Here is a 143,825-nt window from a genome sequence, read left to right as displayed (position 1 = left end):
TTGCTAAATAAGGAAATATTTGCATCTTTATGATAAATCTCGAAAAAAAAAATCTGGCAAATTTTTTAAAATTTCAGATGAGACCCACATCTTTTTCTCAAGCCTCAAGAGATGTCATAAAAAATTTTAAAATCTTTTTGACAAATTTTCATCTTTTTTTTTATTTCTTGCAAACTCGGCATATTTAAAATATATTTTTAGCACGTCTTTAGTACATGGGCACTTTTGTGCTTCTGAAGGAACAAGGGGCTCCAGTAGAGTAAATGCAATGAGTTTTCTATGTCGATTGATGCTAGAAGAAAACAAATTAAACAAAAAAAAGTTGGGGGGGGAGGAATATGACTCAACCTAGTGTGGCAGGGAGATCCCGATCCTTTTCTCTTTAGCTAAACTGATCACATCCCCCATAGCCAGCACCCGATAAATCTATTCGATTAAAAATCGAATTCAAAATCTTTTTCAATCCCTTATTCGGTTTTGCCATTGAGTCACACCCTGACCACACATTTTTTTTGATAAAAAAGAATACTTGACCTTAATTTCATAGCCTTATCTCATGGAAGTGACTCTGGAAAATGACTGCCATCGCATGCCCATGACCTCAACGGAGTAAAGAGGGAAGAGAGTGAGGGCAGTTGTGGGTCTGTACATTCTGCTCTCTGCTTTTATAATATGGACTACCCGTAAGGCCATAACAATCACGGGCAGTGATGATGATTCACGAAAAGTAAGATTGAAGTGGCTGCCATAAACAGTTGAGCCTCTCACGCGTGACGGTGGGAGGCAACGCCCAATAGTAAATATGAGAGAGGATCTGTGAAGCATGGGCAGTTGGCAGGCGACCGCCCATCCCCCCACCCCCACGCAAAACAAAACTATAAGGCCGCTGGGTTGATTTCTTTTCCTTTTGCTCGAGGGGAAAAGGGAAATTTTTATTAATTAAAAGGTTAAAGCCCAAAGGCTAAGCCAATGGGCTAGCGACAGTAAGAGAAGAGAGGGACGGTGATCCTCCACACCAGGAGGAGCCTTCACCACTAGGTTTAATGATTTAGTCAATTGGTAATTGTAAGAAACAGTAGTATGGGTAGGGGTATACCTAAAATAACTTGAAAAGAAAGAGTGAGTAAAAATTTAATATTCTTGAATCTATCAAAAGTAATGGTCCATGATCGCATAAATTGGCCGAAAATGATTCATATAACTGACTCCACCTAGTGGGATTAAAGTTTGATTTTATTGTTATATATATATATATATATATATATATTTTATTTATTATGAAAAAACTATCGGATGAATTTGGTATCGGCTCGGGGAAAGGGGATCCAAAGGATACTATATATATATATATTGTATATAATTTTGTGTAATGTGATTAACTATTAGCTTCAATATTTTGTGATTTTTTTACTGTTGTACTTTTTAAATTTTTCTATTTAAGTATTATGGTTATTATGAGCCTTTATTGCAATTCACTCAAGAGGTAAAAGTACAATAAAATTATGTACGAGTGGTTTTGGTGAGACTTTGCTCTCTTAAAATCATATGCTAATTTTATATTGGTGTTCTAATTTATTTATTTTTTTCATGCAAAGTTATTTGTGGATTTAGAGTTCATTGTATAAGTTGGATTTGGATAAAATGAAATACAAATTATATCAAATTTTATATAAATTAATACAAATTCAAATCTGAAATTTAAAATGTATATAACCCAAATACCACTTTAAAATGTCATTTTTTTATACACCTATTTATGTTAATAGCAATAAACAATGAATTTTTTATAATTATCTTTTATCTACTTAATTTTCATATTTATAATAATAAAAAATAAATAAAAATAAATAAACATTGAAGCCGAAGCTAATTTTCATACCATATATCCACTTTAGATCCTATTAATCTAAGTAATCTTTGTTATATTATCTTATAAATTAATCACTATTGAAAGTTATCAGAATAAATTCAACAAATCTTGTCATTATCCTCAAACACTGTTATATATCAAACAACAACTCCACATTTAATATCATGTAGACATGTAGCTACATATATAATGAAGAAAAATTCAATTATATTTAAATTGTAATTTAATTATTATTTAAAATAAAATTTTCAGGTAAATTGCATGTGTCTCATTAATACTAAATGATAACCAAAAAAAAAACATACAAGAATAATTTTGCCTTCTAAATTTAGAACGAGCTCAAAATTTGCATATCATAGCTTTTATTATTCCATCTAATATAAAATAAACTAATTTTATATTTGAAGTGAACTTAAATTTAAATTTATATTAAATTTGAATAAATAAAATATAAAATTATACTAAAATTTCTTTAATTCTATTTAAATTCAAATTTAAAACTTGAAATCAATCATGCTCTCCCAACATTTCATTAGTAGAATTTTAGAATAAATATTCATCTTTTATTCAACCAAAACTCAAAATAAAGTCAAATCAATAATCAAAATTTTATTGTTAAGCTAATTCAAGAAAAGTCATTTCCGATTTTCTAAAATAAACTACTTCAGAAGCAATTTAGAATCAGAAAAGCAACCTCCCTCCATCCTCCACGGCGCTTTGCAGGAGTTTTTTCTCGATTTATCTTTTTTTTTTTTTAAATATATATTAAAGAATACCCTATTTAGGAAAATAATTTCCAGAATGACTTTGATGTAATCTCGCTGCTTAGTCCAGCGAGGTTTAAACAAATCTTACTAGATCAAGTAGCGAGATTTTTTTTGACTCATCCATCCGGCGTTGGACGTGTGCCCTTACACAACCCTTCATCCTTCCATTTTGTGCGCGAACAGAGAGCAGGGTCCTACGACTACGCAAACATTGCAGAGAGACGGAGAAGAGCAGATGACCGTTGCTGAAGTAGAGGGCAGCAGAGGCCAGTCGCGTTGTAGGTTGCAAGTGACCGTTGCTTGTCAGGAAGGTGCCTAACGTTGAGGAATAGCTATATAAACTTGAGGAGATGGGGTAAGTGGATTTCCACCGTCTGCTTGATAAAATTGAAATTCATTTTTTTGATCGAAGAGTTTGTTAGTTGGATTGATAAAAGTGTGTCTTTCAATTTGCTATTTGAAGGCTTTGATTGGAAATGCCCAAGTTTAAGGTTAGAGTGTTTTTTTGTGTTTGAAATTTACTTTTTATGATGTTGTATGTATGCTGATGTATCCTAACAAAAACAAGGTGCATGTTTGGATTATATAATCATTTTGTATTTCAATGTTCATTTGCATATTTACAGAATCATCTTTCTCTTCTTTGATATATTTGCATTTTTATTTCTAAATGCATGTTCACAAATTTTGCTCCCACAAATTTTATTTGTATTGTTTTGTTTTGTCATGTGATTGATGATTCGTAATTTGTCTTCTTCTTTGGCAGATTGGAAAATTTTTAATTAATAAATTAGTTTAACATTGAAAGGGTTTACAAATGGTTTACAAATTGAACACATTATTTTATATTATTTGTTCAACATAATTGACAAATATTGATAAATTTATCCAAATTATATAGCATTTATAAAAATTACGTGTAATATATAAAACTTTAAAAATTATATATTATATGATTGAAGATAATCATATACTATTTTATTATATATTATAATATATTAATTATTAATGAAACTTAATTCAATTATGTAATGATGAATAAGAATTATTTATTAATTTAAATTAATATTAAAAATTAAAAATACTAATTTAATTAATAAGATTCTTTTTAATTAATAAATAATATTATATTATTTTAATTAACATAAAATAATTAAATTTTCATTAAAAATTAAAATAATTAGCTTTTAAGTTTCTAATTATAAAAGTATTATTATTTTTATTCCAAATATATTTAAAAATGGCTATATATTATTTTACTATGTATTATGATATATTAGTTATTATAATTCAATTCTGGATTGAACAAGAACTATTTATTAATTTAAATTAACATTAAATAAATTAATATGTTGAATTTAATTAGTAATATTTATTTTTATCATAATTTAAAGTAATATGCTGTAAATATACGTTAATAACAAAATTATTGTGAATTAAAAATAATAATCTTATATTATTTTTTAATAGAAAATATTTAAATATACATTAATAACAAGATTATTTCTGTAAATATTATTTTTGCATCTCCTTGGCCATCTTCTTGAACCGTTCATTCATCTTTTTAAACTTTTCATTGATGATTGGGGAGTAACCTATTGTCATGCTCATTTCATCAAAATGCTCTTTTATTGAAACAACAACTATTGGAGGAACTGTGCCAGTCAACAATTCTTTTTCTCTTCTAGGAGCCATAGTGGTCATGTGATGTGGTGACAGTGGGTGACGGTGCTTATTGGTTTTGAAGAATCTCCTCGAGGATCCCTTCAATCCTCCTTTGGAATGAGGTGAATTGATCGCGAGTCACTAGTTTTGATGGTGTGGGGTGTAAAGGACCACCTACGCCTTAACTTCAAGTGACTCAATCAGGAGGTTGGTTTTCTTCTTTGAAAGCATATTTGTTTGACTTTGTTGACTGCATATTTGAGGTTGTAAGGATGACTATGTCACCCCCAGTGCAATCCCCAATTCTTTTGATGCTTAAAATAGATTGCCACTTCAGAGGTTGATTAAGTTGAAGGCTGGTGAAGAATCTTTTTCACTTCTAATCTATAAAAATTAAGATTAGGCTCTTGTGAGATCCTCATGTTATCGAGGAAATCTTTCTAGTGCCTAAGTTAGCCAATAGTTCTCAAGTCAAAGTGTAAAAGAGGGAAAGTGAGAAAAATGGAGAGAGTGAATTTATCTATACTTTGTGAACTTACCCTCTTTTTGTTATTTGGTTCCTTTTTTCATAACTATGTTAAAGACGTAAATTCCCTTTGTTTGGATATGGCTAACTACTTCTTTCCATTATGGGAACGTGAGTTTCTTTGTCAAGGTAAATGGTTAAGATTTATCATCATGCGTACTTAGGTCTCCTTATCAGAGGTATATAGTTAAGGTAATTTATGAGTTTAACAGATGAGGACAACCATGTGTCTGCATCCTTAACAAATGTTGCATGCTGAACTTTACTTTAAAAGATTACTGCATAATGAATTGAGTCTTGATTATAGTTGATTAGCTTAGCATAAATGAACATATGTCTTATGCAATGTGATTATATATACAATTTTATTTTGCGTAGGACTTTACTATATCCCGAGTGTCGCTCTAAATGGCAGGAAGTTCAAGCAGTGTTCCATTGATAGTGTTGTTGTATATGTGGGGGAGGAATTATCTACGGAGTAGAAGGTGTTAGTTAAAGTACTCAATCGGTTCGACCAATTCGAATTAGCCATAGGTGTAAATTAAATAAATTGTATACAAAAATATACAAATATTTGTATATTGATCCAGATCAATATGCATTGCGAGTGACCGTAAGATACCCTTTGCGAGGGTTCAATAATACAGTCTTCTACGAGGTTGTTTTCATATCTGAGGATTATGGTCTACGCATTGTGTTAAATGCAAACTGCGTAGGTCCAACATATTTAACTGCGCAGTTATATGTCAAAATCATTCCTCAAATGGGTGTCGCCGCGGATAGGCAGTCAGAGGTGCCTCCTGAGCGTTTGCGTGAAATGGAGGAAGACACCCAACAAACACGTCATATAGATATGAGTGCAGAGATTGGTGGTATGCCTACAGTAGATTTTAATGAATATGTGTATCAAATTTTGAGCTCCAATACTTACTTGATATTATTCATATTAAAGAATATTAGTTCAACAACAAATAAATAACTCAAAGCGCATGGCTAAATATGGGCAATGGGAGTCACTAGTCAACAATATATCATTCATACATTATAAATATACACTAATAACAAGATTATTTTAGAAAAAAACCGTTTAATAACCATCATTTCAATAGCTACAATTGCCCGAATCTACTTAAACATATGACGTATGACTGAACAAGATCCTGTAGGTCATCTGCAGAAAAACCAACCTCATCTAACAACACATGGTTATGTGTGGCCATTGTGGTCCCCTACAAATTAAAGCAAGTAGTAAAATAATTACAATTGACATATAGGGTTGAAAGGCGTAAATAACTCTAATTATCCCACTTCAATAACATGTGAAAATGTAAGTGAGATTCTAGATTGTTAAATAGTCAATTTAAGAATTTGTTTATATCTCCCAACCCATAGGACACCATAAGACGGAAGAAGAAAGAAATAGCGGTGCTTTAGCTAGGCACTACTTCACATTTGAAAACATGGTATGTACATCTACAACATTCCTTTTGGACACCCACCAGCTTGGAAGAACTTAGTGTGATGATTATTCTAAGCAACAATTACCACAAATTTGGGATATCGCTTCTCATCAAGGAGCTTACATGCTTACACATATGAAACATTGTTAAAAAAAATTTATGATCACATATCTATGTCAAACCAATCCAATGAAATAGTGGAGGTAACAAGTGTAAAAAAGGGACTTAGATAAGTACAAACACATCTCACTACAAAAAATCAGGGTATTAGTGAATGATCAAATCTGTAACGATTTCAAAATTTATATCATTTTTTTATAGATATATATATCTAATCATACCTATGCAGCGGAAACATAAATCATACATCCACATATATCATATAATACCAAAACCCGGTATTTCCATCACATAGTCATAAAATACATCTCTCCCCAGTAAATCTATCTCAAAAAGAATACAAAACTATACACCATCTTACCCTGTAACTAGGGTAACTAAGAAATTTCTATCCGCAATCTTGATCCGCTTGCCTAACTGGCTCACCTGAAAAATGTTGGAATAATAGGGTGAGTCGACGTTCAGTAAGTGAAAATATGATATACTAGTGTGTGGTGACTAAGTTACTTATATATTTTAAATAACATCTAAGCTGTAATAAAATGATAAATATGTGAAGCATGTTTTACATTTTTCGCAGTTTAAAACACAACTATATTATCTGAGTTTTTCTACTTTTCATACTACTAATATCATACTATGTTTATCAAATACTGTAAAACTGTATATATATACATAACTGTGTTTTATCCCTGAAACTCTGTATGTCATGATTTGACCCCTCATGACAGGGTTGTGTGGCCCGTAGGCAGGACTTAACCTAGTCGGCCCTCTAGGAAAGTCACTATACTCTACACTACCTCAACCTGACCAAACTGTATACTCTCTTAGACGCGAGAGTGGCTACTACCTCGTCAAATTGGAGAGTTGCATACTCTCCGAGCACAGTTGACGGTACTCACACACTATCTGAGATATGTGGTTTCACTCTATCTGTATTAGCAATGGTACCGTGGTCTGTAAACTGTATATCTGTAATATTTCCACAGGGATCTGATACTACATATGTATTATCTTCGTTGTTTTCATCATGTTTCCAAAATAACCATAATACTATAATTATGTACTGTAAATATTGTAATATCTGAATAACTATAGCATCTTGATGTTATACTGTATAATCTGTCTATATAATCTATCTATATAATTCTGTACAAAAAATTGAAACAATCCATATTACAAATTATAGTTAAATTTTTTTTTTAAATGATATACCAATTATTAATAAAAAAATAAATATATAATAAATCTCGCTACTTGATTCAGTGAAATATAAATAGTAGACCTAACTGACGCGTGATAAGCAAATCTCGCTGCTTGTTATAGCGAGATTTGCTTAGGACATAAGCTGAGATTGACGTGTGGTAAATGTCGCTACTTAGTTCAGTAAAATTTGTCGCTGGATCAAACAACGAGATTACGTTAGAGTTATTTTGAAAATTATTTTCCCAAATATGGTATTATTTAATATATTTTTTATTAAAAAAAATAAATGGAGAGAAAAACTCCCCTTGAGCAACTCCATGAACAGAGTTGAAGAGGCAAACCAGATCCTAATATGATAAATACAGAAGGCCAAACGGACACGTGATACCCGGTGCGTCATCCAAAAAAAAAGACAGAAGGCTAGTATAGTGGCCTAACCAGGTCCATGGCACAGCTTTTGTCTCCTGCTTAATTTCTGAAGCTGCTAATCTCAACAACATCAACTGTGCGTCCTAGCGCTGTCAACATAAACTGCCAACGAGAGAGGACAGCAGCTACATTTAATGTCTCCTGTTTTGCCATGTTTGTCGCAGTACCGTTCCCGGTCATGGAGGAAGAAGAAGCAGAGTTTTACTTTCACACTTACAGAATGTTTTCGGCCTTCATGCTTCACCTCCGCAACCAACCGCTATGGCTTCTCCTTCCCACATTTCTGGGCTTCCTCTCCCTCTTCAACTCCTCTGTTTCAATCCTCAAATGGGCCTTCATCACTCTCCTCAGACCCCCAAAGAACCTCAAGAGCTACGGCTCTTGGGCCGTCGTCACCGGTTCCACCGACGGCATCGGGAAAGCCTTCGCCTTTCAGCTCGCCGCGGAAGGCCTTAACTTGATTCTGGTTAGCCGGAACTCCGACAAGCTCAGAGCGGTCTCGGGCGAAATCCTGGCGAAATTTCCATGTACCCAGCTCAGGATTCTGGCCGTGGACTTCGCCGGAGACATCTCGGCGGTAGGCCGGAGGATCGAGGAGGCGATTGAAGGAGTGGAGGTCGGAGTTCTGATAAACAATGCGGGGATGACTTACTCGCCGGGGCTGAGGTATTTCGGCGAGGTGGGGGTGGGGGAATGGATGGAGCTGGTGAGGGTGAATGTGGAGGGATTGAATATGGTGACGAAAGCAGTTTTGCCGGCGATGCTGAAGAGGAAGAGAGGTGCGATTGTGAATATAGGGTCTGGATCCACCGTCGTTTTGCCTTCTCAGCCTCTTTATGCCGTCTACGCTGCTACCAAAGCGTAAGCACACCAAATGTGTCTGAGTTTTTTTTTTGTTTTTTGTACTCTGTTTTGGGTTTCTTTCCTTTCCGATCTCCGAAAGCCCTCTTCTCCTTGAACCCGTCCTTTTCGAAGGAAGAAATTATGGCTCCAAACTTTCTTTTCAAGGCAAAACTCTCTAACCCTTAGCCTGGGAATCTAATTTCCATAGAAATTTAAAAAAATAAAAATAAAAAATATATCCCATCAATGATTTATGCAACATTTATGTTTATTTTCTTTTTAATTTTTATTTTTAGTAATATTTAATATAAAGAATAAAATACAATAAAAAATATGTTTTCTTTTAATTTTCTTTTCCTTTCTTTTTTCTCGTCAAAATCTTACATCCAACCCGACCCTGGAAAAACAATACTTGCTTTTTTAAAACTTCTTATTTTTAGTAATATTTTAAAATTTCCTAACATTTATTGTTTTGAACACTTCAACCCCTACTTAAGTTTATTTTTATTAAATATACAAAAATATTTATATCTTTTTAACAAATCTAAAAAAAAAATATGAAACTTTTATAAATAAGTCTCTCAAATGTTTGATATCTCATAGTAAAATGATTTATTTTATTTTATTCTATTTTTTTGCTCTTTTTTTTTTAGTTTCTCAAATTATTTATCATTAAATTATAATTTTCATATATTCAGATAAATTGAAAAAAATTTATATTTATAATTAGAAAAAGGCAGCCATTATGTAGTATAAAATTAGGCTGAATTATTAGAAGTTAAATTGAAATCCATCTAATTTTTTATTCAAGTCAAAAACTCAAAAATAAATTTAAGGGTAGAATACATTGACCTAGAATTTAAAAATTTTAAAATATTACACTTTCCAAAAATTTTAAAAATATTACAGACATTTCTTGACATTTAATTTTTAAGACCCTAAAAGATTTGTTTTTTTTTTTTGTAAAATACCATAGGAGAAATCTCAAATGAGGAATATGAAATTCTTAAAACCTGCCCTGAAATTTTTAAAATAAAATTATAATTTTTGAAAGTCATAAAGGCTTATTAATTTTCAACAAATAATTCCATTTAACCCAAACAAATTTTGTACTTATATTATATCTAGATTAAAAAGTAACATATAATATGTTAAATTAACTATTAATTGATTATTAAGAATGTAAGCAGGTATGTTGACCAACTGTCAAGGGCTCTTCACGTGGAATACAAGCACTTGGGCATTGATGTCCAATGTCAGGTACATACCATTCCTTCTACAACCATTTTTATACGGTACGGAGGACCAAGCTAAGCCCCACGAAATAGGGTTTCCATCATGAGTTTTTTCTCATTTTATCTTTATTTTAAAATAATATATTAAATAATATCCAGAAAAATATTTCCCAAAATTATTTTGAGGTAATCTCGCTGCTTGGTTCAACAAGATTTAAACAAATTTTATTAGACCAAGCAGCGAAATTTAAAGAGTCAGGGTAGTTGAGACGTTGACACGTGGCAAGTAAATCTCGCTAGACCATCTAGCGAGATTTGTCTGAAAATAGAACGGTGAAATAGAGTTGTGAAGTCTTGACTCTTCTTTGAGCTTTCGATGTACTCCGATAGAGTCGCAAAGAACAGCGAAATGCCGTCGCCCACGTTGTCGTCCCACCTCTTCCTGACCACTCTCATGGGCTCCGAACCGTACAATCTGAGCGTGCAGAGACGAGTTTTTGTACCCAAACCCATTCTTTTGATTTTTGGATAAATATTAGGATGGATCCCACATTCAGGGTGTGGGCCCATCCTTATGTTTACTAATGACAAATCCTCCATCTATACTGACAAAATTGAAGAACATTTTATATGGGATGTTGATCCAGCTATGTGAGATTCCCTCTTTTGCTTTGGGAACACTTTATCGAGAATTCGTCGGACTATATAGGACTTGTACACATGTCGACACTCGAAAGCACGCCCGAGGTCAAGCGACATGGGACACCAGCTTAAATTTTTATGTACTCATTTATTTTTTTTTCATCAAAGGTAAATGTATTGATCAAAATGAATGTACAACTACACTGGGCAATGGGCATCCCCGGGTCAGAGAGACTAACACACACAATGTGCGATGTGTGTAAATATTATTTCATAAAAAAGAGACTAACACACACAACACACCATATGTGCTGCAGGTACCATTATTTGTTGCAACAAAAATGGTGATTCTTTTTGCTAAGCAATCCATGATGGCACCATTGGCAGAAGATTATGTGCGATCAGCGATCCATTACATAGGATATGAGGCACGCAGTATGCCATACTGGTCGCATTGCCTTCAACGCTCCATTGTGTCCTTCCTCCCTGAGGCTCTTCTCGATTCTTTTTGTCTCTTTTTCAGTCTTCACTTCAGGGGAAAGCCCACAGGAAAATAGGTTAAGACGGACCATCATCTGATTGAAAGGGAGAGTGAGCCCTAGTTGTTGGATTCTCATATTTTATAGATAGAATCAAACTGGTATTTCATAGTGTGGTTTCGAACTCTAATTAATTTATATTGGTCATGTGTTCTAGATTTTAGCAATAATTTGTCACAAATATTCATTTGGTATGTCAGGGCCAAAATTGTAAGTTTGTGGCATTAATTCGTGTTTGTTTTATTTTTAAATTTTGAATCAAAAGAAGATGAAATGTCGAAGGATGGGAGTTTTTGAACCTAAATGGTATGGTTTTGATGCCAATATTGGTTCGTTAGAGGTCATGTAGAGCTTTCATTCCTCTCTTAGGGCACAAATAGAGCTACCTTCGCCATCAAAATTAACTTTTCATATTGTGACAAAGATTTAATGAATGTTTGTTTTAGTGATCAAGATTTATGATAGTTAATTTAATTATTCAAAAGACTAAAATATGTAACTTAATGAAAAGAATAACGTAATACAAAAATTAAAACAAAAGGCAATCCAACCCTTATATTACTTAGAAACTACTAAAATTGGTGAAGCACGGGAGCAAATATATATGCCATTCATTCAATTGATGGAACTCTTAATTTGTAAGCAAAATGCATGTACCGTATCACTCTACACATACATCAATTTTCCACAACATTTTTCTAGAACCAAACTAATTTATTAAGTTTGGTTTAGATAAGGTTTACTGTATGGTTAGTTCAGTACATTTTCATTTTTCATTGTTGCATTATACATTTTAAATTATAGCTCGTAGTTTAAAATGCACTAGTCGCATTTTTAAGTCGATGGAGCATGATAGCAAACAAATAACAAGAAGCAATCAAATCTTAGTATAACATACATAAAAAGATTAGAGTTATGTTGCGGGGATTTTGCAAATTGTTAAAACAAAAATAGTAAATTGCCAATTAGTTGCATTGTACAAGTGACATCCAAGCTTAGTCCTACTCCGTATGATAGTCATGAATTTAAAATTTATTTTGTGTAATTAGATGGCATTGGATTCCTCCAATCACAAAGTAAAATTGCATGATGATCGATATTGTGCAACTATAAACACATGCACGCATGTATTCAGTAATTCGGAGAGGCAGAGTTTTGATATGAAAGAAAATAGAAATATTAATTACAGTACAATACTATGGTTGGAGCTTTGAAGACGCTTGAGTCATTTAGGCTAATAAAGACGTAGCCAATTGAGAGGAAGTTCTATTAAGTCATCTAAACATTTATAGCATCATAAGGAACTTAGATTGAGAAGAATTCAAGTCCAAAATAAAAACTATGCTTACAATTTCCAAAAAAAAATCCATTTGGATGATTCTTGAGGACAACAATCATAATAACTTCATTTTTATTTTTTTTTATTTTAAAAGTGTATGTCATAAAGCTCTCAACCTTCCTCAAGACATATTAACGGATCATTTGAAACCACTTGTGCATAAATGTTTTTAAGAAAAAGTTTTGAATTTAGTAAGTGTTGAACTAAAAAAGTACTAAAAGTTATAAGTGATGTTTGATTGTATTTGAAATAAGTGATATTGAATACTTACTTTTATTATAGGGTACTATATGATTTTTTTAAAACATATTTAAATTACAAATGCTAATATTTTTAATTAACAATTTCATTAATAATTAATTTAATTATTTTTAATCAATAATGATTTTGTTATTAATGTATTTTTGTAACATATTAATATCATTTAAATTATGATAAAAATAATATTATTAATTTAAATTTAAATTTAAATTTAATGGTGATTAAATTAATAAATAGTTATTGTTCAATCAAGAATTGAATTATAATAACTAATATGTACTTTTAAATATATTTAAAATTTAAATATAAATAATTTATACATAAAATTTTAAATAATAATTATATTAATTTTATAAATAAAATTTAAATATTTTCCATTAACTAAAATAATATAATATTATTTATTAATTAAAAATAATCATATTCTTAATATATCATTATCACATGAATTTATATTAAAATAGTATTAGTAATTAAATTAAAAATTTTAGTCCATTAATTTAAATTTGCAGATGGTTTTTTATTCATTCTAGAATTTAATTACATTTTGTTAATAATTAATAAGTCATAATGCATAATAAAATAATATTTTTAATTTTTAATTAAAAATTTAATTAATAATTATGTTAACTATTATTTTTAATTAACATTTAAATATTTTTATCAAGTAAAAATAATATAATATTATTTTTTTGATCAACAGTAATCTCATCCTTAATTTATATTTACAACATAGGATTATCATATTAATTTATGTTAAAATAATATTAATAATTAAATTAGTTTTTTAATTTTTTATATTAATTGAATTAATATATGGTTCTTTTTCTTTATTTCAAAATTAAATTATTTTTCATTATTAATTAATTATTTTCTAATGTATTTTAAAATTGCAAAATACTCACTAATTTATTTATTTTTTTTATATTTACAAATTTGACCTCGTTTACGAATAGTGCCACTTATAAGTGGCTAAAAAAAACTATATTCGATTGTTTCTCAAAATTCCTTTTATTTTTTTTAAAATATGTGATTATAAAAAAGACTTTTTATAATAAGTTTTTGTTATTATACAAGCCAAAAGTGATATAAGCTCTTTACTTATCTCTTCCATATTTAATAAATTTATTCTTTTTCAAAAATAAAATTGACAAGACCTGCTAGTACCGAGCTTGCTCCACTTTTTTGTGCTCCTATTTAAAGTAGTACTTTATCAATCAATAGCCACTATTGCCGTCACATTTCAAAAACCAGATTGTTGAAGCATTAGGCTTTAGAAGTATAAAAAGAGAAAATGAAAGGGAATTAGCTACTTTATTAGATTTATTTATTTATCTATTTTGCAAACTCTTCTTTGCGTTTGGTTAATCCATACTACAACTAGAGTAGCTTAAGCTCACGGAATTGATCAAAGCTTCATTCACGCATCCATTAACGTATCGTGTATAAAGGATGGGCATATGGCAACAATGGCTTTTGGTAGCTACACTTGCAGAGACGCCACAATGATGCTTTCATCCGCCATTGATGACCTTAAGGCCCAGCCCCTCTGGCTTCTTCTTCCCACCTCTCTTGGCTTCCTCACCCTCTCCAAATCCTTCATTTCCCTTCTCCACTGGCTCTTCCTCACCTTCCTCAGACCCCCCAAGAACCTCCTCGCCAGCTACGGTTCCTGGGCCCTCGTCACCGGCGCCTCCGACGGCATCGGCAAAGCCTTCGCCTTCCAACTCGCCGGCAAAGGCCTCAACCTCATCCTGGTCAGCCGGAACCCCGAAAAGCTCCGAGCGGTCTCCAGCGAAGTCAGGGCGAAGTTTCCGAACACCGAGGTCAAGATTGTGGCTTTGGACTTCTCCGGTGACATCGCCGCCGGGGCGCGGCTGATAGAGGAGGCGGTGGAAGGGCTGGAGGTGGGGGTTCTGGTGAACAACGCGGGGGTGACGTACCCGGCGGCGAGGTTCTTCCACGAGGTGGAGGAGGAAGTGATGACGGGGGTGGTGAGGGTGAACTTGGAGGGCACCACGAGGGTGACCAGAGCCGTTCTGCCGGCGATGTTGAAGTTGGGCAGAGGCGCAATTGTGAATATTGGGTCCGGAGCTGCCATTGTTGTACCTTCCCATCCTCTGTTCGCCCTCTATGCTGCAACAAAAGCGTAAGCAACGCAACGTAAAAATGTTTGAATAAGCTGAATTGTGCGCGATTTTAATTGAAATTGCAGATCCATCATTGAAAGATGTTAATGAGTCTTTGGTATGATTGGATGAAAATGACTGAAATTAAAAAATTAAATAAATAGTGCTTAAGAGTGTGAATTTTAGATTTTAAATTTAATTTATCAAATAAATCACAATGAGAATCAAACTCGAGATGTTAGGGCACAAAGCCCAATTTATTTTTATCTTTTACCACTTGAGCAAACCGTTATCAAATAGTGAACCTCTCTTTAACCGCGAGCGTGCTCAGCTGGAATATGTATGTCATCTCTGTCATCTCTTTTTTTTTTTTGGCTTCTGGGTAGCGGCAGCTGGGGAAGGGGTGGTTGGGGATTTTACTGAAGGGGATGAAATGAAATTGAGACTGACAGAACCTGTGGGATGGTGCAGTTATGTTGACAAGTTGTCTACATCTCTGTCAGTGGAGTACAAGAGCCGCGGGATTCAAATTCAATGCCAGGTCTACTTTTACCCTTCCTCCTTTACCTACATTTTACTTCTTGAACTATTTTTAAATGAGCACTTCTTTTGAAAAAAATAATTATGTGTAAGTATAAGTGATTTCAAACTATTCTTATCTTGCATTAAACAGAAGTATAGGAACCTGGATGGCATAACTCACCTCTCTTATGGAATCAAAAGCCACTTAAATTAATTATTAGCTAGATGCTTGTTAATTTTAATTGACAAACATGTTGCAGGTTCCACTGTATGTGGCTACTAAAATGGTGTCAAACAAGAGATCATCATTCTTCACACCATCTCCAGAAGAGTATGCCGGAGCAGCGGTCCGGCGGATCGGTCAGGAGGAGGCCCGGTGCATGCCCTACTGGCCTCACTCCCTCCAGTGGTGCTTCGCCTCCTTCTTCCCCGACTCCCTTCTCGACATCTGGCGCCTCTCCATTGGCATCCAGAGAAGGGCCGGCACGTTGCCACCTTCATCCCTTTAACCCGTAATACCACATTACCATCATTATTGCCATCGATCATTAAGGATCATTTTAGGTAAAGGATTCTATTTGGAAGAAGGAAAGGAAAGGAAAGGCATTGTATCATCCTTCTGAAATGCTACTAAATAATTTATTTCAAAAGTGATGAAAAATTAGGAAAAAATAAATATTAATGATTTATAAAATCAAAATTCTGTTCGTAGAGTTGATATATTTTTATTTTCTTTCTCACTTTTCTTAATAATATAATATGAAAATGTAGTTTTTTAATATTTTCTGAGTTTTAAATGGGACCTAATGTATTGTACTGATCCTACATTGAGACTTACTCCATTCCATGTAAACTTCATTTGTTCAATCAGGATAATTTCTAATGATAAATTATTTGGCATCCTCAGCTCTGTGCCGCTTAAAAAGTGTTGTAATTGTGTCAAAATGTTTCTTTGATTACTTTTATACCAAAGTTTTGTGATGGTTTAAGCATTGCTAATAACCAAACTAGATATCATTAACACTACAAAAAAAATTGGTTTTTAATAACAAACGTATTAGTGATGAATTTAATTTCGTCACTAAAAGTGGATATTAGTGACGGTTTTGAGAACCGTCATTAAAAATCGGTTTTCCCGTTCAAATTATCGCGGGAAACCATTTTTAACAACGATTCTTGGGGTATTAGTGATGAATTGAATATGTCCCTAAAAGTCACTTATTAGTGACAATTGTGTAGAGACTCAAATCAAGAAAATAAGAAGATTAAATAAGAAAAGGAGAAAGGAGATTTGAGCAAACTTCGTCGACGGAGTCCATGTTCTCGTCAATGAAGGCCCTCTGATACCAAACTATAATATACACATAATCAACTCGGACCAAAGTAGGGTTCCTATTCATAAATGCTTTGTAATACCCCAATCCTTGAAAGATCTGGGATGTTTACTTTTTATCATTAATTTACAGTGGAAATAAATAAATTCGATTATTATTAAACCACAGCACTAATTAACCGTATTACAATCATTTATTTCAAAAGAAAAAAAATTACACAAACATAATCATCTGACATCATACTAATATTAGTAATCAAGCTTCTTTTTTTTATTCCCACCCGCATGCTTGCTATGCCTGATTTCCGATATATCCTTCAGAATTATCTGAAATGTAAAATATGATTGGGGTGAGACGACACTCAATAAGTAAATAAGATTGTTATTGGTGTATGGTCAAAATGAGCTTTTATAATTTCGTAGAACAATATTTAATATTATAACTTCAAAACTGCTTCTAAAATAAATGTAAATTTAAAAATTTTTGCATAAAACTTTTACCATCAACTATAAGAGTAAAATTTAATAACCATAACTTTACAACTGTAACAAAAATATTTAATTGTATACATATATATATATTTTTTCTTATACGTTTCATTTATATCATCATTTAGGCACAAGAATTGACCTATTCATATTAACATATATTTTTTCTTCAAATCATCAATAAATTTATACACGTAATTAAATATGTATAAACATATATTGTAAAAAATCACCATTTGGCCTGTGCCGTAAGTCATGTTTACCCCCATGATTGAGTTGTACAGTCTGAAGACTAGACTTAGTTGGCTGGCTGGCCAAACTAAATCAACGTACATCATTTTTAAATGAGATTTTCCTTATTAAGTCCTGATCCAAAATTAGGTGTAGAGAAATTCATTACCATACATAACCACTCTGTAAACAGTGCGAGTGCACTCTGATTCGTTTCAACTTTAACCTACGGTACTGAACATTCATAATTTTTGTATCGTCTGAGTCATAAGGAGTTTTGAAAACATCTTATTATGTAATTTGTACAATTAAAATAATATTATGAAAGTCTCATTTTTATTCATATTTTCGTGAAATACGCAACGTAAAAATAAACTCATGTCATCTTTACTCCTATTTTTATAAAATATGCAACGTAAAAATAAACTCATGCCACACGATTTTCGTGTTAAAAATATTTTCTTAAATAGAAATTAATGTTGTAAAATACCCAGGGGTTTACACTACCAAAAATTAGGATATTAATGAAGGATCAAATCTGTCACTAATACTTATATATTCGTCACTAATAGTATTAGTGACGGTTTTAAATTAGTTGTTATATCTACCGTTACTACTAACTATTAGTGACGAATTTAAAATTTGTCACTAATAATGGAGTATTAGTGACAGATTATAATCGTCACTAAAACCCTAATACCGTCACTATAAATTTTACATCGGCTTAACTCAAATTCGTCACTAATAGTAGGGTATTAGTGACGAATTATAAATTCGTCACTAATAATACAATATTAGTGAATGATTCAAATTCGTGACGAATTACAAATTCGTCACTAATACCCTACTATTAGTGACAAATTTAAATCTTTCACTAATAATTAAGAAATTAAAAATATTTTTAATACTAATTTTTTTGAATCATCAATTCTTGTGAAAATCTGTAATTATATTTTTGCATACATAACCTAAAACCATAATTACTATAAAATTCATAAATTATTCAAAATTTCGAATTCAAATACAAATTCAATTAAAATAAAAATAAAAACATTTGTTCAGATAAGAAAAAAACTTTCAAAAAATTCAAATTCAAATACATTATACAAATTCAAATTAAAATACAGAAATTCAATTTGTTCAAATAATAATAAAATTTACAAAGAAATAATCAAAAGTTGCATCTGACGACTGTAGTACATGCATGGCATCGTGTTGAAGTTATGACGGCCGCAAACCCTACAAATTAAGAATTATAAAAAAAAAATTAGTATACAAATGGAGAACAGAATGGAGAGTTGGCGCTCAGTATAATCAAGAATAAAAATATAGAGAGTGCTTCGTACAATATTTTCAACCCTAAACGAATAATTGAAATGAATGTGAATGGCGTACGTATGAACATATACAGTTGCATGCATCAAACCACGCATGTAAACATTTTAACTTGTTCTCAAAACAAAACATCCCTGGTGGTGGACAAATGATAATGTTTATTCATAATTAAAAGCAAATGATATATCATGTATGTTAATAGATACAAATTTAGGACTTAATGAAATGACTTTTCGTTTAACTTTCACTTATCATTTTAAAAATATTTTAACATTAATTTAATTATAATTATCTTTGTACATAGTTTTTTTTTTTTTTTGAAAAATTTTAACAGAATTTCTGTAGCATGTCGTCTGTAAATTAGACATTTTTCTATAAAACTTGTACCTGAAACATGATTGTTTTCACAAAATAAAACATTTCAAGCATGCAAGAACCTAAATCCACTACCAGCACGCAATTCACAATGTATTGCATCAATCATGCAGTTGGCATTCAACACAAGCATGTATTTCAATAGTTCAATATACAATTCATATAACATAATACCATACATGAAGAAAATACTACTAGGAAACCGTTAAAACACAATTCAACTAAGGTTTTCTAGTTTTGTCCAAAAGATTGCTTCTCAAGCATTCAAGCATTTTTGATGCAGCTTGGGTTGTGTATGAAGTTGTTACTTAGATTGTAAGAAGGCTTGTGATAGTGAGTTCGGGTTTCTTGGATTCGGTTATGGACATAAAAAGTTTTGGTTATAGATTGAGAAAATGGATTATGATTTGTTTTTCTTATATTCAATGATAGTGGTGGAATCCTGGTTCAGAAGATTTTAAGATTGCCTTTGTTTTGTTGGAGATTTTTTAGCTTGTCTTTGGTCCTTAGGATTTAATTTGCTAACTTGAGTTTGATTATAAAAGTTGTCAATATATAGGAGGTTTCGAGTTATGATTCTTTAATGGGTTTTAATGTTCATAAGTGGCTTTCACTTACTTAAGGAGTTGGGAGGCTCCTGTATTACTTGTAAGCTATAGTGTTTGGAAGATTTATTTGGGAGGAGGTTAAGAAAGCGTTGGAATTTAACAAATTTTCGGGCAGCATGCCGCATGTAAATAGAACATTTCCCAAACCTATAAGTCACAAAAGTTCTTCTTAGATTTAACTAAGCCAGCAGCAGTAGTACACAACCTAGGGTCTGTCTACGCATATATGAAATTTCAGAAAAGATAAATCAAGTCCTAACAGCATAAGCAATACAGTTCCAATATCTCTAACAATTCACAATTCAGCATATGAATATAATTAAACAAGCAAGAGAACTACCAACATGCAATTCAAATTACGTTTTACATACCTTCTAATGAGAGGAGCCATCTGCATCATCTGGTCGAGATTGGCGTATCATTTGTTCGAACTACGGTTAATTGCCTACTCAGAATTGCTGCGAGCGTGAATTCAACGTTGGACACCTTGTCTTTCAAACTCTGGTTTCCCACTGTGACATTAGACACCATGTTTTTCAATTGCTAGTTCTCCATTTCCATCATATGCATCCGCTGAACCATCTCCTCCGCCTGAGACTCGGTGTCTCCACATTTGATTAGATCTCTCACAAGACCACAGATATCATGTCAAGTTGAGAAGTTTACAACACCCCAACGTTGAATCTTTACTGGTTCTGCTAGTTTCTAAAACAAAACACAAAGCATTTTGTTAGATCAGTTGAACTCATATCCTAACATCACAATGTACAAGAAGAAACATCTTATTGTTGTGAGGAGGAGCCACCGTCTGTAAATTGGACATTTTCCCATAAAACCTGTACCTGAAACCTGGTTGTTTTCATCAAATAAATCATTTCAATCATGCAACAACCTAAATCCACTACCAGCTTGCAATTCACAATATACTGCATCAGTCATGCAGTTGGCGTTCAACACAACCATGTATTCCAGCTTGCGAATTCTACAATTCATATAACATAATACCATCGTTTCTAATATTGCAAAAAACATAATAATAAAATTTACAATTCCTTTCATTTCTCCACATTTGATTTAATCTCACAAGACCGCGGATATCACGTCAAACTAAGAAGTTCGCAACACCCCAACGTTAAATCTTTACTGGCCCCACTAGTTTCTAAAACAAAACACAAAGCATTTTGTCAGATCATTTGAACTCAAATCCTAACATCACAATGTACAAGAAGAAGCACCTTATTGTTGCGAGGAGGAGCCACTGGCTGTAAATTGGACATTTTCCCATAAAACTTGTACCTGAAATCTGGTTGTTTTCAGAAAATAAATCATTTCAATGGGTGGCGCAGCAGAACGTGTCGAGGGCAACTACACATCCTCAATAGTCACTCTTGGTGCTCTCGTCTCATACGAAATCCGTTTGTGCTCACTCAGGGCCGCTCGAGCCCTAGAAGAAGACTCTCCCCTTGGTAAGTCCTGGACCCACTGCCACTTGGCAATGCATCATGGCGAGTGGCCATGCTTTGAGGCAACTCGAGGCTTCGTTCGCGGAGGTATTGACCAAGAAAGATGAAACCCTAAGATTTATGTTGAAAACAAAAATTTTTTCAAAGGGACATACTTAACAATAACATTATAAGAAAACATTCACCCCTACTTATTAAAAAAATTCAACATAAATTTAAATTTAAAACTTATTTACTAAATAAGTAAAGTATGTTAAAATTCAACTCGATTTGGACCGACTTTATTGTAATCTTACCTAATAATAACATTACGAGAAAATATTCAATTAATAGGCAAACATATATAACTCACCCCTTTCATACCACTGGAGACACGTGTGGATGTGGTCAAGTCATCAACTATGGTCAACTTAAACATAGACATGCTATTTGTGGTTCCAAGAACATTTCTCATCTCATTTGGTGCTTATACAGTTATATACTTCAACATCGATTATCTCATATTTGGTAAAATTTTTAACAAAATTTCGGCAGCATGCCAACTGTAAAGTAAACATTTCTAAAAAAAAAAATAATACCTGAAAAAGAGTTTATATATAAGAGCATGCAAGAACCTAGATTCACTACCAGCATGCAATACACAAATCAGCATCAGCCATGCACAAGGCATATTCACAACTAGTATGGTAACTCAATCCAGTATTTCACAAGAGATGCAATATAATTTCAATAAGAGCAGAAAGTCTTAACACAACACTCAAATGGTAAACAATACACTAATAAGAAAGGAATATACATTCAAATGGTGAAATAAACTCAAATTACAAACAATCAAATATATCAAGGTCACAGATCTTTGATGCTGCCCCTGCATCATTTGTACGAAAAAAAATCCCAAAATATGCTTTCTAAGATAAGGAGCAATGTTTATTGATGTATTATTATTCGAACTATCCAACGAGGTGCATTAATGCCTACAAACAACACATTGCTAGTTTAACAAAACAGGAGAACTAGAGAACGGATTTGGGACTACCATTGTAAAGTAAAGTAGGGTACTGGATGCCAATCGATCAAAAAAACAACATATACAAAAATAGCACCTTCTAAACTGCCAAAAATTATTGGCTCAAACTAATTGCCCAAAAAAATTGTTGACAGAAGGCAGTGAAACTGTCTAAAAAGTACAAAAAACCAACATCCAAAATCTCAACTAAATAAATTTTCTTGAAGGACTTTAGACTGTAATTTTCTGCATATAAAACAAGAGGATTCTATTCGAGTCATTTGCTGAAAAAAGGTAAGCTATCCATAGACTATCTAACCAATCCTTGGACAAATGGAACATATCAAAATTAAAGAAGGATCACAAACTACGAATATAAACACATTGGTATGATGTGTAAAATATATATTTATAGGCCACTTGTTTGGACTGAGTGATGGGTGGTTTTACAAGCCACTTGTTGGGCATTGCCCATTGATGATGATGAGATTACAAAAAATCAAATATCAAATTCAATGCATATAAACTAGATTTTTTTAAAAAAATTGGTATGATGTGTAAAATATGTGACTAGAATAAATTATTTTGTGAACAAAATATATATATATATATATATATACACTTTTTAAAAATGAGATAAGATAGAACTTTCTTTAATTTAAATAAAATAAAATATATTTAAACACTTTATTTTCAATAAATTAAGATTTAGATTTGAAAAAATGAAAATTTGTTCGGCTAAATTTTTTTGTCAGACCATATAGGGCATTAACAGTTAACAAACACACTGCACATATCAACCCAATCTATCAGGAAAAAATGAAGCTTTCAATTATGAATTCTGGAAGGTGAAATCAAAAGGCAATTGCCACAATCAAAATAATCACAGCAATAACTGCATCCCTTGGATTATTTTACTTTTCTACATTTCCTTCCATGATAAAATAATGCTAATAGACTACTAATAAAAAAATTATTCTCATAAAAGATTACATTCTTAATAATTATCCCGATCAATTTTATCTTGTACCAGATAATGCCTAAATAAATTAAACAAAACTACTGAGAGAATGCTACTAATTACAACTCAATTCACCCAATGTTAAGAGCAACCTGAGATGAGCCTTTTTAATTATTGGACCATTCTCAATCAAATCTATTTCTCGAATCAATCGAAGAAACAAAACACTCATGATTCCACAATCCACCAAGAAGATATCAATTGGAAAACCTAGGTTGTTTGTCATATGTTTTGAAATTCTAGCTTATTAGGAGTATGCATAATCAATTAATTAACACATTGTACGCATCACATATACAATTAGATTTGTGCAATTAATATCTAAGATAAAAGCACTATGATTAATCCCAATGCAGTCCCTCAAGGACATGTTGCATTGACGATAAAAGTAGAAGGTTTGTGAAGATTTTCAGCCTCCAAATTTGCAATGGATTTATCTATGAGTATTCTATCATTTTTCTTGCTAAAGATACAAGACACTCTCCACAAAGTTCTGATCCAAAATCAATACAAAAATATGTGAATGTAACACACACGCACACAGTCACGTGTGCACACACAAGCACACAAATGCACACGGTCACACTCGCACACTGGTTTGCAGAAGAAGAAGAAGAAGAAGAAGAAGAAGAAGAAGAAAACCCGCTCGTTCGTGCGGTGGGAGGAGCGAACGGCAACAAGCGAATGGAACACGCACAAATGCACACAACACACACACTGGTTTGCAGAAGAAGATCAAGAAGAAGAAGAAGAAGAAGAAGAAGAAGAAGAAGAAGAAGAAGACCTGGGAGGAGCGAACGACGACGGGCGAGAGGAGGGGAGGAGGGAAAAAGATTAGGGAAAGGAGGGAAATGAGAGAGATATTGAGGCAAACCAGGAAAATAAAAGAGGTATTAGTAACGGTTCCCAAATCTGTCACTAATAAGGGGCTAATAGTGACGGATCTTCAAATTCGTCACTAATACTCTGAAATAATTTTTTTTTTATTTTTATTTTGAATAAAAGAAGTATTAGTGATGGTTCCCAAATCTGTCACTAATAAGGGGCCAATAGTGTAATGACTTGAAGAATAATGATATTTAAATAATAAAGAGGAAGGAAAATGGAAAGAAAAACAAAAGGAGGCAGCAAACTTTGCCTTCGTCGATGACATTGCACTTTGGGAGAAATGACCAAGAAAATTTATCAGGTCCTCGTCGACGAACATAGGGGATTCGTCGACGAGGGTATAAGAGGGTCTCGTCGACGAAGACAAGTTTCGTCAACGAGAAGATACCAAGAGAGGATTTTGGGGAAATTTGAAATTCGACGACAAAGGTGCAAGTTCGTTGACGAAGGTGCAAGTTTGTCGACGAACTTTCTACAGGACTCATCGACGAGGTGACGTGTCTCATCGATGAATTCGACCCAATAAATAGCAAAAACCTGGATTTAAACGAAGTAAATTAAGAAAAAACACACGCACTCTCTCTCTCTCTCTCTCTCTCTCTCTCTCTCTCTCTCTCTCTCTCTCTCTTCCTTCGGTTTCTCTCTTCTCTCTCTTCGATTTTGGCTCCATCGCTCATCGAATAGACGATCTGAGGCCACCACGACGCTCCTGGGGAAGTTCTCTCCAAAGCTGCCGGAGCAGATCATCGATGGAAGTTAGTCGAAATTCATCCCTGAGTTGAGGTAAGGCTTTTTATGCCAAATTTGGTTTTACTATAGTTATAGGAAATGATATTCATGTGAAAATACTAAAGTTTAGTTCTACGAGTTTTTGTTTTCAAGGAGTTAAACGGGGAACCCTGCGAATGCAGGACCAAAAATTTTAGGGGATTTCTTTCAGTGTCAAGTAAGGGAATAAACTAAAGCAGTTATTTTTCATACAATTTATTATTATTTTTCAACAAATTAATTTTTAGGAAAACATGTTTTATATTGGTATATTATGGTAAAAATGCATACTTGGGAAAATACTATTATCATACAGAAAATGTGATTTTAGAATGAAATGTACGGATTTAATCAGCTTTAGGTGGCATGAATATTATTTTCATGAAAAGTATTATGATATGTTAGTATATGATAATTTTGAAGTACATGATAAATGACTTATTTACTCAGAGTGATGTGTACGAGATTTTCAGCACAAGGTCGTGTATGTTATATGTTTTCGGCGCAAGGTCATATTTATAAAATGTTTGGCGTGAGACCGTATTTATGAAAGTATAAAAATGCTATATTATCATGTACTATATGTTATTAGAACCGGGATGTTAGTTTAGTTTAGTTCAGGAGCACGGTACCGTAGCTATATAGATCAGATATCTATGATCAGATTGGTGTTAACCACCCCACGAGGGGGTGGGAGATGGATAGTCGATGTGGCTTTCAGTGTAGAGTTGTAGACGTCCACCTGGCAGTCCGGAGCAGGGTGTGGCGGGCCCATCATACTTACAGACATTTTTGACTCAGCAATGGTAGGCTAGCCATTATCGGGTCCTGCCTTCTGGCTGCACAATCCGTCATGGGGGGTAATACATGACATCAGCTAGCTATTCATTTTGGGTATGTTTTTAGTATTATCAACTATAACAAACATTTCATGATCAGTATAAATTATTAGAAAATATGAAAGTATATGATTATTCGCTATGTTATGATGTATGTTTTTAGATATATGAAATGTACTGAATATGTATAACTGCATTAAATATTCATGTTGTCACACAACTGTATTTAGTTTATTTTCCATTACTGAGAAGTGTCTTACCCTCGAACATTAAATGATTTTCAGGAAACCCATAAGGACCGGCGGGTCATGGCCGCCGTTGAGTTTATTGAGTTACCCCGCTATGAGGGTAAGTGTTGTGCTAGGATCAATGGTTTTTGTTATAGGATCGTAGGAAATACTTTTTGCTATTTTGGGTATTTTGGGGATTGTATATAAATACAGAACGTGATGGATTATAATTAACTCTGGTATTATGTATTCTATGGTTTTGAGAATGTGATTTATATTTACTGCTGCTTAGGTTTCCGCTGTGAATGATAGGTGTCTCTGTTACCCACGGGTTCGGGTTGACTATTTCATTTATTTTACTTATATTATATGAGTATATAAGCAGGTCGTTACAAATAGTGACGGATCTCCAAATTCGTCACTAATATTCTGAAATAAATTTTTCTATTTGTTTTAAATAAAAGAGGTATTAGAAACGGTTCCCAAATCCGTCACTAATAAGGGGCTAATAGTGACGAATCTTCAAATTCGTCACTAATACTCTGAAATAATTTTTTTTCTTATTTTTTTTAAATAAAATAAGTATTAGTGACGGTTCTCAAATTCATCACTAATAAGGGGCTAATAGTGATAAATCTTCAAATTCGTCACTAATACTCTGAAATAAATTTTTTTTAAATAAAAGAGGTATTAGTGATGGTTTCCAAATTCGTCACTAATACTCTAAAATATATATTTTTTATTTGTTTTAAATAAAATAGGTATTAGTGACGGTTCCCAAATCCGTCACTAATAAGGGGCTAATAGTGACGGATCTTCAAATTCGTCACTAATACTTTGAAATAAATTTTTTTTTTTATTTTAAATAAAAGATGTATTAGTGTCGGTTCCCAAATTCGTTACTAATAAGGGGCTAATTGTAACGACATGCTTAATTTACTATATAATTAATATAATCAACAGAGTGAACTAGAACCTATAGGTAATGGGGTATACTTGACTTACATAGCGGAAACCTAAGTTGCAGTAAATATAAATTACATCCATCAAATCATAAAATACATAATACCAGAGTCAACTACAATCCACAATAGTACTATATTCATATACAATCCTCAAAATATCCAAAAATATATCTAGGCTCCCACATCAAAATCTTCTTATCTTAGTTCAAAGCTTACCCTCCCGGCGGGGTAGCACAACTAACTTAAAGGCGGCCTGGCTCCGCCGATCTTTCTGGGTTTCCTAAAAATTATTTAAGTTGGGAGTGAAACACCTCTCAATAAGGGGAAATAAACTAAATACAACTGTGTGACAACATGAATATTCAATGCTATTATAAATATACAGTACATTTTGCATACTAGAAAGCATTAATCATTTAATAACTGCATAAACATATACTTTTATATTTTTAATAAATCTCACTGTTCATGAACTATGTGATATAGCTAATAATACTGAAATTTATCTAAGATGCATAATTAGCTAATGTCATGTATTACCCCCCATGACGGGTTGTGCAGCCCGAAGGCGGGACCCGACAATGGCTGGCCGACCACTGTCGAGTCAAAAATATTTGTAAGTACGATGGGCCCACCACACCCTGGTCCGGATTGTCAGGTGGACGTCTACAACTCTACACTGAAAGCCGCATCAACCATCCATCTTCCACCTCCTCTACTAGCAGGGGCGGTTAGCACAAGTATGAAACATAATAATCTGATCTGTATAACTACAGTACCGTGCTCCTATAATTGAACTGAACTATCATTCGGGTTATGATAATATATATTACATGATAATATATAGTTTAAGGTAAGAAGATTGATAGCATTTTCTATAAGAACATAAATACATACAGCCTTGTGCCGATTACTTTCATATCTACGGCCTTGCGCTGAACATTTCATAAATACGCCCTTACACCGAAATCATACATAATACACGGCCTTGCGCAGAACATTTCATAAATAATAAGCTGAATAAATATGTTATTTATCATGTATTGCAAAATCATAATGTACTGCATTATTCCTTATTTTCTGAAAACATACTTTATCTGTAAAATTGCCTTAACATAACACTTTTCACATAAAATAATATTCATGTCACACAATGCTGAATAAGACCATATATTCTATACTGAAATTGTATTTTCTGGCATTTCATACTAATACATACATTTCAATATAATAACAGTATTTTCCCAAATAAACATTTTCTCAATGATAATCAAATGTAATACATGTTTTTTGAACATAAATCTATTAATAATTTAATAGTATTTTCATGGAAAAATGATTGCTTTAGTTTATTCCCTTACCTGATTTCTGAAAAGAAACCCCTTAAAATACACTTGTCCTGCACCCGTAGGGTGTAACGACCTGCTAAACTTTTTTTAAAAAAATATACATATATACTGAAGTTTACACTACTCTGATACCTTCTAATATAAATCTAACTATCAACCTAAGTAACGAGAAGTTGAATTCATATATCCACAACCATATATATATATTTACAATACAATACCAGAGTGCTAGGTTATTCTCAAGATACACATGCATAACTGAACTAGGCTACACAACAGTACTCCCTTCCCCAAAAGACTCACCCTACTGATAGGCTTGCATTGTAACCCCCTCTATCTGCGAGCTTGATCTGCTCGCCTAACTGGATCACCTGAAAAATGTCAATTTATTGGGATGAGACGACGCTCAGTAAGACGAAATATGCTATTACTAGTGTGTGGCAAGTGAGCTACATGCTAGTAAAATCTGATTTAGGAAAAAACCATAAATAACACAACTGAATAAAATCTGTACACTTGCTAAAAAATAAATCATACCTAGGTTGCCTAACATAAACTGATTTTTCTGAATATTTTATTTATAATACTGCTAATATCTATAGGTATGACTATTTTCTGTAAATCTGATCATATATATATAATAACTAAAAAGATTCCTTGGATGGATAACTGAAAGTCATGATTTAACCCCTCATGGCAGGGTTATGCAGCCCGAAGGCGGGGCCTAACCTAGCTGGCCGAAGGGTAAGTCAACTGAACTCTGATAGTCAGATTGGCCCCTCAACCCATATCTGATGGGGAGGCCTGTCCACAACATAGGCACGGTCAACTTCTGAATACCACATGCTATCTGAGTAGTGGTTGCACTCTGAACTGAATATAACTACGGTACCGTGCTCTACTAGCTGAATATGGTCCATCAGGGTCTGATATTATATATAAATAACCAATATTTCTAAAATACTGCTTTTACCATGATTTTGTAACAAATGAAATAACCATAACATTATATAAATGGATCTGAATAGACTGTAATAACTGAATATCTGAGATATATGCATAACTGAATAACTAAAATATCTGATTAACTGTAGTAACTGAATGCTAAGGTTTTGAGGTTTGTATATCATAGTATTCCAAAAATACTATAAAATACAAGTTTTTGTACATATACTGTACATCATGGTATTCTGAAAATTATATAAACCTTGTGTTGATCTAATATTAAACTCATGCCACACAACTAAATAATTGTATTATCAGGCTTTGAAAACTGTATATATGGTCTGAATAATAATTTGCTAAAAACATATGATTTGTACTAAATAATAATAGAATTGCCTAGAATAGTATATTTCTCTTACCTGATTCTTGCTAAAATCCCCTACTAATACAGGTCCTACTCCCACAGGGTTCCCCACTCAACACCCTGAAATCAATATATCTCAGAATAAAATTTCATTATTTCTGCGTCTACTACATTTCCTACAACTACTGGGAAGTCTAATTTTGAATAAAAGACCTTACCCTAAATATGGGATGAAATTCAACTCAATCCCACCAATAATCCGCTCCGGAAGACTTGGAGAGAACTTTCCCAGGAGCGTCATGGTAGCCTCAGATCGTCGATCTGGCGACTAACAGGGCCAATATCGAAGAGAGATGAGGGAGAAACCGTAGAGGAGAGAGAGAGAGAGAGAGAGAGAGAGGGATTTTTTGCTGAAATTTCTGCGTAAGAATTCGAGATTTATACTATTTATAATCTGACCTTCGTTGACGAGTCACATCACCTCGTCGAGAAGGTCAAGAAGGCAACTCGTCGACGAACTTCCCCCATCATTGACAAAATTTAGAGTCACCCAGATATCCTCTCGGTATCTACTCGTCGACGAAACACACCCTTGTCGACAAGCCCAAAGTGCAACGTTGTCGCGTTCATCGACGAAGTCTGCTGCCCCCTTTACTATTCCATTTTCCTCTCTCTTTATTATTTAAATACCATTATTCCTCTGGTTATTACACAGGGTTCCCCGTTCAACACCCTGAAATCAACATCTCTCAAAACTAAACTTCAGTATTTCTTTGTATACAACATTTCCTATAACTATGGAAAGACCAAATTTTGAGTAAAAAACCTTACCTTAAACCAGGGATGAATTCCAAAGTAGTTCCATCGACGATCCACTCCGGTGGGTTTGCAGATAACTTCCCCAAGAGTGTCGTGGTGGCTTCAGATCGTCGAACCGACAAGAATCCGATCTGAGATCTTAGAGAGAAGGAAGGAGGGACGAATGAAGGAGAGAGAGAGAGAGAGTTTGTACGTCAATTTTCAGCCCAAAAAAGAAGTTTGGGTTATTTATACACTGGCCCTCGTCAACGAGGTCAAAAAGGTGATTCGTCGACGAACTCTCACCCTCATCGACGAAATTTAGGATTACCAAAACACCCTCTCGGTATCTTCTCATCGACGAGACACGTCCCCGTCGACAAGTCCCTCATATGTTCTTATCAACAAATCCCCTGAGTTCGTCGACGATGCTCTGTTTAATTATTTTCTTTAATTCCTTTTTCCTTCTTCCATTATTTAAATACCATAATTTTCTGAGTCACTACACTAATAGTGGCGAATCTTCAAATTTGTCACTAATACTCTAAAATAATTTTTTTTTTATTTTTTTAAAATAATAGTTGTAACGACCTGCTTAATTTCTACATTTTTTTTCCTTTTTCCTTAAAAATAATACAAAATCTGTATATTAAATCCAGCAAATCATAATCTACCTGGACCCGTGGGTTACCAGGGATACATCAGAAATACATAACGGAAGCCTAAGCAGTAGGAAACATACAATCATAATATCATAAATACAAAACCATCTCTCACAATACCATAGTTACTATATCCACTGTATTTAAGTATATACATCTCAAAAGAAAGACCTAGGGAAATTTTCCACAAAATCCAACTATCCCGACCAAAACTTACCTTTTAGAGAAGGCATATCAACAGTACTAAATCAGCAGAGCTTTACCCACTCTCCTAACAGGGGCTCTTGAAATATTTATAAAATTTTGGGGGTGAGACACCTTTCAGTAAGGGAAATAAACTAATACCAGTGTGTGACAACATGAGCATTTCTGTGTTATACATATAATCATATACATAAACATAACCAGTAAAACTGTATGTATCATATATGAGAAAACATATATACTCATTCAAAAGAAGAACATAAAGGATTTCTGATGGCATAGATCATCTCATATAATAATAATACAAAACCACCCTAATCGGTTAGTTGGCTGTTGTTATGTATTACCCCAACATGATTGGGTTGTGTGGTCCGAAGGCGGGACCTGACAATGGTTGGCCGACCACTATCAAGTCAAAAGTACAGTTTGTAAGTCCGATGGGTCTATTAGACCTAGTCCGTACCCCAAGGGCACTCACACTTCTTAAAACCACATCTACCATCCAACCTCACACCACTCTGTACAGTAGCGTTAACACAAATGTCATGATGAATCTTGAACACATAGCTAGGGGTGTACACGGTTCAGTTCGGTTCGATTTTTGCCAAAACCGCCAACTGAACCGAACTCCTCGATTTTTAAAATGACTGAACCGAAACTGAACCGTATACCATCGGTTTATGAACAAACCAAACCGTGAACTTTGCGGTTCGATTCGGTTATTTTTCGGTTTTACCGAATTTTGAACTATCAAAAGAATACTAATACTTGAGCCTGGGAGCCACAGCCCATTACGGCATTACAAAACTCCTGGGCCAAGGCTTTATATGCAAAGCCCAAACCATGAGACATGCTAAAAGGAGGATCCATATAAAATATATAAGGTGGGATCCTAGTTCACTTCCCATTTCCAACCAATGTGGGATGGCTAGCATGTAGTTCCTGCAGCTGCATGTGCCTTCGCAAATCTGCTTGCCCTCTTTGCAGTTCGCCGGTGGCCTCTCTCTCTCTCTCTCGCAAACACACACACAAAAACAGAGTTGGGGGTGTGCACTACCAAGACAGTGAAGAAATCTTCTCGGCAGGTGATCGAGAAGTACTACTCTCGCATAGTCGCATGACCCTGGATTTCTACACCAAGTTCTAGATTCGTTTCACCAACAAGAAGATCATCCAAGAAGTGGCCATTATCCCCTCCAAGCGCCTCTGAAACAAGATCGTCGGCTTCTCCTGTTCTCCACCCACCTTATGAAACGGATCCAGAAGGAAGAAGGGTTCTGTGTTCTGTCTGTCGTGTCTGAGGCATCTCTCTTAAGCTCTAAGAAGAGGAGCACAAGCGCTACATGGGGCCATGGACTTCGTCCCAAAAATCTTTGCCATCCAGACTGACCAGAGCTGGATTCGGAGGTGGTTTCTCGCCGGCAACTGGCGATCCAACACTGCAACACCAACATGCAGCATCTATAATATAAAATTATATAATTATTTTTTATTAATTCGGTTTTTGGTTTTTTCGGTTCGGTTTTGGTCCAAAACCAAAATCGAAACCGAAACCAAAATTTTTTATATTTCAAAAACGAACCGAAATCGCAAACCAAAAAATCGAACCGAAATGTGTTTCGGTCCGATTTTCAATTTTTCAGTAAATTTTGTACACCCCTACACATAACATCGGTACCGTACAAGTGCTTGCCTAGACCAAGCCAACCAGGTTCTGATAAAATATAGCATATAATGAAACTGTGATATATGGATATTTCATACTATTAATTTCCAATTCGATATCATCATGTCATTTCGCATAAATACGTATATCATGAAAACCATCGGCTTGTATGCCGGTATATCATATTTTACCATTGCTCGGTCCGTACGTCGGCAAATCATATCCATAGCTCGGTCCGTACGTTGGCAAATCATATACATAGCTTGGCCCGTACGCCGGCAAACATATCAATAGCTCAGCCCGTACGCCGGCAAACATATCCATAGCTCGGCTCGTACGCTGGCAAACATATCCATAGCTCGGCTCTTACGCCGACAAACATATCCATAGCTCGGCCCGTACGCCAGCAAACATATCCATAGCTCGGCCTGTATGCTAGCAAATCATATAAAAATCTCGATCCGTATGCCGGTTTATCATTATAAAAATTCATATCTTTATCATATTTCCAGAAAACAGTATTTTATCATAAAATCTACTCATGCCACACAAAATGGGTATTTTGTATAATCAGAACATATTATCGTTTTCAGCAGTATTTCCCAACATAAAGCATATATATACACTTTTTTTGAAATCAAATGCTATAAAATCATACTTATAATGTTCATAAAAAAATTTAACTTAGTTTATCCCCATACCTGATTCCTAAAAAAGCCCCCTAAGAAAATAGTCCTGCACCCGCAAGGGTTCCCCGATCCACACCCTAAAAATGACATTCCCCAGAACTAAACTCCAGTATTTCTACGCATATTACGCTTTCTACAACTATCAAAAAATCAAATATTGAGTGGAAAGTCTTACCCTGAATCTGGGATGAATTCCAAACTCATCCCACCAACGATCCGCTTCTGCAAACTTGTAGAAAACTTTCCCAGGAGCATCGTGGTGGCTTCAGATCATCGAACCGGTAGAAAATCGGCCCGAGATCTTAGAGAGAAGGGTAGGGAATCGAAGAAGGAGAGAGAAGAGATTTCTACGGCCAAAATCCACCAAAAAATGGCGTTTAACACTATTTATACACTGGCCTTCGTCGATGAGCCACGTCACCTCTTTGACGAAGTCACGAAGACAACTCGTCAATGAACCCTCTCCTTGTCGACGAAATTCAAAACCTCCCAAAACCTTTCTCGGTATTTTCTCGTCGACGAAACGTACCCTCGTCGACGAGCCCAATTGTAACTTCGTCGACAAACGCGAACCTTTCCCATTTCTATTTCCTCCCTCTCTATTATCACTTAACTATTATAATTATTTGGCTCACTACATTCTCCCCTACTTATAAAATTTCGTCCTTGAAATTTACTGTTCTAGTAACTCATCATCCTTTAAAAGAGAAAGGGTCTACTTATTTTATTACTTACCCTCACTTATTGCGGAGGAATACCGTGGTTACATTCTAAGTCCTGGGAGATTACATATACAAAAGAAAAATTCTCCCAAAAATAAAATGCTACACTAATTAAACCATTACATGTACCTGCAAAAGAAATACTGAAATGCCCCGAACCTTTAAACCTGGGTCCGGTGCGTTATACCTGATCATATCCTCATAAATCATATTCCAAAACATACGCAGCAGAAAAACATGATCATAATCTCCATATAACATAATACCAGAGTTTACTAATTCTAACTATAATCTATAATAAATCATCCAACATTTGCATTTCCATAAATCTACATAACTCCTAAAATAATTTAGTATGTTCACAAACTTTCTTTTCTCCACAGACTTAAAATATAAGGACGTAAAACATAAATTTTATACATCTCAAAATTAACATAGAAATATACCATTTACTTTTTATATTCCCCAATAATGCTATAAAAACCTCGAGCTCTCAAAGCTCAATCTCGAGGAAATCCTAAAAAAAAAATACATTTATATTCGGGTGAGACACATCTCAGTAAGGGAAAAAACCATATATTAAAACAGTGTGTGGCCAACATGAGTTTATATATAACTTAATATTTAACATTTGAAAATTCTTAACATAATTTTCGAAATCATTCCCTGATCCTAATCAAACACATGCAAATGTTTAACCCACGAGATTTCCCGAGGATAGGGGTGATTACCCACCCATACAAGTAGCACCCCTCTGCTCTGATACTTAGGCAACCCAAAGGTCGCATCTAAAGCATACCAGGGCACTCACCTTACTCAGTAAGCCCTCAAGTGATAAATTAATCTCTTACTCACGCATTCAACAATAGTTTATCGGCAAAGGCCCTAAGGATAGGGAATTCTACTCGCCTATACAAGTAGATTCCCTCTGCCCTAGTACGTTATGTGGCTACTGCCACATCTGTAGCTACTAGTGCACTCGTCTTACTCAGCAAGTCCTCAGGCGAAAGGTACGCCTCGCCCAATCGTAACATGTTCTATACACATACGTACTTCTAATATCATAATACATCATTTTGTTCTGTCATTATACATTCATGCACATTCATTCCTGTTCATAACTTAACTTTGCATTTCGTTTCACTTTAAGTGACTTTTTCCCATTTACATCATTTGCCTTTATCATTTCATTTCATTACTATTTCATCAGTCATTTCATTTCTTAACATTTCATTTCATTACTTCGTACTACAGCTGGTCTTTAGCCATCATCAGTTAGTTTACGTAGAAACGTGCTAAATCTGCTAACACAGCCCCTTTTAACTGTCATTAGTTAGTCTACACAGAAATGTGCTAGATCTGCTAACATGGCTCTCTTTTAGCTATCTTACATTTACATGGTTGCATTTAACATACACAGGCAACATTGTCCATATCATATTTTATTTTCATTGCTTTACTTACTTAGCCTGCATCTCATACATTTAACATATATTTGCACAGAATCTCATGCCACACAATTTAACAGTAAAATTCATACACTGCCTATAAAATAAGCCAACCAACATTTAGTGTTTATATACTGAAAATACCTTTCATTTCTTACTTAATTATCCTGAAAATATTTTTCCACTTTTATCAGTTCATTTTCGCATATCATATCTAATAAACAACCCTAAATTCGAAAGAAATATAATTTAAACAGTTGGCATTTTACCCATACCGAAACATATACACGTACATATAATACAATTTATTTTTTCATTAAATTCATAAAAATTTTGATTTAATATATATTTTTTCCCTTACCTGGTTTCTTGAACTACGCCAACAGGGACTCCGAAAAATACCTGTGGCGCTCACTCGAACCCTGAAATTAAATTCCTAATTCCAATAAATTATTCATGAATAAAATATTAATTTAATACTTCCTAGGGCCATAATTCCTAAATAAATAATAATATCCTCAAATTTAGCCAAATTCTCAAATCACACTCTCGTTTTGGAGTAGGACTTAGAAAACCCCAATTGACAAATTACCTACGTCAAAATGACGATAATGCGACTAAGATCCCGTGGTAGTGTCCGTTCGTTGATTTAACCACATATTAACGACGAAATTGAGAAAATAGAGAAAAATTACTTTTTCCCATGAGCAGTGCCTAAGCGGTTCCCATGAAAAATCTGCTCCAATAGAAATGTTGGCAGCGGAACCAGGAATCCAACGGCACTTTCCGTTTTTCGATCTACTACCAATTCGACGAGTAATTGAGAGAAGAAGAGAGACGAAAACGGAGCGATCGCACGCAGGAAAATTTGCCGGGGGGGGGGGGGGCGTGCCGATTCTTCTCCAGCTTCTTCTTTTCTTTCTTCTTCTTCTTTCTTCTTTACTTATCCTTCTGTCAGTACTTTATATATATATTATATTAACCATATATACATTTCTCTTATTTCAATTAGTTTTTTTTTTTTTTTTAAATCCAATGTAAAAATATTTAATTTAATAACTAATTATTTAATTTATCTTAATTTAATTTATTTTCTTTATTTTTAAATTTTTTTTCTCTTTTCCCATGTCATTTCTTTTATTTATTTATCTGTTATTTTATTTTTTATTATTTTTTTATAAATTATTTTAATCCTCTTTAAATTTCTGGGTCTTTACAAATACTACCTAACTACTTAAGCTTCTTAAAATAGTTTTGGATACTTCTATTTCATTTGCTCCTCAGACTCTCAAGAAGCCTCTTCTACCGCATGATTCCTCCACAAAACTTTTACCAGAGGAATCTCTTTGTTACGTAACTCCTGCACTTTCTTATTCAGAATCTATACTAGTACCTCCTCATACACCAGTGAATCACTGAACTCTAATTCACCATAACTGATGATATGAGAAGGATTTGGGACGTATACACCAGTGTTACGAGGCCTGCTGCCTCTTTCCTTTCCCATTTCTATTTCCTCCCTCTCTATTATCATTTAATTATTATCATTATTCAAGTCACTACAATAGTAGTGACGGTTATTTAATAGTTACTAATAAGAATCTTTTAGTGACGGATCTAATTCGTCACTAATACCGTAGAAGTCGTCGCTAATATTTTTCCGAAATAATTTTTCCATGAAAAATGTTTTCTAGCGATTTTTTCTTAGTTTTAGTAACGGTTTTAAATCCGTCACTAATAATGTTGTATTAGTGACGGTTGATAAAACCGTCATTAATACCCACTTTTAGTGACAGTGTTGAATCCGTCACTAATAGTTTTGTTACTAAAAACTAGTTTTTTTGTAGTGTTAGAACATTTCTTAACTCAAAAATAAATGCAAGTATATTAGAGATAAAAATAGTATAGTTAAATATGCGTAATAATAAACTCAGGAGAATTTTATGAAACTAACTAACATAATCGAAATTTACTTACAAATAAACTCGAGTATAAATTTTAAATAAAAATCTAACATAATCAAATTTACTTACCTCTTACTTAACCTTGATCACAATGAATATCTAAAAAAATGAGATCGGAAATAGTGGGTGAGTGAGAATTTTAATTATAGCAAAAATTTTCCCTCCACCACTAATCTTTCTCTTCCTTTGGATTTTTTTTTTTGTGAAAAATGAAGGTTGAGAGCTTTTTATTTATAGAAAAATTTTGGGGAAGAAAATGGAATTTGTAAAAGCGTGGGGAGATGAGTGAAATTATAATTTTTTAAAATTAAGGAATGGGTATGGGATGGGGATGAAGATCATGTGAGAGAAATGAGAGTGCTTGTCGACACTCCCATTTAATTAATTATTTGTTTTTTTTAAATCATTATTATTATCGTTGTTATTATTTTTAAGCTATGTTTTAGTGTATATATATATATACTGAAAAATGAATTAAGTTCGAATTTTGAAAACTCATGTGGGCCCCACATGGTCTTGTGGGCCTCACACAACTTTGAAACCCAAGTGGGTCCTATGTAATTCTAATAGTTCTCATATGGTTTTTGAGTCCTACACAGTTTCGAGACTCATGTAGACCCCCACACAGCTTCGAGACTCATGTGCGTCCCACACCATCTTGTGGACCCTGCATAAGATACCTATATTATTATTATTTTATCATATATTTCTACAAATTATGTCAATCAAAATATTATTTTATGTATATGTATTGATTTACATGTACAAACAGTATCTATCCCGTTTATCCTATGAAATTTCATTTTGATCAAGCTGACCTCCAAGGAACGATTGAGCCGCAATGGTCTCTAAGCACTAACTTAGATAAGGTCTTTTTTAGGCATCAAACATGGAATCAAGGTTCTTAACAGAGAAACACGTTCTTTTTTATACTAACTAAATGACCATTATTATTATTTTACATTTTTTTTTGTTATTACATCCTCCCCTCCTTATAAAAATTTCATCCTCGAAAGTTACTAAAATTAAAATGAGTATCTTGTATAATGTTGTGCTTTTATCCGATCTTACTATCATCGAAAAGATGTGGGTATTTCTGGCATATTTCTGTTTCTAGTTCCCATGATACTTCCTCAATGTCATGGTTGTACCAGAACACTTTTACCAATGAAATCTTCTTTGTGCGTAACTCTTGGTCCTTCTTATCTAAAATATGGATTGGTACTTCTTCATATGATAGAGTGTCAATAACTTGTAACGACTCATAACTTATCACATGAGAAGGGTCTGGAACATACTTCTTTAACATTGAGATGTGGAATACATCATGAATTTTCGATAGTGCAGGAGGTAGAGCAATCTTGTAAGCGACTAGACCTGTAACGACCTGCTTAATTAACTGGGTATATTATTTTTATTTTTTTTACACTAATATTCTACATACTCTGATACCATGCTAGGGGTAAACCTAACCAAAATCTAAGCAGCAAGAAGTGGAATCATATAACATAACCATATATGTTTATGTACAATACCAGAGTGCTAGTATGTAATCTTAAAATATACATATATCACTATTCCCAAAATAACCTCAACTGGTGAGGGCTATACAAAATCCTCCTAAAAATGATACTCAGTCTCTATCAGGGCACTACAGACGCCCCTCTATCTGCGAGCCTGGTCTACTCGCCTACCTGGATCACCTGAAAAATATTTCAACACTGGGATGAGCCAACGCTCAGTAAGAAGAAATATGCTATTACTAGTGTGTGGCAAATGAGCTACTATATATCATGAAATTTGTTTCATATAAATATGAATAACTGAGCACAAAAGTACGGCACAAATAATAAAGTACACCACCCCTTTTCCCTATTGCTTGACATATCAGTATTATGGTTATAATTCAAAATACTTCAAGTGTATATAGTAGGATCCCCGTTTCTGTAAATCAATACGTAAGTAATAGTAACTGAAACTGTTCCCTATGGCTATCTATGTCATGACATGACCCTCATGACGAGGTTGTGCGGCCTGTAGGCTGGATTTACCTTGGCTGGCCAACCAGGAATAAATCACTGAACTCCGTCAGTCGACCTGCCCACCTCAACCCATATCTGAATGGGGAGCCTAATCTCTTCAAGGGCCTAGGTGGTCGACCTTATCACGTATTATCTGAATAGGTGGTTGCACTCATAAAGTAACATAATATCTATAGCAACGGTACTGTACTCTGTAGCTGCAAGTCCAACAGGGTTTGATATCATGTAATATATTTGTATACATATCTATCTGTTTTACCATGATTCTGAAGTAATCATAATAACCATGATGCTGCATAACGTACTGAAATCTGAATAATCATAACATGGAACTGGATATTCGTAATACTGGAATTCGTATAATCATGGTACTGAGATTCGTATAATCATTGTACTAATATCTGTAAAATCATGGTACTGAAGTTCACATAATCATGGTACTAATATCCGTAAAATCATGGTACTGAAATTCATAAAAATCATGAAACTACAATTTGTAAAATATATCCCCGTACTACATACATATTCACAAGCCACACCATGCTTTAATACATAATTTTTGTAAATAAACACACTGTATAATATTTAGAAATTTCCTAGCATAACATATTTCCATTACCTTAACTCTGAAAAGCCCCTACTGTACTCTAGCCTGATACCCGCAGGGCCTCCTATACAACACTCTGAAAATGATATTTTCCAGAACTAAACATCAATATTTTTCTACCTACATCATTTCCTATAATTGTCAGGAAGTCAAAAACTGGATAAAAGTCCTTACCCTAAATTTGGGATGAAATCCAACTTCGATTTCCTGACGATCCGCTCCGGCAGTCTTGTAGAGAACTCCGCCAGAAGCTTCGTAGTAGCTTCGGATCGTCGATCCAGCGACTGGTGGGGCCGAAAATGAAGAGAGAAGGGAGAGGGAGTCGTAAGAGAGAGAGAGAGAGGAGAGAGAGAGCGGCGAGAGAAATGTGTTAAAATCCCAGGTTTCCACTATTTATAGGGCCAGGTTCGTCGACGAGACACGTCACCTCGTCAATGAGCCCTTCACAAAATTCATCAACGAGGCCCTGTGTTCGTCGACGAAATTCAGAGCAGCTCGAACCATCTCTTGGTATTTTCTTGTCAACGAAACCCTGTGTTCGTCGACGAAATTTTGAAGACCTTCGTCGACGAGACCCTGTGTTCATCGACGAAGTTAGGCAATTTCCTGAAATTCTGATTATTTAATATTATCTCCAAAATGCAATGTCGTCGATGAACGCTGAAGTCTACAGCCTCCTTCTATTTTTGTATCTATTTTCTCTCCCTCTTTAATATTTAAAATGATATTATTCTTTGGGTCACTACAAGACCAATATTTTCCAATACCTCGAATAGTCCAATATACCTGGGGTTTAGTTTGCCCTTTTTCCCAAACCTCATGATTCTTTTCATTGGAACGACTTTTAAAAATTTATTATCCCCCACTTCAAACCCCAACTCACCCCAACATGGCTCTTTTGCCGAGTTTGAGCGGTTTTTATTTTGTCCCGAATGAGCTTAATTTTCTCCAAGGTCCTTTGTATAATCTCTGGACCTAAAAGTCGTCGTTCACCAACCTCATCCCAATATAATGGGGATCAGCACTTTGGACCATATAACGCTTCATATGGTGTCATTTCTATGCTGGACTAATAACTGTTGTTATAGGCAAACTCAACTAATGATAGATACTGAATCTAACTTCCTTTGAAATCCAGTACACAAGCTCTCAACATATCCTTCAATATCTGAATGGTTCTCTCCGATTGTCCATCAGTTTGAGGATGAAATGTCATGCTGAAAGTAAGTCGGGCTCCTAAGGCTCTTTGCAAACTCTTCCAGAATTGTGATGTGAATCGTAAATCTCGATTTGATACAATGAACACGGGCATGCCATGTAATCTAACTATTTCTTAAATATACAACTCTACAAGCTTGGTCATAGAGTAGTTAACTTTGATCGGAATAAAATAAGTGGTCTTCATTTAACGATCAACAACCACCCAGATGGAATTTTGTCCATGGAGTGCTAGAGGTAGCCCAATTACAAAATCCATGGAGATGTGCTCCCATTTCCACTCGGGAATGTGGAGTGGTTACAATGGTCCTACTGATCTCTGATGTTCAACCTTTACTTGTTGACAAATAAGACACTATTCCACGAATTGTGCAATCTCCCTTTTTATGTTATTCCACCAAAAAAACTCTCTCAAGTCCCAATACATCTTCATGCTTCCCAGATGCACTGTATAAAGAGATCGATGAGCTTCTTCCAAGATTGTTCTTTTAATATCTTTGTTATTGGGCACACACAATCTAGTTTGGAATCTCAAAACTCCATCGTCAAAGATGTTAAAGTCTCCTTTCAGTCCACTCTGTACCTTACCCATAATCTTCACTAGCTCTGCAACTTCCATCTGTGCAGCCTTAATCTATTACAGTAAGGTCTGTTGGATTATTAGATTAGTAATGAGAGCTTGATGATTTCCCTCCACTATTTCCACACCAAATCTTTCCAAGTCCATCATGATTTGATGTTGGGTCACCATTGCCGATACTGACGCATTCATTTACTTTCGACTTAATGCATCTGCTACCACGTTGGCTTTTTCTGGGTGATAGTTGATGGTGCAATCATAATCTTTGATTAATTCTAACCAAATTCTATGTCTCATGTTTAATTCCTTCTGCGTGAAGAAGTATTTGAGATTTTTATGATTTGTGGAAATCTCACACCTTTCACCATACAGATAGTGTCTCCAGATCTTTAGTACGAATACCATAGCTGCCAGTTCCAAATTGTGTATTGGATAATTCTTCTCGTACTCCTTAAGTTGTCAAGAAGCATATGCAATGACCTTCTCCTATCGCATTAATACACACCTGAGCCCTTTCCGAGACGCATCATTGTAAATCACAAAACCATCTTCTCCTGATGTAATTGTCAGCATTGGGGCAGTAATGATTCGTTGCTTTAATTCTTGAAAGCTTTGCTCACATTCATCAGTTCACTCATACTTCACATTCTTTCTTGTCAACCTCGTCAGAGGACCAGATATTTTAGAAAACCCTTCCACAAATTGACAATAATATCCTGCCAGACCTAAGAAACCCCTGATCTCATGAATATTCTTGGGTCTCACCCAATCCACTACTACCTCTATTTTACTCAGGTCCACATAAATACCATCCTTAGATATCACGTGCCCTAAGAATGCAACTCTTTCTAGCCAGAACTCACATTTCTTAAGCTTGACATAGAGTTTCTTTTCTCTTAGTACTTTGAGTATTAGCCTCAAATGGTTCTCATGTTCCTGGGAGCTTTTTGAATAAATCAAAATATCATTAATGAAGACCACCAAAAATTGATCTAGATATTCATGAAAGACCTTGTTCATAAGGTCCATAAATGCAATAAGAGCATTGGTCAGTCCGAATGGCATGACTAAGAATTTATGGTGACCATATCTCGTCGAAACGCGGTATTCGAAACATCTTCTCACTTGATTTTCACTTGATGGTACCCTGATCGGAGGTCGATTTTAGAGAAGACTCGTGTTCCTTGGAGTTGATCAAACAAGTCATCTATGCGAGGTATTGGGTACTTGTTCTTAATTGTTACTTTATTTATTTCCTGATAATCAATACACATTCTCATCGATCCGTCTTTATTTTTAACAAATAGTACCGGTGCTCCCCATGGTGACACATTGGATCTGATGAACCCTTTATCCATCAACTCTTGTAATTGCTCCTTCAGTTCTTTCAATTCTACTGGTGCCATTCTATATGGAGCTTTGGATATCGGTGCCGTCCCTGGTAGTAGGTCGATAACAAACTCGATTTCGTAGTTAGGAAGTAGCCCAGGTAAATCCTCAGGGAATACATCCGAGAATTCCCTTACTATTGGGATATCCTCAAGCTTTAATTCTTCCCTTGGTGCCTCCACCACACATGCTAGGTATCCCTGACATCCATTCAAGAGTAATTTATTTGCCTGGATAGCCGACAATATTTGTGGTGAAGGGCATACATGAGTATCATTGAACTTGTATTCTTGCTCTCTAGGAGGTTCAAACACCACCTCCTTATTATAGCAATTTATACTAGCATAGCTAAAAGTTAGCCAGTTCATCCCAAGAATTACGTCAAACCTGTGCATACTAAATACTACAAAGTTAGCCGGTAGTATTATTTCCTCAACATAAATTGGGTAACCTTTAAGTATTTTTCTACATACTACCGAGGTTCCCGTTGGTGTAACTACAGATAACTCAATTTCTAATGGCTGAATCTCTACCCCACATATTTTAACATAAGTCGTAGATATAAAAGAGTGTGTGGCTCCAGAATCAAATAATACTACTGCTTTCTTGGAGAATATGAGAATAATACTTGTCATCACATCATTAGCATTTTCTACATCTTCTGAAGTGAGGGCATAGACACGCCCCTGAGCGGTGTTCTATTGATTATTGTTTCGAGGTGCCCGGTTGCCTCCCCTTTGTTGATTTGGGTTGTAGGAGTTGTTTTGTGGGCATTCTCGTTGCAAGTGACCAAGTTTACCGCATTGATAACAGACCCCCTAATTCGGCCCAACACTCACCCCCATGTATTTTGTTGCATTTTAGACAAGAGGTGCTTTGTGCATTATTTGTATTTCTCGCTGTTTGCCCTTGCCCCACATTATTATTGTTGTTGCTTCTTTTCCAAGGTCCCTGATTTCTACTAGAGTGAAACCCTTGTGGCATGGACCACTTTATCTGGTCGGATATTTTCGCACTCTTTTGTAGACTTTCTTATGCCTTCGTTGCTTTGTTTACCAATTTGGAGAAATCTTCAACCTTGAATACTGCTACCAGTTCATAAATCCTTGAGTTCAAACCTTCTTCAAACTTTTGGGCTTTCTTTGATTCGTCCGGAACCAAATATGATGCAAATCGGGACAATTCAACCAATTTTTTCGCATATTATTGTACGTTCATATTTCCCTATTTTAACTCCAAAAACGCCTTGGCCTTAGCATCTCTGGTGGTTTTAGGGAAAAATCGTTTAAAGAAGACTTCCTTAAAACACTCCCACATAAGGATTGTTGGATTTGGTCCTTCTTCTAGAAGTAACTTTTTCGAGCTCCACCAGCATTTGACCTCACTAGTCATTTTATAGGCAGAATATAGCACCTTTTGTTTGTCCCTGCTACGAAGGACTCACAGTATTTCTTCCATTACTTGTATCCAATCTTCTACAGCAATTGGATCAACTTTTCCCTCAAAATTCGAAGGGTGCATTCGATTGAACTGTTCAACCGTACAACCTTAATGGGATGGTGGACCATTCTATTCCTTGGAGTTCCACAGAAATTGTAACGACCCAAAAATTACACCATTTTTTTCCATTTAAAATATAAATTACTCTGATACCCCTGTTATACCTACTATAACATCTTAGACCTCAGATGGGCACTGAGGTATCCCTGTACACAAATTGACACACCTATGCAACGAAAAACATAAAGCCATACATCCATATTTACAATACCAAAATTCAGTGTTTCCAAACCATATATACATATTTACACATCACCCCAGTACCATTTTCTCAAAAACATAATGCCCTGAATACACTTACCCTAAGGAGGGCAAAATAAAAGATCTCTCTATCTGCGAGCCTGATCTACTCGCCTAACTGGATCACCTAAAAAATGTTAAACCACTAGGATGAGACATCGCTTAGTAAGAGGAAATATGCTATTACTAGTGTGTGGCGACCAAGTTGCATAAATACTATAATGACAATATCTGAAATTGTATAAGTTGGTAAATCAATATAAAGTATAACTCACATTTATCATAGTTTAAAGTATGACTGTATCATCTGAGTTTTCTACTTTTCATACTTCTAGTATCATACTATATTTGCTAAAAATTCTGTAAATCTGTAAACATATACATAATTGAGATTTTTCCCTGAAAAATTATATGTCATGATTTAACCCCTCATGACAGGGTTGTGCGGCCCGTAGGCAGGACTTAATCCTGGTTGGCCTATTAGGTAAGTTAATTGTACTCTACCAATCCTCAGTTCAGTCAAACTGTGTCCTCTCCTAAGCACGGAATTGAAAACTATCTCGTCAAACTGAGCCCCCTCAACCCAAAGTACTAGGGAGACTGCAAACTCTCCAGGCACGGTTGAAAGAATCCACATACTATCTGAGATATGTGGTTGCACTCTGATTTGAAAATAGCAACGGTATCGTGCTCTGCTAATTGAATCTGTCTGAAGTAATTCATCATGGATCTGATACTATATATACTATTACTATAATTACCCTACTGTTTTCATCATGTTTCTAAAATAACCATAACACTATAAATTTGATCTGAATACTGTAATATTTGAATAAAATAACTATATGTCTGACTGTAATATCTAACTGAATAATCTGTAAAGTCTGAGTGTTATGGTTTTAGAAAATATAGCATTCTGTAAATACTGTAAAATACTGGTCTGTAAAATATCTGTAATACTTGTCTGATAAATATCTGTCTAGTAAATATTTGTCTATATATGTATATACTGTAAATCATGATATTCTGGAAAAACTACATAAATTTTGTATTAGGAAAATATCCACTTAAGCCACACAAATAATAAAACTCATATTCTGGAAAAACTGAATAATAAACTGATATATACATACATACATACATACATACATATATATATATATATATATATATATATATATATACATAATTTCCTGGTAGATTTGCTAAAATTCCTAGCAGAGCATATCTCCCTTACCTAACTGTCTGGGAGGCTCACCTCCAACTTAATCCTCACCCTCACGACGTACTATTCCCCAAAATCCTGAAATAATACACATATGCATATTTCCAATAAATCAACTATTTTTCCCCGAGCCTACATACTAGTAAATTTCTGAAATATAATTTATGTGGGCTTCTAAAAATACTCACTGGGGTTCCCAACCCATATCTGCAGGGTCCCGAAACACCCTATTCCTGAAAATATAATACTCGAATTTTATTCCACAAAACACTAGTATATTCCCATATAACTTAAAATCTAAACTCAAATAAAACTAATAGAACTGAAAATACTCATTTATTCAACTTACCCAAATTCTAGGATGGTACCCAAGTTGGCCTAACCAACGATCTACTCCAACAGACTTGAAAAGACTCTTCATAGGAGTAGCGTGGCGGCTTCTAATCGTCGAACTGACGAAAAACGAAACCGAAATCGTAAAGAGAAGGGAGAGGGTCGGTTTTAGAGAGAGAGAGAAGGGTTTCTACACAAATTCTCACTGAAAAATCCGATTTGGGCATATTTATATACCTGGATTCATCAACAAGACACGTCACCTCGTCGACAAGTCCAAGAAGGGAGTTCATCGCTGAGCACAAATCTCTCGTCGATGAACTTCAGGCTCCGCTAAACCCCTTTCAGTATCTTCTCGTCGACGAGACACGTGTCCACGTTGATGATCCCAAGAAGCCTGTTTGTCGACGAACGCTCCGCATTCGTTGACGAGACCTTACTGACCCTTTAAAAATTATCCTTTACTTCCTCCTTTCTTTTATTATTTAATTACCATAATTCTACGAGTCTCTACATTCTCCCCTCCTTATAAAATTTTGTCCTCGAAATTTACTATCTGTATTGATCACCATCCATTAAGAAAAATAGGCTACTTATTTTATTACTTACCCTCACTTATGGCGGAGGAATACCATGGTTACATTTAGGGTTCTAGGAGATTACAAATATATTTATAAAAGAAAATTCTCCCAAAACCAAAATACTACCTATTCTATAATCTAAAATTCAACTACACATTCGTTACCCTGTAATAAATAAAATAAAAATATCATTACTTGAACTTTACAAATCACTACTATACCCCACTAGATAGGTGTGGGTATTTCTGTCTGATTTCCTCTTTAAACTCCTAAGAAGCTTCCTCCGTCACGTGATTTCTCCACAAGACTTTTACTAGTGGTATTTTCTTACTGCGCAATTCCTGTTCTTTTTTATCTAATATCTGTACTGGATCTTCCTCATAAGTTAGAGCATCACTGAATTCCAATTCTACATAACTGATGATATGAGAAGGATCTAGGACGTATTTCCTTAACATAGAAACATGAAATACATCATGTATTCTATACAAAGTTGGTGGTAAAGCTAACCAATAGACAACTGATCCAATCTTCTCAAGTATTTCAAACAGACCAATAAACCTAGGCCTTCTTTCCAAACCTCATGACTCCCTTCAGTGGTGCTATTTTCAAAAAACACATGGTCACCCACTTTAAATTCCAGTTCCCAGCAGCGAGTATCTGCGTAGCTTTTCTGCCAACTCTATGTTGCACTGCTTCTATTTCTAATAAGTCAAACTTTATCGTACGTCTGTTACACTATTTCTGACCCCAAAACTCGCCTCTCACCTAACTCATCCCAGTATAGAGGAGAACGACACCTCCTACCATAAAGCGCCTCGTAAGGTGTCATGCTTATGCTAGCCTGATAGCTATTGTTGTAAGCAAACTCAACCAGCGGCAAATATTGGGTCCAACTACCCCCAAAGTCCAATATACATGCTTGTGGCATATCCACAAGTACCTAAATCGTTCTCTTTGCCTGATCATCTATCTGAGGACAAAAAGTGGTGTTGAATGCTAACTGAGACCCCAAAACCTCCTGTTAGCTCTTCCAAAACAGAGATGTAAAGCATGGATCACGGTCTAAGACTATAGACATTGGCACTCTATGGGGTCGAAAAATCTCCTGAATGTAAATCTCTGCTAACTTGTTCATAGGGTAGCTAACTTTAATAGGTAGAAAATGAGCTGTCTTCGTTAGCCGATCAACAATTACCCAGATGACATTCTAATCATGCGGTGTTGGCAGTAACCCAGTGACGAAGTCCATAAATATGTGGTCCCACTTCCACTCAGGGATAAAAGGTGGCTGTAAGTTCCCTCTCGGTCTCTGGTGCTCAGCCCTAACCTGATGGCACATCAAACACTACTGCACAAATTTGGCAATCTCCCTTTTCATGTCACTCCACCAGAAATACTCTCGCAGATCCTTATACATTTTAGTATTGCCAGGATGAACTGTGTATAGAGATCTGTGAGCCTTCTCTAAAATCGTTCTCCTAATATCACCATCTGCAGGCACACACAATCTGGTGCGAAACCTCAGAGCTCCGTCATCAAAGATACTGAACTCCTTTCCTCGACCATCCTATACTCTAACCATTACCTTTACTAATTCTGCGTCATCACCCTGAGCGACCTTAATCTTTTCATATAGTGTAGTCTGCACAACCAGGCTAGCAATAAATGCCTGAAGATTATCCTCTACCAACTCTACACCAAGTCTCTCCAGATCCATCAGGATCGGATGTTGAACCTCTATAATTGTTAGTGCTGGTCCCACTGATTTCTTGCTCAGAGCATCTGCTACCACATTTGCTTTCCCTGGGTGGTAACTAATAGTACAGTCATAATCTTTAATGAGTTCTATCCACCTTCTTTGCCTCATATTCAGCTCTTTCTGGGTAAAGAAATACTTTAAGCTTTTGTGGTCCGTGAAGATTTCGCATTTCCCACCGTTTAGATAATGCCTCCAGATTTTTAAAGCATAAACCACTGCAGCTAATTCTAAATCATGCATAAGATAGTTCTTCTCATACTCTTTAAGCTGTCTAGATGCATAGGCAATGACTCTTCCATGCTGCATTAACACACATCCAAGACCCTTTAAAGATGCATCACTGTAAATCACAAATTCATCCTCCCCTGATGAAATAGCCAGTACCGGTGCTGAAACTAACCGCTGCTTTAATTCCTGGAAGCTCGCTCTGCTCACAATCATCGGTCCAATAAAACTTCACATTTTTCCTCGTGAGACGTGTTACTGTGGACCTGATAATCTGGAGAAACCATCTACGAAGCATCGGTAATAGCTTGCTAAACCCAGAAAACTCCTAACCTCCTGGACATTTCCTGACCTTTCCTAACTCACCACTGCCTCTATCGTACTCGGGTCAATCGATATACCGTCCTCGGAGATCACATGCTTGAGGAAAGTAACCTTCCTTAACCAAAATTCACATTTCTTGAATTTCGCATACAACTTTCTCTCTCTCAATATATGTAACACCAGCCTAAAATGATGCTCGTGCTCTTCAAAATTTCTTGAGTAGACCAGTATATCATCAATGAAAACCACAACAAACTAGTCTAGGTACTGATGGAACACCCGATTCATTAAATTCATAAATACTGCTGGTGCATTAGTCAACCCAAACAGCATTACCAAAAATTCGTAATGCCCATATTTGGTTCGAAATGCTGTTTTCGAAATATCCTCTGCTCTAAATTTTACCTAATGATAACCCGATCACAGGTCAATTTTAGAGTAGACCTAGGTTCCCTGGAACTGATCAAATAAGTCGTCAATCCTGGGAAGAGGATATTTATTCTTGACTGTCAATTTGTTTATCTCCCTATAATCTATGCACATCCTTATGGTCCTATTTTTCTTTTTCATGAATAGGATTAGGCCCCCCTACGGTGACACACTGGGCCTAATGAATCCTTTATCCAGCAACTCCTACAACTGATCTTTCAATTTCTTTAATTCAACTAGAGCCATACGGTATGGTGCTTTAGATACCAGTGCTGACCCTGGTAGTAGATCCACGGTAAATTCAATCTCTCAGTCTGGTGCTAAGCCAGACAATTCTTTCGGAAAAATATTTGGAAATTCTCTAAATACTGATATATCAGCTTGTTTTAGTTCTTTTTTTTTTTGGCAATTCCTTTATGTAGGCAAAATACCCCTAGCAACCACCCTGTAACAGTCTTCTCACCTAAATAGCTGACACTAGCTATGGCAAGGCACACACATGTGAACCCACAAATCTATATTCTTGCTCACTCGAGGGTCTAAAAATCACTTCCTTTTGATAACAGTCTATGCTGGCGTGATTCTCCACTAGCCAATCCATACCCAGTGTTACATCAAATTCCTGCATATCTAATACCACAAGATCAGCTAGTAGTACTTTCTTCTGAATGCTTATTGGAAAGTTTCGAAGTAACTTCCTACACCTCATTACAGATCCCGTCGGTGTGACTACTGAAAGTTCCATATCTAATAGTTGTGCCTCTACCCTAGTTACTTTAACATAGCCCGCCAATATAAAGGAATGAGTGGCGTCTGTATAAAAAAAAACAATAACTTTATATGATAATACAGTAAGTGTACCTGTGACAACGTCTCCAGCAGTCTTGGCGTCTCCTGGAGTCAATGCATAGACCCTCGCCGGTGCCATATTCCTCTACTAGACTCCACGAGGCGCCTGATGACCACCCCGGTTCAGTCTAGGAATTGGTGCATAATTTGGAGGTCCTTGACATGTTCAGGCCTCCCACAACGGTAGCAGATATTCTTCCCCAACTGGCACTCACCTAGATGCCTCCATCCACATATGGGGTAGGTGGGATAAGACTGCCCACTTTGAAATCCACTGTACTTTACCATCTGCCTTTGACCCCCATCGGATCTACCTCCTCTCCAAGGGACTTAGTTGGAACCCACCTGAAAACTCGAGGGTGCGGCCCTCTTCTTTTGGCTCTGTATCTCAATCTCTCTCTGCAAACTCTCCTTTGCTATTATGGCCCTATCAACCAGCTCTGAGAAGTTCTGTATCCTCAGTACTGTCACCTGTTTATAAATATCTCGCTTCAAATTCCTCTCGAACATCCTTACCTTTTTAGCTTCATCTGGAACAATAAAAGGCCAGCGACAACTCGATAAATTTCGTTGTGTACTGCTGGACTGTCATCAATCCCTGGGACAAGCTCAAAAAATCCTATACTTTAGCCTTTCTAATCGAGGCATGATAGTATCTGTTAAAGAATATGTCCCTGAATCGGGCCGAGGTCATTGGCACTAGAATTGATCTCTACTCCTCCAATAATCTAATGGTCGTCCACCATCTCTCGGCCTCCCCTATCAGCTTATACTTGGCATAGATGACCCTCTGCTAATTGGTGCAATGAAGCACCGTCAAAATCTTCTTTATCTCCTACATCCAATTCTCCACAACTGCAGGATCAGCCGCTCCTGAAAATGTTGGTGGGTTCATTTTCATAAATTTTTCTATCATACACCCCTGAACCGTAGATGGATTTCCCTGCTCCCTGGTGCTCCGGGCAATCTCAGTCATAACTTGCTGAGCCACACTGCGTAACACAGCATCTGAATCCCCGCCTTCTATACCAAAAGACCCTGCTCCGTCGTCACCACTAGCGTGAGCGCTACTACCTCCTGAGTCCATCCTGAAATATTACAAAATTATTCTAAGAATCCGGACCTTACAATACTATACCAACTAAAATACCCTTTACCTCTTATCACTAATTTAAGGTCTGACCCTACCATATAGAAATAGAAATCGTCGATAGTTTACTATGGTTTTCCTGAAATCGCTACCCTAGGAAAAACACACAAACCACTCTGAAATTCTATCCCCAAACCGCATAACAGAATCCTAAATTCTTATCCTAATTCCCAACTTAACTCACTATCATCCTGTTCCACTTTTCTTGAGATTCCATTTCTCTATTCTGGTATTGTTTTCCATTGTACTCTAGAGTTTACAAAACCTAACAACTTAGGCTTTGATACCAAACTGTAACGACCCAAAAATTACACCATTTTTCTTTTTCACTTAAAATATAAATTACTTTGATACCCTTGTTATACCTGCTATAACATCTCAGGCCTTAGATGAGCACTGAGGTATCCCTGTACACAAATTGACACACCTATGCAACAGAAAACATAAAGTCATACACCCATATTTACAACACCAGAATTCAGTTTTTCCAAATCATATATACATATTTACACATAACCCCATTACCATTTGCTCAAAAACATAAACCCTGAATACACTTAACCTATAAGTAGGGCAAAATAAAAGATCTCTCTATCTGCGAGCCTGATCCGCTCGCCTAGTTGGATCACCTGAAAAATGTTAAACCACTAGGATGAGACATCGCTCAGTAAGAGGAAATATGCTATTACTAGTGTGTGGCAACCGAGTTGCATAAATACTATAATGACAATATATGAAATTGTATAAGCTGGTAAATCAATATAAAGTGTAACTCACATTTATCATAGTTTAAAGTATAACTGTATCATCTGAGTTCTCTACTTTTCATACTTCTAGTATCATACTATATTTGCTGGAAATTCTGTAAATCTATATACATATACATAACTGAGATTTTTCTCTAAAAAACTGTATGTCATGATTTAACCCCTCATGACAGGGTTGTGCGGCTCGTAGGCGGGACTTAATCCTGGTTGGCCTACCAGGTAAGTCAATTTTACTCTACCAATCCTCAGCCCGACCAAACTGGCCCTCTCCTAAGCACGAAACTAGAAACTACCTCAACAAACCGGGCACCCTCAACCTAGAGTACTAGGAAGACTGCAAACTCTCCAGGCACGGTTGACGGAATCCACATACTAACTGAGATATGTGGTTGCACTCTGATTTGAAAATAGCAACGGTACCGTACTCTACTGATTGAATCTATCTGAAGTAATTCATCAGGGATCTGATACTATATATACTATTACTATAATTACCCTACTATTTTCATTATGTTTCCAAAATAACCATAACACTATAAATCTGATCTGTTAATACTATAATATCTGAATAAAATAATTGTATGTCTGACTGTAATATCTGACTAAATAATTTGTAAAGTCTGATTGTTATGGTTTTAGAAAACGTAGCATTCTGTAATTACTGTAAAATACTAGTCTGTAAAATATTTGTACTACTTGTCTGATAAATATCTATCTGGTAAATATTTGTCTATATATGTGTATACTGTAAATCATGATATTCTGGAAAAACTACATAAATTCTGTATCAGAAAAATATCCACTCAGGCCACACAAATAATAAAACTCATATTCTGGAAAAACTGAATAATAAACTAATATATATATATATATATGTATAATTTCCTGGTAAAATTGCTAAAATTCCTAGCACAGCATATCTCCCTTACCTAACTGGCTAGGAGACTCGCCTCCAACTTAATCCTCACACTCACAACGTACTATTCCCCAAAATCCTCAAATAATACACATATGCATATTTCCAATAAATCAATTATTTTTCCCCGAGCCTACATACTAGTAAATTTCTGAAATATAATTTACGTGGGCTTCTAAAAATACTCACTAGGGTTTCCAACCCATATCTGCAGGGTCCTGAAACACCCTATTCCTGAAAATATAATACTCAACTTTTATTCCACAAAACACCAGTATATGTCCATATAACATAAAATCTAAACTCAAATAAGCCTGATACGACTGAAAATACCCATTTATTCAACTTATCCAAATTCTGGGATGGTGTCCAAGTTCGCCTAACCAATGATCTACTCCAGCAGACTTGAAAAGACTCTTCCTAGGAGTAGCGTGGCGGCTTCTGATCGTCGAACTGGTGAAAAACGAAGCCGGAATCGTAAAGAGAAGGGAAGAGGGTCGGTTTTAGAGAGAGAGAAGGGTTTTTGCTCAAATTCTCGCTGAAAAATCTAATTTGGGCATATTTATAAACTTGAATTCGTCGATGAGACACATCACCTTGTCGAAGAGTCCAAGAAGGGAGTTTGTCGCCGAACCCAAATCCTTCGTTGATGAACTTTACGCTCTGCAAAACCCCTCTCAATATCTTCTCATCGATGAGACACGTGTCCACGTCGACGATCCCAAGAAGCCTGTTCGTCGACAAGACCCTACTGACCCTTTAAAAATTCTCCTTTACTTCCTCCTTTCTTTTATTATTTAATTACCATAATTCTATGGGTCTCTACAAAAGTTCCCGGCGATCTGTTTGATAACATTTTGCATAAACAAATGAATTCAAGAAATTCTAATCCACATAACTAAAAATACCCGAAATAACTTGATCAGACATATGTTGTAACTTAAAGTGCACTTCCTCTTCCCAAAACATCCAAAGTTTACCCCCTACCGATGCATTCACACACAAATTTGGAAAATTTAGAAAGTCAACCCATTGTGACATCAAACTTTCATCAGAAAGTGGCTCTGAAAGAACCAAAATAGAAGGTGAAAATTTCCTCATTAACTTTTGTAAATGGCTTTTAGAAGTGCTAAACCTCGCACGTTCCATACTAGAATTGTATTAATCATAAATCAAGTTTCTTTGGATGGGTAATAACCCATTGAGACTTCTTCTCACTTTGCCCATTATTATCCTTCAACTTAACAAGCGAAACATATAAATCATCATTCGAACAATAACCTTTTTCCAATGGGAGTTTCTCTAAAGTATTTGTCTCCACCTCCCTTGTTGGCCTTACAAGGTTTAAAATCTTGTTATCTTGTTTTGATGCTAACAAACAAGTGTAATTTAATGTATTTGTGTGAGTAATGATATTTCAGGGCTCATATATGAGAAAGCAAGGTCAAAGTGCTCACAAGGATCAAATGAAGCTTAAAAAAGTTAAAGCATGCTTTTAAAGATGATATATGAAACCTTGAAGAATATGAGGACATGAATGAGTTGTTGAAAGTCAAGGCATATTAAAGTCAAAAGAGCCAAAGAAAGACAAAGTGAGAAAGCTCAAAGAATATGGAAGTTTGAAGAAAAGATGAACTTACTTCAAGGACAAAGCATGAAGACTCAAGAACCTAAAATGAGAAAAGTCTTAAAAGTTTTCATGTAAGTACTTTAATATTTAAAATATCGTTTGAAATATTTTGAAGCTCTTAGGTTAACTTATTAGACCTAAATACCTTTTAAAATATCTGAAAAATATTTTTATAAAGTCAAAAATTATTTTAAAAAGGTTAGAATCATTTTTGGAATGAAAAGCATCAAAAAGAGTTTTTCTAATTGCTGTCAGTTTTTATACAGCCGCAATGAGATGATTTTTTCTCTATCAAAAACTCATTATTTTAAAACATTATCAACATAAAAGTTGTAGGATTTTCTCTTAGATTTCTTTTGACACCAAGAACATTTAATTTGGAGTAATACAAAAAAAGTTATGGCCAAAACACTGAAATGGGGTCACTGCTATCAAACATCTGAACACTGTTCACCGGGGGGGGGGGATTTCAGATGACTGAAAAAACGACCTCAGACATCTGAAGATTAAGTTCAGACGACTGAATTTTTTCTGGACAGAATATAAAGAAGGCAATAACAGTTCAAACGTCTGAACTCGCGACTTCAGACGTCTGAACATTGTTTAACGGGCAAATTTTTAAATTTTAATATTTTAAACATAGAAACAAGTTTGAAAGCCTATAAATACATGGTTTTGCAAATCAAAATACATCCAAAAATTGAAAAATCTGCTTGTAAAGCTGAAAGCACTCTTGTTCTTTCAAAGCTCTCTTGCTCACTCATTGCAAATCTATTTTGCTGAGATATTCTGAAGTGCTAATCCTTCCTCCTTTGAATTCCTATTACTAATCCTCTTCTAAGAAGGATATTGGTGAATTCTACACTTAAGCTTCATTGTATTTCATATTGATATTTTACATTCAAAGTATATAGTGCTAAAATTGTACTAATTTGCTCTTTGAGAGAGTATACTTGTATGCAGATTATATCTTGTTTCTTGTAGTTCTTTGACGATTCCAAGGGTTGATTGGATCGTTGGCTAAGCAAGGAAATATTGCTTAGAGAGGCGGGCTCTAGCCTATGTAAGGAGTGACCGAACGAGGGGATATCGTTTCGAGAAGGTGGGCTCTAGCTTTAACAAAGGAGTGTTGTAAAGGTTTGTTCCGCCCGTCAACGGAATAGGTTTTAGTGAATCCTTTGGTTGTTTGCCAAAGGTGAGGATGTAGGCTATGTTGAAGCCGAACCTCGTAAAAATCTCTGTCTCACTCTCTCTTTCCCTATTCTTTATTTTCAATTCATATACAACTGTGTGGATGATTTAAATATCTAAATTATACATACCACGCATATTTGGAAATCAAGTAAACTTAAAGTCCAATTTTGATTTAGGTTGCGAAAACCGAAAGGGAGTACGTTGGTTATACCATATCTTGCGGAAGCCATACGGGAGTATGTTATTTGGTTAACACCCCAAAGATAAATTTACCAAGAGTTTATCTGAGTTCTAAATATTTGGAAAGAGTGATTTGATTCATTTATACAGGGCTTTACATCAGCAAACATAAATCCTCATTCACTATAGGGCTTGGTTCAAATTTGGCAAATGTAAACAAACAACCATCTTGAGTTGTTATATTATCAAAGTGCTGAATACTTTATATCTTGGTTTGGTTGTTTGTTGTTTAACTTGTGCTTGGCAAATAAATTGATTGTTTGGTTTGAAGATTGTGTTTAATTGATTGGTTGTTTAATTGTGGTATTGATTGGATAAAAGAACTAAGTTCTTGAGTGATAAAGAATTAAACAAACATGTCAAGAATTGTTTAAAAGAAATAAAGGAAGTTTAAGGTATCTTAAAAGGAATTAAAAGAAATTTTTAGAATCCAATTCACCCCCCTCTTGGGAAGCTATTCCTAATTTCAATTAGTATCAGAGCGGGGTTATAGCAACTCTTAAACTAGAAGTTATAAAAAGATCTAAATGGCTAACTTAGGCGTAGCTCCCTTTGGAGAGGGACAATCTTCAATTAGGCCACCAATCTTTTGTCGACAAAACTATACATTTTCGAAAAAGAGAACGCAAATATACATTCAAACCATGGATTGGAAAGCTTGGGAGGTTGTCACGGATGGTAATCTAATTCCTACCACATTTGTAGATGGAAAACAAATACCAAAGGAAAAGAAAGACATGACTGAAAGAGATTATAAAATGTTGCAAAAAAACTCTAGTGCTATGAATGCTCTATATTGTGCTTTAGACGCCAATGAATTTAATTGAGTAATGACTTGTAAAACAGCTAAGGAAATATGGGATAAACTAGAAGTTACTTATGAAGAAACAACGGATGTGAGGGATAATAGGGTTGATATGCTCACAAACGAGTATGAAGCCTTTAAGATGAACCCGGATGAATCAATTACTAATATGTTTACTAGGTTCACTCACATAATCAATTCCCTAAATGCCTTAGGAAAAACTTACACTACTTATGAGATGATAAGAAAAATTTTAAGAGGTCTTCCCTCCATGTGGGAACCAAAGGCTACTGCTATCACGGAAGGTAGAATTTTGAAAATCACATCTTTAGATGAGCTTATAGATACTCTTCTTACATATAAAATGGCAATAAATGAAAAGAGTGGAAAAACTAAAGCCCAAGAAAAAATAGCCTTTAAAACCTCATAAGAAAAGTCTAATAGTGAAGAGATGGATGAAGATGAAGCAGCCTTCATATCTAAAAAGCTAGCAAGGATACTAAGAAGGAGAAACAAATTCAAGAGAATAAATCAAAAATCTAAATCAGATGAATCAGAAGAAGAAGTTACCAAGAAATCAAAGAATAAAACTCCTAAATGCTATAATTACAATAAAGCTGGACATTTAAAACCGGAATGTCCACTATTAAAGAAAGAGTCTAAAAAGAAAATCAAGAAGGCCATGAAAGCCACTACTTGGGATAGTACAAGTAGTTCGGAGAATGAAATAAGTGACCAAGAGGTTGCTTACACGTGCTTTATGGCATGGGATAACAAAGAAAGCTCCTCAACTAAATCTTCAAATAATTCTTGTAGAGATGAATCAAGTGATGAGGGTATGCCATCTTATGATGAATTTCAAAATGATCTATTCAAAGTACATAAGATGCTGATGAAAGCAAATAAACAAAACACCTCATTGAAGAATAAGAATGAAAGTTTAATGAAAGAGTTGGAATTCCTAAAGAATGCTGAAAGAGATAAAGACTCAAAACTCAAGCAATTAGAACATAAGTATGAATCAGCAATGAAAGAAATAGAATCCAAAAATATTGCTGAAAAAGAAAATAACTTGAAAATTGAGAAACTAGAAAGCAAGAATGAACAAATGATAAAAGACTTTCGATCCCTATCCTCTACCGTATATGAGAAATATATGTATATTTTTGAATTAGAGGACAGAATCAAAAAATTATCTCTAAAATTAGAGAAATCATTAAAGAAGGTTGATAACAAGAAAGACATAGAGTTAAATAATCTCAAGAATCAAATCAAAGATAAGGATAAAATTATTTACAACTTCACAGAAGGAATGGAAAACCTTAATAAGATGATTGGCTTACAAAGAATGTTTCTAAATAAAGAAGACATTGGTTTTAATGGAATTGAAAATAAAAAGAAAAAGAATTCTTACATGGGATATTTCTCGAAAGAATCCAAAGACTATACTTGTTCATCTTCTAATGCCTACACAAACACCATATGCTATCAATGCAAGAAAAAAGGACATATAAAGTTTGAATGTCCGTTTAAGAGGAAAGATGTTAAAACCAAATAAGTATGGAAAATAAAAGAATTATCCCTTGAAAAATCCTCTAGACCCAAGAAAATATGGGTACCAAAAATGAAATAATGACTTCACACATATATAAAATAGAAAAAGGCATTGTTGGCCAAAATCATAGGATGATTTTTTTTACAAGGCTTAACTTAAGGAAATATATATAGAAAATATCAAATCTGAGCTTATTATATAAGCCCCTTGATGTTACATGCTACATGCTTACTTGCCTACATGTGATGTATTGATATGCTATATACTACATGTGTATTAATTATCTTGACTTAATTTATATTGAAAAGTATGGCTCACTATATTGAAACTTGAGAATGAGATTATTGAGCTTAAGCATAAATTTTTTATATAAGGATAATTCTTGAACATGCATGATTTTAAATGAATCAAATGGATAAACATATTGTTTTTTATCTATGAGTTATGAAAGATATAGTAGTTATATTGGTATCCATGAACTACACATTATGTGATATTCAGATTTGGTATTTATAAAGTATTTTTTGTTTCACATGTTAAAAATTTCAATAGATATCAAATCTAAAAGCTCACTTGGTATCACAAAGTCAAATTATTTATGAGAATGATTACGTCTATAAGCATGATGTGTCATTGATGATCTTAACATGATATTGATATTTGATACATGATATGATTCAATATTTTTCATGGGATGATAAAAGCAAAATTAATAATAAAACTGAATGTATTGAATTCAGGGGGAGTGTCATGAATCATTAATCAATTGATATCATGAATTAAATTTTAAATTTAAATTGGTATCATAAAAATCATCAAATTAATATCAACTGGTATCTTAAATAAATGTTGTGAGCTACACACTCCACATGCTATATTGAAAAACAAAAACTTGAGTGTGTACATATGTTTGGAATACATGGTTATTGATATGCTCAAAATGATTTGTATTTGAATTTAAATCATTTCTTTTCTTTTTGATTGATGTCAAAAGGGGGTGAAGTTGTGAAGCAAAAATTGAGCATAATTGAGCATGAACATTATATCTATCCAAAAGAAGTATTTAAGTATTTAATATGGATTGAAAAAAGCTTGTAAAACCAAAAGAAAGTAATAAGCATGATAGATGAAATTAATATTTATTTTATTAATATGAAGCTTATTGAAAAGGGGAGCCTTTTTAAGGCTCACTCACATTTTTGCTCCTTATTTGTCATCATCAAAAAGGGGGAGATTGTTGGCCTTACAAGGCTTAAAATCTTGTTATCTTATTTTGATGCTAACAAACAAGTGTAATTTAATGTATTTGTGTGAGTAATGATATTTCAGGGCTCATATATGAGAAAGCAAGGTCAAAGTACTCACAAGGATCAAAAAAGAGTCAAAGCATGCTTTTAAAGATGATATATGAAACCTTGAAGAATATGAGGACATGAATGAGTTGTTGAAAGTCAAGGCATATTAAAGTTAAAAGAGCCAAATAAAGGCAAAGTGAGAAAGTTCAAAGAATATGGAAGCTTGAAGAAAAGATGAACTCAATTCAAGGACAAAGTATGATGACTCAAGAACCTAAAATGAGAAAAGTCTTAAAAGTTTTCATGTAAGTACTTTAATGTTTAAAATATCGTTTGAAATATTTTGAAGCTCTTAGATTAACTTTTTGGACCTAAATACCTTTTAAAATATCTAGAAAATATTTTTATAAAGTCAAAAATTATTTTAAAAAGGTTAGAATCATTTTGGAATGAAAAGCATCAAAAAGAGTTTTTCCAATTGCTGTCAGTTTTTATACAATCGCATTGAGGTGATTTTTTATCTATCAAAAACTCATTATTTTAAAAAATAGTCAACATGAAAATTGTAGGATTTTCTCCTAGCTTTCTTTTGACACCAATAATACCTAATTTGGAGTTATACAGTAAAACTTATGGTCAAAACACTGAAGCAGGGTCACTGCTGTCAAACATCTGAATACTGTTCACGGGAGGGACTTCAAATGACTGAACAAATGGCCTCAGACGTCTGAAGATTAAGTTCAGATGTCTGAAGTTTTTCTGGATAGAATATAAAGAAGGCAGTAGCAGTTTAGACGTCTGAACTCGCGACTTTAGACGTTTGAACACTGTTCAACGGACAAATTTTTAAATTTTAATATTTTAAAATATAGCCCCAAACTTTCTAAAAATTTGGGAAACTCTCAAAGGAAACTTTTGCAACATGGAAACAAGTTTGAAAGCCTATAAATACATGGTTTTTCAAATCAAAATACATCCAAGAATTGAAAAATCTTCTTATAAAGCTGAAAGCACTCTTGCTTTTTCTAAGGTCTCTTGCTCACTCATTGCAAATCTATTTTGCTCAGATATTCTAAAGTTCTAATCCTTCCTCCTTTGAATTCCTATTGCTAATCCTCTTTTAAGAAGGATATTGGTGAATTCTACACTTAAGTTTCATTGTATTTCATATTGATATTTTACATTCAAAGTATATAGTGCTAAAATTGTACTAACTTGCTCTTTGAGAGAGTATACTTGTACGCAGATTATATCTTGTTTCTTGCAGTTCTTTGACGATTCCAAGGGTTGATTGGATTGTTGGCTAAGCAAGAAAATATTGCTTAGAGAGGCGGACTCTAGCCTATGTAAGGAGTGACCGAATGAGGGGATATCGTTTAGAGAAGGCGGGTTCTAACCTTAACAAAGGAGTGTTGTAAAGGTTTGTTCCACCCGTCAACAGATAATGTTTTAGTGAATCTTTTGGTGGTTTGCCAAAGGCGAGGACGTAAGCTGTGTTGAAGCCAAATCTCATAAAAATCTCCGTCTCACTCTCTCTTTCCCTATTCTTTATTTTTAGTTCATATACAACTGCGTGGATGATTTAAATATCTAAATTATACATACCACGCTATTTGGAAATCAAGTAAACTTAAAGTCCAATTTTGATTTGGGTTGCGAAAACCAAAAGGGAGTACGTTGGTTACACCATATCTTGCGGAAACCATACGAGAGTATGTTATTTGGTTAACACCCCAAAGATAAATTTATCAAGAGTTTATTTGAGTTCTAAATATTTGGAAAGAGTGATTTGATTCATCTATATAGGGCTTTATATCAGCAAGCATAAATCCTTATTCACTACAGGGCTTGGTTCAAATTTGGCAAATATAAACAAACAACCATCTTGAGTTGTTATATTACCAAAGTGCTGAATATTTTATATCTTAGTTTGGTTGTTTGTTGTTTAACTTGTGCTTGACAAATAAATTGATTGTTTGGTTTGAAGATTGTGTTTAATTGTGGTATTGATTGGATAAAAGAACTAAGTTCTTGAGTGATTAAAGAATTAAACAAACAAATCAAGAATTGGTTAAAAGAAATAAAGGAAGTTTAAGGTATCTTAAAAGGAATTAAAAGAAATTTTTAGAACCTAATTCACCTCCCTCTTGGGAAGCTATTCCTAATTTCATTCCTATTCAATTCACAATTATGTAGGACATACCTAGGCATGATTGTAATGCCCCAACTTGGGTCTGCCAGGGAGCACTGCATCTCACCTTCTCCACTTGAACTAGACAACAAGGGGGCCGGCCTTATCGGACTAATGACTGGCCTTACAGACCAACATGTATCATTTTCAGTGTGTTTTGTCCTCACTTACACATTTCCTGAGAAAACTTCCCAGAAGGTCACCCATCCCAAGATTACTCCAAGTCAAGCACACTTAATCGTGGAGTTCTTATGGGAAGGCTCCCGAAAAGAAAGGTACACCTAATTGATATGGGTAGTAACATCTAATCCTTTTTAAGCCTTTCTTTCACGGGTTAACACATTCTCCCCCACTTACAGAACACAACATTCTCGTTGTGAACCCACATTTCCAAACCTAGGCGATGTGAATCTCATCACACTTCTGGCTGGGTAATGACTTTGATACCATTACGTAACGCCCTAACTTAGGTCTGCTAGGGAGCACTACGTCTCTCCTCCTTCACTTGGACCAGACAATAAGGGGTGGGCTTTATCAAACTAATTAATGGCCCCACATACCAATACATGTCATTTTCAATGTGTTTTGTCCTCACTCACACACTTCTTGAGAAAACTTCCCAGAAGGTCACCCATCCTAAGATTACTCCAAGCCAAGCACACTTAACTGTGGAGTTCTTATGGGAAGACTCTCGAAAAGAAAGGTGCACCTTTGTTGATATGGGTAGTAACATCTAATCCTTTTTAAGTCTTTCTTCCATGGGGTATCACAATGATTGTACACTCTTGTTCTAAGATTTATGAAACCATGTTACAAGATGTCATCAACTAATCATACACTACTATAGCATCTTCCACTATCAACATATTAGCATCGCGAGCACCTAGGATTGGTTCAACAATCTCCTCCCTCTGCTCAATCTCATACTATTTTGTGTTCATCTGCAAAATCTCCACTTTAGGCCTCGGTTCTTCGGGAACAAACTCACCCTCTTCCATCTCACTTTGCATAACTATCTCAACCACTGGCAAAATTTGTGATCTCATTGCACCCTCTTGAACATGATCCACCTCTAAAGGTTCTTCAACATTGCATGTATCTATCAATTCTCTTTGAACTTCTTTCCTTTTACCCAAATTCTTCACACGCCAAACTTCTTGTCGATTTTCTTGTCTAGCATTTTTCGTATCCTTATGTCTATCCCCAATTTTTTGTTTCCTTTCACCCACTCGACATACCACCTTTGAATGCCATTGTTTATGACATTTCTCATAATAAAATCCTTACTTTTCACACTTCACTTTCTACTAATTTTTTTGATTTTCAAAAACAACAATCGAGAAAGCTTCCACCTAATCTGCCAATAAATCCACCTCCACGCACATTCTTACACCTGTAGCCCTAGTTCGATTAAGCGTAGCATTGTCAGTTCCAAGATATCGACCAAACCTCGTGGCTAGAATCTATAAACAATCAGGCTTGTACATGTGCATTGGAACACCAGGGAGAAATAACCATTGAGGGGCCAAGGATGGTTCCTGCTTCAGATTGAAATCCTTTGTCCATTGAAAAAGATGAAACAGACACCCAACCAAAATCCTTCCTTCACAAGACCATCCATGAAGAAAATATTGTTCATAATTCATCTGAACCAATACATGAAAATCATCCATGAAACTAACAGAAGGGATCTCCGAAATGCTCCAAGACTTTATGATATTCAAACAGATAATGTCAATGGATGGCTTAGAGCGCAAAAATTTCAAAACTAACGTTAACCGGATCTTCTGCCACTTTGTTCATCTTAGCCTCAGAAAAAATGAATATAATATCTCCATCTACATCAACAGAATATCTCATGACTAGTTTGAAAGAGGAAGACGACAGGTTAACAACATGAGAACGTGATACTACACGGGCATACGACAAAAGTCTTGAACCACCATTCGAAAGAGGCCCCACTGGTGGAGGATCCACTAAAGGGCCGACAAGCACCGCCATCGTAGTCGCCTAACTTCATAAAAACCCTAGACCATGTGATGGTTGAAGAGAGACATACTTGATTAAGGAATTCAATGTCCTAGAGATCTTGCAGGCGACGAGATGAACGACTGACTGTGGTTGCGGCTAGTGACTCTATCGAATCGTGCACAGTAGGAGGAGGTTGGGGATGCAGGATGCGAGCGGGAGGTTCAATTTCTTAACTAGTTGGGTAGGGGTTGGATGAAACTAGAAAACTACTAAGAAGATCTCCACAGATTTGCCTACATAACAAGACGTCCGACGATGACAGGTCTGAGAAGATGTCCATAGATCGGCTTTGAGAGGAAATGAAGCTTTGAGCCTTCCATGATTCACTTTACTTGTTGGACAGAGGGTCGGAGGAATCCAGGGAACGACGAGCCGTTCGGAGATTCGCCTACGAGGAGGCGACGTCCGGCAACGGAGGCTACGAGCGGTCGTGAGTGAAAGCAAAGGCTCCTAGCACAGCTAAAATCGAAACATCTGGTGACGGAGGCTCACAAGGACGCAAGCAAGGGCAAATTCCTCGCTTGCCTCTCTCGGAATCGTCATTCGGAGATGTCTGGCGGCAGAGGCTCACAAGTACTTGCGAGCGAAAGCTAGGGCACTTTTGGCAGCAGCATTCCAGTCTTGGAGTATACCTAAGAATTCAATTTGCCACCCTTAAAATCATTAAACTCGTAAAACCTAACTCAAACTCAAATAAAATTAAAATAAAATTCAATTGAATTGAGTTATAAAAAATAATTTATACCAACTCCTTCAATAACTTAACTCGCATACTTTCCAAAAATATCAATAAAACAATTGTAGGACAACCTTATCGATCGCAAAAGAAAAAATCAAGTGTACCATTTGATTTGTTGGAAGGGAAATTGTCATGCTCCTTTTCTTTCTCTGTTTTGGATTATAATATCAATTATGATTATGGTGGCGAATCATCTATATATATATATATAGAGAGAGAGAGAGAGAGAGAGAGAGAGAGAGAGAGAGAGATAATACAGATAGAGATAAAACGAAATTTCGTGAAGAATGGACGTGGATATTTTTCTGGAATTGACAATGCTGAGGAAGGCGTAGGTCTCCCAAGCCTCTGCGATTATACTTCAATGGAGATTAATGTGGGCAGTTTTCAGCTCATCTACTTCCAACCACTCTGCCTATAGTCCATCCCAATGGCCTCTCTTTCTCTCACTCTCTCTCTCTCTCGCGCGCCGTGTGGTTTAATTTATAGCTGTCCATCCGCCACTTGCCACTCTTATTACTTAAACAACACGAAGCCCTCTGCCCTCGAAAAGTCCGTTTCTTCCCACTCTAATACCAGGATCCAGTAAGCTACCTTCACCATCCATGGCTATGCACTAGTTCCTTTCTGGATCTTCTTATTTATTTTGAATCCTTCACTGCAATAAACCCATTGAATAGATCCTTCTGCTTCCCCTCTCAGTTCAGTAAATATGGGTGCCTGTTTCTTGGACCAACTCAAAGCTCAGCCAGTTTGGGTTCTCGTGTTTTTCGCCGTGGGTTCTCTGTGCCTTCTGAAATCCTTCTTGGGCATTCTCAAGTGGGTCTACGCTTGTTTTCTCAGACCCCCCAAGAATCTCAAGAAATACGGGTCGTGGGCGGTGGTGACAGGACCTACGGACGGTATCGGTAAGGGGTTCGCCTTTGAGCTCGCTCGGAAAGGGCTCAATTTGGTCTTGGTGGGTCGGAATCCTAGTAAGCTAAAGGATGTTTCGGACTCGATTCAGTCCAAATACGGGAAGATCCAGATCAAGACTGTTGTAGTTGATTTCGCCGGCGATCTCGACGAGGGTATTAAAAGGATTGGGGAAGCAATCGAAGGTTTGGATGTTGGGGTTTTGATTAACAACGTTGGTATTTCGTACCCGTATGCGAAGTTCTTCCACGAAGTGGATGAGGAGCTTTTGAGGAATTTGATTAAAGTTAATGTTGAGGGAACCACAAAGGTTACGCATGCTGTTCTGCCTGGGATGCTGAAGAGGAAAAGAGGCGCAATTGTGAATATTGGGTCGGGTGCTGCAATTGTGATCCCCTCTGAACCGCTCTACGCTGTTTACGCTGCCACAAAATCGTGAGCATTTTAATTCTTCTTGTTGACGTTGTTTCTGTTAGTTAAGTTTTTGTGTTGAAAGTTGTAATGCTGAAATGGAGTTTTCTTGGGCGCACTCTTTGCAGGTATATTGATCAATTCTCGAGGAGCCTTTATGTTGAATATAAGAAGAGTGGGATTGATGTGCAGTGTCAGGTACTCTTGCTGGCTTTTAAGATCATTTTGAGCTATGGAATTCATGATTTCCTATATTATGCTTATCCTCCACAGCACACGCATGCGCCCACACACACACACACACACACACACACACACTTCAAGCGTGAACAAAACATGAAAGGTGTGGGGAACTGGAAATCCACATATGTTGCCGCAGTACCCTATACCCTAAAGATGATTCGTGAGCTCTCTCTCTCTCTCTCTCTATATATATATATATATGCATGAATGTTATGATCTAATCTAGATAGATCATAACCAGTAAATTGAGAGAATAGAGAGCTTAAACAGCCTGACCTGATCTACCTTGAGCTCATAACATTGCCTTTTGTTTCACAATATCCTTGTCCTCAAGGATCTAAGGCAGAATCACTAGAATAAGAATGAAGCTAAACCCCTAATCTCTTCAAGTACACTAGCTTCTCCATCAGCAGTCTCGAGAAATTGTTAAGTAATGACTATGTCTTGCATAGATTCCCTTCAATTACAAGCAGTAATGCCACCATAACATTTTCCTCCCATTAACCACATCTTTCTCTCCAAGGATGGAAGTGATGACGTTGAACTAGAAGGAAATTTTCAACTGTAGTTATTGTTTGGATCTTGCAAGAGATGACAAAAAGATAGCTAATTCCTTTCCCAGTACATTGAAAGAGCTGTGTGGTCATGCAATTTCTTATATCCTCATTGCTATTGCTAATGACTTAAAATTTTAAAGTATATCATATATGCTTCCCTTATGGAGTTATGTCAAACAGTGCCAATATTCTGCAAATTAGCATTGTCTTTTCTCCCTCCAATGAGTAGAATCCTTAATTCATTTAGACTTTATTTGGATCAAGGATTTTGTTTTGGAAAAAAGGAAAGGAAAATAATGAGGAAATTCATTTTTCCATTATATTTTTCTTCTATATTTAATATTATGACAAATGAAAAGTTGTTTTGATATGATTAAAAATTAGGAAAAAGCAAGTAGTAATGATGTGTAAAATCAAATTTTGTTCATGGATTTGGTATATATTTCTATTTTCTTTCGGACTTTCCTTGATAACCAAACGTGAAAATGTGAATTCCATAGTATATTTCTTTCTTTTCCTTAATACTTTCCGAGTTCCAAACGGGCCTTTAGCATTGGTTGAGCAAATTTCTGTTGATTCATAACCTCAACTCCCTATAATGTTGGTTGAATTGTTGAGCAGACATATCAAAGCACAATATATAAGCTCTTTCCATTTCTTTGGAGCCCTTCCTTCAACATCTCAAGATATTTTTCTTAAAGCTTCTTCCTAGATTTCGTTCTTTCTTCTCTTTGAAGCTCTTTTCAGCACATAGTTTCCTTCATTGAAACTTAGTACCCTTTTCTGCAACAAACAAACAAGGGTGTCTACTTTTAAATTTGTTTGAAAGAACACATTTCTCATAACATTTGAAGCAACCCATTTTTCCTTCCTGTTTTGAACATCCACACGATCTAGGCTTTTGTTTTTCTTGAAATTAAAGGCGTGAAACTGTTTTTGTCCCTTGTCAAGTTGATATTTGGTGTTTGGGGGTAGTAGCTGTGATTGTAGGACTTTTAATAAGGATCGAATCTGGAATTTGAAGGAAAAGCAGGTTATTTATGGGTTTGGGCACACTGTGAACATATGGAATATGAATTGGTTCATTTTTATAATCATGTCTTGAAGAATAGACTCTTGCATTGCCAGTTTTTTTACGCACAATCAATGAAGTAGGTCTAGATTGTGCATTTGAACCATAGAGCATATATTATTGGGAAGCCCACGCATGAAACTACAAATAAGGAAGGTTTTTTAGAATAACCTTGTGTAGCACTTACTAAGAAAATATGTGAGCTCCACAAATTTCTCCTGATATATCTAGTTTGATGTAATTTTCAGAATTCTTCTGCAAAATCTTTGTACTCACTTTCTTCTACATATTGTCGTTGGCTTGATTACATTGTTGGCCCGCAACCTAATGGGTGAAGTGGTAGGCTAACATAGTGTCAGAGCCATGGCTGCTAGGAAGGTCCTGGCTTGTATTCTTGTTGTGTTTCTCATTCGTTTTTAAACAACAACAACAACACAACCTACCATTGTGCCAAAAACAATAACTAACTCACTCTTCCTTACATGTGCTCTACTAGGCCTGCGTCTCAAATGCCTAGATCATCTAAGTCATCCTTACCTTATCTTATCTTCGATTGGTGCTATGTCTAAATTCTTGTGCATATGCTCATTTCTTATTTTATCTTTTAATGTTATACCACTCATCCACCTTAACATTTCAACAACTTTAACTTTTTGTACATGTTGTTTTTTAGTTGCCCTACATTTTGAACATTTGTATTTCAACAACTTTTACTTTTTGTACATGTTGCCATAAAGCATAACCGACCTCATAGTTGTCTTATAAAACTTTCCTTCTAATTTTAAGGATGTTCTACAATCACACAACACACCTGACGCACTCCTCCATTTTATTCAAACTATTTTAGTTCTATGTACTACATTTTTTTCAATTTTTGTTTCTGCTTGCATAATAAATCCAAGATATCTAAATCTATTAGTACTATTAATTTCTTGATTATCAAGTTTAATCTTCTTTCTACTATTACTTCTTACATTATTGAAATTATATTTCATATATTTTGTCTTATTCCTACTTATCCTAAAACCTTTACTCTAATGCAATTCTCCAAAGTTCTAACTTAGATTCCACTTTGCTCCTATTATCTTCAATCAACACAATATCATTTGCAAGCAAGGGATCTCATTTTGAATATTCCTAGTAAGTTCATCAATCACTAAAGTAAAAGGGTAAGAACTCAAAGTAGAATTTTGATGCACACCTATTGTGATTGGAAAATCTCTAGATTCCCTTTCTATAGTTCTAATGTTAGTTACTATTCTATCATACATATCCTTAATGACCTCATTATATCTACTACATACCCCCTTCTTTTCTAAAATTTACTAAAGAACTTTCGTAGGTACTCTATCATATGCTTTCTCTAGGTCAATAAAAATCATATGCAATTCCCTCTTCTTTTGTCTAAAATTTTCTGTTAAACTTCTTAAAAGATAAATAGCTTCTATTGTTGATCTCCCAGGCATAAAACCAAATTGATCTTTTGATATCCTTATTTCAAGGCTTATTCTTTGTTCAGTTAACTTTTTCCGTAATTTCATTGTATGAATCATTATCTTAATTCCACAATATTTATTACAGTTTTGAATATCACCTTTGTTTTTATATAAAGGTATTAACGTACTTTTCCTCCATTCCTCGAGCATTTTCTTGATTTTTTATAATACTATTGAATAGATTTAGTTAAGCAAATAATTCCTTTTTCCCCTAAACGTTTCCAAAATTCAATTGGTTTTTTATTTGGTCCTATAGATTTCCCACTTTCCATTTTTTTAACCCCATCTTAATTTCAAGGACTCTAATTTTGCGAATAAAGCTCCTATTTTTAGTCTTCTCCTCATTTGTCACTTCTAAGTTCAATCATTCATTCTGGTTTTCATTAAACAATTTATCAAAGTATATTTTATCTGGTCCTATAAATTTTTCACTTTTCATTTTTTTAACGCCATTTAATTTCAAGGACTCTAATTTTGCGAATAAATCTGCTAATTTTAGTCTTCTCCTCATTTGGCAATTCCAAGTGCAATGTTTCATTTTGGTTTTCATTAAACAATTTATTTGAGTACCTTCACCACCTCTGTTTTATGTCTTCTTCTCTAGTTAAGATATTATCATTCTCTTCCTTTATACATTTTACATCACCTAAATTTTTGTTTTTTCTATCTCTTGCTCTAGCAAGTTGATAAATGTCTTTTTTTCCTTCTTTTGTATCTAGTCTGGTATATAAGGTTTCATAAGCTTTATGTTTAACTTCATTAATAGAAGTTTGCATTTTTCCTCACTTTTTTTTTCAAGATTTTTTCTTATTTCTACAATTTTTTCATATTTTATACCAATTTTTTTTTTGTCTTAACAACTTTTTAGACTTCTTAATTCTACTACCAACTTTCTTTACTACTTGAGTATCTACCTTTGGATTTACCTAAAATCTCTTTTGCTATCCTTACATTAGACTTAGCCATTTTATTTAAAATAGTATTTACATCTACCTTATTCCTTATTGTCTAATCGCATTCTTTTATCATCTTATATTTGAATTTTTACTAAATTACCTTCCTTCAAGCTCCACCACCTAGTCCTCTGGTTTTGATTTATGTTACTCATTCTCTTCCATTTTTTATTATGTATATCTAATACGAGGACTCTTTGTTGTGTAGTCAAACTTTCACCTTGGATAACTTTACAATCCTTACAAGATAGACGATCCCCTTTCCTAATTAAGAACAAATCTATTTTGCTTTTTTTTAAGTCTAACCTTCAAAGTTATTGAGTGTTCTCCTCTTTTTATAAAGCAAGTATTCATTATAATCAAATCCTACGACATGGCAAAATTTAATATTGTATCATTGGCCTTATTTTTAACTCGATAATCATGGCCTCCATGTATCCTCTCATAGCCTATATTATCCTTTCTAATGTGTCCATTTAACTCAGCTTCTATGAAAGTCTTTTCAGACATTAATATCCCTTGTAAAATACTATTCATATATTTTCAAAATTGCCTTTTAAGATTTTTTTCTAAGCCTACTTGAGGAGCATACACACTAATGACATTTACTATCTCTAGGCCTAGAGATATTCTAATTTCTATTCTTTTAACATCCACTACATTATCATTTAGAACTTTGTCTACGATAATTCTCACCCTGTTTTTATGCTTTTCTCTTCCAGTATATCAAAGTTTAAACCCTACTTTTTCAATTTCTCTAGCTTTCTCCATGATTTTGTTTCTTGAAGGTAGATTAAGTTAATTTTCCTTCTGAACATTATTTCTACTATTTCCGTACTTTTGCCTACAAATGTCCCTATATTCCAAGTTGCTAATATAATCCTAAGTTCTTGTGCTGACTTCTATGCCCTCTCCTTTCTACAGTGACCAGGTCTATTCTCTTGACTTAGGTGAATTTGGTAAGAATTCATGATGATATAAGATCTTAAAGTTTTATGATGGCTGTCAGATACCCAACATAACCCTGCTTCTTTATTTGGGCTTGGGACTAGCTATGTGTATAAAGCAAGTTCGAATATATATATATAAATATATATATATTTTTAATGCAAACTTATATTACATAGACAATTTTCTAAATCACACCCTACAACTAGTAGAAAGCACACAAACAACACAATGTATTTAAAAATCTGAAACATACAATTTTGGGTGTGAATTCAAGTTAGACTTAAAAAAAAAAAAACCCATGCAATAGTACTTTTTGGAAAACTTTGTATGCTCCAAGATTTGCAAATGGAAAGTAAAAAAGTGCATATGTTATGCCTACAAATCATAAACACAAAATCTACACTACTAACCATCTATTGGAATAATAATAATAATAATAATAATAATAATAATAATAGGAGAGGAGAAGATCTCACCAGTGGCTGAAATTAAAAGTTAATGACAACCGACTGAAAATACTATTGTAAATGCCCTTTAGCGTTGGAAATTTGATGCTTCTAGCAAAAAATCAAATCGAAGAATATTGAAGCAACGATGGATTGCAAGAATTATTTAATCTAAATTCAAGATTGGCGATGGAATTGAGTAGTATTTGGTGCTGACATAACCTCTCACTGGACTCACACCCCCTCACACATAACCTTGATCAAAGATGGATGTTCTTTTTTGACACCATCTTGAGCTAAAATGTGTAATCTTGCGTATTTTCAGTTGAAATTCTATTGACTCGATCTTTTGGAAGAACTCAGATGGCGTTTTGCTATGGGTTGATTTCGAATAAGGTAGGAGGAAGACCCGAGTGTCTTCGGAGGACGTTGGAGGCCACCTATGGTTAACAGGAGTGAGGAAGACATTGGTGCTGGGTGAACTGTGTGGGTGTGGGGTGGAAATATTGTGGATCGAGATGACTCTTCATAATCTGGGAAGCGAGGCAGATTGAAGGAAACTCTGGCGTCTGCAGGAGGTGAATCAGATTGAATGGAAGCTTGCGTCCGTGCGTGCACGTGTGAGCGGAGGATAACTAGGGCTGGGCGCTGGGCCAAAGCCCATTTGAGTCCTTGTTCTAGTTAGTTTCTCTATTGTTGCTTTTGTTGCTAGTTGTTGTTATAAAACTAGGAGCAGCGGGAATAGTGGGGTGAGCTAGAGAATTGGGAATTTGTTTTGTTTCTTTGTTTCTTTGGAGAGTGGCTCTCTCGAACCAGCCAACCTGTAACTTCATTTCCATTTTTATTGCATTCAGTATTCGTTCATTCATTCCATTTTCTTATTGAAATTTATCCATTCATTTCATTCATTCCATTTTCTTATTGAAATTCATCCATTCATTTCATTCATTCCATTTTCTTATTGAAATTCATCCAATCATCTAGCTCACACTAGGAGATTCATTACACGTTTCTTGAAGAAACCAGAACGATGGAGAAAGAGGGAAGAGAACGGAGGGCGGAGAGTGGAGTCCAAGATGTCAAATTTCTTTGCTACTATGTTGAGCAACAACCGAACCAAAACGAAAACTCATACAAGAACATCGGATGAAGCATCAAGAGAACTCAAGAAACTGTAATTGCCGCTGAAAATTATCAACAAGACGGGTCTGATCTACCTCTTTTACCATGACAACGTTTGGCATTTGGGTGTTTAAGAAAATACGAACAAGTGGGTGAATTTAAAGAGAGGGAGGATGATTCCATAGGAAAATGGGGCTTAACATTTTCTAGATTGAATGGTGGATGATTGGGGAATTAGTCTAAATCTACCGTTTAGAAAAAGTGATTTTTGACTGTTTGTGAAGGAAGAAATTAGTGGAAGACCTCGCATGATTTGGCGAGAAAATTTAGGAAGACAATTGAGGCTGTCTGGAAGATTGATGGATCAGTAGTGTCTCCAAGGCCAAGACTTCTGGTCTGATTGGATTACCAATTGCAATTAGTATTACCAATGAAACATTGTGGGTGTTATTCATTATCTGTTTTCCTCTGCAGCTTCATATGGAATCGGGCTGCATGCGCATGGGAATGTGAAGGCTTGATATGCATTGAAGCTTAAGCTTTAAGGTAAAGCAGTGATTTAACAACTGCTATGGAAAATTTGTTCTATGTGCAATTCTTGTTATTCTTCTGAGATAAATAATATCATATCTCTATCCATCCTTCAAATTACATGGCAACAAGCTCAACCTTTTTTGACTTGGGCACCTCACTCAGTTGGAAGTATTCTTTGCACTTCCTAATCCAACCCCTTGGTTTGTCACCAACTCACCATTAAAAAATGGAAATCAATCCTTGGAGAGTTCGTAATCCAATTCCTTGGTTTTTCCCAACTTATTATTAAAAAATGAAAATCAATCCTTGGAGACTCAATGATATCCCATTGTTTGTTGGTTTCGCTTTGGTGGCTGAATTCCCCAATCCTCATGTCTCTTGGATTGGCAAGACACCCCTTTTAAGCTTCTTACACTATACCTTTCATGATCACCACTTCAGCCCAGATCACGTACTGCTCTGATACCAGCTGATCATGTAACCAGTGAACCGAGAGAATTAAAGAACAGGGGGGAAAGAAGAAGCAGCAACTAATAGAACAGAGAGAAAATGCATTCTGATTCAGTTGTTACTTCAACCATGCAATCATCTCATACTACCCTATTTTTATATGTGCTAGATTACAACTGATTTACTAGCAACTAACATCTTAACTAACTACTATGCTGATTAATGAGTACTAACTGAACTGCCAATTGAACTAACTTAGCTAACTGACAACTGAAACATAGAACACAACTAAAAACTGAACAGAGTAATACTACAGAGTCTAAATGGCATCATCTGGCCTCTGCCTTTGATGTCAAACAGTGTGATCTGATCTTCAGTTCATAAATATTAATTTTATCATCTGCTTTTGTATCCTTTTGGATTGGAAAATAGGGCAAAGGTGGTTGCTTCACACTTTCATCCTATTGGTGGAGTCATTGTTTACTTGTTTGCTTAGTGAACATTTGTTCTATGACAACACTTACAGAGGCTGTAACATTATAACCATGAAAACTTCTGTAAATCACGTGTGAGCAAGATCTATCTGAAAAGGAAGGTGTATTTCCAAGAGGGGGTGAATTGGGTTTTTAAATTTTCTTTGATTGATTTGTTAACTTATTTTAATTTCTGCAATTGCACAAGCAAAGTAGGTTTTCAATTACAAGTTTAGTGGAAAATTAACTTTGTAAAACTTTATGAATGTATATGCCAATTTGTTTATTCTTTTCAGCAACTCAATACAATCCAATCAACACAAACTTAACACAATCCACACTAGAGAAAGAGTTCAGCAATGCTTGTCAAGATTCAGTAATTCAAAGTAGAGTTTGAGAATGTATGCTTGCTGATAAAAAGCCCTGTGTTCATGGACAATTCGAACTTCCAACAATCTTCCCAAAACTCAGACTTTAAATAAACTTTCAGTTAATTAGTCTTGGGTGCTAATCAATCAACATACTCCCTTTAAGGTTTCCGCAATTTATATTGATCAACCAACGTACTCCCTTTAGGTTTTCACAATCCCAAAATCAAATTAAATCTTGGTTTATTTAATTTCCAATCCACGTAGTGTATATGATCAAAAAAATTAAAATCCAACCATGCAGTTAATATAAATAGGAAATTAAATGAGAGTAGGGAAGAGAGTGAGACGAGTTTTTACGAGGTTCGGCTATACCCGCCTACGTCCTCGCCTTAGGCTAAACCACCCAAGGATTCCACTATAACCATTCCTTTATGGGCAGGAGCAACCTTGCAATCTCTCCTTCAATAGGCTAGAGTGTGCCTCTTGAAATGATACCCCACACTTGGTCCAACAACGATTCAAGAACCTGAACCGTTTACAAAACAAGAACAAGTTTTGGTGTACAAAGACATTCTCAACAAGAGCAGATTAGTACAATAATTCAGCACTAAAATATACTTTAATTCAAAGTACTAATTGAAAGAGTTTGAAGCCTTTGGAAGTATATCACTGTGTGCTTTCTTTCTTGATTGAAAGAATTCAATATAGACTCAGAATTGTATAAGAGATTCCCAGCAAACCTGAGTAGAGAAATTTAGAAAGTAATTGCACAAGAGAGCTTTTGAGAGTGTTGAGAGTTTTGAGAACAAGAAGCTTGTAGCTGTAATTGCTTGGTGTATTTGAATCCTTAGCCTTGCGGAGGTATTTATAGATGATTAATCAAGAGTATTTCGTATTCCCTAAGTGACTTGGAGTGTTTCCCAAGTTTTCATAATGGTTAGAATTTAAAAAATCAAATTTAGAAAGTACCCGTTATGTTTAAAATTTAAACTCTCGAAGAGTCAGTCGACTAGGAAATAGGAGTTAGTCACCTGGATGGCTGGATCCATTTAAAACTCTGAGATTTTCAAACACAGAATGAGTCAGTCGACTGGGAACACACGAGTCAGTCGACTATGTCCTCTCGGGTTGTTTCAAAATCAGTTCAAATATTTGTCAGTCGACTGGGAAAACCTTGTCAGTCGCCTGAAAAGACCAAAAACTGATTTTTCAATTTTGTTTTCAAATTCTTTTTGCTCTTTTGTTTTCCCCAAAATAATTTAAGACTTTTGAAAAGAATTTTTCGAGGTTTTTCAAAACATGGTCTCTAAGTCACTGAGATTCCTAATGAGCTACAAATCCAATCAAATTTTCATTTGAATGAAGTACTTATATAGAAACTCTCTTAAGACATTAAAACATTTTAAGCTTGGAGTCTTCATGCTTGTCTTTTGTTTTGTCCATCTTGACTTTGAGCTTCAAATTCTCTAAGCTTTTAGCAAGTCCTCTTTGATATTCACACTCTCATGATCTTCAAGCTTTCATATTCTTTTTCCACGGAGTCTTGCAATCAGCTTTTGTATTCATTTGAACTTGAGCTTAATGACTTGATTCCTGAAGTCTCATCACTTGCAACAAAACATGTTAAGTGACCTTTTCTTTATTATCATCAAAATAAGATTAGTAAGCTATGTTAGGCCAACACTATCATTCTACTTATGAGTGGGTATCTGTGGTAATTGACAAGGACAATGTAGAAAAGAGGCTGCTCTTTAGCAAGCTATTGCCATTAAAACAAAATCATTATAAGGAAAACCTTTTTATCTGATTATCCAATGGTCTCTTGACCACTCAACAATTAACATGGCCGCCTGATCAAAGAATGGTAATGTGTCTCAGCTCCAGTGCCATAGACAAGTGACTAATTAGGGCACTGGGCACATTAGAAATGGTATGTTCTTCAACAAGCATATCCTGCACAAAGAGAGCATTTAATTTGCACACAACTTCATTTCTTCGTAAGAGGCATCCAATAGGGTTTAATTATTTTTTCAAATAATTTTTTTGAGTAAATGGAAATAATCGACTTAATTTTCTTGGGAAATCATAACTAGAAGTTTATCTTCCAATTTTTTCTTTTTACTATTAGTATCTATGAAACATTGGATAACAGATTTAACCTGTTTTTTTCAGATGCCTCGTTGGTTCATCGGGGCATATTCAATGTGGTTGGATATGTAACTTTTGCAATTATTTTTACTTTTTCTGTTTGAATTTTTGAGATTGGCCGGTGGAGGTGCCATCTGTTGTGTTGACAATGTAATTTAGGTTTCACTGCTTATAATAAATTATTTACAAAAAAAAAATTATGCTTTTACCATAAAGCAAATAAGAATGCAATTTTTTTTTTTGGAGTCTATAACATAGAATAGATAAAAAATAACTATTCCCAAATTTTTCCATGTAATGTTTATTCTCATCCCTATTGCATGGATGAATAAAACAAATTTTTTGCATGGGTGACTTCTTTTAAAATTGTTATATCGATATACATTTTTTACTACATTTTTCCATTGTATTCGATCCTATATGTAGGGATAGATTCACAAACCAAATGTAACCTTAATCTTGAGGGCTTTGATGTTAGTTGTATTGTATGCTTTTGATCAAATTATGGGAGTGAAGGCCATGTCTGTTTATCACAATGCAAGATCCTAACATCCCATGTTATCTATGCAGTTTTTATTCTCCAATTTCACTCAACTGGTTTGATTTTTGAGGATCCGCCTTCCAAATATTTTTCCCCAACCCCCACTTCTCTCCCCTCGCCCACCACCACCACCATCACCACCATGACACACAGACACTCACACACAGATGGAATACAGATAAGAAGAAAACAAAAAGATATTTACTGGGTTGAAGATGTCAATTTGTTGCAAAATTTTGAAAACTATAATAGATCACATTGAAGGCTACAAAAGAGAGCAACGAATTATTATTTAGTAAATGGCATGGATGTTGCAAATTCAAAATGGTTCAATCCCACCTGCCTCAATGGCAGATTCGGTGTGAATATCCCAGCTGATCATACCTACGCAAGAAACCATGTTCTTTACCTTTTTCTGTTTTTTTTTTTTTCTTTTTTGTTTTAAAAAAAAATATGACTTGGGTTCTTGGATGCAGGTCCCATTATATGTGGCGACAAGGATGGCATCAATCAGGAAATCTTCCTTCTTTGTTCCCTCTATAGATGGGTATGCCCGGGCAGCTGTACACAGTATAGGCTATGAACCTCGATGCACACCTTACTGGCCCCATTCTCTTCTCTGGGGTTTGGCATCATTGGTGCCTGAGTCTGCTATCGATGCATGGCGTCTCGGGTTCTGCCTCAAGATTAGAAAGAGGGGACAACTGAAGGAATCCATGAAGAAGGAATAAACTGTTCTTTCTTCATCATCCAATTATGGAGGTGGACTGGTATGGGCAGTTCCATTGGCTGATCAAGTATCAGCATGCTTTCTGTTTGGAAGTCATAGATCTTTTTTTCATATTTGAGTTGTAGACTTTGCATGGTTATGTGAGTTTGTTAATTTATAATCTGCTGTACTGTTCTTCCATGAGTCTAGTAATTTGGATTTTTCCTATTTTCCTATCAATGGAGCATCTAGCAGGGTTATATATATATATATATAAAGAGAAATTCAATTATTACCATCCTTAGTCACATGACTCAACACGCATTAAAATCTTAATGTATAACTAACATCTTCTCCAAAAAAAAAAAAAAACACTATTTTTTTGACAAATGAAGGAGTGAGTTGTGTCCAAGAATTTAATTGGTGCCAAAGAACACTAATTAAAAAAAATATATGAATTATTTCATAACTTATCTTTTAGAGTTTAAGATGCATTTTATTAAGTTAGACTTGAACATGTGACCATTTGGTTACAAAGGAATAATCTTGTCGATTGGTGATCACACAAGCACAAACATAAATATTATATATGCATGAATGCTGATGCGTCAGAAGAAGAAGAAGGGTACGCATACCTCTTGGTAGAGGGCAGAAATGTTGAGGGAAGGACCAGGCATCAAGGCAGTGACAAACACAGCCGCAGCAATCTTCTCCGGAGCCTCTCCATGGCCTTGGAGATGGCTACTCCGCCGAAGCTGTGGCTGACTAGAATGACCCGCTGCCGGGGCGGGAGAGCCGCCATGAAGTCCATCAGCGGCTGGAAGTAGGCGGACATGAACCGCAAGTTGTCGGCCTGCGCCGGGTCGATGCCGGAGGCTGCGAGGTCCATGGCGGTGACGTTGTGACCAGAAGACTTTAGAAGAGGAACCAGCTTGTACCAGGACTAGGCACCGAGGCATGCACCATGCACGAGGCGCACGAGCACGAAGTGGCGCTTCATGGTTGTGGTGCGGCCAGGACCATGCACTGATGCATGCGCCATGCACGAAGTGGCGCTTCATGGTTGTGATAAAATGGCAATCTTCTGCTCCCTAGGGCAAGAAGGCAGTAAGAGGGTCCTTTTTAACCTCCTGCTTGGCTTGCTTTCTATGAGTTGTTTTCAGTATTTTTTGCTTATTGGACAACAAGGGTGCTGGGAAGGGGGTGTATTCGAGTCGACTTAATATTAATAGTAAGATACTTGAACTCTATTCAACTTGAAAATATTGAGTTGTAAACTTAACTCGGATAGATCTCAAAAGTGTTAAAAACTCAATTTGATCACAAGTGTGTCAAAATCAAACTTGACTGATTGAATAAATTGATATTAAATACGTTTATAAAGTATATTTAGTAGTGAATATATATGCAAAATATATGTTAGATGACTTTTATAAAATAAAAATAATAAAATAAAAATATTTGATTATACTTGATTAGGTTTGCGAGTAGTATTATAAAATACAATTGATTCATTAACTTACTCAAATAGTTGGAACTAGGTTTGAACATGAGTCTCGAGTTACAGATCTAGTTGCAAATGAATAGTTCACACCATATCCTAAGATGGGCCTAGTGTTCTCTCAAGATCAATGAACAAGTTGACAAAGGTGGGAGTGTTGGGGCTCGGCTTTTATGACTCCAATTTAGTTATGCTCATTTGTGTTCATATGCAAGGGAAAGTACAAAATAAATGCAAAATGAACTAATCAATGTATCATATGAACTTCCCAAGTTATAAAAAAGACTAAAGTTCAATTGTATTTGATGCTAGTGTATAAAATGGATGGTTAAAAGCTCTCATAATTACATAAATTTTGACCAATTTATCACCAATGCAAAAAGCATAAAAATTATAGGCCTTAAATTTAAATTTGAAAAAAATATAACATAATATTATATTAAAGTTTATAAAATTTTTAAAATACTTTTTGAGAATATAAAGTCTTTAGTTCTATATCTTCAAATATATTGATCCTATATTTGGAAAAATTTTGAGCTTGGAATTGCATTGAATTTAAATAAAATTTAATATAAAATTATATTAAAATTTATTCAAATCTATCTTAAGTCAAATTTAAGATCCAAAAATTATACTCTCAGACACCATCTAATACTATATTTGAAAGTGAAAGTCTACGAGTATTTAAATAAATTTTAATATAATTCTATATGAATATATACAAATTCAAATTTAATATCGAAATTTAAACTTCCCTCAAAGTTTTTTTTTTTTTTCCTTTTTCCTCTCTGTTTGTGGCAATGCCACCTGTGGTAAATGGCATTATTCTTTCTTCTTTTTTTCCCTCCAAAATTTTAACTACATTTTGTCAATAAATATATAAATAAAGGACAAAAAGAAAAAACTAAAAAAGTGAAAAACCGTACAGACGAAAGGCAATTAAATGCGCAGGGGTTTTCCAACATTTGCTCCGAAAAGGTGACACAGCGCCACTCGCGGTGCTGCGTCGTGCCTTTTCGAAAACCCTCTCTTCCTCTGTCTCAGCTGCCGCCATTGATGCATCCAAAACCCTACCAAGAGCTTCGAAGTGTCGTACCAGCTCGCTTTTGAGTCTCCTCTCCTTTCCTGCGGGAGTCAAATGGCCGATTCAGATGGGTCGGCAGTTTTCAACACAGTCTTCATCGACACCAGCCTCGACACCCACCTGGCGACTATGGTCTCCGATTCTGAGACTGTTGCCGATCTCAAAAGTAATAATCCCCTCGGCCCATTTCACGTTTCTTGAATATTCTTAAGTTAATATCTTTCACATTTTATATTGTTCGTTGTCCGATTATTTCTTTCTTCTCTATTTCCTCTGGATAAGGTTACTCATAATCATGGTGTATAGCGTTTCGGTACGTCTTTTCTGGCAGATTGTCCGCTTCTCGTTTCTATAGTTTGTGCTCGAATTATACCATTTTATGGTTGGTACTAATTGTTTTCACTCATGTCTCTGGGTAAAATTTTATTTGTGCCTACTGGCCAAAAATAGGTGAGGTTAGAATAATATCTATATCTTGAAACCCTATTTGCAGCAGTCTCGTTTATCTAGGTGGAAATTTCCATCAGCTATGTTAGATTAACAAAAAATAATTAAAATATTTTCTGTCTTCTGACAAAAAAGAAAAACAATGATAATAGTCTTTAACCAAAGCGTAGGAATTTAGACAATGTTGTTGTTCGCCATTACCTTAGAAACAGCCAAGTGGCCTTAGTACCCAGTTGGAGCCTTCGGGCCTTGTCTTCAACAATGTTGTTGTTCCTCATTACCTTAGAAACAGCCAAGTGGCCTTAGTACCCAGTTGGAGCCTTTGAACCTTGTCTTCTCTAATAAAAATCATTTGAAATAATTTTGATTGCTGTTGCTCATTATATGGTTTCTGTGGTATTGTGCTCCTTGGATTCTGGAAGTGCTCCTGAGGTTTGCCAAATTTTGACCGAGGCCAATGCCAAAGGCTGGCCTATTAAAAACTACAATTGAAATTCAGATTTCTATATATTCATCATTCATCCTTTTATTCTCTGCTTTCTTGTTTTTGCTCAACCATCTAAATGTTTTCATAGTGTTATCAGTGTTCTACTACCTCCAGCTGAATTGAGATGGTTGATAGTAACTTTCCTCTGCCCTGGTGTGTGGGCAGTGTACCTAAGGAGAACAACATCTGCATCTGATGTGTGTCAGACTGTCATTTTAATAGTATTTTCCATTATAGCTTCTTCATAGAGTCCGCTGCAAATATTTTGTTGTTTACTTTTCTTGGAGTTGTGTTGACAGATTTGCTTGCATTTCGCCATAATTCCTTTTGTTAAGAATTATCTAATGCTGGAAATATATCATAGTACAATGAAATTGTGGATTTTAAAATGATTTACTTCAGGCAGCAACATTCTCTACTTTTGTTCATGATATGTGCTTCTTTGCAGAGTGACCCCTCTATTACCTTTGTCAATTGACTTGGTAAAAGTAGCATACTTTATATAGCTTCAAAAAATTCTGTGGCCACAGGCCCAACGTATGGCCTTCAATGATGTATTAACAGTATTATCACATTTTCGGTACAGTGTTTTTGTGGATTCATAATAAGTTCACCCTAATGTATTTGGCATGAGGTATTATTATTATTATTATTATTTTTTTTTGCATTTTTTATGCTATCTTATTGGGATCATATCATCAAAATGTTAGGATGTTTTTATTTAGAATATTAATATCTTAGTTTACTTATGTTTATAAATGTTGTTTTATTACTTAAAGCTTTGTAAGCCTATATAAGGCCTCCTATGTACTATTTTTATTCAAAATTTAATTGAAATCAAATTGCATTGGACATTGGTCCTGGGTCTAGTGGTATAATCATCACATCTGCGAGTGGTTGACAAGGTTGCTTAAACCTGTTAGGTTTGCATTCCAACTTAAATCACTGTACCCTACCTCTGCCTCCATCAATATTGTTAATCCATAGACCTTTCCTTTCCATCTCTACCACCTTTTTTTTCTCTCTTCTACTACCATTTGCATCCAAAACCATTGTTAGCCCCTATTCTCCACCATCCCATCCTTTTTTCACCACTTGAGAAACTCATGCAGCCCAACCACATCAGATTTGAACAAAAAGGCTTCGCTTTAGACGAAGCCTTTTGTAGCAATCAATGCCCTTTGTCTTTTTTTGTCGTCAATTAGCCATAATCAACATCATTGACCTTAATTCATGGACTGTTATCATTGTGCAGGGCTCATCGAAGCATCTCTATCACCATCAAGTTATGCCATCATTGAAGAAACTCTCTCCTTCACCGCTCATTGAAGCTGCCATCTTGCCGTTCATCGCAGTTCAAGCCTCCAGTTGTCCAACCCTACTCTTATTTGAAGAAGCAAATCATTCATAGGTTATTACTAGTCAGTGTCCCTTTTCACTGGTCCTTACCGCCACTCATCAAAGCAATTGTGCAGTCAGTGCTGCTACTAAATAGCTGAAATCCTAGTCAGATCATTCAAAATCCACTTTTGTTTGCACACAAAGGAAGTTGACCCTCTAGAAAAGAAGAGGAAGGAAAGTTCCACTAGTCAAAGGAACCATTATGAACCTCAGTTTGACCGATGCAGTTCAGTAAAACCAAGCTTGACGAAAAAGAAAAAAAAAATTGACAAAGGATCGGTTCAATATGGGTACTCACAAAGTAGCTTAATGAATGAGTGGAAGGAATGAGTAGAAAGCAGATTCATGAATCAACCTCCCAAGTAGCTTCTATCAACTCTCAAACTGTTACTTTCCAAAATCAAATTGTCTATTAGTTCAGTAAGAAAGTTGATGCTCTGGCATCCAAAATTTCCAGTCTTTAACATTATTGATCATGATAGAAAATAGACGGGACTTGTTGGCACTGGTGTTCCTTCTAGTAGCCTAAATATTGTTCTTGTCCATAATATATGTACTCCAGGGCAAGTTTATAGCAAGCTGATGTATGGACTCAGCAGCTTGAGTTCACTCAAGAGGGAGGTCTACATATACTATTTGATTGGTTCAATCAAATCGAAAAATATCTTGGCAGATTTTACTCTTAAGGGCCCCATATGTACCTTGTAGCATAGTCGTTCACCACCCTTAACTATGGAGGCAAGCTCCAATCAATGAGTGGAATTCAATGAAGCATATGAAAGAAGAAACCAATGTTTTAAAAGGCAAAGGCGTAACGCGAGGCGTTTTACCCTCTGCGAGGTAAGGCGTAAGCCTAAGGCATTGAGGTGTAAGTTTTTTGGGACTATATACTTTTAAATAATTAATAAATAAAATAAATTTATTTATGGTATAAAAATGAGAAAAAAATTTAGAATAATGGAGAAAAAAAAAATTAAAAGCATAATTCTTAAGTATCGTATAGGCCAATTTTAGCTAACAAACTCAAATAATGCATGTTAAAAGATAAGCATGAGCCGTAACATCACAAAATGGACACCATTTTCATGCTTTAAAGTTTAAACTCTTAAATAAACATAACAAAAAGAAGAGGAAAAGTCAAATTAAAGCATCACAATGTCTAATCATCCAAGATTCCTAGAATCTAAATCTAAATTAACAAAGTTCAAAGGGAAGTATCAAGGTCTTCATCAAAGTCCTCGTATTCATCAAACTCATCTATAGTAGGGGTTCTTCCACTTATAAATTCCCCCTCTCCCACTTCAACATCATCATCTTCCTCAATTGTGACCAATTTTGGGCTCTTGCCTTTGTGTTGAGTGACTGGATATTAAATAAAGCTATACGTTGGGGCTTAGGAGAAAGGGAGAATGATACAATGATAATTTAGTAGATTCAAAAATTACTATTGATTTGTACGTACTCAAGTTCTCACAATAATCACTAGTCTTCCTTTTGCTAGGAATTATGGAATGTGAGCTACCACAAGCTTGTGTTGCTTAAGCATTATCTCCTTCAAAAGCTACCACCGGCAAAGCTCTAATAACATTAACTTCGAAGAGATTTTCATCATCAACCCAAGAAGCATCTTTTGGGAGGACAAGTTCTTCCTTCTCAGTGATCCACTCATCTTCTGAATCTACTTCCTCCACCAATATTGGATCATTATTTTGTCTTCTTCTTATAGTCTTCTCCTTCACATAAACTAGAGCATTCAATCTATTCAATCTCTTGTGCTCTAATCTATTCCCCTTCTTCGTATGAATCTACAATTGAATTTAAGCCATTTAAATTTTTAGATGTTAGAAGATATTTGCATATTTGAGTGAAATGAGAATTATATGGCATTTGTAAGAACAAAAACCTGTTCAAATGTGCTCCAATTCCTCTCACATCCACTAGCACTGCAAGTTAGGCTAAGAACACGAATAGCAAACTTTGTCAATTCTAGGGTTCTTGTCCCAAAACGCTTCCACGAATCAGATACAAAATAAGAAACACATACTTCTAAGTTATAAGAAGAAACAAGGATAGAATACTATTACCAATTGACTAATTTTTATTGAAGTATTATTTTTACATGGGCTTCTCAACATTCTAGAGTCAATAGCCACTCGAGTCCCAAATTCCCCACGTGCATTGTCAAACAAATCCAATTGGATGTTTGCAGCTAGCCTCTCCTCATATATATTATATCCATGCATTCAAATAATTCCTTTCTTCACTTCTTCACAATCAAAGAAGTTCTCCTTTTAATGCATTGGGGATTTAGATAATATCCTACAACGTGTAAAGGGTGATGTAGTTGTGGCGTCCATCTATCATATATTTTTCTCCAAATGGGTCCGTACTTCTTAGTATTTCTAGAAAAAATTGTAGCAATTTTTTCCTTTGCCGAATCCATCAACTCATAAATAAACTCCATGGCTTGTCTTTCCTCAGAATCAACTTCCCTTAGAACACACACAAGAGGGACAACACTCTTGATAACGTAAGCCACATGAGGCCAAAAATGTTGGTGAAATAGAACAATTGAGTGAGTCCTTATAACTTCATGCATTTTTGCATATATAGAAGTGCACCGCATCTCTAAAGAGAACATAGATTGAAAGCCTTGCTTTTGTTTGTAAAGGCTTTAAATTGTCAAAAATGCAGTAGCAAAGCGCATCACTGCAGGGCGGATGAGTTCTTTGTTGTTGGTGAAATGCTTCCTCATCATTGCAAGCATATAGGAATGATTATGAATAAATTTCACAACTTGCTTTGTGATGCCCTGAATTTTTCTACCATTTTATATATATACGATTTTGGGGGTCGTTACATGCTTAGCCTTTAGGATTGTGGTTGCATGGTTCTTCAATTTTGCAATATCCTCCAACGTGAGATCCAAATAATGTGCAACACGTGGAGTCCAATACAGCTTCTCCCTCTTTTCCATAAGATTCTTTCCACCATTTATCATGTTCTTCGCATTATCAATTATCACCTGCACAACATTCTCCTCACCAACATCCTCCACCATCTCATCCATATACTTAAACATCAAATCACCATTTTTTATAGAATCAAAGGCATCAATGGATTTTAAAAACCATGTACCAGCAAGACTATTCACAAGGAAATTAATCAGGACCCCTGAACACTCATTAGTCCATCCATCAACCATGATAGAACATCCATATTCCTTCCAAGCTTTTTTGTGCTCTTTCAACATGCCATCTATGTCTCTCTTCATCTTTGAGGATCCATGCCCTCATCTATTGCATAGATGGAGGCTTGAAACCTGGTCCGTAATTAGCAATACCATTTACCATAACACGCCAATATGCGTCATCCATCAAACTAAATGGTAGAGCGTTGTTGAACACACAACGACCAACTTTCCTACCCACTTCATTTTTCTCTTCTTTCTTCCATTTTGAGTTTTGAGTGGCTTGTTTGGTCAGTGAAGATGCAAGCTTATCCATTGGACCTCTAGCCCTAGGATTAAGGCTACCCCCACTCTTTTGTTGCTCAAGATCTCCAACTGATGGAGAAGAAGCATTCTCAATCCCTCCTCCTAGACCCATCCCAATCTCTTCAAGAAGATCATTTGTGGAATGACGGCCAGTAGTGTGATCGACGGCCACGGTTGGTGAATGACGACCACCTATCATGAGATCTTGCCACAAGCTAGAGGCTATAAATTGAGACACCCCCCCCCCCCCCGGGAAGTTAAACTACACATCTCAACTACAAGTTGTGTCCTCTTTTGCTTTTCCATATTTTATTCTTTGTGTACATGTTAAATAGGGACCCGAATATGTAAAGAATACACAATTGAATATACAATTGATTCATTCTCATTCTCTACATGGTATTAGAGTTCAGGTTACTTTAAAACCCTAAGCAATCCATGGCTGCCCAAAAAGGAGACGAACATAAGTCCAGCTAGTCGGCAACCCAGAAAGGAGAGTCGGAGATAACCTCCTCCATGGGCTCGGCCGGCCTATTCGAGAATTCCCCACTCCATCTTACTGTTGAAAAATTCAATGGTAAGAATTACAGAGAATGGACACAGTCAATCAAGCTCGTTATTGACGGTAAGGGAAAGCTCGGCTTTCTTACCAGCGAGACTCGGCGACCACCTCCTATCGATGCGGTGGCATCCCAGAAATTGTGGTCCGAGAGCTCCTTGATAACGTCATGCTTGATAAACTCTATGAAGCCAGCCAATGGCAAAACGTACCTGTTTCTCCCGACAGCAAAGGAAGTGTGGGATGCAGTGTGTGAGACATACTTCGATGCTGAAAATGCTTCCCAAATTTTCGAGTTGAAGACATGGCTATGGCAGACGAAGCAAGGAGATCGGGAAGTCATGTAATACTACACCGAGATGCTCGGACTTTGGCAAGAACTCGATCTCAACTACGAAGAGGAATGGGAATGCATGGGTGATGGTGTACGTTTCAAGAAGAAGATGGAGAAAGAGAGAGTATTCGAGTTTCTAGTAGGGTTGAATCGAGAGCTTGACGACATGAGGAGCAGGATTCTAGGTTGCTGGCCGCTGCCCTCCATTTGAGAAGTCTTCTCTGAGGTTTGGCGTGTGGAAAGTCGGAGGAACGTGATGTTGAAGGAGCAAAACAAGTCTGGGCCCGAGGCATCAACTCTTATAACTCATGGGCCTCATACTGGATCTAGCCCAAAACAGTCTAGAAGGCCCTATTGTGAGCATTGCAAAAAAAAGGGGCCATACTAAAGACACCTCCTGGACCTTACATGGCAAGCCTGGGGATTGGAAGCCCAAACAGCCTAATAAAGCCCATGGCCATCATTCCTCCACTGAAACCTAGGCAAAAAAAATACCCACAGAAGCCCATGGCTCGAGAGCTTCTAGTGGGGGATTTAATTCCGACCAACTTGCGAAAATATATGAGCTATTTTCCAATTTCCAAGCCTCGGGTCAATCCGCTAATACTATGTCATCTGGCTCTTTAGCCCACAAAGGTACTTTTTTGACAGCCCTTAGTACCACTCCTCATTTTACCCCTTGGATTATTAACTCTTGTGCATCTGATCATATGACCGATGCTCATCATTTATTTTCAACATACTCACCTTGTGCCGGTAATTTAAAAGTCAAAATTGCAGATGGGACCCTATCCCTTGTCGCTGGCAAAGGGAGTATTCATATTTCTGAATCTATTACTCTTGAATCTATCCTTTATGTTCCTAATTTATCATGCAATTTGCTGTCTATTAGTCAGTTAACCAAACAATCTAATTGCTCAGCTAAATTCCGATCCTCTCATTGTGTCTTTCAGGACCTATCATCGGGGAAGACGATTGGCAGTGCTAAGGAATGTGATAGGCTCAACTACTTCGACAAAGCTAATGTGAATGGACCGTGTCCTCCTATTGTTTGTGTCCTCGTGAAAGTGAACTTTTGTTAAGGCACAAAAGGATGAGACATCCTAGTTTTCAGTGTTTGCAGCACTTATTTCCTTCAATATGTTCGAATAAAATTGCCTTGGATTTTCAGTGTGAAGTGTGTGAACTTGCCAAACACCATCGTACTACTTTTCCTAGATCTCAGTATAAGCCATCCATGCCATTTAGTCTGATTCACAATGATCTATGGGGAACTTCTTAGACTCCTAGTAGGACCATACAAAATGGTTTCTTTTATTAATGATCACACTCGTCTGTGTTGGGTTTATTTATTGACTGATAAAACTGAGGTTTGATCAGTCTTCATGAATTTTCACTCTATGATACAAACCTAGTTTCAAACAAAAATCCAAATCCTTCGTACTGACAATGGTATTGAGTATTTCAATCACTCCTTGGGCATGTATTCAAGAGAATGGTATTATCCGTCAAAGCTCTTGCGTTGACACCCCTCAACAAAATGGGGCTGCTGAATGGAAAGATTGACATATCCTTGAGGTTGCTCGTGCCCTGTTGTTCACCTCTCACATGCCAACAAAATTTTGGGGTGACTTAATTTTGACAACCACATACCTCATTAACCAAATGCCTAGTAGAGTCCTATCCCTTGCAACTCTGCTCCAAAAACTCCATGTGACTTTTCCCAAATCTAGGCTCGGTTTACATCTTCTGCTTCATGCCTTTGGTCCACTGTATTTATCCATATTCACACGCCCAAGCGAAACAAATTGGATCCCAGAGCACTTAAATGTATCTTTCTTGGTTACTCTCCCACACAAGAGGTTACAAATGTTATGACCCAATCTCCTAGAAACTCTATGTTAGCCTAGATGTCACCTTCTTCGAACATACCCCCTACTACTCGCTTCAGGGGGAGTCCTTGAGTAAAGCTCGACCCTCAAACTCAGACTACTTCGATATTGCTATTTTTGAGACCACTCCATACCCTATATCCGCTCCTTCGCCTAGTACAAAAAGGAAACTTGAGCTCAGGGGGAGATGCAAAAATACAAACAAATAAGGAAACACTTGTCTACTTAAGGAGGCCAAAATCGAAGTCCAATGAGACACTCACTTCTGAAGCACCAAAAGAGTCGGAGCGGTGATAGTTCCAACTCCTCATGAGTCCGACTCCAATCCTGACCAGGTAAAACATGACTTACCCATTGCTCTTAGAAAACAATGTCGTTCATGTACTCTCCACCCCATATCAAAATTTGTATCTTACAATGTTCTTTCTGCCAAGTGTTGTGACCTTGATAGAATCCAGATTCCTAAAAATATTCAAGAAGCCTTGGAGATTCCAGAGTGGAGAGAGGCAGCGATGGAAGAGATAAGGGCACTAGAAAAGAATGGAACTTGGGAGGTGATGACTTTGCCAAGGGGGAAGAAACCAGTGGGCTGTAAGTGGGTGTTCTTAGTAAAGCACAAGGCTGATGTCACAGTAGAACGATACAAATCCTGCCTTGTGGAAAAGGGGTTCACTCAGACATACGGTATTGACTACATCGAGACGTTTGCACCAGTAGCAAAATTGAACACTATACGGGTTCTCTTGTCCCTGGCAGCAAACCTGGACTGGCCACTCCATCAGTTTGACATCAAGAATGCTTTTCTGAATGGTGAGCTAGAAGAAGTATTCATGACGTTACCACCAAGATTTTGCAAGGAGGGAGAAGAAACCAGAGTGTGTAAATTGAAGAAATCCTTGTATGGACTCAAGCAATTACCGAGGGCGTGGTTTGATAGATTTGCAAAGGTGATAAAGAATCAAGGATACCAACAGGGGCAGTCATATCACACTATGTTCTTCAAACAGTTCAATGAGGGAAGAAGGACCATCCTAATTGTGTACGTCGATGACATTATTCTCATTGAAGATGACACAAGAGAGGTGGAGAGATTGAAGAAGATCTTAGCCACAGAGTTTGAGGTAAAAGACCTGGGTCAAATGCTTCATTTCCTAGGAATGGAGGTCGCCCGATCAAGGAAGGGAATTAGCGTCTCCCAGAGAAAGTATGCACTTGACCTTTTGACTGAGATTGGCATGCTTGGTTGTGAACCAAGCGATACTCCTATCAAGGCAGGAAAAATAATGGAAAACGTAGGAAAGCCTGTGGATAAAGAGAGATATCAAAGACTAGTAGGTAGATTGATCTACCTCTCTCACACTAGACCTAAAATTGCTTTCGCTGTAAGTGTGGTCAGTCAACACATGCACTCACCAAAGGAGAGTCACCTATAAGCAGTATATAAGATTCTCAGATATCTGAAAGGCTTTCCAGGGCGAGGACTATTCTTCAAGAAAGGTGACAGTAAGAAGGTAGATATCTACACGAATGCGGATTGGGCTGGATCAGCAGAAGACAGAAGGTCTACTACCGGCTACTGTACCTATGTTTGGGAAAATCTAGTAACATGGAGGAGTAAGAAGTAGAGTGTGGTAGCCAGAAGCAGTGCCAAGGCTGAATTCAGAGCTGTTGCACAAGGGATGTGTGAAGGGCTATGGTTACAAAAACTTTTGGAAGAACTACACATCATAGTAGAGCTCCCCATCAAACTCTATTGCGAGTTGCGACAACAAAGCCGCCATTAGTATTTCTCATAATCCTATTCAGCACGACAGGACTAAACATATAGAAGTGGACAGGCATTTTATAAAGGAGAAAATTGAGAAAGGGACAATTTGCATGACCTATATCCCTACAAGAGAACAATTAGCAGATATTTTCACTAAGGGGTTACAGAGATCTAGCTTTGAAGAGTTTATTTGCAAGTTGGACATGGTCAATATCTATGATCCAACTTGAGGGGGAGTGTGGAATGACGGCCAGCAGTGTGAATGACAGCCACCTACCGTGAGATCTTGCCACAAGCTAGAGGCTATAAATTGAGACCCCCTACCGAAGCTAAACTACGCATCTCAATTGCTAGTTGTGTCCTCTTTTGTTTTTCCATATTTTATTCTCTGTGTACATGTTAAATAGGGACCCGAGTATGTAAAGAATACACAATTGAATGTACAATTGATTCATTCTCATTTTCTACATTTCTTTTGCACACTTCTCTTCTTGGAATTTTTCTACAGCGATCTTGATTCACCTTCAGGCATGTTTTTGTTTATTGAACAGGAACAATCAGCAGCTGCAGCAGGAAACTAATTTTTTTTTTTTCAGAATTGGGAGCTCTTTGTAGGAAAGGGGGAAAAGAGCAGCAGAGAATCAGAAGCTCTTCAATATTTCGTTGTGGACAATTTGGGAAAAAGTAAAAAACTAAAATAAAACAGCAAGGCCGCAAGGAAAATTTGGGGAAAACTAATGAAAATTGAAAATTGAAAAGTGAAAGTGGAACAGGCTCAAACAGCAGTAACTGAAAATTGAAATGTGAAAATTGAAAATTGGAAATTGGAACAGCAGCTCTTAAATCAGCAAAACTTTATTAGTTCATTAATTGATTTCATTCTTTCAAGATTTTCCAATTTTTCATAATTCATATGTCATATATGAAAATTGAAAAGTGAAAAGTGAAAAAAATTCAGAAGCAGCTGCAAGTGCAACTTTCCTTGATTTTTAGAGTTCAGTTGAGACTTGAGAATGAGATAGACTTGAGACACTGGCAGAGAGTCTCTTGAGACAAACAAGAATGGAGAGAGAGAGAGAGAGAGAGAGTCGAATCAGTTGGAGAAGAAACATCAGTTGGAGTCTAGAGAAGAGATCTTGAAGTAGAGAGCAACACTTTGTGAGATAGGCACACTAGAGGAGGTTGCTAAAGAGAGACGAGAGGCTATAGGGGGTTGTTGCAGAGAGATGAGAATTCGGAAGGGGACGTTGGAGAGAGACGAGAGGCCATAAGGGGTCATTCGAGAGAGACGAGAGGTCGGAGGAGGTCGTCGAAGAGAGACGAGAGGCTGGAGGGAGTCGTCGAAGAGAGACGTAAACTTGGGAGAAAGAAGAGCTCTACTCAAGACCTTTAGTCTTTAGGGGGGGTTTGATGCTCGTCAAGTTCTAATTGATCTTCTTATTTGTTTTTTTTTTTTAAATATTTTTAATATTTTTAATATTATTATGTCTGCTCCCACAAGGCGTACAAATTCCCATTTGAGGTGTAAAAATTGCGCCTCTTGGCCTGAGGCATACACATCAGCCCCCAAGACGAATACATTTGAGGAGTTTCGCCTTTTAAGTTATACCTTAGGGCATTTTATGCCCAAAACACATCAAGGCGCGCCTCAGGAACGCCTTTTAAAACACTAGAAGAAACTATCAAATATGAGCAAGAGATGTACTTTGGGCTATGTCTCATGGGGCAGTATAATCCCAAGGCCACAAGAATCACCTTTGCCTTAGTTTGCCCAATATGTGATCACGCCCTTGTGACAACAAGACAATTCTCTTCCAAAGATGTGGAAACACTCGTGGATCCAACTCAAGTCAAGTCTCATAGTAGGGCACCCCTTGTCCCGATTGACATTGTCACTAAGGGACGATGATTGAAAGAGTTAGGCTGTTGAGCTCTCATCGCACAAGCACTGAAGGTTACTCTCATCCTCGCAGCATGATCCTTTTGTGTGTGAAATTGCTGCTAAGCACCCATAAACTACAGCGAAGGGAAGTGATGTGATGTAGGATAAGAAGCAAGACTTTGGGAAGATCCATGTTGGAGACAACTTAAGAAGAATTGCATTGAGAATTTTTGGGTTTACTTAGTAGTTTATTATGTATTTAGTTTAATTAGTATGGTATTATGTGTATTTGGGGGCTTGTTTGTGATATTTATGTAATGTTGGGGCATGTTTGTAATGTAATTTAGTTTTAGGGCTATAGGGGTTTATGTGTAATTTCATGTGTTTAGAGGTTTTCTTATAAATAGTGTGTGAAGCCATGATGTAGGAGTTATTGATGAATTTGAATTGAAGTGAACGTGAGTTTCTTCCTGCTATCTCCTCTTTCCTCCCTTCCCCTTCCTTCTTCTCATCTAATTTCTCCATGGCTGCATAACCTTGATGCTGCCCCTGCAATCCTGCATCATGACACCATACATAACTTGAGATGCACAACATCCTTCAATAATACAAACGGCTATAAGATGATGTCATCTAGTAATACACCTAAGGGCCAAAACAGGTATGCATCCCAACCTTTGGGTTGAGAATGACATGTGATCTCTTTCTACAATGGGTTGTCCATGGGGCTCCCAATCCAATGTGAAGTACCTCTCCACTTGGAGCACTTCTCAGGGTATCACTTAGTACCTAAAGGACACCAGGGTGATAGGATGCTCACTTGGTGTTTCTCCTAGAGTCAAATATCTTTATGTCACATTCTTGCTTATGCATGAGTAACTATCATCTAAGAATCATGCATCATTTGTCTGAGAATGCTACGTGGTTAAGGATCCACCACAATTTCATAATGTCACTGAAATACGCCCCATGACATTTGCATAATCGAATCCATGTTTACCGTTGTTCCTTCCAAGACACATACAACATGAACACCATGCCCTTTGAAGGTTGAGTACACAATCTTCTTGCATGTGTCACAAACGTAAGAATTTAGGATCACGATATCTTCCCTCACTTCATCTTAAGAACGCTCTCATTGATTAAAAACTCTCCACAACCCACATGGTTATAAATTGTGGTCGTGAGTAACATTGCGTAACGGTTGCGGGACATGGGAAAAGCAGATGTTGTGAAATGGGAAGTGGTCGCAGCGGCCATGAATTTTTTCATGCTTGCACAACCATGTTCAAATTGAAGAATAATGATGGAATCCTAAAACATGATTTTTAATGAATTTTGACTGCTTTTATACAACCTACAAACACTTTTTAATAGGCATCATGATTTTTATATTAATTATTGCGCTGTTGGTCATATTTTTTTATAATGTCCACCACTTTTAATGACTAAAAAATTTAGAAATTTACTTGAAATTGACAACCAATTAATTAGAGACATAAATGAGTGTGTGTGTGTGTGTGTATGCACATGATTCATCAATATCAATATAAATATTACAATACAAGTAGGCAATTCAGGCCGTTAATCAAATTAATACTAAATAGATAGTAGTCTTCCTACATTGTAATCATTGTATTTAATAGTTACATATTATTTTGTATTTTTTAGCAAATTTAATTTTAAAATTTTAATATTCAAAATAACAATAACTAAGCATAGCAATTTAGGCCATTAGGCATTATGAAATTTAGGTCCATTACAAAAATTAATTAGTTAAGCTATAGGCAATATTAATCATAGTAAATTAGCAATTAAGCATCAACTTTTAACAAATAAGATATTTAAAAAATAAAAATATAACTAAGCTAACTAGAATTTTGTATTGATTATCTTAAAAACATAATTATTTGAAATAAATAAAATTCATCTTTGTCATTAAGCTTCAGCTTTCAGTTTCTTAACTTGCTTAACTTAAAAGAAGAAAAAGGAGAGGGTGTTGGTTTAAATAAATTATACATGCTGGCAGTGGACATTGAACAACCCACAAACTAATGAAGAAAAGAAGCAGCACTTGCAGCAGCCAAAAAATGGAGTATTTCATCCATCTCTTCAAGCCCACTTTGGATCCACCCAAATCCCAAGCTTTCAGCTTGATTTCCATCTGAGATCTACCCAAATCACTTCAAAACAACAAAAAAATTTCCTTCCAAATGGATAAAGTGTTTGACAGAAGGAAGGAGAAGCATGCACTCACTTCAGACAGCAATTTCAAGTACAAACTTCTATTTTTGCAGCTGTAGATCACCAGATCTAAGCTGCACAAGCTTGGGGAAAGGGAGAAATGCAGCAGAAGGCAGAAAAATTGGGAAGAAATGAGGTATTTTCGAGTAGAAAGGCTGTCGGAAGGTGCATCTGGTGTGTAACGGGGTGTAATGGCCCATTACAGCCCGTTATGGAAGTGTAAACCCATTACGGCTCATTACGGAAGCGTAATGGCCGTGAATTTTCTCCACACTGCAATAGCGGTCCAAAACGGTATCAGCAGCTTGATTTTCCGTTATGTAACAGCTGTTACGCTACATAATGGCTGTTATTTAAAACCATGATGACCCATCAATCTTTTGCTAAACTTCTGCAAAAATAAAAAGTAGGAACCCTGGAAACAACTGAGCTCTCCGAACCAAACTCTCCATGCACACTGACTTATCGCTGTGTTCGAAAAAGACATGGACCCAATTCTCCTTATAGGGCCCTTGTGGAAAGCATTCCTAAACACAAAGTCAGCACTTACACAAGACCTGAATTGATATTCAAGTTCCTATAAAGCAACATTTCCTTAATTTCTCAATGAAGTTGCACACCCTAGAACATACGTCAAGGTCATTGGCGTTCAACCATCCTTAATACCACATGTTACAACAAAAGAACACACTCATCTGCAACATCCCTACCACACTACTCCTTGATATGGATCCTTATTTCGTCCTTGTCCCTAGTAACTTGAAACTCCTTCAAAAGTTGAGTAAAAGAACAATCCTTCAATCTACCAACAGCAACACCTTCCTTATGTGTACCTCAAATCCTGAAATCAATCGAAGCCCAAGGGAACTTCATTCACAAATGCCATTCTAGTTGTTATTCCCTTCTCACAATCTACCTTTGAGACCTTTATCTGGTACCATCACTTGGAGATTGCTACCAATTCTCTTCATCTATCCAAAAGTTCATATTGAATTCCCCTCTTTATTGAATGGCTTCCGTAGAGCTTATCTATTTTCTTACCACATTTTCACCAATGGTAGATGGGGCCAAGGTCTTAAATTTCAATTTCAACTCATATTTCGAAGCTCCAAAAGTATTGAAATTTCGAAAGAAATTTCGATTTCGATGTTAATTTTGATTTGAAAAATAATGAAAATCAATAGTAAAGCATGGAATTTTTTGTGAAACTTTAGAAATGGTTAACAAGCATGATAATGTAAGTTTTATGACTAATATATTACAAGTTAAATACATCTATGTTGTGTATTAGGTGGAAAGTTGTAATATAGTATGTGTATCAAACGAATTTTGTAAGCCTATCATCCAGTACTTCTTGTCCAAATCCTTAGGTCATAGACTCCGCTGCCACTGATCACATCACAAGTATACCTAGCCTTTTCTCCACTTTTCAATATCCTGCAAATTTACCTTGTGTTACCCTTCCTAGTGGATCCGCTACTATAGTCAAGCGAATTGGGACTATAAATCCCACTTTTCCTATTTCTCTTCCTTCGGTTTTATATATTCCCAAATTTCCTTTCAATGTTATATTCGTTCCTAGTCTGAGTTTTGTGTCTAGTCTTGATTGTGAGTCTTGTTAGTTAGGAAAGCACCATCATGTTTCTTTCGCTTTCCGAGTCAATAAATGGGCGGCAAGCGCTTTTATGTTGTTTCATTCAGATGTTTGAGGTCCTAGTAGGGTTGTGTCCAACTTGGGTTTCCGGTAATTTGTAACCTTTGTGGATGATTATTCAAGAATGACTTGGTTATATTTAATAAAAGATTGTTCTGAGTTATTTCATGTATTTTGTGCCTTTTGTTATGAAATAAATACTCAATTTGGTTTGCTAGTTCAAATACTTCGAAGTGATAATTCTAAAGAGTTTTTTAGTGCACAATTCACTACTTATATGACTCAATTTGGTATTGTTCATCAACCAAATGCATGTACCTAAATTTTTTTGGAGTCATGTTGTAATTATTGCTTGTTCAATAGAATGCCATTTCTTGTTCTTAGTGGTAAAATTCCGTACTTTGTTTCATTTACTAACTCACCTTTATTTTCTCTTCCTCCTCATATGTTTGGGTGTGGCCCCTTTGTTCATCAACTAACTCTTGGGATGGATAAGTTGGATCCTAGTGCTATAAAATGTGTCTTTCTAGACTACTGATATACCCAAAAGGGATATTGTTGTTATAGTCCTGTGTTGCATCGCTTCTTTCTTTTTGCTAATGTTACCTTCTTTGTGTCCACACCTTACTACACCCAGTCACCGAGTGCTTCTAAGCTTAATGAGTCTCTTCCTTTGCCTAATCTTTCAGATTCTATGTTGTTGTCCTTGCCCAACCAACTATGTCCAAGTAGTTTGAGTCCTCATCGTCTTGATCATCCTAATTTGTAGGTGTGTTCACGACGGCAACTCCAAGGAAGAGAGTCCCCTCTAGCTTCCACTGCCACGCCTTTGGTTTTCTCGTTTGATGATCATACTCCCTATGATGTTGATCCTCCTATTGTTGTTTGAAAAGGTAAACGCACATGTACTCGACATCCTATTTCCAACTATGTTTCTTATGACTCCTTATCACCCTCCTATTATTGTTTTTTTATTGCTTTATCATCTAGCACCCTTCCTAAATATGTTTTGAAAGCCTTAGCCCATTCTAGGTGGAGGGATGCTATGGTTGAGATGAACGCTTTACATGACAATGGTCCTTGGGACTTGGTGCCTCTTCCTTCTGACAAGTCTTTGGTTGGTTGTCACTAGCTTTAAACTATGAAAGTCAGCCTTGATGGTTTTGTGGCTCGTCTTGTTGCTAAAAGATACATTCAGGTGTGTGGTATGGATTATTTTGATACTTTATCTTCGGTTGCCAAACTTACATTAGTATGTTTGTTCATCTCCTTGGCTACTACTTGCCATTGGCCTCTGCGTCAGCTAGATGTGAAAATGTCTTCTTGCATATTGACCTTGAGGAGGAGGTTTATATGGAGCAACCACTTGGGTTTGTTGCTCAGGGGGAGTTAGGTTTAGTGTGTCAGCTCAAGAAGGATTTATATGGTTTAAAACAGCCTTGCAGAGCATGGTTTGGTCGTTTCAGTGTTGTAGTACTTAAATTTGGTCTTTGATAGTGTGTTGTGGATCATTTTGTGTTTTATCATCATATTTCATTGGATAGGATCCTTCTTGTTGTTTATGTGGATGATTTTGTTATTACAGGTGATGATGATAAAGGTATTTAGAGTCTTAAACTTTTTCTACAGATTAAGTTTCAGACCAAATATTTGGGATTGTTGAAATACTTCTTGGGTATAGAAGTATCTAGATATCGTATCGGAACCGTTATGTCACAGAGGAAGTATGTTCTTTATCTATTGGATGAAACTAGCTTCTTGTGTTCTAAACCGTTTGAAACACCCATGGATCCTAATAGCAAGTTAATGTTGGATATGGGTGATTTGCTACCTAATCGTGGACAATACTGGACATTTTGTTGGAGTTGAATTATCTTACAATTTCTCGACCGGGTATAAAAGGAATGTCATAGCATAAGTTGATTCTTAAAAACTCTTGAACCCCAACCTTTCCAAAACAACTGAGTTGTATCTTAGATCTTGAAAAATAATTTGAACTTTGTAATGTTATAGCTATCTCTTGTCATGATTTACGTAATGAATTTAACTTAGCTATTTTTTTTAATGGCCAACAAGTAGTTTGCAAATTATATTTGATTTTTTTTTTATTATATTTGTGATTTTCTTAATTTTTATTCATTTTTAAACTATGTAATTTTTTTACATATTTTTAATCTAAATATAAGATCTCAAAAGGCTTACGCTCCAATGCCATGAGGCTTATGCCTTGCCTCTTAAGGGATAGAGCGCCTCACCTTACTCCTTTGCCGTCTAAAACATTGTTTTAATCAAATCTTAACAGTCTTCAAAATAGGTGTAGGAAAACAAAAAATAAAATAAAATTGAAAGAACTTAGAATATGAGCATATGTAATTTAATGAGAGAAAAAGTTGTGTTTCTTTTAATGGTAGTTATTGAAAAAATGCATAGTAAATGTCAAGGATAATAAACCCAAAAAATTAATCTCTTTTTTTTTTATAAAAAAAATCACCGACTAAATAAACCAACTTCAAATTGAGTTTAGAAGCTTCAATAAGGGGAAAAAAGAGGGGCAAATGCAAAAACGGAACTAAAAAAAACCCGTTCTAATCATTCACAGCCAGTTTGGCATTATGATGGCTTGTAATGGCTGTTATTGTATCGTAACAAACCATGACGGCCATTATGGTTGTGAATTGGCGTAACTTTGAGACGTTGCCCCATAATGGTCTTAGAAGCCATTGATACCGTTATGTAACATCCATAACGGTCATTACGCACCAATTTTTAATACTATTATTCTACTACAGCAATAAACAAAATTAAGTCATGGGATCGACTACATGAATCCTTTTCTACCAGTTTACATGATCTTAGGCGATTTCATCCTATAGTTTGAGGGCTATTAAATCTTTATGCACTATTTCATTCCATGTTATTTTAAACTTACCCATATTCCTTCTACTACCACTAAGCTTGCATGCTATGCCTAATTTGTGATGAATTAACATATTCCTTTTTGTTCATTCCTTAATTTATCTTTTAACATTATATCACTCATCCACCTTAGCATTCTCATTTTGAAAACTTTTACTTTTTGGATGTGCTTTTTCTTAGTTGCCCAAACATTGTGATCAACATAGCTTTAGTTGCCCAAACATTGTGATTGACATAGCATAGTTGGTCTTAAGGGTCTCTTAGATCACAACACGCACGAGACACTTCTCCATTTTACGAACCTACTTTAACTCTATGTATTGCATCTTTTTCAATATCTCTTTGACCTTACATATTAGATCCCAAGCTATCAAAATCTACTAGTGTTATCCATTTTTTCGACGCCAGAAACCCCTTGTGTCACATTTCCCCTGTGCAGCTTTGACTTTTGTTCCTAGCAACTCCCTTTCCTGCCCTCATCCATGGCAGGCGTGAAGCTCTTGGTGTGGATTGAGAGGAAGACTTTTGATTTGGCTAGCTCGGGAGAGTGACTAATTTATTGTCATACTTTTAGAAATTTTATGGATATATATATTTTAGTTATATTTTAAATTCACATGGTCATTTTATTTTTATTTTAATTAAAAAAGTTTATATAGAATGAATAATTTAATCCACAAAATTCAATTGTGGATATTAAAGGACTGGTGAAAACCATAAAATCGGCAAAAACTGATGACGGATTAAAAAAAAAAACCAACAAAAAAAAAAAAATGTTGTTGTAACTTGTTCCTTCACTTAACCACAACAAAAACAGAGAACAAAAACCAGTAGTCATACCAAACAGCACCTTAGTTGATCAAGCTGCTACCTTTGTTTGGACTATTGAGAAAAGGAGCAAATATTTGAAGGATGCTTGTCAGAAAATGGCATTTCCACACAAGCCACTTCTTGCCCCCAGCAAGCTGCTTGATTCAAAGCAGGTTGAAGTGTTGAACTTTTGGATTGACTACTATAATTGTGGGAAAAAGGAATGCTCTTATCATTATTGCCCTACAAAGACTTGTGTCACTGAAGTGGAGAGTACTAAGATCATGAAGCTGAGCTGGAGAGGGCTTCAATGATGATTAGATTGTGGATGCACCTGAGTATTCCAAGGTTGAAGAAGAAAATTGTAATGCTAGCTAGTGTGCATTTCCACTTTATCTCAAGGTTTAGTTCTTTTTTTTAGCTGGGGGAGATTCATGAATTCAGTTTGGGGAATCAATTTTATTTTCATTTTTTAAATATTTATGGCATTTTTTAGGATATTTTTGTTTAGAAAATTAGCATTTTGGTATATTTAGGTTTCCAGAAGTAGTTTTCTTATTTTCCAAGCATTGTAAGCCCATAAATGTACTAGTTTTATTCAGAGTTGAATTTAAATTATGTTTTTTATTGGACATTGTTCCTGCATCATACCCCTTCCATCTTTTCTTTTGCTTGCAGGCTGTGGTTGGTTGTGTAATGTACAGTTTTTCTATGTCAATCACAAAGTAATACTAAATTTTAGTTTTTTCATACTAAATTATATTTGTATCTTCATTTAGATGCTGTTCCTTTAATACATGCTTTTCCAACTCATTGCATACAGAGAAGATAATGTTTGAACACACTCAGTGCTTTCCGAACATTGCGGAGATAAACATTCATGCTTTGAAGGTATGCTTGTTGAACCAAAAGCTCTATAGCCATTCGACATGTTGATTCCGTATTTTTCCTTGACAAGGTTTTTGTTCCTTGCAGGTAAAACGCAAAGGATACTTTTATCACCTGTCAGATTCCATGATTGTTAAAAGTGCCTTTGTTGGGGTTAAAAAAAACTGGTTTCTTTGTCTTGATGCTTCTAGTCCAACAAATCCTAGTGAATGGCATTCTGGCAACCCTAACTCTAGAGGTGCAATACCCAGTTTTGGTGTTGTGAATTCAGATGATAGAAATAATCTTCTATCTGAAGGACCTTCCAGAAGGTTATCTATTCTCAATGATTCATCATTGCTGCAGCTTGAGAGCAGGCGGCATCTGAGCCAGAAAGTTCCTCATAACAGCCCGTTTGGTCCAGGAAATTCTGACTTAGCTTTGAAGGATTTGGGAATGATAGTTGAACATGATAATGATAATCACTTGAAGCCTTCATCATCTGACACCAAGGGATGTAAAGCTGAATTGCAGGAAAAATGCTACCCATGCAATGAAGATGTAAATGTCCTACAAAGACTTGCTGAAGGTGAAGAAGCCTACTCTAAAGATGGGATTGGTGATTTGTGCCACAATAATTCATTGGACGAACAGTTGAGAAGTAGGCATGTTTCAAAGAAAAAGCACAAGGTTAAGAAGAAGAATGAAGATGATGTACATGACCATGGTTTGGAAGAGAATGATTCTTCAATTTGTGCCTCCAGTAAAGACACATCACAACCAGATATGATGCCAGAGAATTCTTTGGGCAATGCAGGTAAAGGAATCTCAATCAAGATGGGGAACAAACATGTTGATGGTGGACCTGATGCCAGTAGCATGTTACATTCTGAAGTGCAGAAAAATTGTGTTCTAAGTGAAGAAAATGTTAGACACAATGGAAATTCCAAGAATGGCATTGGTGATGTGCAGTGCAACAATATATTGGGAGTAACCTCAGCATCTCGCCCTTCTGCAAAGAGAAGGCGTAAAAGTGAAAACGAAAGTGGTGCTGAATGTCTTTTGGAAGGGAAAAATGCTTTAAGTAGTAAAACTGGAATAGAGACTCCCAACCAAGAGAGTGTAATCCCCACGAGTTCTTTTGAGGACAAGCAGAAAAACATAAATATTGCCACGGATGGTGTTTCTACTGAATTTCAGGAGGATGCCCATTTGCTGAATACAAGTGCAGACAATGAGAAAGGGAAAAGGAGAAAGAAGACAAAAAGGCACCATGATCAGGTTGTCAATGCTGCTCCTTCTCCCATGAAAGTTATTGGGGAAGAGAATTCTGCGATTGAAATGCAAATAAATCACAAAGATTCATGTGCTGAGTTTGGTGCTGCAATTATTACTGGGAAAAGTGTCCAGGGTGCGGTGCTTTCTCAACCTTGTGCAATTACTCCTGAGGAAGAGCTATGTAATCTGGTCCAAGAGGTGGGAGACAAAATGCCCCATGCATCACTTGGTAAGCCCATTGTTCTTGTACCAATATGACGTACAATATAATTTGATTCCTTTTAGTTAATTTTTCTTCAGTTCAAATGATTTAAAAAAGGAATGTGAGAAAAGATGACACATGCAATCTGTTACTGATGTTTCTGTCAATCACTTTGCAGGTGGTGATTTGAGGGGAGATGGTGTTGGCAACACGGAATGCCAATTTGATGCTTCAGAAGTGATGGATTTATCTGGAGCAAAAAGATTGAGTAGCTCAAAGAAGCATCATGCTGCTGGTGAAAAAGGCCTTCCTCCACTTGTGGTTAAGGAGCCTGATAACCTGAAGAAGGATGTTATGATTTCTGGTCAGAATGATAAAAATCCAGAGGAAGGAGAACTGACTAAGAGTCCCAAAGCAATTTCATCAGAAATGTGTGAACCATTAACTCAGGTTGAGGCAGAAAAGAATGTCAAGGGAGTGGACTTCTCATCTAAGTCATCAGATGCCAACAATGTTGTGGAAACTGGGAATCCTTCTGGAAAAAGACTCAAGTCAAGAGCAAAGAAACATGTTACTCGAAAGGAGACCAAATCAGGGATGGGACATGCTAATGGTTTTGTAAGTGGCATTTCTTCAACCAAGCCCAATAAAACTTCTGATGTTGTTAGTGCTGAATGCTGTCCTCCACCTGTGGTTGAGGAACCTGAGAACCTGAAAAAGGATGTCATGTTGTCTGGTCAGACTGATGAAACTCGTGAGGAAAGAGAACTTCAACAGATCCCTAAAGTTGTTCTGTCAGAAAGGTGTGAACCATTCAACCAGGATGAGACAGAAGAGAATGTCAAGACAGTGGACATCTCTAAGTTAGGTGCCAACGGGGTTGTGGAAACTAGGAATCCTCCTGGTAAAAAATGTAAGTCGAAAGGGAATAAATCTGTTGCAAGAACAGAGACCAAATTAGGGTTGAAACAAGGTATTGAGTTTGTGGGTGGTATTTCTTCTGATGAGCCCTATAAAGCTTCCAGTGCTGTTCCTGCAGAAGGCCTTCCTCCACTGGTGTTTGAGAAACCTGAGCACCTGATAAAGGATGTTATATTTCCTGGAAAGGGTAATGAAATTGTTGAGGAAGGAGAACTGCAACGGAGTCCCGAAGTGATTTCATCAGAAAGGCCTGAAATATTAAGTCAGGATGAGACAGAAAAGAATGTCAAAGAAGTGGACATTTCCTTTAAGTTTTCAGATGCCAATGAGGTTGTGGAAACTAAGAATCCTTCTGGCAAAAAACGCAAGTCAAGAGGAAAGAAATCAGTTGCTAGAAAGGAGGTCAAATCCAGGGCGGAGCATGTTAATGATTTTGTCAGTGAGCCCAATAAAATTTCTAGTGCTGTTAGTGCAGAAGGCCTTCCCCCACTTGTGGCCAAGGAGCCAGAGAACTTAAAAAAGGATGTTATCTTTTCTGGAAAGACAGATGAAATCCTCGAGGAAATAGAACTACAACAGTGTTCCAAAGTAATCTCATCAGAAAGGTGTGAACCATTAGGTCAGGATGAAGTAGAAAAGAATGTCAAAGAAGTGGAAATCTCCAAGTTGTCAGATGCCAACAGGGTTGTGGAAACTGGGAATCCTTCTGGCAAAAAAAGTAAGTCAAGAAGAAAGAAATCTGTTATTGGAAAAGAGTCAAAATCAGGGATCGAACAAGCTAATAATTTTATGAGTGGCATTTCTTCAACTGAGCCCAATAAAACTTCAAGTGCTGTTAAAGTAAGAGGCCTTCCTCCAATTGCAGTCGAGGATCCTGATAACCTGAAAAAGGAAATTTTGCTTTCTGGAAAGACTGATGAAATTCTTGAGGAAAGAGAACCGCTACACTGTATCAAAGCTATTTTGTCAGAAAGGTGTGAACCATTAAATCAGGATGAAGCAGAAATAAGTATCAACAAAGTGGACATCCCATCTAAGTTATCAGGTCCCAGTGGAGTTATGGAAACTATTAATCCTTCTGGGAAAAGACTCAAGTCGAGAGGGAAAAAATCTGTTGCTAGAAAGCTAGCCAAATCAGGTATAGAACATGCTACTGGTTCTGTAAGTGGCTCTTTTTTGACCGGACCCGATAAAACTTCTGATGGTGATCATTCCAGTGATGAAGCCAAGAAAGAGGAATGCAACTTGTCCCAAAGTGAAATGACAGAAGTCCCTCAGATAAGGACAGTAAATATTTCTCTTGTGAATGCTGATGGGAAAGCTGACGAGGCAAGTGAAAATGAGGACGAACCGTTGCAAGTGACCCAAATCAACAAATCTCAAGAGAGCACTGAAAGAATGGATGAGGATTTAAGAAGAAAATATAAAAGGTCTAAAAATTTTGCTGCAAAAGACCTCCAAGGATCTCCAATAAAAGAGCATGATGTTCGAACTGGGAAAAAAACGAGGACCCTGGATTCTCCTTCTAAAACAGTGAGAAAAAATAGGCAAGGGGAAATAAGCTCTCTAACTGGATCGAAGTTGGAATCTGAGAGAATTACCAGGGATGAATTTGATTCTTCCCATTATCAAGATAATAACTGCAGGATGCCTGTTGAAGCTAATATTGCTGGTCATCCCATTACAAACAGCCAAATAGATGACAGAAATAATATGGATACTTCTACATGTAAAAATGATGGGGTTAACTTCAGTGACTACTTCTTGCCTAGACAGCACAGGCACGAAGATGCTTCTAGTATTGTGGTTGTTGATCAGTTGAATAATGCAAAAAAATCAGATATGGACCTGAAAACTAAAAAAAACACAAAGCATGACGTATTTTCTGTTGCTGCCCCGTCTGATTTACAAAGTTCACTCAAGTCAAATAAGGATCCAGGAAATCGTAAAAAGCCTCAGGAATTGACTGGCAGCAGTCCACTTAAAAGATTACTCTCAAAGGGTGAACATAGCGAACTTCTACCTTCCTCCAACAAAAAGTCTTCAAATGTTTCTGCAAAGGCAGTGAAAGCCTCACATTCTCATTATGTTAAAGTCAACTCCACTGCTGAAAAATCCAGAAAGCCCAATGTTGTTGGTTCTTCTGGCATCAGTAGATCTGCCAGTGCTTATTCAAAGGAAAAACCAAAGGAAGGGACTGAAGCTTCTGCTACCTCAAGCTCTTACTCAGAAAGTTCTGGGGACTTAATTCCCCCCAAAAAAAAGGGTAAAGGGAATCGCTCACATTTGGATCGCTATAGGGTGATTGCTAGAAAAGCTTCCAATAAGAATCCTGGGGAAGTTATGAACAATTCAGAACAGGACAAGAGCTTGTTAGCTATGTCAAGTGCGATTTTCAAGGATAGTGGTGAGAGTTCTGAGGATGAAGATGAGGTTGAGAATTCTGACACCAGCACCAGAACTCCTTCAGATTATTCATCTTCATCTGGCTATTCAATGGGGGCAAGCAAGGTCAATTTGGACTTTTCTCAGAATGGTACTTTTAACTCCCAAATGATGCTAGATTATTTGTATAATATTTTATCAGCTAATCTTTTATACATTTTGTGTGCTTATCAGCTAATAATTTCTATATGAGTAAACCCGTCTTCTGCTCTTGTTGATTCTCTTGACACAAAATTAAGAACACTCACTTCTGTATTTTCAAGATCTATAAATGCCACTTTGATTGTAGCGCTCTTCAAATTAGTATTATTATTTTTCTCTTTTCTCTTGAGAAATCACTGCTTAAATTCATATGAAGTTAAAATGTTAAATCACTGATGTACCTTATTTCAGCTTGCTTGGTAGATCTGTGAACTGTTTTGGTGCTTTCTATGCTCAAATGTTCAAGGGTGCTGTTGGATGCAGACGATAGTTTCTAGGGCTGTCTGTATGTTCTATTCACTTTGTGGGGAATTACAGAACATGAAGCTGAACAAAATGTGTATAAAATGGGAAATGCCATTGTCTTATACTTTGAAAAGTATAAGGAGGTGAGAAAAGATGCAAAAAAGGCCGTTAGTGAAGCTAAATACAGATCATTTAATAGTTTGAATGATAGATTAGATACAAAAAAGGGGAAAGAGATATTTAAAGCAAAAACTTGAGAAAGAGTAAGGACTTAGGAAATCTAAAATGTATAATGATATTGTCTTGGTTAAGGACGAAGACATTAAAGAAAGATGACGAAGTTTTAGTAAGTTGTTTAATGAAAACCAAATAGAAGGCTTAAACTTAGATTTGACAAATGAGGAAAAGACTATAATATGAGATTTATTCGCAAAATTAGAGTTAACGAAGTTAAGTTAACATTAAAAAAGATGAAAAATGGGAAAGCTATAGGACTGGATAACATCTCAATTGAAGTTTGGAAATGCTTAGGTGATAACGGCATTATATGGTTAACTAATTTATTTAATACAATAATAGAAACTAAGAAAATGCCAGATGAATGGAGGAAAAGCACTTTAATGCCTATATACAAAAATAAAGGAAATATTCAAAATTGTGATAACTATCATGGAATTAAACTTATGAGTTATACGAAGAAACTTTGGAAAAAGGTAGTTGAACAAAGATTAAGGTTAGAAACGAAGGTCTCAGAAAATTTATTTGGATTTATGCCTAAGAGATCTACCATAGAAGCTATATATCTTTTAAGAAGATTAATGGAAAAGTTTAGGGAAAAGAAGGACTTGCATATGGTCTGTATTGACCTAGAGAAAGCATATGATATGATACCTAGGGAAGTTCTATTGTGGGTTTTAGGAAAAAAAAAAAATAGAAGATGTATGTAGTAGGTATACTGATGTCATTAAGGATATGTACGATGGAGCAATGACTAGTGTAATGATTATAGATGGAGAACCTAGAGAATTTCCAATCACCATAGGTGTACATCAAGGATTTGCTTTGAGCCTTTTATCTTTTTGCTTTAGTTATGGACCAACTGAGTAAGAGTATTCAAAATGAGGTTCCATGGTGTATGTTGTTTGTAGATGATATTGTATTAATTGATGAATTAGGGCAGAGCAGAGGTTGAATTAAAATTATGGAGAGAAACTTTAGAATTTAGAGGCTTTAGGATAAGTAGAAATAAGACGGAATATGAAATGTAATTTTAGTAATAGTAGGAGGAATATTGGAGACAAAGTTAAACTTGATGATGAAGAAATAATAACACTTGTAGATTTCAATACCTTGGATCTATTATGCAAGTTGAAGGAGAAATTGAAGATGATGCAATGCATAAAGTTAAAGCAGGTTGGGTAAAATGGAGAAGTGCTTCAAGTGTGCTTTGTGATTGTAGAATACCCTCAAAATTAAAAGGAAAGTTTTATAAGACGGCTATAAGACCAGCTAAACTATATGGATCAGAATGTTGGGCAACGAAGAAACAAAATATCCAAAAAGTAAAAATTTCTGAGATGAGAATGCTTAGATGGATGAGTGGTATAACACTGAGAGATAAATTAAGGAATGAACATATTCGCGGTAAGTTAGGTGTAGCCCTTATAGAAGATAAGATGAGGGGGGATGACTCAGATGGTATGGACATTTGCAATGTAGGCCACATAGTGTGCCAGTGAGACTATGGGGGGCCGCCCTTGAGACTATCTCAGGTTCTCACCTTTTGGAATTCACAACCACTTTGTTCCAACCCCCGCTTCAGTCCCCGAGGTATTAGGTCTGATTTCCCTACCCCTAAACAACTGCTTCGTAGATTGACGAAACAATCAATGCTTAATACGATTATTTCAGCATCGGTATTCACTAGGGAATAAGCAGCTCTCTTGCGCCGAACTTAGGCTAAGTGTTATCCTGGTAGGGTCAGTAGAAGGAGTAGGGGTAGACCTAAAATAACTTGGAAGGAGATAATAAAAATTTAATAGCTTTGAATCTGTCAAAAGAAATGATCCATGATTGCATAAATTGACGGAAAATGATTCGTATAGCCGACCCCACCTAGTGGGACTTAAGGCTTAGTTTTGTTGTTGTGTTGTTAGTGTTTCTATTGTGTGGAAAAAGCTTTCTGATGTCTTTAATATTTAACATAAATGTGTACAATTCCTTTTAATGATATTTATTTGTGATGTACTAGTTCCTTTTATTTTATAAATACAAAACTTCCTATTCTTCCAATTCTGATATTACTCAAATGAAAAACTACAATCTAAATCTTACCTTAGATCAGACCTCTTTATATATATCGCTAAAAAGATAATTGATTTGTTGTTCAACCTGTCTATCTATCCTTAATATTTTGCAGAGTAGTTCTCTACTTCTCTTTCAAAGTCTGTAATCCCCTCTTTATCTTCTCTTAAAAATCTGCTGGCTCCCTCTTTTCTTCTCTTCCATTTCTCCAACTTTTAGTTTATTTTTTCCAAAGTTGTTGACATGATTAGCAAAGTATCTAAAAGTTCAGCATGGAAGTCTACTGTGAAATTAAACATTAGCTCTGGAGAAACAATTCCGATTTCATTATTGAGCTCAACAGTTTAATTTTATTGTAACACACCCTGGGACTCATGGCATTTTACTTTTCCACTCACCTTTCTGGTTCATACATTTTATATGTCTATCCATTATCTTGATGATTAATGGTACTGACATATAGAAGTCTACCAGATGGTACCTTTCACATCCCTTCCCTGAAAGCTTTGAATTTTTGAACTCATAATATTGCTGATGTTACTCTCATGCCTTCTTTGCTCCTTTTCTAACTTTTTAGCAACCGTTTTGCATACAACAAGCTAATCTCTACTTTCATTAAAATTTTCCCCAGGATCTGATGGTAGGAAAAGAAAGGACGAAGGTGAAAAACCCATGATGAAGTCAATGTAAGTTCAATTTAATGTGAAATTATGCAACTTATCCACAGTTAACTATAAATTATTGAATGTGAGTTGTGTTGCTAATGCCAGAAAATATAGGACAACATGCTTATAGACATGTTTCTTGTAATGATTAATCTGGACATTTTTGTTTGATATACTTATTCTGGATTTATTAATCCTGATAATGGGTAGTATTTGTTTAATATCAACCATAAATACTGGAAGTGGAAGATCTTAAACAGAAGTTTGATTTTTGAACTTATGTAGAACTGGTGAAGGGGCAATTATTGATTATATTCCATTCTTCATATTTCCTTGAGGATATATTTTTGAAGTGCAAGATTGATTAAAGTTTAAGTTTGATAATAGCATGTATAGCCCTCGGAGCATCTTCGCACTTGAAGCTTTATTTGTTGTGTTTTTTACCTCATGAACACCTGACTAGATAATTATTTTCTTGTTTTGAAGATCTTGGGCTTGTTTAATTTTCTAGCTAAATTTCTAGGCTTATTCTTCATTTCTGAAGTCTGTATTTTTTAAATTCATAAGAAACTAAAAGTCATAAGATTGTTTTCACAAATGAAATATCAGTTACTAGGTTATGATTGTAATGCAAAAAACATTTGCTTATGTCCTGCATGCTACCCTGAAGCAATATGAACTTCCTTTGATTTTCTGTTTGAATTCACAAATTTGTCCCATTCTCAGACGGGTAAAGGCCAAGAGTTCCAGCCCCTACCCAGATCCCTCACCCACTCCAACACAAAAATAAATAAATAAATAAATTCCATGTAGTTTTAAATTTTCAACTTACACTTGAGAAAGGCAGCATTCTTTAGGCCTTGGTTCCCCCCCACCCCCCAAAATCAACTTGAGCATCCCATACCTGAGCTAAAATTTCTGTCTTCATGATGCTAAAAGAAATCATAGCAGCATTTTTTAGTTCTTTTCGTTCTTTTGTTCTCTCTCTTACTATTTCTATTGATTCTTGTTTAAGCAGCCCTTCTGGTTCAAAAGACATAACTATGAATATGATCCTGAGGAGTTCTAGCAGGTACAAGAAAGCCAAGCTCACTGCTTCCCAATCACAACTCGAGGACACCGAAAGCCAGCCTGTTGATTTTGTTCCAGATAGTCAAACAAACCTGTAAGTACCCAGTTCATGTTTTGATCTTGTGTGTGTTTTCTTCCGCCTCCTGGAAATTTTGACCTTTTTGGGAGGCAGCCTATGCACCCTGCAGTTCTCTTTTAGTGTTTTTTGGGGCTCCATAATGAAAAAGAATGGCAATTGGCATGTGGTTCTGCATGAACAATTTTGGTTTCTTGTTTGGGTATGTAAAGCTTTGTCTAACAGTGAAATGGAGTGAAACTTCACCGTGTATTATTGAAATTTTTTGAATTGGATGGGCCGTGTAGCCCCAGATTGAACCAGCCTGGTCATCCAAAAGAGATCAGGTTGTTTACAGGATATTATCCCATCCTTAAAGAAGCCACCGGCCTCCCCCCTCAAGTGTATACGGAACAAATTCTTGATGTATTACAAATTAAAGATGCCAGATATCCAACTCCAGCTCAGCATGCCCATTCTGTAACTCCAGCTCAACTCCCTAGCTCCTACCAGAAACCTGAAGAAAGAGCACCCACGTGAATGGCTCCAACAGATTGTTGTTCCTTTTTTTGTTTTTTTTTGCTTGGGCAATTATTTTCCTTGCTCATTGATTCCCTTTCTGTTATTTTTCCTTCACCCTATTTATCTTGCTCAGAGTGTACAGTTCGGTATTAGAAAAGCAAGGAAGACGAATTCTTCTTTCTCATCTTCATCTCTCTGTGTTCTGTGCTGAATTTTCTTCTTGCAGAGCTGTCCATTTCAATTTGTTTCATGGTATCAGAGCCAAGTTAGTCTCAATGGCTCAAACTGACTCTACCAATTCCGATCAAGACACCAATCAAAACCAAAACCAAAACACCAATTCAACAGCCTCAAACCATCACTCAATCCATCTTGATCCATCACAGCCCAGCAGCCCATACTTCATTAGCACCAACGACCACTCTGGAGCTTTACTCGTCACGCAAGTGTTGGATTCCAGCAATTATCATCCCTGGGCAAGATCGCCTTGCGTATTAAGAACAAGCTAGGTTTCATCGATGGCAGCATTTGTGAGCCAATTGATCCTAACAATCCCTTGATGGATCATTGGCTTCATTGCAATGACATTGTTATTACTTGGCTACAGAACTCCATGTCGGTTGACATCAAATGCAGCACCTTGCATGCAGAAACGGCACACCAGTTGTGGGTTGAGCTTGAGCATCGTCTTGCACAGCAAAATGCCCCAAGGATTTATGAAATCAAACAAGTGATTGTTGCCCTGATGCAGCAATAAGATTTGGTGAGTTGTTACTTCTCCAAGCTGAAAACACTTCTCGATGAACTGATGAACTATGAATCCATCCCTAGCTATAGTTGTGATGGCTTGAAAACAGTGATCGAAAATCAACAAAGGGACTAGGTAATGAAATTCCTAATGGGACTCAATGACTCCTACAAGGGTTTGAAGGCACAGATATTGCTCATTAAACCTTTTCCCAATTTGAATGAGGTTTACTCAATCATCCAACAGGAAGAGAAGCGTAGTGAGATATCTTTCAACCCTTCTCCCACGGAACCCCTTGCTCTCCTAGTCAAGGATAGCACCAGACAGCTCACACCTCAAAACAGCTCTCAGAGACGTGACAAATACTATTGTTCTCATTGCAAAATTCATGGTCACTCTCTGGAGAGGTGTTTCAAGGCCAATTCTAGCAAACCAGTGTGCAATCACTGCCATATTCCTGGAAATACTACAGAAAAATGTTACAAACTTCATGGCTATACTCCAATGCATAGACTTCATGGTAGAACTCCACCTATTGGCTCGTATGCTCATCAGGTTTCAGCATCTCCTCTACCTGTTCCAGAACAAGGAACTCATGGAGGTCAAAGCACTATAACTCAAGAGCAATACCAGGAACTAATGGCCATGCTTAGGCAGACCAGTCAAGCCTCGGTGCATTCTGTTCAAACTACCATTGCTTTTCCTGATGTGCACATTCCTCAGTTCTCTGGTATACCTCTCTGTCTCTGAGCCTTCACAAGCAAACCCAAGGACATTTCAACTGTTCCCTAGATAATTGACACTGGTGCAACAGATCATATGGTCTGTGCGACCTGTTTCTTCACTTCCATAACAACTAAAGTCTCCTACTTTGTAACCTTGCTTAATGGAGAAGCTGTCTCTGTGACCCACATTGGCACAGTGAAACCAACAAAAGACCTTATTCTTCACAATGTCCTGTGTGTTTCATCCTTTTCTTTTAATCTCATCTCTGCTAGAAAATTGGCTCACACCTTGAAGTGTTGTCTTTTTTTCTTATCTGAAAATTGTTTTGTTCAGGACCTTTTGACTTGGCGCACGACTGGAATGGGTGAGGTAAAGAATGGGTTATACCATTTGCTGCAGAATGAAGTTCCTCCAGCATCTTTGACTCAAGCCCTGTCCAAAGTCACCAACATATCACCACAAATAGCTGCAATTACCAACAGCCAGAACATGGACCTTTGGCATTACCGCCTAGGACGCCTTTCGTCAGTAAAATTAGATTTTCTCAATCTTGAACCTGTATGCAAAACTTCATTAACTGCTAACCCTTGCTTTGTTTGTCCCTTAGCCAAGCTTCACAAGCTTCCTTTTCCTTGTAGTCAACACAAATCTACACATTGTTTTGAACTCATTCATTGTGATCTCTGGAGGCCATGTAATGAAGTTTCTTATGATGGTTTTTGATATTTTCTTACCATTGTCGATGACTTCAGTAGGTGCACTTGAGTATATCTTTTGAAATTTAAATCCGATGCAAGTTCTACCTTAAAAGGATTTTGTGCCCTGATAGAAACTCAATTTGCAACCAAAATCAAAACCATTCGGAGTGACAATGGAGGGGAATTTGATCTGAAACAATTTTATCATGAGAAGGCATCATTCACCAAAGAACTTGTGTGGAGACGACCCCTGAACAAAATGCTAGAGTTGAAAGAAAACACCAGCACATCTTAAATGTTGCAAGAGCCTTAAGATTCCAAAGTGGGCTTGCTGTCAGATATTGGAGTGACTATGTGCTGACAGCAGTCTACCTCATTAACCGAACTCCATCTGCCATCTTAAAATCCAAAAGTCCTTTTGAACTCCTTTTTAAAGCCAAGCCTGCATATGCCCACATCAGAGTCTTTGGTTGCTTAGCCTTTGCGTTAACTCTTTCAAATAACAGACACAAATTTGATGCATGAGCAAGAAAGTGTATTTTCTTGGGATACCCCTTTGGGGTGAAAGGATACAAACTAATGGACTTGCAAACTAAAAAAATCTTCATCTCAAGGAATGTCGTTTTTCATGAAGACATTTTCCCCTTGCAATCTAGAGAAGCCACCGTTGTCCCAGCTACTCAGCCTCCTTTCCCTCAGCCTACCATCATGGATTTCTCCTATGAAGACTCTCCTACACCAACTAATGCCACTGAACCTGACAGCCCACAAAACACACCAAGTCAGCCTTCAACATCACCTCAACCTCCTAGTGAAACCTCAAACCACACTATAAACAGTCCTCATCTCCCAAGGAGATCTACTAGAACCAAGAGGCCACCACCTCACCTTGAACACTTCATTTGTCAGCAAGCTAGCTCTGCTGGCTTTCTCACCCATTCACAGGAGTTCAACAAGAAACAAGGTCCTGCAGCTCCAGGTAGTCCTTTTCCACTTTGTGCCTCTTTATCCTATCATAACATTACACCTAAACACAAGACCTTTGTCACCGCAATCACTAAAAACACTAAACCCTATTTATATCATGATGCTGTTAAGGATCCTAATTGGGAGAAAGCTATGCTGATTGAAATTGCTACTCTTGAGCAGAATAAAACCTGGACTATCACAGAACTTCCTCCTGGTAAGAAAGCCATCGGATGCAAATGGGTTTACAAGATAAAATACAATGCCAATGGGACCATTGAACGATGCAAGGCCAAATTGGTCTGCAAAGGATACACACAGGAAGAGGGCATAGACTATCATGAAACTTTTTCCCCTGTAGTTAAGATGGTATCTGTCGGAGCTTTACTAGCATTGGCAGCAATCAAAGGCCTGCATTTACATCAATTCGATGTCAACAATGCCTTCCTTCATGGTGATCTTGATGAAGAAGTGTACATGAAGCTGCCGCTTGGCTATTGCACAGCAGATGAAACAAAGGTCTGCAGGCTGCTTAAAAGTTTGTATGGCCTTAAGCAAGCCTCGAGGCAATGGTATGCTCAACTCTCCTCCTTCATCATCCAGCATGGTTACACCCAATCTAAAGGAGATTACAGCTTGTTTACCCGAATGCATAATGGTTCTTTCACAGCCATCTTAGTTTATGTTGATGACATAATTATGGCCAGCAATGACATGAGATCTATTGAAAAACTTAAGGGAGCTTTGGACGAAAGTTTAAAATCAAAGATCTTGGGCAACTCAAATACTTTCTTGGCATTGAAGTTGCACGATTAGCAAAGGGAATCCATCTTTGTCAACGAAAATATGCATTGGACATTCTATCAGATACGGGAACCATTGGGTCTACACCTACTAAAATTCCCTTGGATCAAAATCTCATGTTGTCAAGAGATGAAGGAGAACCTATTGGAGATCCCATCATTTATAGAAGACTCATTGGCCGCTTGATGTATCTGACCATCACTCGACCAGACCTCTCTTATTCTGTCCAACTCCTCAGCCATTTCATGGGAACCCCACGAGTTCCTCATTTAAATGCAGCACACAATGTTTTTAGATATATCAAGATGGCACCAGGTCAAGGACTTTTCTATCCATTAGATTCCAGTTTACAGTTAAAGGCATATAGTGACAGTGATTGGGGCTCATGTCCTGATAGCCGGAAATCCATAATTGGCTACTGTGTTTTCCTTGGTTCCTCTCTGATCTCTTGGCGACCCAAAAAACAAAACACCGTCTCTAGGTCTTCTGCAGAGGCAGAGTACAGAGCCATGGCAATGGTTTGCTGCGAATTGACTTGGATCCATTACCTCTTGAATGATCTCCAAGTGACTCATCCCCAACCTGCCACACTGTTCTGTGACAACCAGGCTGCCTTACACGTTGTTGCAAACCCAATTTTCCATGAACGCACAAAGCACATTGAGCTAGATTGTCGTCTCATTCGTGAAAAAATTCAAGATAGTAGTCTGATTACTCACCATGTCAGCAGCCACTTGCAAATGGCAGATATGTTCACCAAACCTATAGCCTCTTCTCTCTTTTATTCTCACTTGTCCAAGATGGGAGTAGAAAACATCTACTCTCCATCTTGCGGGGGGCTATTACAAATTAAAGATGCCAGATATCCAGCTCCAGCTCAGCATGCCCATTCTGTAATTCCAGCTCAGCTCCCTAGCTCCTACCAAAAACCTGAAGAAAGAGCACCCACGTGAATGGCTCCAATAGATTGTTGTTCCTTTTTTTGTTTTTTGTTTTTTTTTTCTGCTTGGGCAGTTATTTTCCCTGCTCGTTGATTCCCTTTTTGTTATTTTTCCTTCACCCTATTTATCTTGCCCAGAGTGTACAGTTCAGTATCAGAAAAGCAAGGAAGACGAATTCTTCTTTCTCATCTTCATCTCTCTGTGTTCTGTGCTCAGAGCTGTCCATTTCAATATGTTTCATGATGATGATGCCAATCAATGGCAACTACCACATCCATCCTAGGCGTGGGTAGCTGATAAGGCTCATTCCGCAAGGAGAATAGAAATGCTGAATGTTGGGGCGTGACATCATGGATTTATGTGTGTGCTGATGAGTGAAGCACTGTAGCCCTCACTTGCCACAGTTTGTGATCATCATGAACCGGCGCATGCCATTATTTTTATTACAAGTTTGGTATATAAAAAATGGAATGAGTGAATATATCACTGGATTTTATATGCATTCCTTTTAAATTTTCATCTCAATCTTTTTCTACTCATTTCAAACCGTACATGTCTTGCCTCACCCAGTGGTCCATGCCTAGTTTATTCCCAAAATGATCATTTTGCTTATATAAGTTGTGGTCTTGTGTGTTAAGCCTTTATCAAAAAAGGGGGGGAAAAGAAGTGATCTGATTTGGTTAAACATCATCTTTTTCTGTTTTTTTTTTTTTTCCTTCACGGGGGGTTTTTATGCTTCAGAATTTCCTCTCTAAATTGGGTTATAGTTGGCTTTCTTAATTTAGTAAAAAGGATTTTGAAATATTTTAGTCAAACTTAATATTATTTTATACTGGGTTTTGTTTAAATTTAAATAAATTCAAGTTTAAAAGGTGCAAACTTGGAATTCCTAAACAGTGGATTGGTGTTCTTTTATCTTGTTATAGATTTAATCTCCTTGTGATTGTGTTGGTCCTTAGATGATCAGAGGATTCAGCACCTAAATAAGAGTGATTTTGTTTCCCAACAACCATGCCTACTCATTTTACTTTTGTATGCTTGGTCGGGATCCTTTATTCCCTTCCCCCTTAATTAGCACACATCATTACTTGCTTGAATGCATTATGTAGGATGCATGTGGCAGGGCCCAAAAATTAAATGATTAAAGTTATCACTATTTTTTCATCTGGTTATTTTACTATGCACCCATGCTTTGCGTGTTTAAATATTGCCTAACAAAATTTTTTATTTTCTAAAACACCAAGGCTGAAACAACTATGAAGTGTGCTAAATTTTTCGAAACACTTAACAATATTTCTATTTTTGAAAGGGGTTTGCTAGACTTCTCGGAATATCGTTTCTCGGAACCCTATTGTTTCCTTTTTAAAATCATTTTTCAGTATTGAGAATAACTTTTTTACTAGGAGTGATCAAGGGTTAACAGCAAATGCTGCAACTTTTGATTTGCAATGCCCCCACTATCAAGAAAAACACAGAACAATTAAAAAAAGCAATGGTGCGAAACCCATTGGCCCAAAAAAAATTGAAAAAAAAAAAATGAAGATGCAAGATGCATACAACCAGCTATGGTGGAGAACAAGTAATCCCAGCATGCCATGGCACGTTGAGATGATCAGTATTTCCTTGTAGTGTGAAGAGGGGCTTTGGTCTACAGCTATTATAAAATGAGATTACACATCTTGGGGTCCTAACTTAATGCCTACTCCATACGTGAGTTAAGAGTAGGGAGTAAATTTTATTATAGAAAAAATGAGTTCAATAAATTTCATGGGTTTAGGAATATGATGTACCTTGGATTTAAATCCGAATTGTAATATAAAATTAAATGTTATATATATGTGACAAATTGATGTTTGTATCAGAATATTAAGAGACGCCATGCACATGGGAAAATTTCTCATTTAATTTTCCAAATATATGAAAGGAGTGTTTAATGCTTCTTAAAAAGAAAATCCTCAGAATCAAAACCATAAATTTGAAAGCCAACTTGAAATTTAAATAAAGCAAGTGATGGTTAATTTTGCAAAACACATTATTTTGGGTTAACCTCAAAGTCAACTTGAAAATTAAAACTGAGGAGCACCCATTAGATTTGCATTTGCATTCTATGAGTTAAGCGCATGCATAATATCAGCTTCAATTCATTTAGTGCTTACAAATTAATTTAAAAAATAATTCCTTTATATTTTCAGATTATAAGTTTAAATTTCAATGAAATAAAAAACAAAAATAAAACTCTTCCAAGTTCCAATGCCCCAAAATTCAAGAGTTTGGTTGGGATCCAACAAATTAAACGAAGCAGAGACGAGAGTCAATTTCGCCGCAAATTAACAAATGCTAATCACCTGTCACCTAACCAAAGAAGAGAATTGATTTATAAAATAAAATAAAATAAAAAATGGCCTTTTACTTTCTCCATCAACACGTACAAAGAGAAATTTTAAATTTAAAAAAAAAAAAAAAAAAAAAGGAAGAAGAAAATCATGAGCGCCGAAAGACTTTCTTCTTCCGAAACACCACCTCAGTGTCCAACCCGAACCCGTCGACGCTCCGAACGTGAACCACCTCCGACCGGCGAAACATCTTCACCAACGGCTTCACGCTGTAGAGGTCATTGGCTGAGTATCGATCCGCCCGCCGCGAAAGCGCCACGTGCAGCACGCACACCCCGCCGGGCCTCAGCGTCCGCTCTATCTCCGCCACGAACTTCTTCGGGTAAAGCGCGTGGTCGAACACGTTCGAGAACTCGAAATCGAACGTCTCGTTCGCGAACGGTTGGTTGTGAAAATCGCCCTTTATTACCAGCGGCGGGTACGGAACCAGGTCGATCCCCACCGAGTCCGACACACCGACCCGCCTCAGCGCCTCCACCTCCTGCCCTACCCGGGCTCCAATGCATAGCGCAGTGGACTTGTTCGACAGGAGCCCCCTGAGCTTCAATTCCCCGAAGAATCCGGCGAAGACCTGGATCTTCCGGTCCCAGTCTCGGGTCGTCCATATCTGCCGGAGCTTGGGGTTCAAGGTTTTGTCGAGCTGTCGCTGTATGTACGTGTCGTAGGACCTGTATCCGGGTCGGATTGTGAGGTCGCCGTCCTCAGGTCGGGAAACGGAGCCCGAGTCTTCGCCGTTGGTTGCGGTTTTGCGGTGGTTTTGGGGACGTCGGGGGGAGAGGTGGTGGAGGAGGAGGAGGAGAGGAATGAAGAGGAGGAGAGAGAAGAGGAAGCACTTGAGGATGAGTGGTTTCGACGAAGAAGGTTTCATAATTTCATGTCTGCATGGCGCATATAATGGTGTTGGATTTGAGAGGGGGAAATTATTTTCTCGCCGTCTCTGAGCAAGCGGAGGATGGATAGAAAGTGAAGGAAAATGGAAAACTAGTGGGGGCCTTTAAGTAACGGCCGGGTGGGGACTAGAGAAAGCCGGGGTGCGCGATGCGCATGCATTGGCCCAAATGGCGGTTCCTTTTTTGTATTTTATTATATGCGGAGGGCGCTAGGTGGGGGTGTACTAATCCAGTACAGCGGGGCGAATGTTATGTTCCCATTGATCATCGATCAGAACATTCAGAACCGTTGATCAGATGGAGACAAACATGTGCGTGATGGGCGGGCATTCCCAGCTGTGAAGGACCCACCTCACCTGGCAACATTCGCACTGTCCCTTCTGTTCGGTGATTTTGTTTGTGTTTTTTAATGATTCTAAAATTAATTTTTACGCAGATCGAGATAGCCCAAGCATGGTGTAAATTATTGCCAGGTCATCTAAGTAAAAGTGCATAGAATTAAATTGTAGAAGTTATAGTTCATGCCAATTTAATTACATGATTTGCAATCCTAATCATTTCTCTCAACACTTTGAACTATTTATTTATTAAATAATAATATTACATTACGGATTAATAGATCGAGTTTAGACAGAAATGGGTTCGATTTAGATTGATTCATTTATTAACGAATAATTAATAGGTAAATTCAAATCTTCCTTTTAGTTTGAAAATATAATTTATTTATTTTAAATTTTTATGAGAATATTTTTTTAAAAAAATCTACTTCATTTTATTTATTAATATTAAAATAAAAAAACTTAAAATGTAGAACGAGATTCCAAGAAGAGCAGAAGACTAGTGTGCCCTGCCGCAGCCCACAGGGGAATCGGGAGCGAAGATCATCTGAGGCTTCTGCAGTGCCGCGTGAGCTTCTGCCGAGCTGAGAGTGAGGCTTCTCCGTCGCCCGTCGGGTTTCGCCTGGGGGGTACTGCCGGGAAACGCGGGGTAGCACCATAGCTGCGTAGCAGGGTCAGGGAGAGAAGCTTCTGAGTTCAGTGGCTTCGTGAACAAATTGGTTTTGGAGGCTATGTGAGACTGTGAGCAGGTCAATTGCACATGCGTCATACACATGTCAAGTTAGTAATAGATTTTATATAGGAACCAAATTTGAAAAATAAGCTAAAACTTATATATCTCTTTTGAAAAATTAAAAATTAAAAAGCGAAAAAAATATTTTTCACAACTAAATATCGCTATTATTTTCCTTTCCAATGTTGCTTTTTAATTTTCTTGTATAAATATTAAAAAATTATAAAATGAGCCGTCATTTTTATAATTATTTAAAAATAAAAATAAAAATAAAAATAAAAATAAAAATAAAAATAAAAATAAAGCAACCCTACTTATTGTTCTTACTATTGTAATATTATGAGAACTCGTCTTAGGTAGGGTGGGGGTATTCTATCGTAGCAAGGAAGCGGCACCACGCGACACTTCATTTTCCCAACCCCACTCTTCCTCCCAACCTACCTTAGAGTTTTCTTTTTCAATGTGTTAGGGTCTAAATTTCTCGATTGGGAGTCAAGAATTTAAGTTTTACATTTCAAGTTATGTAAATTTAGATATAATAAAATATAAAATTTTATTTCAAATTTATACTCACACTAACAAGCATAATTTAAAAAATAAATAAATAAAAGCAAAGTTTAGAGTGGGTCACTCTACTGCTACTCATAGAAGTCAACTGAATACTTGACCCATGCATATGCAATAAGTATTGGGAGTCATTGGACCGTAACCGAAAAAGAGGCAAAATAATATTATAAGAAAAATAGAACAATAAAAATATGAGAAATTTAAGTAGTTCATCACTAAATCTACATTTATTGTAGATTGGCAACAACTCAATTTAGAAAAACACAAGAAGAGAGTGGACTAATCCAATGATATGACATATAGTGTGTGATCTTGACTTCTTGTTCATTGTTTATATAAATACTAACATTTCCTAAGGTCTGGTAAAAGGATAAGAACATCTTTTGAGATTTTAAAATTTTTATGGACCTTTTTAGAGGATTTAAAAATGCTACTGACTTCTTCTGACATTTGATTTTTGAGACACTTATACCAATATAAAAACTTGAGCTTGAGTTTTGAATATAAATTGTATAAATATCTCCAATTCAAATTATTAAGCCTATCTACAATGTTGGGCCACTCGTTTTTTATGTCTTGACAAACAATAAAATCCCTAAGTTGAAATAATATGCATTTAGAATTCTTCAATTGTCACTCCAAATATAAATAAAAGTAAATATTATTGATTTATCTCTTTCAACACAATCTACTATTTTCAAATTTAGCTCGGATGCAACTTGTTTCTTTGTTGATGCGAAACTAGCTTGTTAGGGTGGAAAATAATCAACATTTAACATCTTGATTTGAATAGAACCGTCATAAAATATAATGAGCCTCGAGCCTAATGATTTTGTTTGACCTAGAAGCAAGAATTTTCAAGCTCAATTTCCAATATTAATAGAGAAATGGGGTTAGATGAGACCAAAAGTATAGGTTAAAACTTTGGGACATCATTTGAAATTCAATCCCACTTTGGAGGCTTCAAAGAATAAAACAAAATTATGCCATGTTACAAATACTAACAGGACAAAAAAATTAAAAATAAAAATAAAAGCCAAAAATGAGAACAAAACAAAAGCATGGAGCTATAAAATATCTCTAATCATATAATTAAGTTTACCAATATCTTGATATAATGGTAAAATCTCTAAATTTAAATAATATGCACTCAAAATTGTAAATGCCATTGATTTATCTTTTTAACACAATTTTTCAAATTCAAATTTAAATTAGAAGCAGCTTGTTTATTTGTAATCGTAAAATTAACCTACTATGGTGACAAATAATTTACATTTAACGCCTTGATTTAAATAGGCTCCTTCTTGAATTATGACGAGCCTCGAGCCCAACGATTCATTGTCCAAACACTAAAACAAAAAAGTGTAAATTCAATTTTCAAGCTTAATTTCCAATATTAATAGAGAAATGGGTTTAGGAGGAGGGAAATCATTCAAAGTTCAATCGTACCTTTGGAAACTTCAAAGAAAAAAACAAAAATATCCAGACCTAATACAAAATAGCCATGTTACCAAACACAACCAAAATAAAAAAGAAAAAAACAAAGGCATGGAGGTATGATATGATGCATTATGTTACACAAAATGACAAAATCTACCAACACGTAGTAAAGAAACAGATGTTCAAAAGGAAAAATTAAATTCATCAACAAAACCTGCAATTAATTACAAGTTCTTCCATCGATCGGACCCCTTAATGGGATTCTTCCTAATTGATTTACTGAGACCTCATTCTGTTGATTTGGTTCAACGCCGGTTGCAGAATGTTGTAAAGCACCCAGAGAATGGCCGGAGTCACCACGAACAACAGAAGCTGTCCCCTGTTATCGCCCGCAGCGTCCGCCACCGCCGCGATTTCACCCGCCGCCGCGTTCAGTGGTGACACCAGCCCCGACGCCGCCAGTCCGCCGAGGCCGAGCCCCACGATGACCCCCTTGGTGCTGCGCATCTTGTTGATCTGGTTCAGGGCGGGTTGGAGGATGTTGAAGAGCACCCAGGCTATGGCCGGGATTATGGGCAGCAAGAGCGCGATCCCACGGTTGTCGCCGTCGGCGATCTCGGCGATTTGCTGGGCTGCGAGGGCGGAGTCGCAGGAGCTCAGGGCGGAGAACAAGGCTCCGGCGACGAGCGAAGTGGGCAAGACTGGGTTGTGATTGTCGGAGGGTCTTGGGGAGGCGCGGAGGCCATCTGGGAGGTTTTGGAGGGAGACGAGGGAGATGGGTTTTGCTGGTGGCTTGGTTTTGGGGGAATTGGGGTTCATGGTCAAGCATCTGGCGTTGAGGACGGCCATTGTTGCCATGGTTGCTGCCATTGTTTTATTTTTGGAGCTTTGGTCTTATGGTTAATTGCAGGATTCCAGAGAGAAGATTGATTGGGAGAAGCTCTGAGCTGAGAAGCAGGGCAATGGAAATGAGGAACTGGGAAGATGGACAGGGGAGAGCGAGAATCAGAGATGAGGTCCAATGGGATTGCGATTTTTAGATTATAGCCTTATCCAAAAGGGTGATTGGTGAGATTTGGACCTCACGCTGTATTTGCATATCCTACACATCCCACTTCTTATCTCTTCAAATATCTCATAGTATGTTCATGTTTCAAGTGAGAAAATAATTATAACCTTTGGAGTAAGGCTATAAGGTGCGATTGGTTTGAGGGTTTTTTTTTTTAAAGGATATTGCAGTAGTTGAAAATTTAAACTTATGTCACATAGATTTAAAATTTAAAGTTGAGAATTGGTAGAAAGAGATTTATATTATGATATATTGTGTTTTTGTGTAGTTTTGCCTTCAATGATACTCGCAATTAACTACTAAGAAGAAGCATGAGTTTAAGTTGCCTAAAACAAAACAAATAAATTGTTTATTCCCTTTTATTAAACTTTTGACACAATGTCACTATAAAATGTATGATCATTTCTTGCCCCCACGACATGGTGCGGTGGAAAGGCATCTGTTAGAGTTGGAGTCAAGAGACAGCTGGAGATGCATTTCAAGCTAGGAGTTGAGTCAGAAACGCAGTGAAATTTATCTCTCCATTAATCTCTTCATTATAATTTACATTTGTAATTATTTTTATGTTATTATGATTTAAATTCCAAGCCCTATAAATAGAGGGCTGTGAAAGATGTAATTGTGTGTGCAGAAGTGTAAGAAGCTTAGAGAGAGGAGAGAGGAAGAAGGGAGGGAGAGAGAGAGAGAGAGTGAGTGAGAGAATTGTAATATTTTCCGGCGATAGTGAATACTTGGTGTGTGCTCCGTGGACATAGGTCATTATTGACCGAACCACGTTAAAATTTTGGTGTCACTTTGATCTGGATGCTCACGAGTTCCTAACAAGTGTATCAGAGACCGGTTGGAGCAGAAAAGCCTTATCAGAAGTGATTTTTAAATTCAAAACTCTGTCCAATTGATCAAAACTGCGTTTTGAGGCCACCATAGCATTCAGCTCACCGAGACGAAGAGAAGGGTGCAAATCGGAGCTCGAAAGGAGTTCAGAAGAAGCTGCACGCGCCCTCACGCGACACGTTAGCAGAACACAGAGAATCCTCAGCAGACTACCGAGATTCCTCAGGCAGAGGAACATGTGGAGCAGATTGTTGCACCACCACCTCCTACTCCAACACCAGAGATTAGGAGATCTTCTCGACAACACATACCAAACAGGAGGTATGTGAACCATTTACTTCTTATAGATGGAGGAGAACCTGAATGCTATGTTAAAGCATGTCAGGCAGGAGATGCGAGCAAGTGGGAGCGTGTAATGAAAGACGAGATGAAGTCTTTTAACTCTAACAAAACATGGGAACTAGCTAAGTTGCCAAATGGTAAGAAGGCTCTTCACAACAAATGGGTTTATAGAATCAAAGAGGAGCATGACGGCTCCAGGAGGTACAAGACTCTGTTGGTAGTTAAAGGCTTCGAGAAGAAGAAAGGAATTGACTACACTAACATTTTTACACCAGTTGTGAAGCTGACAACCATCAGATATGTTCTGAATATTTTTGCCTCAGAGGGTTTACATCTTGAACAGTTAGACGTGAAGACAACATTTCTTCACGGTGATTTTAATGAAGAAATCTATATGCAACAGCCAAAAGGTTTCTTAGAAAAAGACAAAGAGAATCTTGTATGCAAATTGAAAAAGAATTTGTATTGTCTCAAACAATCTCCTAGACAGTGGTACAAGAAATTCAACAGTTGTATGCAGAGGAACAATTTTCAAAAATGTAATGCCGACCACTGCTGCTACTTCAAAAGGTATCATGCTAGTTATATTATTCTAATGTTATATGTCGATGATATGCTAGTCGTAGGATCAGATATATAAGAGATCAGGAAATTGAAGAAGCAACTGTCAGAGGAATTTGATATGAAAGACTTGGGTCCTGCAAAACAGATTCTTGGGATGAGAATCTCTAGAGATAAGCAACGAGGCACGTTGCAGTTATCTCAGTCAAAGTACATCAGCCGTGTTTTACAGAGGTTCAACATGAGCAGCGCCAAGGTTGTAAATACACTATTGGCAGGTCATTTCCGTCTCTCAAAGAATTAGTCTCCCCAGACAGATGAAGAGAAAGACTTCATGACTAAGGTTCCATATGCCTCAGCCGTTGGAAGTCTAATGTATGCTATGGTTAGTACCAGACTAGATATTGGCCAAGCAGTGGGAGCTGTCAGCAGGTATATGTCAAATTTAGGGAAAACACATTAGGAAGCAGTAAAGTGGATTTTGAGATATCTTCGTGGCATTATTGATAAGTGCCTATGTTTCGAAAAAAGTGATCTGAAAATCCGAGGATTTGTAGATGCTGATTTTGCAGGTGAGATTGATCATCGCAGAAGCACCACCGAATACATATTTACTAGTTGGCTCAACAACTGTTAATTGGATGTCATAGATACAAAAGATTGTTGCTTTATCCACTAAAGAAGCTAAATAGTAGCAGTGATAGAAGCCAGTAAAGAGATGATTTGGCTTCAGGGTTTGTTAACGGAGCTTGGATTAAAGCAGGAAAGGAATGTTTTGTACAGTGACAGTCAGTGTGCGATACATCTGGCGAAGAACTCAGCATTTCATTCCAGAACTAAGCATATTGGATTGCGTTACCACTTCGTCAGATCTCTAATAGAGGACGGTGTGTTGATACTTGAAAAAAATCCAAGGTAGTAGAAATCCAGCAGATATGTTAATTAAGGTGGTGACTACAGAGAAGCTGAAGTTATGTTCAACTTTAGTTGGTCTTCATGCCTGAAGATATATTTTGAGCACATCATTTATTCATGATACTGGTTGAGGAGGCGTCTCTGTATCCAAGTGGGAGATTGTTAGAGCTGGAGCCAGAAGACAGCCAGGAGACAGTTGAAGATGCTTTGCAAGCTAGGAGCTGAGTCAGAAACGCGGTGGAATTTATCTCTCCATTAATCTCTTCGTTATAACTTCCATTTGTAATTGATTTTATTTAATTATGATTTAAATTCCAAGCCTTATAAATAGAGGGTTATGGAAGATGTAATTGTGTGCAGAAGTGTGAGAAGCTCAGAGAGAGCAGAGAGGAAGAATGTAGGAAGAGAGAGAGAGGGAGAGAGAGAATTGTAATATTTTCCGGCGATAGAGAATACTTGGTGTGTGCTCCATGGACGTAGGTTGTTATTGACTGAACCACGTTAAAATTTTGGTGTCACTTTGATCTAGATGCTCACAGGTTTCTAACAGCATCAGCAAGTAAGAAGGAGCATCAATGGTTCAATTGCAGGTAGATACACTCACGAAACTAACAGTACCTGTGGATGGTGAAAGTTTATTCTGTGAGCCATTGGGGACCATGAATGGTGAGTATTCTTTTTGTGAGCCAGCGGGGACCATGAATGATAATGGAGATGTGTCCCGAGAGTCGGGTTGGTTGAACGTCCAACTGATGCACAAAAACCGTGTCTGCATCAAGAATTTACCCTGATCAGTGATACCTAGGGGCGGAGGACGTTGATCTGTAGGTTTTGTGTCGTACCAAGGGGTTCGAAGGGTTCGTTGGTGGCTGGATTTCCTATGTATATTAAAAAAAAATAAAAGAATGATCCTTTCTTAGTGATTGCAAGTATAGTCCACAGAATGGGATTAGGTTCTAATGTCAATGGTTGATTCAAGCTTAAGCTATAACTTTGGCTACGAATCAAGCAAAATAGTTTAGATAAAATGCAAAACTATAAATTGAGGTTATATATTCCACACATGTTAGCAAGGTGTACAAGGAAACACTTAACTTGAGACAATTGGTATGCCTCTACGACAAATGAAATGAATATAAACATTACAAAAATCATGAAACTAGCAAGACTTAAATACTAATTAACTTCATTCATATTGAGTCAATCAATCAACACAAAACCCCATATGCCCTTTGTTGACCCTATGAGTCATACCCTGTTTTGATTATGACAAATACTCAGGTATTTAATGTCTGCCGAGTTATTGTGCAGGTTTATCCTGACAATATCATATGATGGCCCTCGGAGACCCGGAAGAAAATGAAGACCCTAGTTGAATATTCATTGTTGTAATTTATATTAAGTTTAATTTGGGTCTGTAATAGTAAATAGGTTCTTGGATTGTAATAATTATATGCATCACCTGCATGGTATGATAGGTAAGCTCAAAACGAAAAAGGCCTAGAATGATCCTAGGACACCCATATATGCATATATATATGGTTTTGAGGAAAGGGTTATCACATATTTAAAAAGAACCGAAATGTATAAAAAAATGCAAGTTCGGTCAACCGTACTTGAATGTACAAAAACCTCCTGGTCAACCGAATCGATGCCGGATCAACACATTGACCACAGCCCGGTCGACTGTGCCCAGCCAGTTCATTCTCACCTAGTCGACTAAACTCCCTCAAAGTCAACATATTGACCTTACTGTCAACCGAACCCAAATTGCATAACAACGCCCTAATCGATCGATTCCCCACGTGTGGAACTCAATGGTCTGGTCGACCGAATTAGTTAGTTCAAAAGCTCCCGATCGACCGAATCGCGCTAAAAAGAAAAATCGCCCTAGAACCTCTTTGACCAATCGACCGAATTAGCACAGCTCGGTCAACTGAACCTGCCTTTAGTCGACCGGTGCTCTCGGGTTGCCTCAATATTTTTACCGTAGTTGAAGTTTTTAAAAGGGACTAATTATGCTAAAATATTTTTAAACAATCTTAATAATACCCTACATGTCCTGAACGGTTATATTTTTTGGGAACTCTATATATACCCTTTCATTTGAAAAAATTAGCATAAAATTAGTAAAATAATTAGCAAATATCTTCTGAATCTAAAAAAGCTAATTTTTCATATCCAAGTCATATACTACTCCTCTTACTCTTTCATATTACAAATACTTCTTTGTAAAATTATTCTTGTGTTTTATCTCATCAAGTTTAAACTCTCTCTTGCTTGTTGTAATGTCCTCAAAATTCACACCATTTTATATATATATATATATAACCATATTTACACAGCAGATATACAAGTCATACAACCATATATACTTAACAATATCATAATTCAGTACATTCAAACCATAGTCATATTCAATAATTTCCTCCAGTATCTTCTACTCCAAAAATCCAAAACTCTGTCACAAACTTATCCTACAACCAGGGTAATCAAATCAACTCTCTATCCGTAAGTCTGATCTGTTCGCCTAGTTAGTTCACTTGAAAAGTGGTAAAGTAATAGGGTGAGACGAGGCTCAGTAAGTGGAAATATGTTATTACTAGTGTGTGGCGACCGAGTCATAAAACTATAATATTAATATTTAAAACTGCATGATTTGGAAAATCTGTAAAACACATGTATAGTAGCTTAAAACATTTGTATCATCTGAACTTTCTATCATTCATACTGTTATATCATACTATATACGATAAAAGCTGTAAAACTATATATATATACACACACATAAATATGCTCTTTTCTTGAGACTCTGTATGTCATGATTTGACCCCTCATGACAGGGTTGTGCGACTCGTAGGCAGGACTTAACCTGATCGGCCCTTAAGGTAAGTCATCATACTCTCCACTACCTCAGTCCGGCCAAACTGCCTCCACTCCTAAGCTCGGGACTGGCTGCTACCTCGTCAAATTGGTCCCCAAGTTTGATTGAGATATATTTTTCATAGAGAGTAAGCTTCTAATTTTTCTAAGGGGTTTCATAAATAAGCCTTCCATAGGAAAACTTCTTCGAGCTTCTGAGTTTTGCATTTTCATTGCAATACTCAAGAGTTCATATTGTATTTTGGTTGTGAAATAATATTTTACAAATCGATTTCAAATATCTTTTGTGGTTTATTTTGAGAAAAATATTTGTTGAAGGTATTTGAAGTGTGCTTGAAGCTAAATACTATTTTACAAACCAAATTCAAATATCTCTTGTGATTTATCTTGAGAAAAATATTTTGAGATATTTGTTAGCGTGCTAAAAGATCTTTGTTGTTATACCTTTGATTGAGATTATCATTTTAATACAAAGATCAAATAAAATTTACCAAACCATTTTTGAATATCTCTTGTGGTTTATATTGAGAAAAAATATTTGTTGAGATATTTGAAGTGTGCTTGTGATCTTTGTTTGTGCATTGTGATTGAAATCATTATTTGACACAAAGATCATATCATTTACACTCTCACGCACTGATTGCAATATTTGCATAAATATTTGAGAGTAAACACTTAGACTACACTGAGTTTATCAAATCTTATCTCTTGGTAGTGCATTGATTATATTGTGTGTATTGTAATACATATTTGCTTAGCTCCGATTACTCGAAGGATTGCATAAGTTTTGTTACTTTGAGATACAAAATCAATTAGAGATTTGGTTGAGTAAGATTTCAGCATTCAAGATAATTTAGGACCACATTCATGTAAATAACTTAAATAGGCAATGATTCAAGAAGCCAAATGTAATAATGGCACAATTTGTCAAGTTAAACCATTTGATGAAAGTGTGTTAAAAGGAATTATACTAGTTGGGCAATGGAAATCAATCAAAAGGATATTCTGATCCCTAATTAATTTAGGATAATGGTTAACTAAAAATAGTATAAATAGTCATGTAATAGGCATTAATGAAAGACACCTCAAACACATTTCAATCAACACAATACGCATACAATTGGCCCCTACACAACTTTATTAGATTCATATATAAGATCGTTTAGAACTACTTATACAGAACTACTTTGTTTGGAAAACGTACTTATCTGAAAATACACACATTTAAAAGTAGTGTGAAATTACTTATTATAAGTGTTTTTTTTATATAAGTACTTTGTTATATATATATATATATATATATATATATATATATAAAATATTTATTTTCCTAAAAAAAGTATATTAGAAAAGTATTTTTTTAAATAAGTACTTATTTAAGTGTAAATCAAACACTACTTATTAGCATAAGTAATTATAAAAAAATATTTTTTTTAAGAAGTACTTATTTATTAAGATGATTCAAACGGGGGCTACACTATTCTAAACACTTTATATTCTTATCTATCATGGCCTTTAACTATTCCATTTGAGTCTACTCTCCTTCCTCCTTTCTCACCTATAATTTTTACAATTTCTAAGATTTCGATCTCTTGTTTTTTAAAGACCTCTTTGTGTAAAGGACATCTATCCCTATATGTATAACAGGAACAAGCAAAGGATACTACCACCTTTCCACGACAGTTGATCACAACATAATTGGAGGATAACCAATCCATCCCCAGTATGACATCGAACCCAGACATTTCATATACCACAAGATTCGCCGGTAGTAGTATTCCCTGAATTACCACTGGGCAGTCTTTTAACATCCTCCTACAGAACGATACACTCCCGGATAGTGTAGCTACAGACAATTCTTCATTCATGACTCGGGTCTCAACCCTACATAGTTTTACAAAGTTAGTAGATATAAGGGAATGGGACGCACCCCAATTAAATAAAACCACAACTCTATTTAAAAGTAACATCATAGTACCTGTCACCACATTCCTCGCATGCTCAGCATCCGCTGGAGTAGGCGAGTATACCCTTGTCAGAGTTGTGTAAGCCTGATAAGTTCCTCGGGATACTTGATTACTTCCCCGATTTTGACTCAAAGTAGGTGTACCCCTCTTTGGTGCGTGACAATCCCGAGCCATGTGACCTGACTGGCCACAGTTGTAGCAGTTACCCCCAAACGGCTGACATTCACCGTCATGCCATTTGTGGCACCTGATACAACGATCACGCGATTGATTCACCTAAGAACCCTAATGATCGATATTCTAACGGTAACCCAAGCTCTTTTTCTTCTTCTTCCATTCTCACTGGTGAGATCTAGACTGAGAACCAGAAGGTACTGTGTAACGACCCGAAAAATAATGGTATTTAAATAATATAGAGAGAGAGAGAGAGAGAGAGAGAGAGAAATGAAATCAGTAACAGAAGGAGGCAGTAGACTTCGTCGACGAATACAGGGGTTCGTCGACGAATACAGGGGTTTGTTGACGAATATAGCGGTTCGTCGACGAAGGTTCAACAGGACCTCATCGACGAAGGCGAGCTTCGTCAATAAGAAAATATTGAGAGAAGAATTTGGGCTACTCTAAATTTCTTCGACAAAGAGTAGGGTTCGTCGACGAATTTCCTTAAGGACTCATCGACGAGATGACGTGGCTCATCTACAAATCCCGCAGTATAAATAGACCTAAAATCATTTTAATCACAGAATATTAGCCGCAGACCCTCTCCTCTCTCTCTCTCTCCCTCCTACGGCCTTTCCCTCTTCTCTCTTTGATTCTAGCCCCGTTAGTCGCCGGATCGACGATCTGAGGCCACCACGACGCTTCTGGCGGAGTTCTCTTCAAGTCTGCCAGAGCAGATCGTTGGTGAAACGAAGTTGGAATTCATCCCAAATCTAGGGTAAGACCTTTTATTCAGTTTTTGGCTTTCTGGCAGTTATAGGAAATGATGTAGGCCAAGAAATATTGATGTTTTGTTATGAGATTTATGATTTTCAAGATGTTAAGTGGAGAACCCTGCGGGTGTTGGACCCGTTATAGAAGGAGATTTTTAGCAGGAAATAGGTAAGAGAAATATGCTATGCTAGGCAAAGTTAGTATGCTTTTCAGTATAGTAAATATATTTTTACCAGATTATTGTTCATAGCAGAAATTTATACAGTTTATCAAGTATGTTAAATATGTTTTAAAATTACTATGTGGCTTGAGTATATTGACATAGTATGGAAACATGTTTTATATTATTTTTCAGATATGTGTTTTACAGAATGTACAGACAGTAAATATATTTTACAACAATTACAGAAATACCTTGATTATACAGTTTTACAGTACCACGACATATAATTTTACAGTTCATTATAGAAACACAGTGATACAGATACAGTTTTCTACAGCGCCATGGTTTATACAGTTATTACAAAATCATGGTAAAAAAGATAGTTGTATTATAGAGATATATTATATAGTATCAGACCCCGTTGGACCATACAATTTACAGAGCACGATATTGTAGCTACATACAGTTTATAGAGTGCAACCACCTATTCAGATAATACGTTGTACAAAGGTCGATCGCATAGAGCACATGAGTGGATAGGCTCCCCATCAGATATAGGTTGAGGAGGGTTGATCAAACTATGGAGTATAGTGATTTATTCTTGGTTGGCCAGCCAGGATAAATCTCGTCTACGGGCCGCATAACCCTGTCATAAGGGGTTAAATCATGACACACAGTTATCCACAGGGAAGTTTACAATTATTATTATGTTTATACAGTTTTATAGAAACAGAAAATATATATACATATATTAGCAGTATTTTGCATAGAAACCTAAAGTATAGAAATGTTAAGCAACAGGTAAAAGATGAAGATTATATTTATAGTATTGTGCTTTACAGATTCATTGATATATAACTATATAGTAATAGATTTTCTCAGTATTGTAGCTCAATTTCCAGACACTAGTAATAGCATATTTCATCTTACTGAACTTTGACTCATCCCAATGTTGAATTATTTTTTAGGAGTCAGTTGGGTGAGCGGACCAGGCTCGCAGATAGAGGGGTCACAGTACTGCCCTATCAGAGAGAGTGAGTATATTTTTGGGAGTATTTTTGTATAGCCCTCACCAATTGAGGATATTTGGGGAACATTCATATATGTGTATTTTGGGAAACTTGTTAGCATTCTGGTATTGTATATAACTATACATGGTTATGTTTATTTGATTTCTGCTTCTCGCTGCTTAGGTTGATGATTGAGTTTAATTCAGTATGGTATTAGGGCATGTTAAATATCATAAGATGGAAAAAAAAAAGCCCATTTAAATAGCAGGTTGTCACATACTGGCCTCTTCTTCGGTTCCTGATCCCCCTCATCCTCCCAGATATCGGCCTCAATCACAGTGGCCTTATCCACCAAAATTGAAAACTCATGGATCTAAAGCATACCCACTAATCTGCAGATGTCCTTCCTCAGACCCTTCTCAAACCTCCAAGTCTTCTCGTACTCTTTCAAGATCAAACACGGTGCGAAATGGGATAGCTCTATATACCGAGCAGCATACCCCTGCACTGTTATATCTCCCTATGTCAGAGCAGAGAACTCATCCGCCTTTACATCACGTGTGGAGGTTGGGAAGTATCTCTCAAAGAACACTTCCTTGAATCGGCTCCATGTCATCTCTATAGGACCAGCTCTCTGCTTCTCCAGCAGACTCACTGCAGTCCACCATCGTCCCTATAACGACCTGCTAAATTAACTGAGGTTTTTAAAAAAAATAATAATTATTGTGAAATTCCATTTCTTTGATACCGTCATATATAAAATTAGTCATCCACCTAAGCAACAAGAAGCTAAAATCACACAACCACCACCATATATAAATATGTACAATACCAGAGAGCTACAATGTTCCTAAACTATACATATATGACTGTTTCCCAAAATACCCTCAACTGGGCTAGGGCTATACATAAATACTCCCAAAAATACTCAATCTACTGACAAGGCGGTACTGAAGCTCCTCTATCTTTGAGCTTGATATGCTCGCCTACTTGGATCACCTAAAAAATGTTAAGGTAATGGGATGAGACGACCCTCAGTAAGACGGAATATGTTATTACTAGTGTGTGGCAAATGAGTTATAATACTATGAAAATTTGTTTCTATATAATCATGTATAACTATATCTGTAAATACAATACAAATAATATAAACCACCACCCTTTTCCATGTTACTTAACACATATATTTTAGGTTTCTATACATAATACGATTAATATATATACGTATATTCCCTGTTTCTGTAAAACTATACATTCATAATAATAACTGAAAACTTCCCTGGATGGATAATAATATGTCATGATTTAACCCCTCATGACAGGGTTGTGCGGCCCGTAGGCAGGATCTACCCTGACTGGCCGACCAGGGTAAACCACTATACTCCATCAGTATGATCAACCCTCCTCAACCCATATCTAATGGGGAGCCTCTCCACACGTGGGCACAATCGACCTACTTACCATGTATTATCTAAATAGGTGGTTGCACTCTATTTTGTGTATAGCAACGGTATTGTGCTCTATAAACTGTATCTATAATGGTTCATCAGGGTATGATACTATATAATACATCTCCATATACAACTATCTGTTTTACCATGACGATGTAGTAAACTGTATTTGTATCAATTGTGTTTCTGAGATTCACTGTAAATCATGATATTCTATAATTGCTATAAAACATATCCACTGTCTGTATATTCTGTAAAACATAATTCTGAAAAAAAATATTGTAAAGCATGTTTCTATACTATATCTATATTCTCAAGCCACACACTAATTTGAAGCATATTAAGCATACTTGATAAACTGTCTAAATTTCTGCTGTGAATAATAATCTGATAAACGCATATAATTTATACTGAAAACATATTAGAATTGCCTAACATAGCATATTTCTCTTACCTGATTCTTGCTAAAAATCTTCTACTATAACGGGTTCTACACCCGCAGGGTTCTCCACTCAACACCCTGAAAATCATATATCACAGAACAAAATATTACTATTTCTACGTCTACAACATTTTCTACAGCTGCTGGAAAGTCAAATTTCAACAAAAAGACCTTACCCTGAATCTAGGATGAAATCCAACTTCGTCCCACCGACGATCCACTTTAATAGACTTGGAGACTTCCCCAAGAGTGTCATGGTGGCCCCAGATGGTTGATCTGGCGACTAACAGGGCCGAAATCGAAGAGAGGAGAGGGAGGAATTGTAGGGAGGAGAGAGAGAGAGAGAGGGTTTGTGCGTCAAAATTCTGCTAAAAAATGAAGTTTGACCTTTTTATACACTAGCCCTAGACAACGAGCCACGTCACCTCGTTGATGAGGTCAAGAGACAATTCGTCAATGAACCCTACCCTTTGTCGACAAAATTTAGAGCCGCCCAAATATCCTTTCGGTATTTTCTCGTCGACGAAACTTGTCTTCGTCGATGAGGCCCTCTTGTACCCTTGTTGACGAGGACCTGATAAATTTACTTGGATCATTGCATCCCAAAGTGCAATGTCATCGACGAAGTTAGCTGCCTCCTTATGTTACTGTTTCCATTTCCTTCCCTCTTTATTATTTAAATACCATTATTGTTCGAGTCATTACGGTACTGTCTCCCCAGACAGTTGAAAGGTAGCGTAGAGGACACTCTACTTATCTATGCAGTGTAGGACCTTCAGAATCCTCTCGGTCCTCTTGACCCAGTCCTCCACTATCATCAGATCGGGTCCCCCTGAAAATGTTGGATGGTGCATACGTGTGAACCTCTCGATGGTACACCCCGCAGTAGTAGGTGTAAGAACCTGAACCATGGTATGTGGATTTGATATTTGAAAGAAGGGTAAAGTGGTAATTTGGGCAAGCTTCGTCGACAAAGCCAGAGTTCGTCGACGAAGTCCCTTTTGTTCTCGTTGACGAAATTTAGAGGTTCGTCGACGAGGAGAAGCCGAGAGATTTTAGGAAACCGAGCATCTCAGGCTCATCAAAGAGGCCACCGCTTCGTTAACGAAGGCAATGGCATACTCATCGACGAGGATGCCAATTCGTCGAAGAGGGCGGCCGAGTCAAAGGCTATAAATATCAGTTTCCATTGCTTCTAAGCTAAGTAATCTCAAAATATCCTCTCCCTCTCTCTCTAGAACTTGAAGAACTCTCTTTCTCTTGATTTTTTCGTCGTTCGTCGCTTGATTCGTAAATTGGACGTTACTGCGATGATCAGGGAAGGATTCTCTACGTTTCTAACGAATCAAAATCTCGTTTCGAGCGATTTCGAATTTCAGGCTAAAATCAAGGTAAGGCTCGCTTTTCGTTTCTGTTTCAGAATATGTGTAGTAGTACGAATTGTAAGCATGTATTGTACTGTGGTTTGTAGGTTTTAGAGTCTCGGTTCTTAGTTTTGGGGACCGTATAGTTTGTAGTTGGAATTCAGGTTAAGGTAAGGGGATTCAGTTTATATTATTTTATTTTTGAAATTAGGATCGGTAAACTTGTAGGCTACGATCGTATGTATGTTTTGGTAACTATTGGGGAAATCTATTGGGTAAAAATACGGGATTTTTGGGTTACAGTTTTCAGGAAAATTTGGGGATTTCGGGTATCATCTCTGCTTTATATGGAAAATCATTTGTTTTGTTTAAACTGTGTTATTAAGATGACTGTTATCCATATTTGTATAAACTGTATACTTGAATTTGAAAATGATATGATTTGCCGTAAACCAAATAAGTGTGGTATGTATGGTTGTATGTAATTGTTCCAGGTATTTGTAAAACAGCTAGTGGTGGCTCATTACCGTATGTTGAAATGTATAGGAGTGTGAGTTCCAAAATAATTTCAGGTTTTGTGAAATTGGCTAGTGGCGGCTAATTACCATACGCTGCGCCATGTGCCAGTGTGAAAATCGTAGGCGAGAGTGTCCGACTCTATATCCAAGTGTGTGAAATATCACTACATATTCCGACTGGTCACCGAGGGGTGTGAGCTACACTGTATTGGCAATGTAATCACTGTAAAGTTTCGGGTTTCATGGAGTAGTTGCGTGTTGGCAATGTAATCGCTTTGGAACTTCGAATTCATGGAGTAGTTGCATACTAGTGTGAGCTACATCGTATTGGCAATGTAATTGCTGTGAAGCTTCAGGTTTCATAGCGTAGTTGCGTATCAGTTTGACGACACTGAACGTATGTTTTGGGTATCGTATGTACTGGAATGAATTTATGAAAATACTAAAACTGCATGTAACTGTATGGAATTGTATGGAAATGTTTTCGAACTGTATTGTATTGTATAGTGTGATGTTTTGCGTAAAATAACACTGGTATACCACACACTGATATAACTTGCTTTCTTCCTTACTGAGAGGTGTCTCACCCCGAATGTACGTACAATGTTTTCAGGTCCATCAGGTAACCGTAAATAGCACTCTAGCAATCGAAAGCGAGGGCGTCGTAGTAGCTATTAGTGCCTAATTAGGTACGAGTTTTTGTAACCGAGTTGTCGTGATGGTTTTGTAGACACCCGGAGTATGTACGATATTTATGGAAATGTGAACCTTAGTATTGTATGGGTATGTGTATCCTAACTTTGTACAAACTTTGGTATGGTATGTTATATAGATAGATGAAGTATTTTTCGCTGCGTAATTGATGAGTATGAATGCATATGTGTATGTGTATAGGGCATCGGTGTACCCCACAGGGTCAGACCCTCTTATTGTATTGTCTCATGTATATTTGAATTGATATAGAGACAGGTTAGATTACTATATTCACACTTGGGACCCACCTGCGGGTTCGAGGCGTGACAGCTTGGTATTAGAGCAAACTAGGTTACTAGGTTTTGTAGACTTGGTTAGGAGTATTGATGTGTACATACCAGAGTATACGATGTAGGAAATGGGTAGTGTTGGTCAAGGGTTGTTATGTTGCTAGACCGAGATGTGTCGGCTGTATTCCGTGTTTTTCCTGGGATGACGATTCCAGTAAAGGCAAGGCAAACCATTGATGGATTCGTGTCGGTGTTACAGGACAGGCTTAGACCCGTGAGAGTAATGGTTGACATGATTAGGTCTATGATTGTGTTAACTGTGTACGATATATGAATTCTAACCGATTCATATTCTGTTTTCAGAATGGATCCCAAGGATAATAACTTGGAGAGTGGCTCTGAGGAGAAGGCAAGTGATGAGTCTCCTTTTGTGTCTCGTGGTTTGGCGAGGCAGGTGATCCGAGAAATTGGGCGGAGTGTTAGGAGACGCGAGAGCTCTCCTACTGATGCGGGGTGTACCATCAAGAGGTTCACACACATGCACCCTTTGACATTTACAGGAGGACCTGATCTGATAGTGGTGGAGGACTGGGTCGAGAAGACCAAGAGGATTTGGGAAGTCCTCCACTGCACTGAGAAGCAGAAGGTCTTGTACGCTACCTTCCAGCTAACTGGGGAGGCAGGGCGTTGGTGGACAGCAGTGATTCTGCTAGAGAGGTAGAGAGCTGGTCCATTTGGTATGACGTCTTGATCTCCACTCGGGATGCAAAGGCCAATGAGTTCTCGAGCCTGACGTAGGGAACTTTGACAGTGCAGAGGTATGCTGCGAGGTTTATCAAGTTGTCTCAATTTGCGCCGTACTTGGTTTCGAAGGAGTACGAGAAGGCTCAGAAGTTTGAGAGGGGTCTGAGGAAAGACATACGTTGTCTTGTGGGGATGCTGCAGATCTGTGAATTCTCTATCCTGGTAGATAAAGCCATTATAGTTGAGACCGACCTTCGGGGAGATGAGGTAGTGCAGGATCAGGGGAAGAGGTTAGTATCTTCTGGTCCTCAGAGTGGTCCTCGACAGGGATAATGGAAGAATAAAAAGAGCTACAGTTTCAGTTATCGGTAGAACACCGAGCGACAAAGTTATCAGGGGGATCCATCCCCCGCACCGTGCGCCAAGTGCCATAAAAGGTGCGACGATGAATGTTAGTCGTTCTGGGAAAACTGCTACAACTGTGGCAAGTCGGGCCACATGTCACGGAGCTGTCAAGCACCGAGGAGAGATACACCTACACAGAGCCAAAACAGTGGGAGTAATCAAATGCCTCGGGGGAACTACCAAGCAACCACGACTCCGGCGAGGGTATATTCACTGACTCCAGCAGATGTGAAACAGGCTGGCAACGTGGTGACAGGTACCATGCTATTGCTTTCGAATAGAGCTACTATTTTATTCGATTCAGGGGCAACCCATTCGTTCATATCTACTAGTTTTGTGAAGTTGTGTGGGGTTGAAACCTGTGTGATGAATGAGATGTTTTCTGTGACTACGTCGACTAGGAGTGTAACGATCTGTAGTAAGATGTTAGGGAACTGCCTAGTGGAAATCTAGGGGAGACTATTACCAGCGAACCTTTTAGTATACGACATGTATGGTTTTGACGTCATATTAGGGATGGATTGGCTATTCTCCAGTTTTGTGGTGATTGATTGTCGTAGGAGGGTAGTAGTGTTTAGACCTTCTGGGGAGAAGGAGTACGAGTTCGTAGGAATGTGTGTGCGTTCGACGCCACAGGTTCTATCATTAGTACAGGCGAGGAGGCTACTCTTGGATGGATGTCAGGGGTACCTAACTTGCGTTAAGGAACCACCGCGGGATGAGTTGAGACTCAAGGATATTCAGGTAGTCAATGAGTTTTCGGATGTGTTTCCTGATGATTTACCAGGTTTACCTTCGGATCATGAGGTGGAGTTTGGGATAGAGTTGCTGCTTGGTAAGGCACCGATCTCTAAAGCTCCGTACCGAATGGCTATAGCAAAACTTCGAGAGTTAAAGAAGCAGTTGCAGGAATTACTGGACCAGGGTTTTATTCAATCGAATGTTTCGCCCTGGGGAGCTCCAGTTTTGTTTGTGAAGAAGAAGGATGTGTCGATGTGTATGTGCATTGACTACCGTGAGATCAACAAAGTGATGGTGAAGAATTGTTACCCTTTCCCTCGTATAGATGATCTCTTTGACTAGTTGTAGGGAATGCAGGTCATTTCAAAGATTGACCTATGGTTAGGGTATCATCAGGTGAGGGTTAGATCTGAGGATGTAGCAAAGACTGCTTTCCAAACCAGATATAACCACTATGAGTTCTTGGTTATGCTATTTGGGTTGATCAATGCGCCGGTAGTGTTCATGGATCTGATAAATAGGGTTTTCCATGAGTACCTGGATTAGTTTGAAGTGGTGTTTATTGATGACATTCTGGTATACTCAAGGAGTTTGGAAGAGCATGAAAACCATTTGAGGTTGGTGCTACAGATTTTACGAGAGAAGAAGTTGTATGCTAAGCTAAAGAAGTGTGAGTTCTGGTTGAATCAAGTTGCGTTCTTAGGCCATGTGGTGCCTAAGGGCGGTATCTTAGTTGATCCTAGCAAGATTGAAGCTGTGGTTGACTGGACAAGACCGAAGAGTGTGCAGGAGATTCAGAGTTTTCTAGGACTAGTGGGTTACTATCGTTGGTTTGTGGAGGGTTTCTCTAAATTTTTTGGACCTCTGACACGATTGACTAAGAAGGGGGTGAAGTTTGACTGGACTAGTGATTGCAAGCAGTGCTTTCTCAAGTTGAAACACTGGCTGGTTGATGCTCCAATATTGACCATTCCTTCGGGGGATGGGGGTTTTGTGTTCTATAGCGACGCGTCCCTGAAGGGTTTGGGATGTGTGCTTATGCAGCAGGGTAAAGTAGCAACGTATGCTTCTCGGAAACTTAAGGAGAATGAGAAGAATTACCCTATGCATGACCTGGAATTGGCTTCTGTAGTTTATACCTTAAAGATATGGTGACACTACCTGTGTGGTGTTCAGTGTGAAATTTTCACTTACCACAAAAGCCTCAGTTACTTTTTCACACAAAAGGAGATGAAAATGAGGCAGAGGCGGTGGCTAGAGTTGATCAAGGACTACGATTGCACGATCAGTTATCACTTGGGGAAGGCTAATGTGGTAGTGGATGCGTTGAGTCAGAAGTCAAAACATGCAGCGATATATGTAGTTGTAGCTCAACATCATGTTGGACGGGATCTGGAAAACCTTGGATTGGAATTGGTGTCCAGTGATCATTGGGCTTTCATTTCTAGCTTGGTGATTTAGTCGACCTTGTTTGAGCGTATTAAAGTTGCGCAGGCTAATGATGCGGAGTTAGCTGAGGTTGTGGAGAAAGTGCAGTAGGGTTTGGCTGCGAATTTTAACATCTCTGACAGAGGTGTGTTAAGGTTTGGGACCATGCTGTGTGTTCCAAACAATGATGAGTTCAAAGGGACAATTCTGGAGGAAGTGCATCGTTCTTTGTATATGGTACATCCGGGTAGTACGAAGATGTATCAGGATTTGTGCGAGTCCTTCTGGTGGAATGGTATAAAGAGGGATGTTGCCCGGTTCGTGGAGCAGTGTCTGATGTGTCAGCAGGTGAAAGCTAAACATCAGAGGCCGGTAGGGCCGTTGCAACCTTTACTTGTTCTGGTGTGGAAATGGGAGCACATTTCCATAGACTTTGTTACCGTATTGCTGCCAGCGCTTCACGGGCAGAATGTTATTTGGGTAATTGTCGACAGGTTGGCGAAATTTGCTCACTTTGTACCAACGAAGGTTAGCTACCCTTTGAGTAGGCTAGCGAACCTGTATGTGCATGAGATAGTGAGAATGCACGGAGTGCTGGTGTCCATTTTTTCAGATCGGGATTCAGGGTTTACTTCTCAATTTTGGAAGAGCTTGTAGGAAGCATTGGAGACGAAGCTTACTTTCAGTACAACGTTCGACCCCCAGATTGATGGACAGTCGAAGAGGATGATACAAATCTTGGAAGATATGTTATGGGCTTATGTACTGGACTTTGGTGATAGTTGGATTCAGTTTCTGCCACTAGTGGAGTTTGCCTATAACAACAGCTTTCAGGCTAGTATCGGAATGACACCGTTCGAGGCTTTGTATGGTCGGAGGTGTCGATCTCCTTTGTATTGGGATGAGATCGGTGAACTTCAGGTTCTAGGACTTGAACTCGTGCAGCAGGTGTCTGAGAAGGTAGGTTTAATCTGGGAGAGGATTAGATCGGCTCAGAGTCGACAGAAGAGTTACGCGGATGTTCGCCGCTGTGAGTTGGAGTTCGAGGTGGGGGGTAAGGTAATCCTTAGAATCGCTCCGATGAAGGGAGTGATGAGATTCGAAGGAAGAGCAAGTTAAGCCCGAGGTACATCAGACCATTCGAGGTTATTGAGCGAGTGGGTCTGGTAGCCTACAGAGTTGCACTACTCCTAGCACTCTCGAGGGTCCACGATGTGTTTCACGTATCCATGTTGAGAAGGTACATGTTGGATCCATCACATGTTATCAGTTATAATGAGTTGGAAATTGAGGATAATTTAGCGTATCAGGAAATACCTGTTCAGGTTCTGGACCGTAAAGTTCAGAAGCTTTGACCAAAGATATACCGTTAGTGAAGGTATTGTGGCGAAA

The 143,825-nt window shown here is 36.6% G+C and overlaps 6 protein-coding genes and 1 pseudogene across 9 annotated transcripts; 4 read left to right on the top strand and 3 right to left on the bottom strand.

Annotated features, from left to right (window-relative positions):
- The first annotated feature begins 7,961 nt into the window (after nt 1-7,961).
- LOC131144667 (very-long-chain 3-oxoacyl-CoA reductase 1-like) lies at nt 7,962-11,606 on the top strand. The gene is made up of 3 exons (XM_058093448.1): nt 7,962-8,904; nt 10,077-10,146; nt 11,081-11,606. Exons 1-3 carry the CDS (start codon nt 8,195-8,197, stop codon nt 11,318-11,320), a joined length of 1,020 nt encoding a protein of 339 aa, XP_057949431.1. The 5' UTR covers nt 7,962-8,194; the 3' UTR covers nt 11,321-11,606.
- Nucleotides 11,607-14,128: 2,522 nt separating this feature from the next.
- LOC131144666 (very-long-chain 3-oxoacyl-CoA reductase 1-like) lies at nt 14,129-16,264 on the top strand. The gene is made up of 3 exons (XM_058093447.1): nt 14,129-15,051; nt 15,503-15,572; nt 15,814-16,264. The coding sequence occupies exons 1-3, from the start codon at nt 14,363-14,365 to the stop codon at nt 16,060-16,062; spliced, it is 1,008 nt and encodes a 335-aa protein (XP_057949430.1). The 5' UTR covers nt 14,129-14,362; the 3' UTR covers nt 16,063-16,264.
- A 49,749-nt stretch (nt 16,265-66,013) lies between these two features.
- LOC131144665 (very-long-chain 3-oxoacyl-CoA reductase 1-like) lies at nt 66,014-79,424 on the top strand. Its single transcript, XM_058093446.1, has 3 exons — nt 66,014-67,142; nt 67,247-67,316; nt 78,952-79,424. Exons 1-3 carry the CDS (start codon nt 66,505-66,507, stop codon nt 79,204-79,206), a joined length of 963 nt encoding a protein of 320 aa, XP_057949429.1. The 5' UTR covers nt 66,014-66,504; the 3' UTR covers nt 79,207-79,424.
- A 368-nt stretch (nt 79,425-79,792) lies between these two features.
- Nucleotides 79,793-80,226, bottom strand: LOC131144029 (methyl jasmonate esterase 1-like; annotated as a pseudogene).
- Nucleotides 80,227-81,642: 1,416 nt separating this feature from the next.
- Nucleotides 81,643-117,858, top strand: LOC131144664 (uncharacterized). Of its 4 annotated transcripts, none has more exons than XM_058093443.1 (7): nt 81,643-81,935; nt 102,483-102,550; nt 102,635-104,033; nt 104,185-107,463; nt 110,755-110,809; nt 111,807-111,953; nt 117,536-117,858. In XM_058093443.1, the coding sequence occupies exons 1-7, from the start codon at nt 81,824-81,826 to the stop codon at nt 117,600-117,602; spliced, it is 5,127 nt and encodes a 1,708-aa protein (XP_057949426.1). In that variant the 5' UTR covers nt 81,643-81,823; the 3' UTR covers nt 117,603-117,858. The 4 variants fall into 4 exon arrangements, with proteins under 4 accessions (XP_057949426.1, XP_057949425.1, XP_057949428.1 ...); XM_058093442.1 differs by having other exon boundaries at nt 117,457-117,858; XM_058093444.1 differs by lacking the exon at nt 81,643-81,935 and adding an exon at nt 83,989-84,114 and having other exon boundaries at nt 117,457-117,858.
- A 1,814-nt stretch (nt 117,859-119,672) lies between these two features.
- LOC131144663 (uncharacterized) lies at nt 119,673-121,025 on the bottom strand. The gene has a single exon (XM_058093441.1). The coding sequence runs from the start codon at nt 120,578-120,580 to the stop codon at nt 119,801-119,803; it is 780 nt and encodes a 259-aa protein (XP_057949424.1). The 5' UTR covers nt 120,581-121,025; the 3' UTR covers nt 119,673-119,800.
- A 2,764-nt stretch (nt 121,026-123,789) lies between these two features.
- Nucleotides 123,790-125,009, bottom strand: LOC131144662 (photosystem II core complex proteins psbY, chloroplastic). Its single transcript, XM_058093440.1, has one exon. It carries the CDS (start codon nt 124,548-124,550, stop codon nt 123,957-123,959), a length of 594 nt encoding a protein of 197 aa, XP_057949423.1. The 5' UTR covers nt 124,551-125,009; the 3' UTR covers nt 123,790-123,956.
- Between the last annotated feature and the right edge of the window lie 18,816 nt (nt 125,010-143,825).

Source organism: Malania oleifera, chromosome 12, assembly GCF_029873635.1.
Source record: "Malania oleifera isolate guangnan ecotype guangnan chromosome 12, ASM2987363v1, whole genome shotgun sequence".
In the NCBI taxonomy this organism is placed as follows: Eukaryota; Viridiplantae; Streptophyta; class Magnoliopsida; order Santalales; family Ximeniaceae; genus Malania; species Malania oleifera.
Note: the sequence above shows the minus strand (reverse complement) of the source record. Positions and strands in the feature narration are given on the sequence as shown.

Bases quoted from the DNA above. Each gene is read 5' to 3' on its own strand.
- LOC131144664 (XM_058093442.1), top strand. From the start codon at position 81,824: ATGGCCGATTCAGATGGGTCGGCAGTTTTCAACACAGTCTTCATCGAC. The intron at 102,551-102,634 runs GTATGCTTGTTG...TGTTCCTTGCAG, and splicing joins TAAACATTCATGCTTTGAAG to GTAAAACGCAAAGGATACTT. The intron at 110,810-111,806 runs GTAAGTTCAATT...TTGTTTAAGCAG, and splicing joins AAACCCATGATGAAGTCAAT to CCCTTCTGGTTCAAAAGACA.
- LOC131144662 (XM_058093440.1), bottom strand. From the start codon at position 124,550: ATGGCAGCAACCATGGCAACAATGGCCGTCCTCAACGCCAGATGCTTG.
- LOC131144663 (XM_058093441.1), bottom strand. From the start codon at position 120,580: ATGAAACCTTCTTCGTCGAAACCACTCATCCTCAAGTGCTTCCTCTTC.
- LOC131144665 (XM_058093446.1), top strand. From the start codon at position 66,505: ATGGGTGCCTGTTTCTTGGACCAACTCAAAGCTCAGCCAGTTTGGGTT. The intron at 67,143-67,246 runs GTGAGCATTTTA...CACTCTTTGCAG, and splicing joins GTTTACGCTGCCACAAAATC to GTATATTGATCAATTCTCGA. The intron at 67,317-78,951 runs GTACTCTTGCTG...TCTTGGATGCAG, and splicing joins GGATTGATGTGCAGTGTCAG to GTCCCATTATATGTGGCGAC.
- LOC131144666 (XM_058093447.1), top strand. From the start codon at position 14,363: ATGGCAACAATGGCTTTTGGTAGCTACACTTGCAGAGACGCCACAATG. The intron at 15,052-15,502 runs GTAAGCAACGCA...GGGATGGTGCAG, and splicing joins CTCTATGCTGCAACAAAAGC to TTATGTTGACAAGTTGTCTA. The intron at 15,573-15,813 runs GTCTACTTTTAC...AACATGTTGCAG, and splicing joins GGATTCAAATTCAATGCCAG to GTTCCACTGTATGTGGCTAC.
- LOC131144667 (XM_058093448.1), top strand. From the start codon at position 8,195: ATGTTTGTCGCAGTACCGTTCCCGGTCATGGAGGAAGAAGAAGCAGAG. The intron at 8,905-10,076 runs GTAAGCACACCA...GAATGTAAGCAG, and splicing joins GTCTACGCTGCTACCAAAGC to GTATGTTGACCAACTGTCAA. The intron at 10,147-11,080 runs GTACATACCATT...TATGTGCTGCAG, and splicing joins GCATTGATGTCCAATGTCAG to GTACCATTATTTGTTGCAAC.